The sequence below is a fragment of the Nyctereutes procyonoides genome, unplaced genomic scaffold (genome assembly GCF_905146905.1).
Source record: "Nyctereutes procyonoides isolate TBG_1078 unplaced genomic scaffold, NYPRO_anot_genome, whole genome shotgun sequence".
In the NCBI taxonomy this organism is placed as follows: Eukaryota; Metazoa; Chordata; class Mammalia; order Carnivora; family Canidae; genus Nyctereutes; species Nyctereutes procyonoides.
The window spans coordinates 26,046,966-26,173,830 of record NW_026575052.1 but is presented as its reverse complement, the minus strand read 5'-3'; the positions used below and the strand labels follow the sequence as shown (position 1 = coordinate 26,173,830).

Here is a 126,865-nt window from a genome sequence, read left to right as displayed (position 1 = left end):
CTGTCCCCTCTCACTCTGGCCCAGGGGGGCCCAGGATAGGTGTGCCCAGCTGCAGGCCCGGGCAGAAGGGGGCAGCTGGGAATGCTTCACCTGCGTCGGAGCCGCAAACTGCGTTAGGGGCTCAGGCTCTAAGATGAGTGTGCTTGGCCTGGGCTCCAGGAGCCCCGCAAAATTGTGGACAAGTTTGCACACCTAAGTGCATTTTTCTGGGAAGGGGGACATAAGTTTTGCCTAATCTTCTAGAAGGCAAGCCCACGGGGGCAGGGATCTGGGCCTATCCTGTCCATTGATAGCCTGAAGCAACTAGAACAGCACACATTAGGTCCTCAATAAATGTATGTTGAATGAATGATGAAGGGGAGCCAGAAGCAGAGGCCAAAGAGCAGCTGCCACAGAAACCCTCGATGTCACCCCGAGTCAGGGGGCAAGGGGCAGCTCCTGGGCATTCTCCTGGCTCAAACAGGCATAGAGGTGAGCCGGGGAAGACAGGCCCTCGGTGACAGGCCCAGAAGATTATGATCACTGTGTAGCTTTTTGCAAAATTTAGATATTCTTCATGTGTTAAATTTTTAAAAAGATTTTATTTATTCATGAGAGACACAGAGAGAGGCAGAGACACAGGCACAGGCAGAGGGAGAAGCAGGCTCCCCGCAGGGAGCCCAATGTGGGACTCGACCCTGGAACTCCGGGATCATGTCCTGAGCCAAAGGCAGAGGCTCAACCACTGAGCCACCCAGGTGCCCCATGCATGTTAATTTTTTAAAAGACTTTTCTTGGGGCTCCTCCTAATTCCCCCCCAGGCCTGCCTACCCCCTTGCCAGGATTTCTAGGTCCCCCTCTAGCTTCTGGAGAAGTGTGTCCGCAGCCCCCACACAGGGTGCCAGTGGGGCTGAGGGCTAGGAGGTGAGACTCCAGGTCAGTGTTCCACCTTCCGGGCAGCCCCTGTCCGGTCAGGTTAGGGAGAAGGGGGCAGGTCACTCATTCCCTCCCACGACGCCTCTGGGCAGATCTTATCATTCTCTCACTTTTAAACTGCCACCTGACTGGCCCAAGTCACAGCTGCCCAACAGCCCCTTCCACTAATCCACACACCCTGTCCCCGGAGCAACTGTGGAAATTTCCTGATTAACATCCTGGGAAAGGAAGGGGCCAGAAGGGGCGAGGGCTGGTTCCCAGGAGCATGGGGACCACAGAGAGGGAGGAGCCACAGATCTGTCGGTGACCTTGGGCGAGTCATTTCTTCCTCCCTCCGTGAAAGCCAGGCCCGGGGCAGCTCCAAGGTCCCTCCCAGCCCCAGAGGGAGAACTGCTGCTTCAAGAAGACTTTCCTGTCCCTCTTCATCTCTCTGGGGGGAGGAGAGAGATAAACAGGACCCCTTAAAGGCCTTAGCAATAGAATAAGAGGAAGAGACTGTCGGCAATACCTTGCGCCAAAGCACAAGCCCCTAGGAACGGGGATTCTTACATGTGGACGGAATATCGTCCAGTTGCAGACACTCTTCAGGATGCTGGCAGAGACACAGTGCTCTTTTTGCAGGTTTCAGCTCTCACGAGGCTCTCAGAGCCCTGAAGGTCCAGGAGCCAGGACTCAGAATCGAGTGGACCCCAAACAAAGCCCTGAGATTGAGTCTCAAGCTCGCATCTCAGACTTCAGTTTCCATGGGACTTGGGACAAATCGTTTGACTGGGATGAGCCTCAGCAGTAAAATGGAATCGAAGGCTGCACCAGTGTCAGTGGTGACTCACCTTGCCAGTGTCAGCCGCTGGTGGAGAGACTCAGGGCTCCTTAAGTCTCCTACTTCTCAGGGGGACGGAGAAGTTCCTTCTCAGCTTCTAGACCGAGAGGAGAGCACGTGCAAAGGCCCTGGGATCAGAGTGCAGTTGGAGCTTCAAGATAGCAGGAAGGCCAGAATGGTGGAGCAGAGGGACCAAGGAGATGGGATTTTAGACTTGGGCCCCTTGAGTCTCCCGCTTCTCAAGGGAATGGAGAATTTCCTTCATCTAAGGAACTAAGGACTCAGTGGTTGGGAAATTCCCTAGAAGTGGAAACCTGAGGCCCAGGGCTAACATGGTCAGGACAGGGCGGGGCCTGCTACAACCTCTGGATCTCAGAGCCTCCTATCTTCATGGCCACAGAGACATTTATTTAAGCATTCATTGGGCCCTTCCTGTGTACAAGCACTGGAACTCACAACCTTGCCTGGCAGACAAGCCGGCAAGGTGACTATGGCAACTGGCTAGGAGAGAGGGAAGGGATTCTGGGGTACGGGGTCAACACAAGGGAAGAGGTGACCAGGTCTGAAACACACAATGCCATGGGGGTCAGGGAGGAGGGAAGGAAGGGGGGAATATGAGGTGTTTCTTCATTCACACGCATTTATTGAGTGCCTACCGCATACTATGCCCCGTGCTAGGCAAGGAAGGCACCATGGAGAACAAGACAAAGACCTTGCCCTCCTGGAGCTCACATTCTAGTGGGGAGACAGACAGTAAATAAGCAAACAATCATTATAATACATTTAACGATAAGTGCTATTAAGAAAACAAAGCTTTTAAAAAAAAAGTTAGGAGTGGCATTTAGGCCTCTCTGAAAATGAGGAATTTGAGATGAGTTCCAACAGTGAAAAGGAGCTGCCCATATGCAGGCAGGTATGAGTTCAGGGCTTTTAGACAGAGAGGAGAGCATGTGCAAAGGTCCTGGGATCAGAGTACAGTTGGAGCTTCAAGATAGCAGGAAGGCCAGTATGGTGGAGCAGAGAGACCAAGGAGATGGGGTTTGAGACATGAAAGGGGAAACATAGGGCCTCAGAAACTAGGGCCCAAAGTTTTTTTGTCCATCATGTGATGATCAGGTTTCTATTTGTCAAAGATCACTTTGGCTGTCGTATGGAAAATGGACTGTGGAGGCAAGGCTGGTCAGGGGCTGCGGCGGGTGCACCGTGGGGTGGTCAGGCCAGAGGAGTGGCTGTGGGTGGCGGGGTGGTGAGTGTATATTGTGAAGGCAGGTATATTGTGAAGGTATATTGAGGTATATTGTGAAGGCAGAGCTGAGAGAGCCAGCACGTGGATTCACGCAGGGCAGGTGTTTGACTGAAGGGAGCACCCTGTGGGGGAAGTGGCAGCATCATCTCTGAGCAAGGAAACCTGGCAATGCCGGGGTAAGGAGCCTGGCCTTCCCTGGAGTGTCGGATACCACCTATTTCTGGAATGCTGCTGAGGAGTGGCAGATGTGTGGTGAGCCGTGCAAGGCAGAAAGAATAGGGCCAGGGAGGGCCAGGTGGGCTGTGGGAACAGCCAGGCTGGACAGACCGCCCCCACTAGGGCTCCTGAGCGTGCAGGCTGGCACATAGCCCAGGAATCCCTAGCCAGGGCTGCCTCGGTGGCCCCACCCCGGGGACTCCAGGGGCATGCGGCACAGGAGGGGGCGATGGGCCAGCCTCAGTATTTTTGGAAGGCTCAACAGGTGATCCTGAGGGGTGTGCTGACCAAGACCCGGGGACCAGAGAGAACAGTCTTACACACAAACCGCCTGCCTCCCCACCCCATCCCCGCGTCCGTGGCCCCGGTCCCACGAGGCTCGCCTGGAGAGGATGGGTATGATGCAACCCTGGTGTCGTGAAATAGCCGGGTAAGAGGATGCGCTGCTCGTCGGCCTGATTCACAACACCAGCTGCAGCAACACACCAGGGGTCGGCGGCTTCCTCCTCTGGATGCGGCTCCGCGGCTGACAGTACGCCCCGCGCACCCCCTCCCGCCCGGTGGCCGCGGCTGTGAACGAGGGGGGCGGGCTCCCTGCCCGCGGGGGGCTCACAGGCTTGAGGGCAGCAGGGAAGGGGAGAGCACACACAAACGCTGTGGGCGCCGGGGCAGGGGGGGGGCGCAGAACAACTAGGGAGGTGCCAGGCCCTGGGAAGGCTCTGGGGAGCAACGCCTCCAGCAGCGGGCCGAGAAACGGAGATTTCTCCGGAGTCTGCGGACCACGTAAGCGTGCCTGTGGCAGTCCTGCTCCTTCTAGCAGACAACATTCTAGCAGTAGACACTGCTGGCAGCTAAAGCAAAAAGGGGGAACATTGCTCGATATTTGATCGTTAAAGGAGGGAGTCCTTGCTCTTTTCCTTCATGGTCAGACTTGCTTTTCTTTTTTTAACCAATTGAGCCAACATTCATTCTACAAGTAACTGTAAATTTTCATAATGTTTTAGAAACAGTCTGACTAGTTTGGAGGATACAGAAGGACAAGGCATGATCACTGTCCTCAAGAGGCATATAGTTCATCAGAAGAGGCAAAGCCAACAGTAACCATAACCCAAGGCATGACACCATAAACCCCCGGATTCAGAGAAGGGATGATTGCCCTCTGGCTGGGGCAATGGAGTGCAATGTACAAAATAGCAAAGTTAGAACAAAGGTAAAAAGAATCATTTAAGGAGGGAGTGTCATACGTCAGCTTGGAGCTTCCCGGCAGGCAAGGCAAAAAGCAGGATTATGAGCAGTGGTCACTATCTGATGAAAGAGTGAGATTTCGTATCTCCCCTCTTCCCTTTCTCATAAAGAAAAGGAATCTCCATCAACTCTTTACCTCTCCATCGGGTTTAGCTGAGCAGATCGCCAATGCAAGGGCAGTCCAAGCTCAGTTTGGCCACACCAATGCAGACTGAAGCTGTGATTCTAACAAAAATTCAGTCCTGTAGTAACTGATACGACCACATGTCCTTCTATCCCGATGGCTATGCCAGGGTGCTCTCCAAGCAACCGAGAAGCCAAACCCATGGGGTCTCCTGCCCCCAGCCTTTTACTTTTATAAGTGCTCTAACCCCTGAGCTCTAGAGACTAAACTTTCATTTTTCAATACATCTTTAGCTTTCCTAACTTTACTGTAACTTGTTTTGCCTTTCTTGAAAGCAATAGGAGAAACATAGTTATTCTGCTCAATTTTGAAATTCATGGTATATTTCTAATCAGAATACTTTTTTTTTTCCCAGAATACTCTTTAAAGGCTTTCATGGAGCCCAGGAGCTCCCACAGCTAGGATCAAGGGACCTAGAACCACAGAGCTGTCTTTAAAAGCACAGCTCTTCCATCCTGTCCCCCAAGGCGGGCCAGCCCTGGACACACAGTGGTTGAGGGGAGGATGTGAGCCAAAATCAGCCTGGCTCTGGCTCTGCACCACCTACCTTATGACCTCACGCCTATCCCTATACACCTTAGTTTCATCATCAAACAGGTTATTCCTCTTAGTCAATGGGTCTTTTGATGATCAAGAGAGGGAGTGAAGGAAGTATTTTAGAGGATATTAATGGCGTTCTACAATGTAAATGATATGTATATAATTTTAGCCCAGCTCTTCCACTATCAGGGAAAAAAAAGTGGGAGAAAATTAACCCATCCTTGACTGCTTATGACACCGTTTTCTGGTGTGGGCAGTTGCTAGAGTTGATTAAACAACAAAAAAGTTGGGGCAGGGGAGAAGTGGTGGGAAGAGTTGCTCAGAATTAGGAAGCAGAAACCCAAAAGAGCTGGCTTTGGTCTTTTGCAGTCATCAGAGCTCAGGCTTTGACCAAAGCTGTGTATAAAGCAGGACATATTAAGAGGATCCTAGAGGCTCAAAGTGGAACTGGCTTCTCCTTCCATGGTTACCTCTTCATCAGATACTTGAAATAAGCTGCTGATCGCCTTAATACCCCAAGGTAGAATCCCAAAGGACCACTGGCTATGGTCACCCTGCACCCCAGGGTCAAGTGCAAGGTGACACTTGCCTCTGAGGTTGCATTTGTGCTAACGTGGGGAAGGGGTTTGGGTGCAAGGGGAAGGGGAATCTCCCCTCCAGATTGGGTCACTCTGGCTGGGTGGTGGTCCCGCAGGGTATAGAGATCCACAGCAGGAAGTTTGAGGGGCTGCATGTAGAATATAAGTTGGGTCCTTATCCCTAGTGGGTTGTTAGCAGCACCACCGAGCACATGCACGAGAGAGGCTCAGGGCAAGCCTTGTCACAATGTGGGCCTGCCAGTGGTGGACACAGAAAGGCTGGGGGCCGGTGGGACACTACCAGGGATTTGGTTAGAGTTGTCAGGTGGTCAATCACTTGTGATTTCCTGCCAAATGTCCACCCAACCCTCCTGTCCCTCTGATAGTGATATTCTTCAGCTGATGTCATTTTTACTGGTTAACCCTCTACCATGAAAGACTGTGTTAGCCCTTGACCTGGTGGGTACATGATGGGCAAGCTGACCCAATGGACTTGAGTGCAATGCATATTTTTCCTAATTAGAATTTTTATCTTCCTATTTGGTGCATTTCAGACATTCTGGGATTTTTTGAAAATCTGTGTTGAGAGGTGGGGGAGCGGCTTCTACACTTGGAGACGCCTAGAGACAACTTCTGTACTGTTTTCAATCGGAACAGAGGTTCCTGATCCAAGGAAAATAATCTGGGGAGCTTGTAAAAAAAACTTCAATCACTGTGTAGGGCCCTCCCCAGGCCAACTAAGGCAGGAAGGAGCTCAGGGCACAGGGCCTCGGATACCTGTGGTTTTAAGAGCTCCTTGGGTGACTCAAATGTGTACCAGGGCTGAAACTGGCAGAGCCAGAGCTATAAGCTAGAGGAAAATGTGTTGACCGAGGCTGTGTGCAGCACAAAGTCTGGCTCTTCTTCATAAAGGTAATGATGATTCAGAGTCTCTTAAAAACCATCTTCTGTGTTGTACAAAGTTTTTAAAGAGCTTTTTCTCCTGGGTCGATATGTGGATATACATCAGCAGGCCGCCAGCCCTTTGTGCTGAATTCATTGCCCAAGGCCAGCAAGTAGCCTTTAAATTATTGATTTGTACAGACAAGTGTGTGCCCTCAAATCAGACACCCCTGCCCCCATCTCTCTGCCTTATGGACCACACCTCCCCCAGGTGCCCCACCCAGTCCCACACACTCACCTCTTAAACAAAGAGCTTGGCCAGGAAGGGTTGAACACGAAGCCTAGGGCCCCTGGCAGTTCACCTGGCTCCAGGGCCCCTCAACTCACCTGAGTCCTGCTGTTGCTCCTGCTTCAAGGTCATAGGAAAGATGAACAGCTGCATGACACTGCTGGCAGGGGCCGGGCTAAGAGGGGAGCTGGGGTTCACTGTGTCCTGGGCTAGCATGACAGCCAACCCCCACCCCCACCCCTGCCACCATGTCTGTGGGTCTGAATCCCGGTCACTTGCAGATAGCTCCAGCACCCCTTAGCCACAGGAAATCCTGCCTGGAATCTTCTGTATCTGGCTTTTTCTTGCAGCATTTCTTAGGGCTTCCTATTTTATTATGGTGGGTCTGTGGGTACATGCACACATACCTGTTTATCTCTTTTCCCCAACCACACTGTGAGCTTAAGCAGAGATTGTGCCTCAGTTCCAAAAATCATCCCAAACCTCTTAGCCCCGAGGCCTCTGGTGGGTGCTGAGTGGCTGAGGGAAGCTACAGGAAGAGGATCTTTGCTGTAGGTCTCACTGGCTCCAGTAAAATGTAACTTCCTTGAGGGCAGGGACATGGGTTCTCTTCACTACCGTGTGCCAGGGGCACAGGGTAGATGCTCCCACATTCTCCATTTAGCAGCCACTGAACCAACAGGAATCACAAGCTGAACTTGGCATGTCAAACAACGTCTGTTGCCTAATAGCGAAGCTTTAGCCTACCAATTTGACCTAATTTTGTTTCTTGAAAAAAGAAAAAGAAAAGCCATCCTCCCTGGAGTGGGAGTAACTGGTCTACCCTGCACCCATGTGAAGAACCTTGTGAAGGACAGAAGCCAAATGGCAGAGGACATACCTGAAGCCCCAGAGACTCGTCTAAAGGAGGCTGGGAGCAGGGTGGCCAACGTTAACTTTTATGGAGGGCCACGCTGTGACAGGCAGTAGGAACATGACTTCCATAAGCTCTATCCCTGCCTTATACCTGAGCAAACTGGTTCAGGGTGGTCAGATGACTTGCCCTCAGTCATTTGATCACCCAGAGGTGAAGGGGTTTTAACCCAACTGCCAGCCTAGCCCCAAAGTTTGTGGCTATCTCTTGAAAACGCCAGGGCCTGAGGCCTGGTGGCGCTGCTGTGGGCTCGTTCCATTCAGGGCTCTGTGCTCTACAAGCCTTTGCTCTTGAGGGTGTTTTCCCCTTCTGCCTCGCCCTGCCCTGCCCTCTTGAGGGGCACCCTGGTGCAGAGTTCTTTCCCTTCAGGGTGGAGTTGTGGGGATGCGGGGGGTGGTGGATCTAGAAATCCTTCTGAGGCCGTTTGTGCTAATGATAGCTGCTGGCCAGTAGAGGGCCACATCTCAAACATCCGTATTGGAGAAACCAAAGTACCCTTCTATGGTTTGGCTTAATTTTCCTGAAAATACAAGCCAGTTTATCTATCAGGCTGATTAGCATGAAGACACACCCACAAACCCACAGTGGTTCCTCATTTGGGGTGACAAATGGCCCTGTCCTCTTTCACTGCCACCTGGGTGGCATTTTACAAGGTTTTAATAGAGGGCTCCACTCTAGAGCCTTGAACTCTGAGGCCTGGACAACAGGGCCACACTGACCCAGAGGCCAGCTCTCCATCTGTCTTCAGCCCCTAGATAGTTTCCCTCGCCAGGCACAGGCTCACTTGTGCCTGTACTGGGAGGTGATGCAGAGTCCTGGGAGAGACCAGTAAGCCCAACAAAGGAATGTGAAACACTTGTATGAAGGCCAAATTCCCAAGTGATTTATCAGAAAATGGCTTCTCATCAGCCCTAGGGGTCAGAACAAGCTAAGGGACCCCATGCAAAGGGAGTGGGCTAAAACTCTCCCTTCAGAGACAGAACACTCGGGCCACCATGCAGTTGGAGTGGAATCACTTCAGAGCCCCTCACCAGGACAAGGTCCCCCTGGTGGAGAGAGATGAGCACCTCCTACCTCCTCAGTCTTTTGCATATGGATTCCCAAATGGAATCCCAAGCCCAGATTCTGAAAAATGCCCTTCCTGGTCAGAAATGCAGGCAGATACCATCCAAGAGAGCAGGACACATGCGTCCTATGTCCAGGCCAAAGTCTCTCCCACCATCTGACCAATACGTAGCCCCCAATCCTGGAGGCCTATAATTCCCCTTTCCCAAGGCCAATAACTAGCTCTCAATCCCCATTTAAAACACTTTTCACTGAGAGTCTGAAATAAAGCATCACAGACTGTTACCAGTTCCCACAGTCCCAGAATGCATGCCACATGCTGGGTTGATCAGCAAGGCTTCTTATCATCACCCCACCACACCTCCAGCCAGACTCTGACCTTCCTCAGACCCCTGACCAAGGGACTGAATTCTGAGACCAGGAGGGGAGAACAAGACTTCAGAGCTGGGATGGGAGTCCTGTACTTACACAGACCTGTAGGGGACTTTGCAGACCCAGGGACCTGGGAGGCTACAGCCTTCCTTGCAAGGAGAAGGGGCATGGCTCAGTCACCCTCGAAGGCTGACAAGAGGCGCTTCTGCTGCCCTATGAGGAGTCCCAGGCTGAGCCTCAGCCAAGAACATTCCCAGGAAAGAAGACCCAAGAGAGGTTTCTGCTCCACTGAAGAACTCAACAAAGGGAGCACATGGCATTTTGAGAGAACATTCCAGAAATTTACTGGCTATGGACAGGGGTGGTGGTGAAAGAACCATCCTAAACAGAGTAAATGCAGAAGTTACTGTACAGAGAGAAACATGCAGAACACATACACTGACTCCTGCCTGTCCCTTCTCCCCACAAACACCACACAGCAACAATGTCAGAAAAGCAAAGACAAAAGGAAATAACTGAATAAAGCAAAGAATTCTCCCCACTGCATTTCTAATAAAAGTTACTGACCAAGTGAAAAAAGCCTGTATGTATTTTGCCTCCTTGTTCTCTTTATAAAATACACATTTGAAATTCCTGATGGAAAAATACCCAGTAGATGATAGCAGCTGGGGTCAACCGGGGCCCAGTCATCCCACGCAGCCAGCCTGCCTGGCTCTTCGAAACTGAATTCTAGTTACTGCCCTCTCTCAAGTGACTTCATATCTCACTGTCATTTCCACTGCCCACAGAAGCACAAACAGTGCAACAAATCAGGGTAATCCAATTTAGTTGGAGAGCTCCCAGAGCCTCGGTCAAACCTGGACGCCTCTAGGCAGCAAAAGCCAGCAGAAGCTAGCCTGGATAGGGCAGCCAAATAAAAGTAGGACATACTTATAACTAAGAACTTATTCATTGTTTATGAGAAATTTAAATTTAACTGGACATGGCCCAAATGAAGGGGGCTTTCTTAGCTGTAAGCCCTGCAGCCTTGGATACCACCTGAGAGCCCATCTAAGGCCAGGTAAGCCAGAGCCACTGAAGGGGCTACGGTATGTCAGCTTCTCTCCTAGTCCTCTCTGAGATCACTGGCTCCCTGCTTCCTGCTCAAATAGAAGTCACTGCCTGGAGTACTTTTACCCTCTCATCTCTCCACAGATCCTCAAAAACCCCAGGGATAAAGGCAACACGGAAGAGAGTATGCTAATGCAATGCTAGGATTCTGGCCAGCCATCCCTAACCCATTTGTCCTTAAGATCTGACCTTTAGGGATCCCTGGGTGGCGCAGCGGTTGGGCGCCTGCCTTTGGCCCAGGGTGCGATCCTGGAGACCCGGGATCGAATCCCACATCGGGCTCCCGGTGCATGGAGCCTGCTTCTCCCTCTGCCTATGTCTCTGCATCTCTCTCTCTCTCTCTGTAACTACCATAAATAAATTAAAAAAAAAAAAAAGATCTGACCTTTATTGTTAATAGTGAATCAAAGTTCTACTCCCTTCCTCTCAACATCTCCCTGCATACTGTACAGCTCTGCACCTTTCCTTGAGGGATAAGCTCTGTTTCATCTGACCCCCAGAGATTCTCCTCTCTACTTTCTTTCAGACTGAATGCCTATTAAAGGCCTCCAATCTGAGACAAGGAGTCTGAATCCAGGCACGTGGAGCTGGTACTGAGGATGTGGCATAGGAAGCCAAAGCAAAGAATCTGCTTGATTTGCTGAGCAATCCATCGTGGGCTATATACCCAGAAGGCACACAGAAGCAATTTCAAAAATCAAGGTTAGGACAAAAACTTTTCTATGCTCCTAGGTTAGCAACTTCAAACCACCAGTATTTCCACTTAGATGTGGCAAAAAGAAGAGTGTGTGTGGGGGGAGGCCACTTTCTTAGACTTGTGAACAATTTTAGAAGGGTGACTTGATACCCCTGGCTATCCCCAGTCACCTAGCAGGACCCAGAACATGCAGGGGCTCTGTAGCTGCTAGCTGAGCCTGGGCTGGCACATGGACCCTCGGGGCCTGTTCAGCCAGGCCCCGGACTCTAGCCAGCCACATGAGCCATATAACAAGGCAAGGAGAGGTGCAAGTTGTTTTAGTTTTAGTTAGTGCTTTTAAGTTTTTCCCCACTAACCTTTTCAGTTAGAAAGGTTAGTGGCAGGAAGACAGATTTCTTTCCCCTCCTCTCCCTGCCCTGTGGTACTAGGGATACTAGTTTACTATGAAATGGTCAGAAGATGGGCTGGGCACAGGTGACATCTGATGTCAGCCTAGAATGAAGAAAAGGGAGACATGCAGGAGCCGCCCACCCCCCCCACCCCCACCCAAAAGCCTTTTTTTTTTTTTGAGGGCTACACAACTCCTATTTAATGAGTTGCTGACTTCTTCCTGACATTTCCAAAATCAAGGTGCAGGAGCCTTATTCTACGGAAATAAAGTGAGCACTTTGAACGATACCATAACATGCACATTTTCTCCCAATTTGCTGGACACAGGGCCCAATCTCTGGGGCAGACTGATACTGAATGAGAGTCCAGTCATTGGCGGGGGGTGGGGGGTGGGGTGGGGGGGGCTTGCCAGCACTTTGGCAGGCCTGGGGCAACCTACCAGCCTGGGATTTTATTCAGGCATCTGGCATGTGGGAGTCACTTCCTGAGTAGTGTGAGGAACTTTGGCAATGATGTGAACTACCTAATAAGCTAGACAAAAGTTCTGATGCCTAATGGAGAAACAAGGACTGTGGAGATCTAGTCTATGGTAGCAGTATGTTGGCACATCCACACGTAGTTGTTATAGTATTAAAAGTTTGGCCCAGAGAGTTTACTCAGAGCAGGCAGGAGTGATAATCCAGAGTGAATAGTCCTCAATTTTTTGGTTGGGGGTGGGTGAGTTCATCAGCAAATACTGGATACTGTGGGGGAAAAGTTTGTAATACTGTGCATTAAGTAATCCAAGCCCCTATTTAAAATTGCATCAAGAGTTAACAAGAGCCATACTGCCATGAAGTCTCTGATGAGACACTCAGTTCTAAAGGGGCAGGGGAAGGGCCCACATTCCAGCCCCAGTGTGAACTAGCGCTTCCTGCTTTTTGATGAGCCTGTCTGTCTCAGAAGTGATAAAACCAAAGGACCTGCTCTCAGAGAGCTCACCAGTTCCTCTTGTTTTCCCTTTGAAGTTAGGCAGCCAGAGCTGTTTTACTTAAAAATAGATAGATAAATAAAAGGAACAGAATCCTTGAAATACAATCTCAAGGCCTCTGAAAAGGACCCTGATCAAGTCAGTACTTCCCTTTGAGTGTCTCAGTGAGTTGATTATGAGCCATTCTGAGGCAGGCACTAACCCTGTCAATCTCCAGCTGCCCTTGATTTTGTTAGAAAGATTGGAATCATCCCTGGAATGTGAGACTCCCAGTACCTTTCTCTGCATCTCTGTATAAATGTTCCTAAAATCATGGACTACCATCAAGGGAAAGGATTTAGTTCCCTGAATGGGTGAGCTGAGGAGGACTTTTACCTAATGGCCTGTCACAGGACCATGGTTTCTGGGCACAAGCTGTAAACATGGATATAGGGGAACCTGTTATGTTGCGGCCTTGCAAACTCAGCCTCAGTTTCCTGTGTCTCTACACCAAATAGGCCACGTGTCACCACAGAACAGGCCTTAGGGCAAGCCCTGGGATTTGCTCTGGGAGTCTGGCCTTTCTGGAATGAACCCAGTTATCTTATTTCTTCTACAGATGGCTCTTACAGGGCAAGTCCTCAGAGCCAACCAGGGACAGCTTTCCTCTCAACTCCACTCAGCTCCCCCATCTGGGCAGTTCAAGGTCTGGTTGCTTTTCTCCTGATATTATATCTCATCCACAGGCCAAAGGGCTGAGGACCCAACCCCTTATGTGGGGCTCATGGGCAGCTCTCCTATTTGGAGCTAGCGGAACGGTATGATGCAAGGAAAGGCAAATTCACAACGATAAACAAGTGGTGAGGCAGGGAGCAAATACATATTTAAAGAATGTAAGCCCTTACATTGGTGTTACATGTCTATCTATGAGGAAGATCTAATATTTAAAAGTAGATCACAAAGTCACACTTTATGCTAAGTCCGCTGTGTACTCTTTTTGTAAAGCACTGTTAAGGTGAACTGTGGGACTTGTGTAAAATATAAATCAGCACATATAAACGGTACAGCTTGCTAAATCAAGTCCCCTGCAGGGCTCATCTTCTGAGACTTTCTTAGTGAAGCTCAACTGGAGGTGGGTGCTCCAGGGTGAATAGGTGGGACAGAATGAAGGCAGAGGCAGCCCCTGCCGACCCTCAGGCCACGTCCTTGATGGATCATGGAATCCAACTGACAAACAGCAGATGGTCCCATTATTATTTTGGGGAAGACTGGTGCTTTCCCAAAAGGAAAGTTAACAACTATTTTAACCACCACAGGACAGTGAGGGTATCCATGCCCTGTGGCAAAGAACTTCTAAGAGGAAAAGCACATTTGGAGACTCTGGTATCTTAACATCTTCCTGGGAGAGCTGGCCTCCAAAACAGTTGGTAAAACCAGCATGGCTGACTGCTGCCTGATTTCCGGAAGTTCACTTGGCCCTTTCAGGAACAAACAATCATCCTCATCCTCTCTAGTTTAGTACAGGGCTTCAGGACTGGTGGCAGGAGAAACCGAGCCAATGATGGGGGACAACCTCTGCTCAGGAACCAGGCATTCAGTGCTGATGCCCAGTGGCATCTGGATTCTGTACATCAGCACTCGGAACATGACCCAGGAGCTTGCCTGGCCAGTGGGCCTCATGAGTGGAGCAGCTGGAAAGGTGGGTTGTCCAACAGGAACTAACCACCAGAGAAAGGAAGACTGAGCTTAGAAGTGTTTTGGAGGAGGGGAGTGCACAGGCCCATGCAGGCAATTACAGAGGGAGAAACATAGAGGCCTGCCCTTCCTTACATTCCAGCTGAGGTACCTATAATGTTCCTTTTTAAAAAAGCTATTTTTCTAGGTCTATTTTCATCTCCAGTGGGATTTCAACAGAAGAGCAAACTAATTAATCCTGGAATAGAGCAGATGATTTGGAGGATGGTCTTAGACCATCCAGACCCCAAGGCACGCCCAAGAGAAGAGAGGGGCAAGGCTGAGGGTGGCTTTCACAAATGAAAATGTAAAAAAAAAAAAAAAAAGAAAAAAAAAGAAAGAAAAAAAAAAGAACCGTGGCCCTGCCATATGGAATACTCTATCTAAATAAAAGCAACTCCCAAAGGCTTCATTTCCTTGCTCATTTTGGGTGAATGTTTAATCATTTAAGGTCAACTTTAACCAAATCACAGATGCCTATGTAAGCCTATCATTCTCTGGCCCAAGTACTAGTAAAGACATTTCCTCCCACACAAATAAAAATCTAAAAAAAATTTCAAAGTAAAAAAAAAGAAAAAGAAAAAAAAAAAGAATGTGAAAAGAAATACAAATCAAAGAAATTTATTGGTGCTGACAAAAATACATAATACAAAAAAACAAAACAAAACACAACAGAAACAAACCAGAAACTCCACCCCAGTGGGCCCATGCGCCCAAGGTACTGACAGCGTGCAGTCCCAGAAGCCCCTCAAAGCATCACACTTAATTCATGAGGACCTCCATCTGCACCAGCCTTGCATTGGTGTCCCCAGATGTCCGGTAGGGTATCATCCCAGCAAAGGTGATTAGGGCTCGGGCTTGGCTTCGGAGTTGCTGAGAGAAAGGGAAAGAAGAGAAGAAAACTGTTGAACTTCCAAGTGAGGGCACTATACTGGGAGCAACCACCATCATCTTCCATGTTCTACCCCTTGGTGTCAGGGCCAGATTTTTGGTGGGTGGATGACAGTCTTACCCCCAACTGTCATGCCGCCCCCATGGTGCAGAGTTAGCAAAGCTCATCCACTGGGGCCCAGTCTACTAAGCAAAAAACAGATGAGGTTGCCAGACAAGCTGCCTCGCCTGCCACATGTGATCAGTTCTGACACAGCCCTGTGCTTCAGGCAGCCAACTCTACATCTCTGTCTCTCTCTCTCTCCTGCCTGGTTTCTGTCCACCTGGCTCTGTGGCAATCTGAAGTTCTCAAGCCCCCACAAAGGCAGCCAATCCCATTTCAGCTCTCTTCCTCTCCTGCTTCTTTTCTTCCCTTTTCCTTTCTTTTACTCTTCCCATTTCTTCCCTCCTGACATAAGTGCTGGGCCCTCTTTTCCTAGGCAGTAATATTTATGAAATTCCTAGCTTGTTCTGGGAGGAAAAAAGATTTTAACTCAGGTGATTTCAGTAACAGGAAAACAAAAACAAAAACAAAAATGGGACAACCTTCACAGTGGCTTCCAGGTGATAAATCACTAAATATGGAATAAAGAAACTTACAAGAATAGCTTTAGGTTGCCCTATTTTGAGATGTGTTCGGTGCTTATAGCAGCTAGGAAGGAAACTGTATCTGGAGTAGAAAGGGAGAGTCTACAAACATCTCTTAGACCAGTAACAACTTTTAAGGAAGATCCAAGGGTCACTTACTAGGCTTCCTAAGGACTATTCAAAAAGAAAACTGAAAGCCAATTTTTTTTTTTTTTTACCTGATATGTGAAATAAACTGGCAAGTATATGTCCTAATGACTGTCTAAACCAGAAGAAATTTTTAATTTATGATGAAAATGCCCATTAGATTTTCTTTAAAACTGTATTAAAGTACATGGGTGGGATGCCTGGGTGGCTCAGCAGTTGAGCATCTGCCTTCAGCTCAGGGCGTGATCCTGGAGTACCGGGATCGAGTCCCACTTCGGGCTCCCCACAGGGAGCCTGCTTCTCCCTCTGCCTGTGTCTCTGCCTCTCTCTGTGTGTCTCTTATAAATAAATAACATCTTAAAAAAAAAAAAGTACATGGGCTTTCATGCCTGATTTGAAACTACTTTAAAAGAACTTTCAGGGTGTTCAGGCAAAGGGACTCACTCCTTGGGCAGGTAGTTTTTACATTTAAGTCTCTCCTGGATCTTACTCATCCCTATCTATCATAAAAAAGGAGTAGTGAGTGAGAGAAAGATAGGAGAATGGCTTTATTCGTGATAAAACCTAAGTGCCTTTTAAAAAAAGAGAACTTAAGACACAGAGAATGTGAGTTCAGCTGGTCTTAGAACAGTTCCCTTCAAATGTGGGAAAAGGGCCTGCCAGGCCACTGCTCTACTCTCTGTACAAGCCCTCCTCTGGCCCGTGAGCAGCACACGGAACATCAGAAATGTCCACCACTTCAACACTCGCCTGCCAAGGCCCAGGCACAGTGAGTCCACTGCTGGCATGTCTCCTGACATTTAGCTTCAGGCTCGTGCCTGTCTAAGGGTGCATGGCAGATCAGCAGCTGCCTTGGGGGCACACAAGGATAGGCCCACCACTGAGTGGACCCCTTGGAGCACCACCAGCTACACTGCTGAAGGTGAACATTTTCACCATCGCTCACTAGTCAGCAGTTCGGTTATGACAGTGCCTGCGGGGTCACAGCTAAGAAAGCCCACAAAGGACAGGATTTCAACATTAAGTGGGAAGTTAAGGGAAAGGGACTTTTTAATTGTGTCAAACCCCTTGGCCCTTCTGTCCAATTTACTGGACAACATATGTCGTGCGAGTCCTAGGACTCTATCTACCTGGACTTGGCCTGCCCCACACAATGCTGGAGGGCCCACAGGCAGCAGAAAGGGGCACTGGCTTCATGTCAGATGACTTCGTTTTCAGATATGGCTCCTTCACCTCCACCGAAGGGGCCCACAAAAGGAAACTGCTTCCTGACTCTGGGCCTCCGTTTCCTCAGCTGTCAAATGGGGATAATGATGCCTGCCATAGGTACCTCTCTGGGGTCACTAAGAGCAGAAACAAGGGTTTGCATCAAATTCATGTGTTGACCAAAAGTACTCATGGTTCTGATGAAAGTGCTGAGCAGAGATTCATAAGATAATCTTCCTTTTTTATTTACTTATTTTTTAAAAGATTTTAATTTATTTATTTGAGACAGAGAGCACAAGCAGGGAGGAAGACCAGAGGGAGAGGGAGAAGCAGGGTCCCCACGGAGCAGGGAACCCAATGTGGGGCTCAATCTCAGGACCCTGGGACCATGACCTGAGCCAAAGACAGATGCTTAACAGACTGAGCTCCCCTGACACCCCATAACCTTCCTATTTTAAAATGCATAGGAAATTCCTAGGGAAACATTATGAATTGGTATTGTCTGATTTTTTTTAAAGGTGATTATTTGCATGGGGTGCTTGGTTTGTGCTCAGGTCATGATCTCAGGGTGAGATCAAGGCCTGAGTGAGATCGAGCCCTGTGTCGGGCTCCACAGTACACATGGAGCCTGCTTAAGATTCTCTCTCCTTCTGCCCCTCCCCCCCACCAGAAGCTCACATGTACTCTCTCTCTTAAAAAAAAAAGTGGTATTTGCAGACTTCACATCTGTTTGTTTTAAAGCTTGAGAAGAACGGCCATGCCATTACTGTTGGACTTCTTCTGAGAGACTCCTGACACAGGGTTTACCCAGCTGCTAAGCAGTAAGAAAACAGAGCATCTGGGGCTTGAGCAGGGTCATGAGGTGGCACGGGACGGCAGACCAGAAAGGTGGTTCTCAGCGATGGTTCTGGCCACCGCTGGAATCTTACAGAGTCACGGTCCTCGATGACTCGCTGGGGCCTGGATGCCGAGGATGGACTTGTCCCTTTGAGCCTCTTAAATTGTGTGAACAAGATGTTCATGGTGGCGAGAAGCACTTCTGAGAGGTTGTGCCTGACCTGCACGGAAGAAACACACAAAGTGAGGAGGAGGAACTGGCCTGGGCACACCACAGCTAGGTGGCTACTGGGTCACCAAAAGGAGCCAGTGGCACTGAAACGGCAAGCGTGAGAGCAAAGCCCAGGCTTCCTAGCTGAGGCAGGTCACTCTTCTGCTCCTTTCTTTATGCCATCCCTCCTAAGTGGGGCAGTGGCCCACAGCATGCTGCCATCTGGCCACTATGTACGCAGATCAGCCAGCAGAGTGCCTGCCAACACAAGTCTGGACTTCAGTGTCAGCACGTCAGTTCTCTAGTCCTCAGGAGCCCCTCTATCTTAGTGCTACCAGACTGTCTCCATCAGATGTGCATAGCCCTAGTAGAGTCCTTGGGGCTGTCTACAAGGGACGCCCTGGGCACCACTTTAGTCCCGAACGCAATGAATACATTCCGTGGAAGGCGAGAAACAACAAAAGGGCAAGTGGCTGGGGTAGAACTGACAGCAGATAGGAAGGGCAGGTGGGCAAGGGGCAAGACGTTCTACATTTTGAGTACCACAGCAGGCAGCCTCCCCAGCACATGTGCAGAAGGTGGTCTGCCTTCTTCCTCTAAAACAGAAACATGTTTGCATAAAAGGTATTTGCTTCTGGAGTTTAACAGTTTCAAATGGAAACACTGTTAATGACATTAATGACATCCCAGAAGCAGACAGTGGGACCTGAGTGTCTAGGGTTCCAGAGAAGAGTTTTACCCCAGCTGCATGTGGGAACAAGCAGACAAGTTCTGGGCCAGTCCAGATCAGAGAAACTACAATTTCAGGGGCAGGGGGGTAGGGGAGGGCCTGGGCATGACGATTTTTAAAGTTTTCTTAGTAATCCCAGTGTGCAGCTCAAATGAGTACCCACAAGCTAGATGGTGGCGATGTGCTAGAAACCTTTCAGAGACAGTGGCTCTGGGGGTCATGGGCTCATGATAACTGTGTCTATGGTCAGTGCTCTGCTTCTCAAGACAAAATAGTTCGGAGAAGGGAAGGAAGGAAGTGTATCATGGTGCAGGTTTCATATACTCAAGGGAATTACTTAAAATCAGAGTTAAGCACCAAGACCCTCTAGAACAAGTAGACAATACAAAATTAAAACAGATTTCACAGGATCAACCAGAAATCTGTTCCCCCAAGGAAATGTCAACTAAAGTGACTGTTCTGCATCAGGAATCTGGACAATAATCTGATGGGGATATGTTTACTCAAAGAAAAACCAACCCAAGATACCTGAAATTGGACTCGCCTTAGAAAACTCAGTCTGAGTGGTGTGAGGGCTCTTAATGTTATCAGCTACATTAAAACAAAAGCTTTCAGCAGAAGTGGGGAAAAAATCCATAAGGCAAGAAGAAAAGGACTCACTTCATCACTGAAATTTCTGAAGGCAGCCACTCTCTCTTCCACACTTTCCTGATTCAGGGGCACGAGCTTCAAACGATCAATTATCTGTTTAAAACAAAACCCCACCAGCCCCATATGATACAACCATCACAGGCATTTCATCTCCTTAAACAGACGGTTGGCATCTAACATGTTAAAAATGGCTTCTTAAGAGAAAATGCTGCTCCCTCATATACACAAAGGCTCTGATTCTAATTTGCTAACTTAATTCCTGACCTCATTTTCTGAGACAATTATAAAATTCAGATATTTCAAGTTACTCTGAGAAACCTCCACTTTCAAACTAATGGGGAAAGGAATAGGGGAGAAAAAGAAGAAAAAAAGAGAAACACAGAAATCCCTTTTCAATTCCCAGGATCATGCTTGTCTTCTTCGCTTAACAGGTGAAGAATGTGGTAACACTTCCTTTGTTTTAAATGAATCCCATGATGGGCTTTGAATTTCCAAGGGCTTATATTAACTTGCACTTCAAACATTCCTCTTGAAACTTACATCAAAGGCTCTGTCGATATGACCACTGTGATACTCGTCAAAAAAGGTGATCAAGTCCAACAGAAGATAGAATGTGGAGTCCACAAACTTATTTGCACTGATTCCCTGAGCCCTATACCTGAAAGACAAAAAAGCAGCAAGGGGGGACAGAAATGAATTTCTGTACAAATGTCTAACTTTAAAACATTTGAAAAAAGCCAAAAAGCTCATGAAATCTCTAGATGAGGTGAATTAAGGTGTGGAAAGTAGTTCTTTTTAAATGGCCACGAAGTTGATGGTGGATTTGGTATGTATGACTCCATCTGTAAATATTTTGCATGAAGCACGGTCCTCTAGCCCCAGCTACCATCTCAAGCATCCAAATCTACAGGAAGGGTGAAAGGTTCTGATGGGCCAAAATCCCAGCAGCCACCACTGGAGACCGTTTGCTAAATGGATTATTTGATAAGGAGTGTTCTGTGCTACTCTAGGAATGCATCTCCAACCCAATTTTCTCTGGTTCACGTTTTTAGGAGTATCTGTAGAGGGCACAAAAAGTAATGACTATTGCCTCAGCCTGGGAGTTCCATCAGTTAAAGTCTGATAACTCAGTTATCTCACTGAGGAAGAAAGCCAGATTCTTAAACATTGGCCACTACCACCTTTAAGAATTCCCCCATCCAGCCATCACTAGCTTTGTTCCAAAATGTCTTTGAGACGGTTGCTAACAGTATATTGATGAGTACAATGCCTAGAATTAAACCCAATGTGCAGGATTAGAATGTGAGATACGCTTTCATACCCTTCTTTCTAGCAAAACTCTCAAAGTCTGATAGTATCAAGTATTGGTTATGATGCGGGGAAACAGGAAGTCTCAACAGTGCTACAGGGATGGGGAGTTTCTGGGAAACTACTTGATGTGACTGGTAAAGCTAAAGATGGATTTGGTGGGCACTGGCACCCTGGCAACCTGGTACGGGGCCTCCACAGAGCCTGGGAGCCAGCTCTCAGCCTTACCGTTCAGCAATGGAGAGCGCCATGTTCTTCAGCCTCTCCTTGTTGGACTGCGGTGCACTGATCTGGGGGACGACAGGGCTGAGCAGTCTGTTCATCAGCTCCAGTACCTTGTCAGCATTCTGCTCAATTTTTTTTAAAATTAAGGAAGGACTCAATTAAATAATCAGCAAAAGGCAAAAGGGAAAACCACCAAAAGAAGGAATTTTCTGAGATGATGGATAAAAATGGTTCTGTATCTTGATCTGGATGATGGTTACAGATATATACCTACAGAAAATTCACCAAGCTGTACGCTTAATGTTTGTACATTTACCTACATCTTAATGAGAGCTCAATCAAAACATCTTTAAATTCAAGAAAATGAATTATAAATCTTCTTTTGGCTTACTTTTTTCAGTTTATTAAAAAGAAAAAAAAAGAACATATCTTTTTTGGGCCACACAATAATCAGTAGTCACCATATGTTATGTCGACATACTTATTCTAGTTCTCTCCAAACGCCTTAGCTGTCACTCCCTTCCCTAACACACAGTGCTCACTAGCATGTCTGCGGCTACCAGAAGGGTGAGCACGAAGGCATTTTCACCCAAAGCTTCACCATCAAAATGTGATGGACGCTTATTCTGCTGCCAAGTGAGACTAGAGCTCAGTGCCTGCAGGATATCCTTGCAATATGTTCCTCTTGTTTGGCCAGAAATACCTTGTGGCAGGAATAATTCTGTAAAATGGGAATTTCACCCTGACAGGACCATTAGTTGCCTAAGCACTAGGAGAAAAGGCCTCAGCAGGAGAGTGGTGTAGCAGTGGTGTCATCAAAATGTTTGTGTACTGAATGCCAAAAGGCCGACATCTATTAAGGAGAAAGAAAAGGGTATACTTTACCTTGGCAAGGTCATAGAGCTTTGCTGCTTCTTCAAACAGTCCTTTATTTTCTGCCACAGAAGCAACTTTGTTGATAATAGGCTTTGTGTCACTAGTAAACTTATCTATGACTCCAGGCTGACAAGACAAATTATGAAGGGGGAGGAGAAGAGATGTGCACAGAAATGTTACTTTAAACACAGAGAAGCAGTTGGGATCTGAAAACTACTTTCACTGAAAATGTTTGCCCTGGGCAATGCATATATGTCATCAGCTAGACACTAGCTTTCTTGAAGATGTAAGGTCCTATTAAACATATGAAAGGGACCAAGGAAACGACACATGAAGGAGAGTCAGGGGTGGCACAGAGGAGCCAGCAAATAAAACATCTGTGCTTGTTAATTGTCCAAGATGATCCAAAGGGTAGGAGAAATAGTCCATGATCATACATTTGTTGATGAGTAGGCACCAGGTGGAAAAATCAGGAGGCTCAGAGGAAATATCTGAAAGATTTTGGATTTGCTTTCTAAGACAGATGGCAAAAGAAACTCAGTGCTGAAAAAATACGTGGCAAGGGGTGTCAGGATATTTTTTTTTTTTTTTTAAATCACCATCCACATTCACCAGCAACCAAATGGTCAGGAGTATGTGAGAGGCCATAAGAAGCATGGAAGAGCTAGGGCAGCCAGAGTGACCTCTGTCTGGCTGTTCTGATTCTCCCTCAGCACTGGACCTAGTAGGGGTGACCTGTTCCTGCCACCCCAGGGGCACACAGGAGAAGAGTGAAGGGCATGGGCTCCAGGTCAAGAAGGCCTGGGTCAAATTCCAGTTTCCCTTCTTACTAGTTGTGTGATCCCGAAGAAAATAACCTTTCTTACCTCCATTTCCTCACTTGAAAAACACCTTGTTGGATTATCAATGTGGTGATTGAATTAGAAAACACCTGTACAGCATTCAGCACAGTGCCTGGCAAATGTCACTGCTCAAGAAGCATGGCCACTGTCATCAGTATGGTCATTGGCCTTTCTTCTGAGCTGGAGAGTGTGAGCCCTGTGAGCTCATCTTGAGATTCTGGTTCTAAGCCACCCATATTTTTACCAGTGAGGAAAATGAGTGCCTGAGAGAGGCAGGTGACTTCCCTAAGGCCACATGGAGAATGCCCGAGGGATGTCAGGACTCGTTTCTGACACCTGGGCCTCTGCCCATCTGTAGGCATGTGATGCGGCTCAAGGAATCACCAAGGTTCACAGCCACTGCATCTTCAGGGACAGTGTGACGTTCTGAGCTCTCAGAAACTACCTTCTGAAAGAGGTCAAACATAATGCTAACTTTTCTATCTGGAGAGAGTAGGTGCAGGAAACAACTTCTTTTCTTGCATATTTTTGGAGCCAAGAATGACAGAAAGGTAGCCTTCTCAACTCAAAATATTGCAGGCATGAACAGATGGAGTCCTCTGGACATAATAAAAAAGCTATCTAATCAGGCACCTGGTGGGCTCAGTCAGAAGAGTGTGTGATTCTTCATCTCCGGGTCACTCTTAATTTTGGGCTCATGAGTTTGAGCCCTACATTGCTGGGTGTAGAGATTACCAAAAACCAAACTCATCATAAATTTACATATGTTAAAGAGAAATGTAAATGTGTGTTAAAATAAAGGGCATCAACTGTGGCCTGTGATTTTCATCCTTTGTTTGTTAAACTAAGCCATTTCACTCAGATCTGCATCTTTATCACCTTGAATCCTAAAGTCTTAACTACACTCTTTGGACAGTTTATACATCCCCCACTGCAAACTAACACATCACCAGGGGCACATTTAACTCACCTTTCTACTTCCATCATTCTCTAGTTTGCCAAGAATCATATCGAACTGTGGAGACAAAAAAAGTTTACTCCATTTACTGGACAAGGATATACACAAGCCACGATTCTCTGGAGATGAAGGAGGGCAAGAAAGTAGGGGAGGCAGGAGGAATTTTACATAAACCAGGAAAGCAGTAAGACTGACACAGTATTTTCAGGATCAGAAGCCAAGAAACCAGAGAACTGAAACCTCCCTGGGTTATATCCACCACAGCCATGTTGGAGTGACCAGAAATATCATGTTAGCATGGATATGTGCACTGCAAATCATGGGTGGGAAAGAAGAGGGACTGACATACCTCTCGACTTTCTATCACGAGCTCACTCACACAGCGCAGAAACATGTTTTCTCCTTGACTATCTTTCTCATCCCTGGAAGGGGACAAAAAGCAACACGGTTTCTGGCATGGGCTTGAGGTCTCTAATAGTCCTCAGGATGGCAGGAATCAAAACCAGCTTAAGAAAACGGTCAAAAGTGAGTTTTACCTGAGGAAGTAAAAATACTGGAGCGCCTCTCTCGGGTCTGTAGACTCAAACTTCCGGGTGTAGAGCATGAGGAGCCGCACAAAGTTCAGCCGCCGTACGCAGGGAGGGTCACCAGGTTCATGGCTGACTGCACCATGGGGGACAGGAGTGGTCACAACCACACTGCCCCTCTGACCCAGGAAACCAGGAACTATGAGAGCTGAATCCAAAGACCCAGCAGTATCTACTCCTGCAGCCTGGCCAACATTTGCCAATGTCAACTTCACTACCCTATCCTCAATTTCTTTCCAAGTTGAGTGGAGGAAACAGCATTTTGCAGTAAATTACTAGGATGCTGGTCTCTGAATGAAAAGATGAAGACAACTGACAATTATGGCATGTGCTCTGGGGCAATTCTGCTGCATTGCTAAGGAAACTGCAGGCATTCATTCGCATTTATCTCCTGCCCCTCTTCTGACTCTCCCACCCCAGGCAGGCATGAGCAGAAGGTGGCTGCTGGGGTTTCCAGTGAGGACCCTAATAGGAACATGACTCATGACTCTAGAGACTGCATCTTCTGCTCCACTCTCCAGGCAGTCTGACTGACGGGCCACAGGGCTGGTACTCTACACAGTGCTGTCTACAACGCTCTAAAACAATCCATACCACTTGTCCAAATCCCTGCCAGTGGTAGTTATGTGTCTGCTGCCGCCAGATGGGGAGTGTGTTATGGGGATGCCACTGCTGACAAATACTCACGGAGCTGAGCACTCTGTCCCGAGGATTTTAAAAGCAGCTTCAGCTCAAAGAGCACCAGTGCCACATGGACAGCGTGGCAGCGCAGCCGCTCCATGCGGAAGAGGAAAGCAATGGCAGCCTCGAACTGTGCCGTCAGGAAGAGGACTTGGAAGTACAGGAAGGGCTGCTGGTTCACTGTGAAGTGAGACTCACCTGGGGAACAGGAGACACAGCCGACCATTAGCAGCCGCCCTGACCCCAGGCAGAAGCCCCTGCTGGTGGGATGACACGGTGGGCTGCCATGAGAAGTATGACCTGGCTCTACCACCTCCTCCAGGCCTCATGACACAACTGGCAAGGGGAGTTGGCTGCTTGCACGAGGTGGGAGAGAAATGGAGTTCAAAACCTTAAAATGATATATTAAAAAGGCTGTTTTCCTTTGCCCTGATAAAAGTCACTCAACAAGGAGAGTAACAAAGATTTCAAAGAAGCTTCAGTTCACTCAGATTCATAGGTGTGTGAATTCCACAAATGCTGACTACTTGGTATCTTTTCTTCCCAGAATTCTTCAAGAGGGAGAAGGGGAAGCTTTTTCCCCCTCATCTGTGCTCAGATACAGTATCTTACAATATCCACAAGGAAGTAATAGCCAAGTCCTCTCAATGTCTCTCCCTGAGCAGTTCAATGTCTACCAGAGCAGTTCAAAGAACTAGGGAAAAGAGCTTACTGGATAGTACAGTGTATTAGTTACATACATTGCTGAAGCTCACATGGCCTCTACTTGAATTTGAAATCACTGTTTCATTGTGTTGTGTTTTGAAGATCCAGAGTTCAGTGATGAACTCTTGTGATGAAGGAATTTCCCAGAGGAAAGCTAAGCTGTGACCTTAGGTGGACAAGACAGAGAGGGTGGTTCTGTTCAGGATATCTTACCATAGTCTTCCAACAACTGTTTCTGGAACTGTGAAAGAGTGAGTCTGTCTTGTGGGGAGCTGGTGCCATCATCATCGAAACACACTTGGTTCAACTAAACCCCCAAGAGAAACACACGCATTGGTACAAATGACTTCCTGAGCCAGGCATGCAGAGCTGTGGCTGCTGGAGGCTGTGCTAATGGCTGTGGTGACTGGTGAGGAATTACATAACAAACAATGGGGTCAGGAGACAGGAAATCTACTAGCCCTAGCACCCTGCTGGCATTGCACATTAAGCAGGTGCGATCTGTGTGCAGGGCACAAGCAGAGGGAGGGGGCTAATGCTCTGCTGGGGCAAGGGAAGCAGTGCCTGCCTTCAGCCACAGGTAGTCCTCGGTTTTGTCAGCCACTTCACTCTGGTTGTCAGTGATGTCACATCTGCCAATGATACAGTACACAGCCCGCTTGTAGGGGTCTGTATTGTTCCTGAGGGCCCTGCGGTAATGCAGTCGGAGCTTGTTTTCTGTGGCTGGGGACAACCTAAAGACACAAGGGAACAGAAAGATCCACACATATACTAAAGACCCTCAAGGGTACTGGAAAGAACCCCAGGTCCCAACCATGTCACACAGTTATGAAGGCTTCCTTCACAGACACTGTCTGCAAGCATACTGCTCCCCTGGGTACAACCACTTTACTGCAGCTACCAGCACCTGCATCTCTCTGTCTGCTGGTTTCCTCCAGTCGAGGCCTTCAGGGGTAGATCAGAAATGCTGGACAATTAATAATACTCCACCCCACTCCCTAGCAGCCCTCAAGCAGTGATAGACAAGAGTGAGTACTTCCTTTTGTTTCATGTTTCAGCCTCTTGTACATGGAAGATCACCTCCCAAATAAACTACCTGCAGTCATATCCTTGCTTCAGGGTATCCTTCTAGGGGAAGGGAACCCTAAGCCATTAACCCTACTCTAAACTCTAATACAAGCAAGACAGGGGCTTATGGTTTAAGACAATCTCTGGACATGGCATTATTCACACTGCCTTAAAAAAAACTGCCTTGAAAAGTATTCCTAGTACTCCATAAGAGAAAATGGAGTGAGCACCATTTTTTCTTTCAAATACATGTACATATATTTACAGTGAGTTTGAGTGAATATGAACTTAAGTCTAATTACATTAACAAAATCCAGAGGAAAATTAATCCTTAGCAGTTCCTTAATGGAACAGAACTAAAAACAAACAAAACCAAAAAAACTCCTCACTTAGTTTCAATGATTACATTTCAAAATTACGGACTTCTCATTTGAGCTACAAGTGTGTGACAACATATTTTCATATTGGGCCAACTGGAAAAACACCAAATGTTAAATAAAGTGGAATTCAACAGTTTCATTTTATAAAGTATCCTTGATATGCCTGGGATTTACAGAATAAGTCAAATCATGCTCCCAGCCACAGTCCCTCCCACTGGAACAGAAAAATCCCCAAATACAAACACATGTAAGCCTAGATATCAGTGTCAGAGTGGGGCTCTTTTTATGCTCTCAACTACTATTTTAAAGACAGCTCTACTCGCTTTGTAAACTTCATTTTCCCCCCAAGCAGGAACTTATTTTGAGCCATGCACAGGTTAAAAGGGCAATGCCAGTGGGGGCCGCCCTGCTGATTCCATGTGGCTTCTTCTGGATGCACCATCTCATTCACCATACCTTCTGTCCTTGCTGTTCATGTACTCCTGGAACCAGGTTTTAAACTCTCCCAGCTGGTGCTGGGCTCGGTTAACCACCTGTGAAGCAGCAAACAGGTCCCCACAGCGCATGCAGTAATAAATTAATGCCCACACAGGATGGCCTTCCACCTCTCCATCCTAGAAGAGGAAAGATGCTCAAATAAACAGGCAAACAAAGCTAAGTGGTGGATTTCTGATGCACTCACCTCTCCTCACATTAAGTCACTTCAGCTTTACAACAACCCTGTTATATGGGGACCATTAACAGCCTCCTCTTCCCTGTTTTACAAACAAGGAAACTGAGGCACAGGGATGGTAAGTAACTTGTCCAGGTAAGCAGGTAAATGCAGTATGGCTGTAGAGCTTTTCCTTGGGAGCACTACGTGCCCCATGTGACTGACAGCCAACCAGTGGGTTCACCATAGAATCCCAGTAGCCAGTAACTGGGTTTCATGTTCTGTGACAATTCACAGACACACATTCTTATAACCCCTGCGAAGCCAGGGCTAAAGATGTTTACTGAGCAGTAACAGATCATTATTGTACATGGAGCTAGACACCAGTGAGATGAGAAGGTGGCCCTGTTCCTACTCTTCCTATACTAGAGTTTATCTATCCTCAAACTGGTATTGTCATCATCTGCACAGCAGCCTGTGATTACTTTTCTCTCTGCTTCTCCCCAGCTCCTCTAGAGAGGTGGCCCTGAGACTTCCTTGCCTGGTCCCTCAACCCTTCCCCCCACAAGACCCTTTCTAAAACCAGATCTCATTGTGTCACTTCTCTATTTAAAACACCTTTGAGGGGATCCCTGGGTGGCGCAGTGGTTTAGCGCCGGTCTTTGGCCCAGGGCGCGATCCTGGAGACCCGGGATCGAATCCCACATCAGGCTCCCGGTGCATGGAGCCTGCTTCTCCCTCTGCCTGTGTCTCTGCCTCTCTCTCTCTCTCTGTGACTGTCATAAATAAATAAAAAAAAATTAAAAAAAAATAAATAAAACACCTTTGAGCTCTTTACATCCAGAATGCTCAGCCTGGTACTTCAGGCCTTCACCTGCTGGCCTCGTGTTTGCCAAGCCCTACCACACACCCGATCTGCTAGATACTCTTTCCTGCCTCCAAGCATGTATTCATGCTGTTCCCTCTACCTGAAATACCCTTTTCTAAGACCTCTGGCAGCTGAGCCCCTATTCTTTGAGTGCAGCGTGAACTTCACCTCCTTTGCACACGGTATAAAAAAGTGTAAGATAATTCACACTGGACTATGAGCTAAAAACAGTCACATTCTGGGAACTATAACTCCAATCTTCCAGATGTTACAGCCAACAATCTCTCAAGAGTCATCCCCAATTCTGCCTGTCACATCCACATCAAAATCATCAAGAACCCAATGACATCCTCCCCCGGACCTTCCCCGACTCTGAGCTGAGCAGCAACCACCAGCTCAATACTAGCCCTTTGAGGTCCCCCAGTCTCTCCCCTAGCCCCACACTCTGATCTCTTTTCCATATAGCAGTTTGCAGACATTCCCTCATTTTAACTGCAAATTCCTATCTGAGAGAGACTGCTGCAGGCGTGTAACTCATCACACAGAGAAAGATGCCAGTACCTGAAGCCCAGGCAAGGGAGCTGGAAGTTTGATGTTCAAGAAACTTCGAACCAACTGGTAAGTCCCAGGTACCCCACCTAGCTGGGCCTGATGCAAGTTTCCAAAGACAGTCACAAGGGTGTAATTCTTGTAACTGGAAAAATTGAAAAGGAAAAAAAAAGGTTGAAAACACATACACATATCTATATCCACATCCATATCATTAGACTGTGAACTCCATAGGGCAGAGCCTAGACTTCCAACTTCATATGGAAGAGGAAACCGTGCATGCTTAGTCAAACAAACTACATCATTTATTCAGTGGGGAGCACACCATTATAAAGATTTCTCATTGCTATGGATACACAAAAGAATCCCTAGAGGGACATAATTGTGGACTTCCACTGTATTAAGGCCTATTGTGCAGACTGCTTCAGCTCACAGCTGAGTGCTTTGGTGGATTCTTTTTAAACTTTTTATTTTGAAAAATTTCAGACCTACAGAAAATTAAAACAGCCCAATGAATGGTCTTATACCCTTTACCTAGGTTCATCAGTTGTGAACCTTTGTGTACATGTTTTTTCTCGAAGTAGATATGTATACACACACATATACATACATATACATCCACTTTTTTTCTGAACCATTTGAAATCTGCAAAACAAAAAACAAAAAAAAAAAACACAACCAAAAACATCCTTCTGCAAAAATACAGAAATACTTCATCTATCTATAAAGACTGCACTATGCATGTCCAAAGAACTAGGACATTTTCCTATCCAAACTCAACACCATTATGATACCAAGAAACTGAACATTAATATATTGTTATTATCTAAAATATAACCCACGTTCCAATTTTCCAATGTCCTTTACAGCTTGTGTGTCTGCCTTCACTTTCAGGATCCAAGCAAGGAAATAAATGTATGGCACTTAGCTATCATGCCACTTTAGTCCCTTTAATCCAGAGTAACTCTACCACCATTTTTCACAACACTGACTTTTTAGAAAGAATCCAGGCTAGCTGTCTAATAGCATGTCCTGCAAGCTGGACAGTTTCCTCATGATCTGATTTATGTTCAACTTTTTTGCCAAGTATCCCGCACAGCTGATGCTGGTACTACCCATGGAGCCCCACCACAAGGCAGGTAATATTTGGATGATCACCTTGTTAAAAATGTCGTTCACCAGATTTCACTACTGTAAAAGTACTTTTCCCTTTGAAACTGGTAAGTACCCTGTGGGCTAATACTTGGAAGTCATGTGGATATCTTGTTCACTAATAATCTTCTCAATTTGTTTCCATTGGTGCCCTTGCTGAACCAATTATCAAAACTGATGGCTGCCAATGATTTTCTATCATTCCCTCTTCACTTATTTGCTAGTATGCTTCTTAAAACTCTGCAAAAATCCTTAAAATCTGTAGTGTTTTTAAAGTATTTCCATAGTAAGATGAAATGGTTCTAGTTAAAGATATCCAAACATGGGGTTAATATAATAACTTTCTAAATATGTTTCTTATCCAAAGCAAAACAGAATGACTCAAAAAAGTCAGGTGCCCCATATGCACAAAGATAGTCAACACCAGATTAAATAAAATAACAGAATGAGAGAGTGTGAGAGAGAGAGAAACATCTAAAAGTCAATTACAAAAAAATAGACTCAATGGAATGTTACATAAATGATACTGACAAAGAATTTAAAAAGCAAACTATAAAACCACATACTGTACACATTTGGATCATAACTGTAAAAAACAAAAAAATATTCATATATCAAAAACAGGGGAAAAGGAAATTGAAAAGGTACAGGAGCCTCTGGATGTGGTACAGGAGACCTCTTCCCTTTTTGTCAGGTCTTTTGGCATTTCCCCACATTTCTATAATGAGCATGTAGTATTTTTGTAGTGAAAAATAAAAAAAATTCAATTAACAAATATAGTAAGTCCCCCATCAGTGAGAGTATTTAAAAGCAGAGGTTGGAAAAGAGATTAGAGAACTGAGTCCCATAGCAGCCAGGACAAACATGCCCACTACTGTCTCTTTCGGCTTGAATTAAGACAACTCGTGTGCTCAGGCCTAAATTGAAGCAGCTGGAATCCCTTCAGGACTTAAAAAATATGTATCCTGTTTTGATTCTGAAATGTAGCAGGGAACAGATCAACCAACCCTGTATTTTCAGCCTTATATGCAAAAATCATTTACGTCTCTGTTTACTATGTTGTCTATGGATCTGCATCAGCAAGAATACTCTAAGAGTGAGTACAATTGGGGTGCTGGGTGGCTCAGTCAGTTAAGCATCTGACTCTTGGTTTTAGCTCAGGTCATGATCTCAGGGTTGTAGGATCAAGCTCTGCATCAGGCTCCACACACTGCACGGAGTGTGAAGCGTGCTTGGGACTCTCTCTCCTCCCTCTGACCCCCCTCCCCCCACCAACAATCTCTTCTTAAAAAAAAAAAAAAGAAAAGAAAAAGTGAGTATAATTATCCTGAAATAATCCCTTCATCAAAAGATGACAATTCTTAAAAAGCATGCCACCAGGGAGTGACACCACTAGAATGAAAGGACAATAAAGTTACAATAAATATGGACAGGAAACTCCCAAGTAGCTCTAAGTGCTGCCAAAGGAATTAAGGGGGAAATTTTTTTTTAAGACAAATAAATAAATAAAATAAGTGAAATGAAAAGAATAATAAAAGACATGGAATGGTTTACCAGATATAAAACTAAGGAATGCTTAGTACCACTGAAGTCAAGCACCAATGTTAAAGAGTAGGTTTATTAAAGAAAAAACAGTCATGAGCAGTCATATCTAAAGGTTTTTATATATTGTAAAAAAATTTTGACTCTTTTGCTGCATGTAGCAATACTACAATATACGTTAGGATCTTTATGGCTGCAGATCAATATACCCAAAACTTGCATTACAAAAATTTAGCAAAAGCCTAATAAAATACTTTATGAACTTTTTTGTGCCTATGCAAAAAAAGAATAAAGACAAAAAAATTTGGAGTTCTAGATTTTTCTTAACCAGGGAATGTAGGCTAGTGAGCTTATGTCTGATGGTGTTCATCTCATGTATAATGATTGTATAATTATTACAGTATTCAGTATAAAAGTACCTATTCTCTGAGGTACAGAGTCTAAATTACCTCAGTTAATTCACAAAATCTTATGGCTTTCTAACACAGTATTATTTTGTTGATAAAGGGCAACCACACTACATGGGCACTAGCAGCCACATGGGCTCATTGGAAAGAGGTGTAATTGAACAAGTGTATTCAACTCTGCTTTCTCTTTTCGACCTAGCAGACGGGAGCCCAGCACCCTGCCTCTGAAATAAAGAGAGTCTGTTGCACATTTGGGACAACTCCTGCTGGCAAATTCAGAGCTGGAAGGAATGTCTGCAGGGAGGAATGAATGGCACAGGTCCTACCAACGAAGGGGACAATAGTTAGGACACAAGGGCACAACAACAACCCCCTCAGTGACCGAACTCCAGTTAGGGAGGAGGTGGCAAAGCCTCCCAGCACCAACTACAGGCACTAGCAGCTGGGAAGGATCCAGACACATAGGGATTAATGGAATAGAGCCAGAAGGAAAATAAAGGCTCAAGGACTCTTCCTAAGGCTTGAAAATGGTAATATTGCCAGATGTAAAGATTAAAATGCTGAAAGAAGACAAAGCCTAAGGACTCATGGCTAAACCTCACTAGGAAACAGGATAGTGACCTAAGGCAGTGGCCTAATAATCATGATGTCTCCATACTAAGGGACAGAGAGAGGAGAAAGAGAAAATGAAAAGTCTAACAGTGCTCCCACTTGCCATGATTTTTTATTGTTGCAGAAACAGTCCTAGTAAAGAAGTGTTTCTGAAAACAGGATGGGATCTCTCAGCCTTACTCAACCCTGTACTATGGAGCACTTAGACACAGGACTACTGAACACTTGAGAAAACAGCTGACTTCCAGGGATTCTGAAGCCAGCCCCACTGTGCCAGGGCTGCCTTACCTCTGCTCGAGGTATGCCAAGGCCTGCCTGACAAACTCCATGCGCACTTCCACGCTGCTGCGGCTCTTCAGGGCATCAGTTGCTGGTACCAACAACACATCTGTCATTTGTTTTACCATGGTCCACATGTCAGAGATGTTCTGCACATAAATGAGACTGTGCGTGACAATGCTGCAGGGCTAGAGAAATGGTCTGGCTCTTCGTGGCTCTGATCTCAAAGGCAGAGAAGGTAAGGTAGAGGAAGAAGTTTAATGGCTTCTGTCTAAGGCCTTCAGGCTTAAGCTCAGTACAGAAGATGCACCTCTGCCCTGCCAGTTGCTGATGAGCACCCTCCTGCCCCAAGCTGGTTTTCAGATCAATTACTATTCCAGGTCTGACATAACCACCCACATAATTAAGACCACAGAATAGTAAAAGAAACACTGAATCTCAGTGGGTTATCCCTTATGAGAGAGTGAATACATTTATAATTGTCCAAAGCTCTAGGAGTTTAAACTCAAGTAGCTGCATTTCAGTCCTTACAAGGTCATGTGAGTTTCTTAAGGCTTAAAATAAAGAGTTTACCCTAAATAATAAAGGTTTTGTCCTCCCAAAGATTCTCCAAGGGCCACTGCTCTTACCCCATTTTGTGAGTGTCGCAATCTCCCATTTTCCTCCCCACTCATTCCCTTTAAAAGACGCCTCCGTGACAGCCTCCCAGGAAAAGAACAGGCATTCTCTCCTTCGTGTTACCACCACACAGATGGGACTCCCTCTCCCCAGAATCCTTCTAGCTGTAAATCTTCCCTTAAAAATGGATCCCCTGAACACTTTGCAATATTCTAAAGTTAAGAATCCTTGGGAGATAGCACTGATTGGAGAAAAGCAGGTTTACTTTTTCCAAAGGAAGAGAGAAAATCCTGTTCTCACCGTCTCCCTCAGAAATTAAAACTGTAGAAAATCCCCAAATGTGACTCTTTCTAAGTGGTGAGATGGTAGGTGGATTCTTAACTTTCTTCTTTGGATTCATTTGCATTGCCTTATATTTCACTATTTAAAAAAAAAGCTGGATGCATCTTTAAGGACTAAAATCATCATCATCACCATCTGTATATGAGTATTTGCTTCCATTTGCTTCCATCCTGCTCTGGTTTTTCCCATTCCTCCTGGTCATTTACCAATCCACGCATCTACTTTCTTTCCCCTAGGGGGAGAAAACTTGCCATGGGTAAGAACTGAGGAATAGGATTAAGAAATAAAAATGAGGAGTCACAGAGGAAGGGGACCAGCAGCATACAAAGAATGCTTCTAAAGATCACACCTGAGTCAAGTTCTAGGGGCTCCCTGATGTGAAAACATCACCTTTATAATTCAGCTCTTGTAAAAGAGTCCATTAGTCTATCTAAGGAGGAAAACTGGTGAGGGAAGGGTTGAGGCCTGACAGGACTTCAAAGCAATGCAGCTCAAGGAGACCTCCTGTGACCAATAATTGATCCTGGCTGGGCCTTCTGAAGATGCATTAAAAATACATGTATGTGGCATCACCATAAAAAAAAAACCTCAAAGTTATTTAAAATAAAACTCTGAAGGACAGTAACATTTTATTCCACAGGGCAGGGTGCCTCTTGAGCACATTTCTGCCCAGTCAGCAAGCTGCTAATCCCATCTGATGGCACATTTCTCCTTGGGTTAGCTCCGAGCACTACCTTATCATCCAGCTCTGCAACCGAAGCACAGAGTTCCACGAGGTTAGGCTGCAGGTGCCCATTTACAATCTTCTCATTATAGATATAAATCTGAAAAAAAAAGCAAAATAAGTGGCACAATTTTTTTCTCCTCTTCTTTTTAAAACCTCTTGAGGACGTTCTGAAGCCAGCTTCTTCTGCTCAATGGTCAGCAGCAGCTTCAGCCAACCTTTCCTTCTTCAGTGTGGCTGAGCCATCCATCCTGCCTAGAGGGCAAAGCTTCTGGCCAGCTTCCCAGATGTGCCTTTGAAATTTGGGTGGCAGTATCAATACACCAAAGATAACTGCTGCCCCATCTTCCTAACAGCTGAAGAATAGAAAGAGAGTGGTCCTGGTAGAGGAGGGGCACAGGCATTTCTGCACCTCTCTGCCCAGCATACCCTCCGTCCCAGCAAGCAAGGACCAAAGGGAAAGATGGGACAATGGAAAGATTTCCACTGCCGCTTCCCAAGAACCAGAGACAGAATCTGGTAATCCTCCTGGCAAAAGGGCTGAATGGCCCCAAGCCACAGCTGGTGAACTGAGTAAGGAGTGTCAGGCTGCAGCCCTCCACATGGGTTAGAAGAGCCATTGCTGCATTGTCTGGAGTATCCATTTCTCCAGGTAAGAATCCCTGCTCCTTAGGAAAATTTTAAGGAAAGGGAACTATGTGATGTTTTAAGTTATGGAAAAATCACTTATTATTTTGATTTTTATTTTAAAATAGCTAAAGTAAATGATTTATTTAAAATAGCTAAAGTAATGGTAAGTTTTGTCTTACCAAAACACTGAACAAGGTAGTAAGGTTAGACAAATTTGGACCCTGCTGAACCTACTTCCCTCTACTTTATATATCTATCACATAGCCTCCAGGGACGTTACAAAGATGAAATAAAATGGTCTTTAAACTACAAGCTGGTGTTTATTCACTAATGTGCATTTCTTATGGCCCTTCCCTTTGCAAAGTATTTTACTTTGTTCAACACAGGACATAAAGATTCTCTCTCCACTGCAGGGGACAGCCCTGTAAACAGATACATGACATAGCTGAATCTAGAAACTAAATTAGTTTCATGGAGTCTTAATTTCACAGATACAGAAGAGACAGTTTCTTTATTCACAAGCTTGTCATTGCATTAGGCCTGAACTCTGGTGGTGGCTGCGGCAATGGGAGGAGTCAGCCACATAACGAAGGTGAAATGTAAAGGATGGAGATGTAATGGGAAGAGAGAAATCTAAAACTTGGAGGAGAAAATAAATGAAGGCCACTAGTCAAACACAAGGGAGTTGAAAGGAGACTGAAAAAAAAAAAGGAATTTGAAAATTTTTCTCAACAAGGGGTACAAGAGGGACAGAAGCCCACAACCCTCAATTCTAGAAATAAGACTTTTCCCCTCTTGATATTATTTTGTGCGGAAAAGCAGCAAATTATAATAAAACACACAAGCAGCCAGAACTGTTTTATTCCAAAAGTCAATTCCATGTTTGTATTGTCCCCTCAGGGCAGTTTCAGTCCAACAGCCCCTGTGCTCACCACAGAGTATCTCAATTCATCTCCATGCTACTGCATACCCATGACATGTAACCAGAACCACAACCCCCAAAATATCATTAGCTTCTCCAGGACAGTATCAGAGAGTGGTAAGTACATTATGCTTACCAAGGCAGAAAAACATTTAGAAAATTTCTATCAACAACAAGAGGTGAAAAAAGATTTCCGATAACACCAACAGCCTACCAAGTAATTCAATTAATAGAGAACTCCATTTGCTAAGCAGTGCAATTACTCGAGGCTTTACTGTACACGGGCTACTGCCAAATGGAAAATGAAATGTCTTGGTCAGTGTAAAGGGGAGATTTCCATTTCCCTAAGTCAAATATGAGTCATTCTATTACCCAATTTGATGGAATTCTCCAGTGACCTACGTGGTAAAATATTAACCATTCCTCTCAATGAAAATCCAGCTTGTTTTCAGGGTCTGACTTTCACATGAAGTCTTGGTTCTCTCTTACTCCCCAGGGCACTCACATAGATTTTCCTGGGTTCAATCCTCTCTGAGAGCATGCTCACCTGCCGGGCATAGGCCATCTCAATGCTATCCAGTGAACTTCGACCTGGGAGTCCCACATCACTGATATAACTTGGCTGTAGGTAAACAAACATGTAGAATTATGATTAAGAACAGCATTTAGTCATGTAAAGAAAAAAAAAATTCTACAAACATATACTTGTCTTTTAAAAAGCTATGAGAAGTCGCTTTCTAAGATTTTCTCAAAACGATGAATTTAGGGGTTTCATTAGAACAAAACTCTCTTCTCATGAATACACAAGAATGGAGCAGGCATGAGATCCAACTCAAAAATAATGGGAGGCTAGACAGGCTATAAAGATATCTCAATGACTGTTCCTAGAAATGCACATCTTTCCAATATTCGGATCAATCTCAAGCCCCATCTCCACCCCATTCTCTCCCTCCGTATTTTCACACCAGTAAAGCTGTTAGTTATGGGCTTCCTGTTTCCATCAGCCATATCAGAGAGCTGAGGGATCGGAGCGTAAAGGGTTACAATTCAAACATTTCCAATGCAAAGCCCACACTAAGAGAACAGCTGCAGATTAACTTTCTCTATCTGAAGATATGAAGCTTGTCTAAGTTGGGCAACCACGGATTCAACCACGTTGAGCAAACGTATGCTAAGTGCCTGCTACACGCATAGCTGTGTGCAGGTCTATCCCCACAGGGCTGACAAAAGGGGAGTCCATAAATCCTGTCTCCAAAGAGTTTACCATCTATGGGGAGAGTGCGACACAAACATATGAAAAAGTTTATTAGACTTTTTTTAAAGAAAGACTAAAGTTAATCTTTAGTTAAGCTTCATTCCCTACTATAAACAAATATGGGTCAAGATTAGGTATGTCTTATTAGGTGTAGTCTTAAGTTTGTATTACATAAGTTAATACTGTACTAAAGGAAATTCTTTAAGTTTCTGCATTGAAAAAAATGCAATGTTGTATTCTCTAAAACAAACAAGAAGGAGTTTAAAGCAGGCAGGTTTTCTGGTAAACCAACAGAAGACAGAAGCAAAACTTCCTGGCACCACCAAAGCTGGCAAAAGGAATATTTGTGTGCACAAGCCCTGAGAGTAGGTAGACAGGAGCGGAGCAGGAGGCAGAAAGGTGAGATGAAGTCCTCAAGTTCTAAAAAATGAATGCTGAGCTGTCAGGACACCTGGGTTCCAGAAGGGCCACTCCACTCCATGGCTTTGGGATCTAGGGCAGGGCACATTCTCTTAGAGCCTCAGGTTCCCATCAGTTGAATGAAGGTGTTCTAGACAACCTCAGAAGGTCCTCTTCAGCTCTTATTTTTGAAATCACTGCTCTTAAAAGCTTTAAACAGTTTACTGAGCTTGACAGATATTGCTAGCTGGCTAACCAATGACCATTTCAAATCGCTACTTCTTACCTCCAATCCCTGCCACCTTTCAGTCCAACATATGGAGTTAAAGATACCTAATGGTGTGTTGATAAATGCTTAACAACAGGCTTGCAGAAGGGACCTGATGTGTAGCGTTTGCTGGTTTCTGTGATGTAAAGACTCCCACCATGGCAGATTTTAAACTATCCCAAGGAGAATCAGCTAGACTGCAAACTTTCTGAAAATTTAACAATAGGCCTTTATGAGCTGACCTCTTCATGATACTGAATATACCCTTCCGCAGCTTCCAATGCAGGTGGGAGTGGTGGTAAACTCTGGTTCTAGCCTATGAGATGAAGTACAAGTCTGGAGTACATTTTGGGGACAGCTTCTGCCCTTCCTATAAAGAGAAAATGAAGAGCCTGGCACGGCCTTTCAATCCCCCTCGACTCCCCCCAATATAAACAGGATGCACAGAGCTACAGCAGCCATCCTGTGAGCCTGAAGCAGGTGATGCACTAAGGATGGTAGTGTACCAGGACAGAGAGGCACTGGGTCGCTGATGGCACCGCAGAATCACTGAATGAAGGCCCACACTCTCCACACTCACAGACTTCTTGTTAGGTGAGAAAAATGTATCCTTACTCAAGCCGCTGAAACTGGTATTCTGTTACTAGCAGCTGAAAATATTCCTATCTAAAATACCGATTAGCCAAAACCATCAGGTTATACTAACAGCTATACTTATTGAGCACTACTATATGCCAAGCACTGTCTTAATTCCTACAACCCTATAAGATAATGTACTTTGACTCTCAATTTTATAAATGAAAACACCAGAGCACACAAGAGAACAGCTTGCCCAAGGTCACTCCAATAGGAGGCAGTGGCGCTATGCTTTAAGTGCACAGTCTGGCTCCACAATGTCTGTCCGGGAGCCCAGGGCAACTTTCCAGAGACAGCCAGCCATCAAGGAACAAGACAGTAGTGGTTAGAAATCCTGGCTCCACTACTCACTAGCCATGTGATCTTGACTGCATATAGTGCTTCTTGCGAGCCTCGGTTTCTTTAGCTGTAAAACAGGAGTGGTAATGGTATCCACCCCGGGTCTATGATCACTATTAAGCAAGGAGAAAAACAGCACCTACATCACAGCATTGTTGTGAGAAATAAGTAGACAAAACTCAGCACAGGGGCCAATAGTTGGCCAAAAAACACTAGCTATTAACACTATGTAAACAAAAAATAAACCACCATAATTAACAGAGGAATAAACCCTATTACTGAATGACAATGGATGGATACAGACACTACAGAAACATAACCTAAAATATTTTAATTTGTGCTGGCTAGAACCTCTCATCTCATTTTTCTACAACAAATACAGAACTCCCCAGTAGCTCATTCTCTCCTTCTGGACTAATTCTGAGTGTTCCCAGTAACAGAGTTCTATTAGACAGCCAGCACCCTTCTGGAACAGAACTAACCATATGAAAGTTGATGATCCAAAAGTCTTTTTTAAAAAATAGAGCACTAAATCTACTTAACTCCAGTAGCCTACCTAAGGGGAATGAGTAAGAGGGTAAAAAGGGGAACATAACGCTAAAAACATGTCTGCAAGGACACAGTTGTTTCAGCTACATATACGTAAACAGCCTTGAGAAACATTTTCCAGTACTAAAACCTAATTTTTAAAATAATCCATTTAAAAAGTAGTTGGTTTTCAGTCTCCAAATTTCCATTTAAATTAATTTTGCCTAATGTTGTTTTCAAAGTTACCTTTCCTTTTTGCCCTTGGCCAAGTCTCCATCACACCACACATAAAGTCAATTATCCCAGCAAAAGGATGTGTACATGCACATTCCTGAGGAGAGGAGCCAGTAAACATTCACTAGAATTTCAAACCCGGGGGCTGCCTGAGGGTTGGGAAAGCAGCTGCCAATGTTGTGTGGGAGCAACATTCCAGATCCCTTGGACATTTGGGTCTCTCTATACAAGGACCTGATGGCACAATTGGAATGACAGGGGCAGGGAATCAGAGACCAGAAAGGCAGGGAAGATGGGAGGGCAGGGCCAGAGAGGGCAGCAAGGGGCTCACCCGAAGTCTGGAGACATGGTAAGTGAAGAAACAGCAGCCTCTGGGAGCACAGATATGAGAAGAGTCTTCTCAGAGTAGACAGTATTTCCAAAACAGTAAGAAAGCATTCCAGACCAGGTATGAGGTGATGGAGGGTGGCAGCAGAGAATCACAAGCATTGTTAAACAACTACTTTTATACAAAGAATATCCAGATATAAATAAAACTCTTCTCCCAAGGAGGACACATTCTGGTTAGGAAGAAAAGAATGTAACTAGCATTCTTAGCAAAGTAAGTATGGAGTAAAAAATATATATACATTTTAGAAAGAAGAGTTTTAAATTTCCAAGTATAATATTTGGTTTATAGTATATAAGCAAAATAGAACCAAAGTCCAACTGGGGACCAGAAGATCCAGGTTCTTTTTTTTTTCTTTTCTTTTTTTTTTTTTTTTAAGATTTTATTTATTTATTCATGAGAGACAGAGAGAGAGGCAGAGACACAGGCAGAGGGAGAAGAAGGCTCCTCACAGGGAGCCCAATGTGGGCCTGGATCTTGCAACCCCAGGATCATGCCCTGAACCAAAGACAGCGCTCAGTCGCTGAGCCACCCATCCCAAGACCCAGGTTCTAAATGCAACCCAAATGTGTGACCTTCAGTAATGACATCTAACTTCTCTGGAGCCTCATTCTTCATAGACATATTGGCAGTGGGAAGGAATTCTTGGGCCATTTAGACAATGAAACCTATAGAGCCACTAAAAAATGGCTGATACCTACACATACTAACCTACAGAAGGCTCCAAAATAAGTTTAAAAAAATCAAAACATAATGCTAAGTTGTAGAATCTAATATATAAAATGGCATCACTTATGGAATAAATTGGTAGTGATCAGATGAACTTCTATATAGAAAAGAGCACATGAATACAGACAGGGAACTGGCAGGCCAGCATGTGTGCCACTGTCAGAGGTTATGTTTGGGTGGGAGGAGGAGAAGAGAGGCAAAATTTTCGAAAGTGCATCTACGTACCTCTACTATCAAATACTGTGCAAGAGGTGCTCATGTATAATACATCATGACATAAAAATGAAGAGTCTGTTTGGGCTTTTTAAACTTCTTTTTGAAAGAAGAGCAGAGTACTTTCTATACTTGAAATCCTACTCACATTCCAATATGCGAAACAAATCTCACTCCAGGAAATGACCAGGGAGCCATAAAGTACAGTATGGAATCATCTAGTTGAGTTTTCCAGTTCAAACTCTGTTGGTCTCTATTTGACTATAATCCACTGAATCTAAAACATCACATATTATAAGACATTTATTTAGGTACCACAAGAAAAGGAAAAATTCTGTCAACTAAATTATGACACTAGATTTAAGACATACTCTGATTTCAGAAATGTTAAATGTAGAAAAGTTTTGTGACAGGGAATTGATGAAATTTGGTCTAAAGTCAATTATCAAAATAAATTATATTCGACACTCACTGTTCATATTTCACAGGATGAAATGATACCTTCACTACCTGTGATTAAGCTCAACTTAGCTTCTCAATGGAGTCTGTTGCTTGCTAGGCTCCATCATTTGCCAGAGGATGCATTAAAGAACCATCTTCTGGGGTGCCTGGGTGGCTCAGTCAGTTAAGCATCTGATTCTTAGTTTTGGTCAGGTCATGATCTCCCAGATAGAGCTCCCAACTCAGCAAGGAGTCTGCCTCCCCTCCTTTGCACCCTCCGGCTCACGTGCTTTCTAATAAATAAATCTTTGGGGGAAAAAAAACCTATCTATTAACTATATCTAATACCAACCCAGGCACTAGACTGGACTAAAGTTAGATAAAAATGGACTTTTCAATACTGTTTTAAAAGTTGGCTAAAAAATATCAGGGATTTCCAGGACTTCTCAAACCCCAAGTGCTTTCATAAGAGCAGTGCGCACTGGGGGTGTTTGTTCTTCCTCCCACTAACCACATGCAAGGATGGCACAGAAGTTCCAGAAGTCTCTTTTTTGCTTCAAAGCACATGGTTTTTATTCAGACCACAGCTTGAAAAGTTATTAACAATCTTTCAATCCCTCTCTTCCTTTAAAAATTATACCTTTCTTCAATCATATCCTAAGGAAAGCAAAGCAATTTCCCAAATTGAATTTGTGCTATGGAAATATCATTTCCCTCATTAAAACTTGCGGGAAATGGTTATCACCAATGTGTCATTGCTCAGAAGGCTTAGAGGTAAAAGGTTTCAGGAATCCACCATATCTTAGTTCACTTTTGCTTTTAAAAAAAGGTCCCAAGGAGGCACCTGGGTGGTATGGTTGGTTAAGTGTCTGACTCTTGATTTCAGCTCAGTTCATAATCTCAGGGTTGTGAGATCAAGCCCTACAACAGGCCCCACTCTCAGCATGGAGTCTGCTTAAGATTCTCCCTCCCTCTCTGCACCTTCTCCCACGTTCTTGATCTCTCTAAAATAAATAAACCTTAAAAAAAAAAAGTCTCCGGTATCTCTTTATATTAAATTATCCAATGTAAACATTTTCCTTCAAATGTAAGGTCAGTTCAAAATGATCAAAAGCCTCCTTCCTAATGACTCTGGGAGCCAACAACCTTATTCCTGACCATAAAGTGCCCAGAAAAGAATGGTGTAGATGGCAAGTCATACTTCTTTAATTATTTTTTTCTACCTATACACAAAGATTTCTTTCATTCCTAGAGATACTTTCTTTATAAACAAAGGGAAATCCCTAAAAGGGGTCCCCTAAGGGACATATCAATCCTGAAGTGATTATAAAATTTGATGTGCTTACCACATACTAATACCCACCAAATACTAACACCCACCATAAACACCGCTAGAACGTGCTGTGTGTACATTCTTTGCTGTCACTGGCAAAGCACTTCATGTGTTCCACATTCCTTAGGACGCTTCTTCCAGAGAGGCCACTTATAAAACAGACACCCAGGCCCGGGAGTTCCAAAGCCTACTACCTCTGGCCTTCAAGCTATGTGGTTTCCTATGAATAGGGTAGAGGAAAAGTCTGCCCAAGTGGAGATAACATTACCTTTCCATTATTTTGAAGAACATTATAAGGAAAAAGCCTGTAGAAATGGTTGAAATTTAAAAAGGTGAAAAATACCAGGTGTGGCAAGGATATGGAACAAATGGAATTCTCACATACTAGTAGGTGGTGGGAGGGTACATGGATACAAGCATTCTGGAAAATCGTTTGGCAGTATCCACCAACAATGAACACATGCATATCCTCTGACCCAGCAATTCCCCCCTTAGCTGTACCCAACAGAGATGAAAACATATGTTCACCATAAGACACGTACAAGAATCTTCACAATAGTACTATTTATAAAAGCAAAGAACTGGAAACTATCCAAATGTCATCAGACCAAGAATGAATAAGCATATTGTAGTCATACTGTTCAGCCATGAGAATGAATGGCTACAAACGATATACAAATTGTTCAGCAAAAGAAGCCAGAAACAAGAGTACATACTGTATGACTTTATTTACATAAAGTTCAAAAAGAGCCAAAATTAATCTATGATGTTAGCAGTTAGGACCATGGTTCCCTTGGCGGTGGTGGTAGCTAGTGGTGAGAGGTGGAAGGGAACATAAGGAGGATTGCTGGGGTGCTGGTAATAATCTTTAATTTAACTCAGTGCGTTCCATTTGTGATAATTCACTGAGCTGCATACTTATAATGTATACACTTTTCTGTACTTATGTTCTACTTCAGGAAAAAAGTTCAAAACAATAAAAACAAACTGACAAGGCTCCAGAAAATGGTGATTCCCTAGGTAACCTGAAAAGAGAACAATCTGCATCCCTTGCCAGTTTTAATAGCAAAGCTATCCATTCTGCTAGGTATCACAATAGAGAATAGCAAAAGTATCAATAACTCTCTTCCAAGGGGACTTGAGGTCAAGAAAGAAAAGTCTACTAAATAGACTAATCTATTTTTAAGAGAAGAGCAATCAAAAAAGAACATCTCATTAGCAGCTTATAATTACTTCCAAATCCCAATGCAGACCACAACCTATTAACACCATTTCAAAAAATGAAGCTTATAAAATCATGAGCTGTTCTACTTATCTGTCCAAACTCACAGGAAGTTAAGAAACATTGGGCTGGCCAAGGGTTTTATACATTAGTTCTTTCCCAAAGATCTGATCTTAGTCTTTGAAGTCTCTGAGTTTAAGAAATGTGCCACAGGGTCCTTAACAAGTAATTTCCTGAGACAAATGTCCTTAGCATTTGTTTGAGGGCTAATTTAATAGAAAAAAAACTGGTTTTTAAATCAGGAGCAGGCACCTGGGTGGCTCACTGGTTGAGCATCTGCCTTTGGCTCAGGTCGTGATCCCAGGGTCCTGGGATTGAGTCCCACATTGGGGTCCCTGAAGGGAACCTGCTTCTCCCTCTACCTATGTCTCTGCCTGTCTCTCATGAATAAATAAATAAAACCTTTTCAAAAAAATTGATAAATAAACCAGGAGCAGATGTGTGGATACAGGATTATGAAGTTACCCTGCAGGAATGACACTGCCAAGCTATCCACCTTTGACCCACACTTCAACAGAATGATGGTATAGAAGTCAACAGTCCGGGCAGCCTGGGTGGCTCAGCGGTTTAGCGCCTGCCTTCAGCCCAGGGCCTGATCCTGGAGATGCCAGATCGAGTCCTACGTCGGGCTCCCTGCATGGAGCCTGCTTCTCCCTCTGCCTGTGTGTCTCTGCCTCTCTCTCTCTCCTCTCTCTCTCTCTCTTTCTGTTTCTCATGAATAAATAAATAAAATATTAAAAAAAAAAAAGAAGAAGTCAACAGTCCTGGGTCTCACCAGTGTATTATATGTCTCTCTAGGTCTCAGTTGTCCTAGCTGTAGTGAGAAAAGAATGCTAGCTAGCCATGAAACAAATTCCAGGAAAAAGACTTACCAGGAAGTGTTGGTAGTATTACTTGAAATGTCTTACACCATAATTTTTATAACATTGTAATTTTTAATCCACTCTCTAAATCATCTGAAATGATTTTTTAAATAACAATAGTAAAGGATGGCCATTATGGGTCAGTTGCTTACATGATCACTAATCTTCCCCATAAAAGATACCATTTCACCAGTAAAGATACTGATAGTCTGCAGGGTTAAGTCATAACCTAGTGTAACATAACTAGTCAGTGATGAAACCAGGATTTGACCTCCAGATCTCTTCACTCCCTAAACCAGAGTGGTAACTGTGTGACAAGTCACAGCTCCCCATGTCATAAAAGCAGACATGAATGATCAAGCAAGATGCTTTTTCCTGCCAATCATCCCAAGATGCAGCCTCAAAGTCCCTCTCAGAAAGATTTCTAGCATACATGAAGTGGAAAAAAGCAAGATACAGAACAGAGCATTTAGAAAGCTAACTTTTGTATAAGAAGGAGCAAGAGAGGTAAGAATGCACAATGTCATTAATATACCTGTGTTGATATAAGGAACACTGGAAATAAACACAAGAAACTAATAATAATGATTACATGGGGGGGGGGACGGGAGGGGGGCAAAGCAAGGAGGGAATGAGCTTTTGGAGACAGGGTACTTTAATTCTTGAATCATATAAATAAATACACTGCCTCTTTAAAAATCAGATTTTAGGGACACCTGGCTGGCTCAGTGGTTGAGTGTCTGCCTTCGGCTCAGGACATGATCCTGGAGTTCTGGGAATGAGTCCCACATCGGGCTCCCCGCAGGGAGCCTGCTTCTCCCTCTGCCTATGTTTCTGCCTCTCTCTGTGTCTCTCATGAATAAATAAATAAAATCTTTAAAAAAAAAATCAGATTTTAAAGAGAAGAAAACCCTCAACTTAGCACTACCACTATTCAATAAACACTGGCAATTAAAACAAACCCTATTAACATACCCAATCTAAAAATCACAATTTCACCATATCTCTACTACTTCAGCTAGCACAAAGTTAGCCAGAGGCCAAAGATTTGATCAGCGAATACTTCTGGAGCATCTACCATGTTCCAGGTACTCATCTAGGTATTGGAGGTATAAGTAAAATCATGACATGCAGCAGTCCTTATCTTCAAGGAGCTTACCTTCTACCATCAGAAACAGGCACTAAGCAGTGTAAAGACATAAAATATACACAATGGTGTGTGGAAGAAAATGCTGAAAAGAAAAATACAGCAAGAAAAGGGGATACAAGTGTTGAATGGGGAGAGGCTGTGTTAGAGTGCAGGTGTCAAGACCTCAGAAGGCCTCATTGAGATGGCACTGAGTAAATACTTAAAGAAGTGAGGGAGAGGGCCACACAGTTATTTGGGTAAAGAATATTCTTGGCAGAATGCAAGAGGAAGCACAGAAGACCTGAGGCAGGAGCAAGCCTGCAGGCTTTGTTCAAGAAAGAGGAGCTTGCATGGCTGGAGCAGAAAGAACAGTGGGAAGAGTAGTAGGAGATAAGTTTGGAGAGGTAGCAACACCAGGTCAGGTGGGGACAGAGAGGTCATGGTAAAGACTTTGGCTTTCAGTCCAGGCAGGGTAGGTGTCACTGGAGGATCCTAAGCAGAGGAGTGACATGATCTAACCCATGTTTTAACGGGGTTATTCTAGCTGGTATGTTGAGAAGAGATTGTACAGGGCAAAAGCAGGGAGACTAGTGTGGTTGACCACCTCTCAAATGGTCTCCCCCAGATCCCCACCTCCTAAAGATTCAAGCTCTTATATAATCTTTTCTCCACGAGTATAGGCTGGATTTTATTACTTACTTTGAACAAACAGGGGTAAGATACTACTTCCATGATGAAGTCATAGAAAGATTGGTTTCTGTGTAGGGAACACTTTAGCTCTCCTTCAGATCCCCCACTCTTGCTCCAAGGGAAGCAAGTTTTATGCTGTGAGCAGCACAACAGAGAGACCCACATGACAAGAAACTGATATCCTGGCCAAAGGCCCGGAAAAATCTGAGGCTTGCTGAGAGCCATACTGAGGGAGCTTAGGGGTGGATCCTCTCTGAGTTGAGCCCTGAAATGAGTACTCAGCTAATACTTCAGCTAATACTCTTCAAGAAACCCTGAGCCAAAAATACCCAGCTAGGCTAAACATTTGTTTTCAGCCACTATGGTTTGGAGTAATTTGTTAGACAGCAACAGATAAGTAAAACCAGCAGTTAAGAGGGCTAGTTCAATAATATGAGTGAGAGGTGATGGTAGTCTGGACCAGAGTGCTAACAATGGAGTAATAAGAAGTGGTTGGAATTTGGGTATATTTTGAGAGTAAGGTTAATTGGACTTGTGAACATGTGAGAAAGACTAGGTGGGAGAAGGAGAGGACAAAAATGAATCTGAAGTTTTTGATCTGAATAAGTGAAACAGTGGAACTGCCATTTAAAAAGATGATAAATTCTGTGAAAAGAGAGGGCTGGAAGGCTGGCATGGAAGGGGGATGGCCGGCAGTTGCTATCATGACACAATTATAGACATGTAGAACTTGAGATGACTATTAAAGACACCCAAGTAGAGCCAAGAAGACCACTAGATAAATGAGTCTAGGATTTAGGGCTGCAAGGTATGTCTGCCTCTTCAGCATAGAAATGGTATGTAAAGCTATAAGCCCAGATGAAATCAAAATGGCAATGATTGAGGGAGAAAGAACAGATCAAGGATTGAGCCCTGGAACACTCAAATATCTAGGGGTCAAGGAGTTTGAGGAAGACTGAGCATAGGAAGCTGAGCAGAAATAACCAGACAGGCTAGAGGAAATCCCAGCAAATGTGGGCATTCTGGAGGCCAGGGAAAGCTAAGTGTCTCCAGGGGGAGGCGGTGATCATCTGCACCAAGACTGCCAGTAGTCGAGTAGGTAAGTATTCCATGACCTCACATTTTTATTAGTGGCTTATCTTCTGGATTCAACCTACCTCACTTTCTTGAGTAAAGTCCAGGGCATCTTCTCCTGATGCCAGCAGTGTATGGAGAATTCGCTGTTTCACTTGCTCCCACTCAACCAGCATGGACTCTCGATGGTACTCCTCAGCCATGCCAAAGGTCTGTCAGAAAGGAACAGAAGGAGATGACCCAAATGGGAAAACAACAGTTTCCTTAAAAGTTCATTTTCAGAAAATGAAAGCCCCTCGAGAGCAAAAGTTACTTACTTTAAAAATTATCCTTAGTCTAACCCATTAAAAAAAAAAAAGTTTTAATACTGGTAAAATACACATAAAATTTACTTAACCATTTTTGACTGTACAGTTCAGTGATATTAGTACATTCAGACTGTCATGTGGCTGCCACCACCATATAACTCCACAATGCTTTTCATCTTGCAAAACTGAAATTCTATTCCGTTAAACACTGACTCCCCACTCTCCTTCCCCTAACCCCTGGGAATCACCACTCTATTCTCTGTTTTCAACTACTTCTAGGTACCTCACATAAGTGCAATCATACAGCATTTGTCTTTTTTTGTGATTGGTTTATTCCATTTAATAGAACATCCTCAAGGTTCATCTGTTTTGTAGCATATGCAGAATTTCCTTTTTTTTTTCTAAGATTTTATTTATTTATTCATAAGAGACACAGAGAGAGAGAGAGGCAGAGACATAGGTAGAGGGAGATGCAGGCTCCTCGCAGGGAGCCCAATGTGGGACTCGATCCTGGGTCTCCAGGATCACGCCCTGGGCCGAAGGCAGGTGCCAAACCGCTAAGCCACCCAGGGATCCCCGAATTTCCTTCCTTTTTAAGGCTGAATAATATTCCATTGTTGTGTATTCCACATTTTGCCACCCATCTATCTATGGACACTTGAGTTGCTTCCACCTTTTGATTATTGTGAGTAATGCTGCTTATAAACATGGATGTACAATTAATTATCTCTTCAAGCTCCTGCTTTCAACTTTTCCGGGTATAAATACAGTGTTTAATTTTTTGATGGACTGAAAACGGTTTCCATAGAGGATGGGCCGTTTTACATTCCCACCAACAGTGCACAAAGGTTCCAGTTTCTCTACACCCCTGCCAACACTATATTCTGAGTTGTTTTCCTTTCTTTTCTTTTTTTTTAAAAGATTTATTTATTTATGATGGAAAGAGAGAGAGAGAGAGAGAGAGAGAGGCAGGCAGAAACACAGGCAGAGGGAGAAGCAGGCTCCATGCCAGGAGCCCGACTCAGGACTTGATCCCGGTACTCCAGGATCGGGACTCCAGGATCGCGCCCTGGGCCAAAGGCAGGCGCCAAACCGCTGAGCCACCCAGGGATCCCCTCTGAGTTGTTTTCTTTCTTTCTTTGGGAAAGTAGCCATCCTAATGGGTTTGAGTTGATTTCTCATGGTTTTGATTTATTTACATTTCCCTAATGATTAGTGATGCTGAACATCTTTTCATGTGCTCATTAAGATAAATCCCCTTTAAATCTCTGAAATTAAGCTGCATATTACAAGTGATAGCACGTCACAGTTTAAACTGAAGTACTTTTTCTTGGATTATAAAAATCAATGGTTTTTAGTAAACATCTAAGAAAAGACAAAAACAACAGTCTCCCAATGTCTTTATTTTTAAAGAGACAGCAATATTTTCACAGAAGGAAGCAAACCAGTAAAAGAAAAGTGGCCCCTTCTATGATTAGGTCTCCTACCACTCTACCCAAAGTCACCACTGAAAATGTCTGGCAAACCTCAAGCCTGTCTAGAGGTAACACTGCAGGTTGTTGCCAAAACAAAGGTGCTCAGAAAGAAAAGGAAAAAGAGAAAAAGAAAGAAAGAAAACAAAGAAGGAAGGACGTGAGGGAAGGAAAAGGCACAACAAAACCTTCTGAAGAAATGAAAGCCACTTAACAGACACAGAATCATGACCGTTCTTAGCCTGTTACTCTTTAACTGGCAGACCAGGTTTCCCAACAGCTTTGGCCCACTTTTCCAAAAGCCATTTCATTTATAATCAGACTGGCATCTAATTAGGCAGCACCAAGGGAATGAGTATTAGTAATGCCTACTTTATTTTTGGCAACACAGATAGTTTATACTGATAATATCCATATATATGAGCCCTGGGAAACTGTCAGAAAAACCATATATACTCTTCCTACAAATGGATGTTTGAGTATGGACCAATATTTATTAAAATGTGAAAAAGACAGATACCAGACACATACAAAAAAATGTTTAGGAAGAAAGCTGACATATCCTGCAAGTGTGATTTTGGTCCATCAATCAATGAATTCCTTCTCTAATATGTATTCTGAAGACACCAAGAGATGGTAATGACAAAAATTTAAAAAGTCTTCCACCTGTTTGCTTCTCACTACAGTCAGGCAAAATGGACCATATTCCAGTTAGTTAGCCTAGGATGAAAAAATACCCGAGGGAAAAATCATTTTCTCTTGTTACATTAGTGACCTTCAATATGAGAGCTATGCATTTTGAATGGGGAGAAGCATACTGGAACCGAAAGGCAGTGTCAGGCGTAGGAAAGGGGATGGTTTCCCCAGAAGATATCTAGAAATGGTGCACAAGTGAACTACAAATTCTTCAATACTTTAGTGATCAACCCAAAAACGTCCTCAGCCTTGAACCTCTCCTAGCAAGGGAAAATGCAAGGCTATATGGCAAGAGGACCAGATGGGACAGAAATAAGGAGGTGGGGGAAGGCTGGCATACCATATAGCTTTCTGAGCTTGCTACAGGGGGTGAGGCACTGCCTAAGCTGTGGTATTGACTGAGGATTCCAGAGTGTCACAAGATTTTTCTTAAGGATAAGTCTCTGGCTGATAAAGAATGGCAGAAGAATAAAAGCAACTGAAGATAACAGATAGTATACTACCCAGAGACACTGTCGATGAGGACAGTGGGGACAGACTTCCAGCATCATTTAAAGGGTTAGAGCAGGGATCCCTGGGTGGCGCAGCGGTTTGGCGCCTGCCTTTGGCCCAGGGCGCGATCCTGGAGACCCAGGATCGAATCCCACGTCGGGCTCCCGGTGCATGGAGCCTGCTTCTCCCTCTGCCTGTGTCTCTGTGCCTCTCTCTCTCTCTCTCTCTGTGACTATCATAAATAAATAAAAAATTTAAAAAAAAAATAAAGGGTTAGAGTGACAAGAGTGGGAATTAACCAACACCTGTTAATCAGGCTGCCCACCTATGTGCCAAGAACTCCTATTTCAAGAACACAGGAAGTACTCTGAAAACTGGCATCTTTCTGGGTTCAAATCCTCAGATATTCCTGAGCAGTATGCCAGGCTTCTCCTTTAGAAACAGCCCCACAACCTGAATGAACAGCACTGTGGTTCCATTCATCATTAGTGTGATTAAGGAGCTTCAAATAAAAAAAAAAAAAAAAAAAAGGCCCAGCATTAAAATTTTCTTCCTTTGACCCTGCAACCCCTAGCTTATCTTATTTTATTTTATTTATTTTATTTTATCTTATTTTATTTTATTTAAGATTTTATTTATTTATTCATGATAGACAGAGAGAGGCAGAGACATAGGCAGAGGGAGAAGCAGGCTTCACGCAGGAAGCCCGATGTGGGACTCGATCCCGGGACACACCCTGAGCCAAAGGCAGATGCTCAGGCACTAAGCCATCCAGGCATCCCCCCCTAGCTTATTTTAATTACATTAGAGCTAATGAACATCTAATTTGTGGGCTAATCAGGTATGATCAGCCACCCATCTGCCCTATTGCAGCCTATTCCCTTTAGATCCACAACTGAACCACTGGATTAGGTGCAAAGAAGAATGTCAACAGAAGAGCTAATGAGCGAGAATCAACAAAGCTACCAACCAACAACTAAGAGGAGAGAAAGTAAGGGTCTGAGACAAGGTGAAAGGCAGGAACAGGAGGGACAAGAAGGAAAGGAATCCAAGGGAAGAGAAAAGGGATAACCTGAAGGGTGTGCAGATGTGTAAAAATTGAAAGGAGGGAAAGACAAACTGCAGAAAAAGACAAAGCAGTGGAGAAATTACAAATTAAATTGGACTCTTCTGAGTTATGTGTGGACATCTATCTCTCTGCACACAGTTAAGAAAGGAAGGCAGCAAGGGAACTGGGCAACTGAATTAAAAACAGGTGGGGATCACTTGAACCCCATTTTCAAAAAGGGAATAGGGCAATATGCTTTGACTTCACACCCGCATATTATTGAGCTGTTGCTGGCTTTTAGAAACTCTACATATGTTCTGATAATGTTGTTCTGTTTTTGCTGGGATGCACCAAATGGAAAAAGATAGGACATATTTGTGGTTTTGTAGCTTGTTTTCTTGGCATTTCAGCAGGACATTGGCAAGTTATTCAGACATGAAATTACCACCAAAATGCCAGGAAACCACTCACCTTTTGTTTGAAAATAATTCTTGCTCAGTGGTAGTCTCCTGCTGTCCAGACAGGTGAAAGGTCTCCCCCCATGACAGCTCCCAACACCGGAACATCCCCCTCACAAACACATATGCACACATTTTGCACTGTGGTATGTCACTTAAATGTTTTGGCTGGCTGCACATTTAGTCTCAGTATGGCACAATGTTCAGAGACTGCCAATTCCAGAAACACATTCCGCAGGGTAAATGGATTAATAAGGCTCAGTGGCATCCGACAATCCTAATTTAATTTCACTGGTCCTTTAAAGCAGGAAAATCAATGTTGGTGAGTTCCTCAAAGTGTGAACAAAAAAGCCGTTTAAAAAAAAATTTTTTTTTCAAATCTGAATCAAGTGAATTTCTCTAATAAATACTATTGCCAAAAATATACTTAATAAAATTTTAGGGATTATTTTTTTACTCTGATAATTAAATACACCAATCATTTAAATAAATTGCCTTTGGATCATCTTATAAATTAGAGCTGGCAAGCCCTCCTGCTGCCCTATCTCACATCAGCCTTCCTGAGGCATTCTCACCTGCACAGAATATTTTAATAAAGCACACTGAGAAGCAATTTATTTAATGATTTTTAAAATGTAATTTATTTTAAATTACATATTTCACTTGATATAAGAGTTATAAAGTAAACAACAGAGGACAGCTCTGAAGAGGTTTCCCCTTTACCCCTATTTACTTTTGCAGAGACAGCCACTGCTAGCAGACTAGAGTGAACCCTCCCCGGCCTCCTTCCTGGGAAGAGCGACATTTTTAAAAATCGACTTCACATGACTGCTGACATTCCTCCCTCCCCACCCCAAAGGACTCCAGGGACCTAAAAAATCTCTTACTCTGTCATGGGATCTTTTGGAAAGGTTTTGATCTTCTAACTCTTGACAGAAACAAATGGAGATAACACATGTTAGGAAACAATGTTTGAGTATCTTGAGGGAATGCTAATGTAAAATATTGGTGCATGTATAATGGCGGCTCTGGCTGGCTTCCTTATCATCCTTTGGAGCACCAAGCTAGTTTCTTTCCTTTCCTTTTATTTATTTAAAGAGCCTGGGAAAATTGTTCATATAAAGGGTAACACAAAAAAATCAAATTGTATGATAAAAAGAAAAATTAAGGAAAATTATCAATGATCCTAACTGCTTTTCTGAAGTGCTGTTTCAACAGAAATTGAAATACCTATTTTATACGTAACAATGAAACCAAAGAACTATCTGGCCTTCCACTTTAATATTAATTTAATAATTAATTGGCCATTCGGTTTCAGATATATTTCAGTCCCTAACTACATGTAGAGTATGATATCTTCCTCAAAACAGTTCCTGTAGAACTCCCTCTGGTGAATTAACTAAGTAGGAAAGCTGGGCCTGGACACAGGCTCCAGCTTCCAAAACTTGCACTCCCTGTATAAACTGCTGCCCTCACAATGGTGCACATCCTCATGGTGGTCCCTTTCTTACCCTCTTCCGAGACTCTTCAATGGCAGATAGCAGGGCATTGTCCTTCTCGTTCTTCAGGAAGCCCTAAGAAAGGGGGAAAAAATGACGAAACTTAGGTTAAAATCAACCTTCAGATAATCAAAACTACACTGTAAGGAAAAAAATAACCATAAAGATATCTACCATCCTCTCCACTTTCACCCTGACAGAAATTTCTTAACTCAAAAACATCAAAATAGATGGTTTTTCTAGGTGTTTCTTAGTTTCTTTCATGCTGGGAGCACATGATGACTCTTAGGAGCTGAAGTCCCCATGAAACAATAGATTGAGTCACATATCCTATAAACATAAAAAACAGAGCTGTCAAGATTGGCCTTCCGTATTTCTGAATGGCCCAGATTAGAGACACAGCTTTGCCGACACAACAGTCACAGTGCTTCTAACTCTTCGTTAGCCTATATTTCTCTGTTGCTTTTAATTTGTTCTTCAATTTCTCCCTAACGTTGCAGAAGCAGCACCATCCACTTGTCTGGGTGTTTTCCACTTATTTGTCAATGGCTGGGACACTCCCCAAAACAAAACACAAATAAACAAAAAAACTACACATTTCTTTTGGGGTTTGCACCTGCACTCCCTATTTCAGTTCTGATGACACTCACTGCTTGATTAATAATATAGATGGGATGAACAGAAGACAGTCAAGTCTGGTTTAATGTGCACACAGCTAAATGCCTACAAAATGCAACTACACAGTAACATAATGAGACTTAGTTTCAAATCATGGGGTCTCAATTTACTGATGGTATGAATTTAGCCAAGTCACTCAAACTCTTTCAACCTTAGTTTACCTGTATGTAAAATGAATAGTAAATGAGATAATGCAATCAAGCACTAGACTCAAGGTTCAATTACAAGTAGCTCTATGATCAGAATCAATTGGATTTAGGGGCACCTGAGTGGTTTAGTCAGTTAAGCATCCAAATCTTGATCTCAGAGTCATGGGTTCAAGTCCCATGCCCAGCATGGGGCCTATTTAAAAATAAATAAATAAAAAGTAAAAGAATCGATTAGATTTAGATCTGTTGATGACATCAAAGAGGGAAACGCCCAGGAATATGAACTCTGGGGGAATATAATACAAAGTAGAATTAAGCTCAAGTTTTGAAGACAGGCTAGATTTTAAAACCATTATTTGACAGTTACTTACTGTCATGGTTAATTTTTAATCATCTATGATATCTTAACAACCATAACATTTTAATATATGTTGTTCAAGCAGTCCCAGATACAAAGTTGCTGCTGATTCTCTAAAACAAAACAAAAACATGAGAGAAGGCCACTACAATTGGGAATATAAATTTAAATAAAATATTATTATTCTTCATAGATTCCCGATTTCTTACTTATTAGCCCATGATTCTCCCACATGCTGTCACACCCGAAGCTGGCAGTGCACTAGAATGAACATAGGCAATGGCGAGCAGCCAAGGAAACAGTTCCCTCACACAGGCTCCTCCAGGGCAGTCCCTGAGGCAGCTCTTCAGCAGCTCTGAGGGCACATGAAGACTGCTCCAAATGCCCACACTGTTGTTTGGTGTTGGGGTGGAGTGGGGAGAGGCATTAGTCACTTGCCTACTAATGCAATGGCCTTGATAAGACAGAGCACATAAAGTTAGTACCCCATGTGGTCCATTCAGGAGGCAGCTTGTCACCACATCCCTACTTCTGGCCATCTCAGGGGAGCCAGACATGAAATGACGGGGAGGATTTTAACAGACCCTGTTTATACCCCTTCACAGCAAATGAATCAAGTCAACAAACCTTTATTGTAATTTCATTTTTCCAAGTAGTCTTTAATGGCTAATACTAAAGGTTTCAGTATTACAGTTTATAAATAAAGCTATGGAATTATCATTGAACGCTGCTCCTGAGCAAAGGGTATGCATAAATTGTGTTTTGTGGCACCCTTTCCTGGCTGCTATGGGAGGTGGACTGTCTACACAAGCCATCTTTGGAATGGGGGTGGGAGGGTGATAACCACTGCTTGACAAGGTCTGGTTTTTTTTCTTTCTGGTTGGTGTGGGAGGGGCCATGCCAAGTGCCCCATGCCCTCTATGGTCTTCCTCTGCTCTTCTCAATGACCAGCCTGTGCCATTCCTTTAATGTACCCGTGTCTACATGTAACTCGTGTGTGCACACACAATTAAAACACAAATGCAAAGCAATAATCAGACATATTTGTTTAAAGGCAACATAATATTCTGTAAGAAACACAATTCCAAATTTTCTAAGAGATGAAATGTCAAATAGTGATAAAACAAAGAAAAAAAATGCTGGCTTAGGAACAGATTACTCTCTTCTTGAAAATATTCATTACAGGCGTGCCTGGGTGGGGTGGCTCAGTCGGTTAAGCATCTGCCTTCAGCTGAGGTCATGATCCCAGGGTCCTGGGATTCTCCCTCTCCTCTCTGGTCCTGCTCACGCGTGCGCTAGCTCTCTCAAATAAGTAAATAAAATATTTAAAGAAATATATTCATTATAAACCCAGATTCCAAAAGTCTTACTAATAAGTAAATTTGAACACCTGTGCATGAGATTCAGATTTTAGACTGTGTCTCCCTATGAACAAAGACCATGAGCCATATGTACTTCAACAGTTGGGCTTTCTCGATAGCACAAACATAAAATACATAGATTTTGGATTTCAATTTTTCATGCTTTATTCGTCTCCAAAATAGCCTACATTATCACATTTTATTTTAAAAAACAACACATTAGTGGCCTATCTTTTGAAAAGAATCTTTAAGAGAACTATTAACACAAACAAGTTGCAACAGTCCCGGGGCCTGGGTGCCATCTAGTGGCAGGCAGTTACTTTTTTTCAAAGAACCGAAACCTAGAGGGAACTAAATCGTTAGGCAGATAAATACCTGACTTGGTCCAAGTTTCCCGGGGACCTCTCTCTCAACTTCCCTTTCCTTCCTTTCCTTCCCACCACTTCTGGGAGGTGCCTCTCACACCCCACATCCCAGAGAGATACTTTTCTAGCTCATCAGAAAATGGGTTTTCTGTAGGACTGAGGGCGTGAAGGGTGACCTGGGAGGTGCCTTTTCTCACTGGGCAGGGCTCCCTGCCACAATGAAGACTCTGGACAGACAAGACAAAACAGCCCATCTCCCTGTTCGAAGATGCCAGCCATTTAACTGTGACCCACAGAGCACTGTATCACTAATGTCCCCTCTTCTTGCCAACAAGCACTTTTTAATTGCTCACAGGCTCCCACCTGACCCGTCTACTGCTGGCCCACTCAATAAAGAACATTCCACAAACATCTGCAGGCCTGCTAAGTAAGATTACTATTCCTGACTTCCCCATCTGTATACTGCTCCTCCTGCCAGAGTCTTGGAAACAGACCCTCTTCTAACTGGCTCCTTGAATGGGTTTTGGTTTCAAGCTTTCTATAACATATAATAGCTCCCATTCAGGAAGCAATTAAGGGCCAGACACTGCCTAACCAATTCAAAGACATTACTGCTAATCTTTTAACAATACAGAAGAAAAGACATGATCACTCCACTCTCTCCCATCCACCCCCTTTCCATTTTACAGGTAAGAAACAGAATCTCCGCATTTAACTAATTGGACCAGTTTCCCAATTAGGAATTCACTCAGCACAGCTCTAACTCTCAAGAGATCCCATCATGTTTCTCAGATACTTATAAAACAATACACTTTTAAATCAAGAATATAAAGAAAAACTTCCTTTTCTCTCTAAAAAAGCAGAGTCCAAGAAGGAAGCGAAATATCTTTAAATTTGTTTTCTTCGTCCATTATCAGATCCTCTTTAAAAATAAAGCTGAAGGGGGCGCCTGGGTGGCTCTGCGGCGGCGCCTGCCTCGGGCCCAGGTCATGATCCCAGGGTCCCAGAGTCAAGTCCTGCATCGAGCTCCCTGCAGGGAGGCTGCTTCTCCTGTCCTTGCCTCTCTCTGCCTCTCCCTGTGTGTCTCTCATGAATGAGTAAATAAAATATTTTTTAAAATAAATAAATAAATAAAAATAAAACGGAAGGCTCAGAGAGTACCAGCTCTTATACCAGTACTAACAAAGGCTAACCCTTTCACTGCTATGGGGCTTACTCTGTACTAGGTGTGTGTTAAACACCTAGTCCTCGCTTTAACCCAATACTAAAACCATCTCTTGGTGCTACTTAACTGGATCATACTTTACGTTATATCCTTAATATAGATTTAAACACCGAAAGGACCTTTCAAGATGATTTCTAGAGCTTCTACCAACTTTACAATGCTGTGGGTCTGTATTAAGAATACCTAGTTCATAGAATCCAAATTTCTGACCTCTTTACTTTTTTTCCGTTCTACCATACGGTTTCTTTCCTTTTCTTTCTTTTCTTTTTTTTACCATACGGTTTCTATCACAGCAAATCAAGGTAGAATAAACAGATATTTTATGGTTACATATTTATTCCTTTTTTCCCCCTACCTCATATAGTTAGGAGGAGGAATGAGATAATAAATATCAAGTTTTTGGCATTCCTTTAAACAGTGTTTTTCAAAATGTGGGTCAGAACTCATAATTGGGTCATAGAATTGATCAGCATTTGTTTTTTTAAGATTTTATTTATTTATTCATGAGACACACAGAGAGAGGGCCAGAGACACAGGCAGAAGGAGAAGCAGGCTCCCTGTAGGGAGCCCGATGTGGGACTCGATCCCGGGTCTCCAGGATCATGCCCTGAGCCAAAGGCAGGTGCTAAACCACTGAGCCACCCAGGGATCCCCTGATCAGCATTTTTTTTTAATGAAATAAAATGCAACAGAGACATGTGGTATGGGTAAATACTGTTCTCTGAAACTTGGTTCTTTCAATTATGTTTACATATTTCTATGTATGAGGTGGGTCATGGTGTAAAATATAAAAGCTGGAAATTACTGCTCTAGATGTCAACTTTTTGGCATCCCAAATATTGTTAGTATTTATTGCTGTGGAGCATATATCTGCCCAAGCATTATCTCCAGCCATGTGTTCCTTTTTTTTTTTTTTTTTTAAAGGAGGCCCCATGCCCAGCGTGGAGCTCAGTGCGGGTCTCAAACTCATGCCCTTGAGATTAAGACCTGAGCTGAGACCAAGAGTCAGATGCTTAACCAACTAAGCCACCCAGGCACCCCCCACCCCATGTGTTCCATCTTTAACAGAGGAAGTGGGCTGCCTTGTAATGTATAAAGGTTTCCCCCACCATCTGAAAGTAGAACATTCCTTTGAAACCTTTCGTAAGCCAGAAAGACATAAAACAAAGAAGCAATTGCCATTAATACCTATGAAAAAACTTTTTTGTGTTCCCAGACCCCAAAATAACCTCTCTTTGGCTTTTCTGGTACCTTAGAGCACATCTTGTTAATGGATTCACAAAATAAAACATGATAGAGCACAGATGCTCACAGATACAGTTCAAAGCGCTGGCAGCTGAGGCTGAGATACTGAGCGTGGCTCTCAGGGAAGGAGTTTGCATGGTGCTGCCTCTGCTACAAAACAAATACTGAAGGCTTTTTTTGCTTTTCACCTTTTTCGTAAAAACAGAAGTCTGCTTTGGATTTCTTTTGTTAGCAAAAACAGGTACTAATGTGGGCCTTCTGTAAAAGCAAAGTGGCTTAACACAAACTTCTGAATAGTGCAGGGGATACCTGTACTAATCAAGAACAACCCAGAACATAACCACAGGTAAGCCAATTCCCCTATCAAACATGTGGTTAGATCTCAGGGACCTGACAGCCAATCTGGCTTTTAAATGGCTCACGTTGGGAAAGACAGGCATGAAACGGCCTTATTTTTAGTCACCAGGCAGCCGGGGTTTCAGAATGCAAGTGGCAGCTAACTCCTACTGCAGAAGAAGGGAGTGGGCACAAGGATGTTTGTTTTTGTCAAATGGCCAAATTCTCTTAGCTTATTTGCTTTCCAAAAGTGAAAACTGTAAGAAATAAGGGTCTCTGTGAGAAAAATTTCTGTATCTACTTTAGCTAGAAAAGTAAGATGGCAAAAAAAGAGCTTACAGTGACTCTTTCACAAATCTTTGCTTCCCATCTACAACAAATAAGTGATTTGCTGGACAGTTACATAAACAGTTTGAAGATCTTGAATATAGATTTCCTGACCATTTAAAAATAAAACAAAAAATATAGAATAATAGTCTAGCATGGTCCCACAAAGCCAAAGCCATATTTTACATGGTCGTCAAAACACTAAAGATGATTCCATGTCTCTTCCCTTTCAACAGATCAACTGACAATCTACTCTGACAAAATCTAAAGTGAGCCACCCACAGCGGGCCAGATGCTCTATAAAAAGGTATGTGAGGTAAGACAAAAACACATGGTGAGTGCTTTAAAAGTCTTCTCTCATTTGATACATAATGATATACAAATTAACAGGAAATCTGTAACCAACATTACAAATCAAAATACTGGGATCCCTGGGTGGCGCAGCGCAGCGGTTTGGCGTCTGCCTTTGGCCCAGGGCGCGATCCTGGAGACCCGGGATCGAATCCCACGTCGGGCTCCCGGTGCATGGAGCCTGCTTCTCCCTCTGCCTGTGTCTCTGCCTCTCTCTCTCTCTCTCTCTCTGTGACTATCATAAATAAATAAAAAAAAAAGATATTTAAAAAGCATTAAAAAAAAAACAAATCAAAATACTAACAAGTAAGCAGTGACAGTAGAAAATGGTCAATCTGGATGGAAAAAACATTGCGAGGACAAAAGCAACAGCTAGGAAGGCAATGAAGAAGGAAAAGAAAACCAAGCAGATAAAATAAATAAATAAATAAACTTAAAAACTAGAATAATCAAGAGGCTCTGCTCCAAGATGGAAAAAGACTTCCAATAACCACTGCAAGTAGCCGTTATAACCTTGGATAGTGAAAGGGAGAAGTGTCTGATTTCTAGAAAGACAGGTGTGTGAGTTGTATCCACTACTGTGCTTCAGATCATTCTGAATACCTACTACTCCCTTAACCATGCCTAAATTTTCCTTCTTTTCAATTTCTGAGCAAATGACCTCTTCCGAAACCTTCTCTTGGGTAAAACTGCTACTTCAGGAGAAAGTGAGGAAGGACAAAACGATATATTGTGTTCAGACGGGCACAACAGAAACCCTGCCAGTACTTGGAGCCGCTGGGCTTATCAGATGGTGTGGACACGCTTTTCATTAGCTCCCTTTGTGGTGCCTACAGAGAATGCCTCAAGGAATTTTCAGGTGCAGAGATGTTCATTACTGATAAAGCCTAAAAGATGAACGGAGAAATTTTTAAATTTAAACATTTTTAAGATTCGGGGGGACTTTCATATGGCTTTATAGCATGCTTGGCTATTTTATCAGAGCAAAATTTAATGCAATACAATAAGAATACATAAAATGTCAGCCTAAAACACCCAAGAGATAGTGAATCTCCTTTTGCAAGGAATATAGACAGAACAGCAAATCCAGGCTTTACTCTGCAATTCAGGTATTTAGAGTAAATCCCACAGCTTGTTTTCTACAAAAGTTTAATACTTTAAATTGTTTCTTCACAGACTGCATTAAATTTTCAAAAGTAGATATATAGATATCTTTTTAAAAAAATCCCCCTTCAGAAAGCAGTACTAAGCTGGCAGCTGACATAATCAATTGTAACATATTTTTAATGTTGTTGTATGATTTCTCACTGTGTTTATGCAAAAGCCTAGCCGCTCTCATTCAGCAGGTGGCAGCAGACCCTACAAGAGTGGCTATGGAGTTCCACCATTTGCCAGCTCAGCAGATCCACAGGCCTGCAGGCAGCTCTGCAGCCACAGGTGGCAAACCTTGTCACTAGAACATGGCGCTGCATGGGCACCAGGCCATCTGTCACTGTCAGGCTGCAGGGTCCCATTTTGTATAGTTTCTACTACACTGGGCTAAACAAAGGGTCACACAATTAGGTGATGGATTTGGGTCCCATTAAGGCAAAATAAATCACTTGTTCGCATAATTCAAATTGGTTTAAAGGATGGTCTAACAAATTCTCACAGGTTTAAGCTAACACAATGTGTCCAAGGAGATTCTAAACCTAAGAATACACAGATCTGAGAAAGTGTCTCCTGCATCCACCCAGGGCAGCACGGACTTAAGTGTGCTGGCATGCCTGGTCTCTTCAAGGGCACGCCAGTCCAGGCGTGATGAAATTCCACCTTACTTGTGCCTTCTGGAAAAGCCACAGGCCTTTGAGAGAGCCAAGCCCACTAACTGCCTTTTGTGGACCCCTTCCTATTATCCTCCCCAACCCACAAAGTGAGGAGGAGGAGGAGGAGGAAGAGGGAAATAACTACCATATAACAAAAACCCAACTTCTGAGACTTTCAGTATTGACTAAAGAAAGAATGTCGAGGCAGGACTCGCCATGACCCAGAAGGGGATGTCTTTGAGGATGGGGACATGCCATTCCTGTGTGAGGCAGAGAGGGGTGCAGAGTATTAACATTGTTAATACAATGGAGGCATGTAACTACGAGATGCCTCTTCCTATTTCTATGCCAAGTCATAAAGCTATGGTTGCTTCTGAGCACACTGGGGTACTGTCCTTGCAAAGTAAGGCTGAGGTTAAGAGCTGCACCCTTGTGAGGGACAGTTAAATCTCTTGTGCTACTGCTACAAAACCAGCTGCACCCTTTTAGGGAGTCCAGGGCATTCCTGTTATATGTTCCCTATCTCTGGCCATCCAGGAAAGAAAGCAATCTGTTCAACTCAGTCACTGGGAGACTACGTGTAGAGGGGGAACAAGTTGTAAGACCATAACAGAAATGAGTAAAAGAATAAATGATGGCCATTTAGGCACTGGTGAGAAAAAAATGTTTTCAGCAGAACTCCCCCTTCCTCCCAAATCCAGCAAAGCCCTGAAAGTGACCTTTTGGGGTTGCGTTAGTAACTTTCTTCTGGTCACAGGAGGTCTGGGAGAGGACGTGGCTTGTTCAGTACTGACAATCTCACCACTTCCATGAAAGACAAGCAAGAGCCTGTGTCCTCATGAGAGGGACCATGATACAGCAGGATGCGCCATGCTGCAGCGGTTGGGCCTCTGCTGGCCATCTTCGCCCTCCACTCCTAGAAGTGGGACAGGAAGGAACAGGAACACTTGAAGTCAAGACAAAGATGGAGGGAGGGCAGCCAGCCAACTGTCCTCAGACTGCTGAGATGGCCCCATGGGAGAAAGCAAGGACATAACTGAACATTTTATCTCCCTGCCCTCCCCCCCATACCCAGACCTGTAAAAAACCCCTGTAAAAAACTAGTACACTTGCTAGGGCTAACCTCTGGAGACACAAGAATAGGGAGGATACTAAAGAGAAAACTGAAATCTAGTTTTGCAAATAATATATAATAGTGTGGCAAAGCATGTCTGGCTTCAAAAACCAGTACTGGAACCCTCTCCTTGCCCAAAGGTATGAAGGGATCTAAAAAATATTAATGCCATAGTCATTCGAAGTGATGATAAGATAAGGAGGATATACATTAAGGGGCGATAAAAATGATTTAGTATGTCTTTGGGGAACTATTTCCATTTTGGAGATGGATCAGTCCATATTCAAAGAACTTTGGGTACTAACACCGCACTGCAGTATAAAACGGGAATGCATCAATCATGCCCTTTAATCATGGCCAATATCCTCTGCCACTGTCCCCCAAACCCACTCTAAAAGGACTCATTAAAACAACTTTGTATTATGTTAGAAAACTCAGATTCCCTACTTTGCTGTCTAGTGTCTTTTCCCTTTGGAAATGGGAAACAAAAAAAAGCAAGATTTGGCAGCTGTGAGAACAGATAGCAGAGGGTGTGTCTCTGAGGTGGTCAGGTGGGAACTGAGTGGTTTGTGCCAGGCTGGTTTCTACAGCACTCGGGATTAAGTTCTACTTAGCAAGCACAAGGAGCGCTGTTAGTCAAGACAATGTTTGAGAACCACGTGTCATATTAATTCCCTGCTGGTACATGGTGTCAGTCATTTACACTGCAGTTGAAAATCACAGCTCCTCCCGCTATGCAGCATTGCTTATGCCGATGGGATTGGAGCACTGATCATCATGGCTGTCAGAGGAAAGAGAGCTTTGGTTTTGCTGCAGTTTCTTTTTATTCAGAAATTATTTTTCAAACATTTGTCTGGAGTCCACTAAAACAAGCAAGAGACTTTTCTTTTATAACTTCCGGTTGTCTTACATGGAATTTGTCATGGTACACCTCTGCTCTGCTAACAGTACTTGGGATTTCACTCTCCAAAACCTTTAATGTGGAAACGTTTTGACTGTACCCTGTCACAGCTGAGGGAATACCACAGGATACACCACTCACCATTGATCACCATGGGTACATAAAATAGAAAACAATGCCTAGGTGAGGTGGCAAATACAAACTACAGGAGGAGACAGCAAGACCATTTTATGAATATAGTCTAAAATTGACAGGGAACCAAAACCTCTGACTCAGCCCATCCATACTAGGAAAAGGACAACCCTGGACTATGGGATCCCTAATACCTACAGCTGAAGGTGTGATCCGCTGGGAGGGCACATCAAAATGCTCGGCTCCATCCTAGCTCAGGGCACACAGATATGATGCCCATCCCAGATGAGTACTTCATCCTTCAAACTGAGTCAACACGATGGATGATCTAATAGTTCAACCTTCAAATATGTCTTATTTTTAAATGTTTATAAATGATAAATCTGTAAATGCATATCTACTACAACACAGGCCCAGGAAGACTCCAGGCATAGCTCAATTAAGCCACATCTGGCAAGATCAAGAAGAAACATCTCTGTGAGTTAGGCTGCTCAAGTAAAGACAGATTCTGCTGAAAGCTCAATCCATTAGGCCCATCAGTCACCAGCGAGCCCACAAAGAGAACATGGAGTCAGATGCAGACAGAGGCATAGCATAGCCCAGATAAAGAGTCAGTTGGCCTGAATTTGGGGCAAAATCAACTGCTTTGCAGATGTATGACCTTGAGAAAGTTATTTAACTACACTAAGGCCTCGATTTATCTAACTGTAAGATGAGCTGATTACACTTCATCAACTCAGAGGCCAGCTCTGAAATTCCAACTCCAGGAGAGATAGGAACAGGTAAGAAATTAGCACTGTCACTACCACTATGACTACAGTTTGCTTCCAAATCAATCCATACTTTGAACGACAAAAATACAATAAACTTTGTTTTGAAGATGACATGTATTTTTACACATAAAATAACCTAAGTCCACAAGAGCTAGAATGAAAACCAGAATCAAAGACATCTTTTCATGGGAATGCTAGTTTCATCTTGCCGTAAAGGAGATTCATACTGTCCTGTCTTCTAAAAATCCATCCTATATTGGTAGGAGTTATGTTTCTACATTAAAAAAGAAGAAGAAAACACAAAGGAAGAACTGTCAGTGTTGATATAAAATACCTATTTAAAATTTATTCATATCTGTCACTAATTTCTTAAAAGTAAAAATTGGAAGCTATTTAGATATAAATGCTAATTAAGTCTTTTACTTCAGGAAAATCTCAAAATTTCTCTCTTCTAACAGAATAAGAAGTAACTGCAAATTGGCAAAGCAGTGCTACTAGAGGTGTCTCCGAACTTGATTGAAGAAAAACGACTCATGCGGTGCACCTCTTATCACAGCATTCCTGGTGACGCCATTTTACTCCTTCCTCACTGCCATCTTAGTGCCACGGAATGCTTCTAGCGGGCTGGCCGACATGCTTGCTTATCTACATTATGGCATTGCCAGAGCATTCAAAGGTCTGATACGAATACAATTTTTTTTTTTCTGTATCAAAGAGCCAGCCCTGACTCTTTACTACCAGGAAAGCTAAAACTGTATGAGAAAATCAAAGTTTCCAGTTTGAAGAGATTTGGGAATCTCCTACAAGTACTGGAAAGGAGAGCCTCTTCCCAGTAACCAAACTTGAGTAGACCATGGTAGAGGCAAAAAAATAAATAAATAAATTGGAAAGCAACTGGGTCTCAGCTATCTTCCCAGAGTACCTCCGTGCATGGCTTCCATAAAGCCAGAGAAAGAAAACAAGACCAGAATCTTCAACCAAGTTTTACTCTAAAAATTTCAAAGGAAGGCTTTGTGACATCCTTCATGCCATCCAACCAAACATTTTATGCAAGCAAAGCTGCAGTTAAAATGGTGTGCTAATTTGCTGCCCTAAAACTCTTTTATTTCAAAGAACAAGCCTTATAAAAACCAAGAGGAAAGACTCTCTTTGCACTCTACCATATATCTAAACAACGAATATATTAAATGTCCTTCCCAGGATTAAAATAATTACATTGAAATCTAGGCTCTTATACTGCAACCGTAAGATTTATGTAAGATTTATGGAATCTTTGTAGGATTCTGAACAGGGCTTAGGATAACTGAGCTTTCCTATTTCAATTAAAAGACTGATGTGAAAATCTTCCTCTCCCTTAGTTTCAAAAACAGCTATTAATTAGAGAAAACCAGCATTCAGTTAGTAGGATGAATAACAGCTAGTGCAACAAGACCTGGAAGAACAGCTGGCTTTATAAATTTGATATCAAGTGAAAAGGATTCCCAGATTCTCAGTTCTGTTAAGATTCAACTCCTCAAACGGCTACTAAAGGATTTTGAACAAATTCTTCATGATATAGTTTACTGTAAAATACACTTACTACAAATTCTGCAGGGTTAAGTGCCGTTAAAAAATAAACACACAAATCAAAGTTAAAATCCACTTATTTCCTCTCAGTAACAGCATAAAGGAACAAAGGAATAAGCCAAGTCAAATCCAATTAATTTTAAGAATCAAGATTTCTAAGCTTACAATCACAAACAAGAGTTTTCCATAAGTAGCTTTGAAGTCACAACTATTAATTAACAGAAGGCACTAAGAATTATCCCCATTAATGAGAGTGAAAGTCTCAATCTATTGATCTTTTTAGGAGAAAAATCTTGTTTTGTTAAAACATTTTTTCTTATATATTTTAATCAGTTACTATAGATCATTAACACGGAAAGCTTTTCTTCTAAAAACAAAAAACAAAAACAAAATCTAAACTAAAATCCAGCAATTCTCTTCAGGAATGGAAAATAAACTGTTTGTAAAAGATAGTGAAAAGAAGCCTGACCTCTTAAATATATCATATTTGGATTTTTTTTTCTCCCAAGTGTCATTTTCACCTTTTGCTTGGTGATAAACTCATACCTCTCATTAACTTATATTACCAGAGAAGAATTAATTTAAAGCATGTGTTAAAATCACTCACAGAACCTATATTCCAAACATACATGTATCACACTTGGTTTCTGACACATGAAAACATACATCCAAGAACATCTGTCTTACACCTTTAATATTTGCAGCGTTCATTCTAAAGTCTATTTTGCCCATTCAACCAAAGACAAATTTTCAACCTCTCCCCGCTATGAGTATATGAGAAATACTTACTGTAGACAAAAGGATTCCATTTTCTTTCTGGAAATATTCTCCACCCTCCTAGAGAACTCTTCTATGCAGTGTGCAAATTCATTTTCTGAGTTTTACAGTCACAAAGCTCTTGTGCCACAGAGCCGAATGTAAATGAAATGGCCCTGCAGCTGCCTTTAGAGCGCAGCTCACCTCAACCATGATACAGCTAATTGTTAAAAATGGTGGCTGAGACATTTTCCATACATTAAATTAAGGAGCTCTGATGAAGATGCTGGCATCCACCCACTTCAGACAAAGGAAAATAATTTGCAACTGTACCAAGGCACGGATAATTGAGTCATCTCTCATACAGGGTCAGTGTTATAGGTTTCCTCCATCTTTACAAAATGCAAACCACAGCTCATTGTCTCATCTCAGAAATCAATTCCTTGCAAGGCTGCACTGGGTCAGAGTTTTAAAGGAATCTTAGTCATGGGGAAATCCAGACCTCCAAAGCCGAGATGAACAAAATTCTCAGTTCCTCTCCCTTCCCTGAGCAGCTCTCCTCCATTCCCCACTTGACAGCTCCTCAAGTCTTCCCATTGTTAAGAGTACAGAAAGTCACCCACCTCTGAAGGGAGCTAAATCTCTCAACTAGGTAAGCAATTTCCAAGTCCCTGCTTCAGAAAGAAGTCCAGACCCTACAGGTCCCATGATACAAATACATTCCTTGGGATAAAAAGCTATACATCACTGTCTTCTCCTGTTGTTTGTACGGGAAGACAACAAGCAAGCTGCTTTTTAACACTGAATCAAAAGCATTTTCATCTCTGATATTAATCAAGGTATTAAAAGTGTTATAGGCAACATTTATCATTTCATTACCCTCCAGATAATGCTTACATGACTTAGGAAGTTTCCATCTCATGTACAGAAATCACATTCTCTACACCAAAAATGTGAAATATACTTAAAGGACTTGTACTCTTTTGAAGATAAATATAAGAAAGAAAAAGTATCATAAATGAAATTATCTACATTTGATAATACTTAAAAATCCACATCTTGGGTGTTACTATTTAATTATTCTCATTTAAAGCCTTATGCTAAAGCATAAGGCTTATCTTAGGAAAGAGATAACCCCAAATACTTCCAATAGTACTTTTTCTCTATAACAAAATATAAATGACTGAATTAAGACATCCTACACACACACACACACACACACACACACACACACAGTCACCTACAATCCCAAAGGATCTGGTTTTAGTAAGGAAAGGAAATTCTATTTTAATGCTTTAATTTTTTTAATTTAAGAATTCTGCGCTTTACAATGCATCTTTTAAAAAAAATCCTAGAGTCCATACTACTTACTTAAAAATGAAGTCTGCAAAAATCCAAAATAACCAACTCTTTAAATATTTAAGCAATTATCTCTCTGCCCCACCCAACTTTTTTTTTTCTTAAGAATAATATTAGAATGACAAGGCACAAATCTGAACAGTTCTTGGGAGAGTCAAGTACCTTTTCTATCAAATAAATCTTCTGAATTTATCTTAAAATTTTAAACAAGCCAAGATCTTGTCTTTCAAAGACACTGCAGCAACATGCTGTCGCTCTATTTACTAGGGTGCATTTATCTGAATTTCTTTACAAAACATAGACAAATCCTACCTGCAGCTCTCAAATTTTAGGAGTTACAGACCAGTCGATGCTGTTGGTCACTGCAGCTCTTGCACCACCTTCTATGTGGGATGAGCTCCACCGGACCGGTGCTCAAGTTTTTCCCACTCCAGACAGCCAGAATTGGGGGGGGGGAGCGGGGGTGAGGAGAGGGAGGGAGAGGAGAGAGAGAGAAAGAAGAAAAAGCAAAAGAGAACGCCCTGCAAATGTTGATATGACTGAAGCATTAAAGAGTCCAATTAGACAATGAGATTGCAGGGTCCCCTTAAAAAAGGGGGCACTGCAGCCCCTGGGGCACAACACCCATCACTTGTGCTGCTCCACACAAATTCAGAGAAGTCAGCCATCAGTTTGAAAGCACAAACTGATGGGAGTAACAGTTTATAGGTTACAGAAGGGTATTTTATTGTTAACGGACTGTACCAAGTTAAGATTTAAGAGGGGGAGAGACAACATGTAGGCAAGGAATGCTATGATACTTTTTTTTTTCCAGCCCAAGCCACTGCAATTACTCTGATGTGAATTTTTGATGACTTCCGACATCTTGCATGGTTAATAATCGCTTCAGCTGTCATGTCTGGTTAATGTGGAAAATGCATTTGCTGCATTGTGATGCAGTGCTGTGGCCACAGATTGTAACACCAGTTGTGAAGCTGGTCCCTTAACTGAGCAGCAGGAATTTGCACATGCCATGATGCTAAAATAAATGGTAGTTAAAAGATTTTATACAGCAGCAGACAGATTCTGCCATTTTAGCCTACAGAATGTGTAGATCCAATATACACAAGCATCTCAGATCGCTGTGCCCTCATCAATTGTACTGTCCTTCAAACAGAACAGTAAATTCACCATCTTAAGTGTTTGGCCTCTCAGTAGTTAAAAGATTTCAATACTGTTTAAATAACTATTCAGATTAATTATAGCTTTGAACAGAACTGAGGCTATTTGCATTTCAGGAATATACAGCCAATGAAACTGTCAGTGACACAGGAAAATGCAGACCTTTTATTAACATATGCTCGGCTCAACTGTCACTTCTTTGTACAACATTTAGAGAAAAATATATGATGTGTAAGTAATGAATATTCCCATTCTGCCGTAATGGTTTTTAAAAGAGCTCCTCAGACAGGGAATTTTTTCCCCCTGTGTTTTAATGTATAACCTGAAAATTAAAGACTACATTAAAATACCAACATACGCTTTTCATTGTCACTAAAAGAAACTCAACGCAGCAAACAACTGTGCAATTGCAGAAAAGCCTGTGAAAAAGCAAGAATCAAACCACACGAAGAATCAGGCATCAGATGATTAAAGTCAAGCCAGTCAGGTAGTAAACCGTCATTATGGTGCAGATTGAAGAAAAAAAAGGGGGGGGGGAGAAAAAAGAAGAGGAAAAAAAATGTGAGAAACACCCCTCCCATCTTCAAAAACAAAACCCACAAACCCTACGATTGCAATCTGTAGGTTTGCAAAAACACCACCTATACTGCAGAACCAGAATGACACATGATATTTACTAACTTTGTAATATATTTTTATACAAATATTAAATATTAACTTGGCTACTTAGCGTCAAGAATTTGGCTACTTAAGCTTCTTATTCATCTACAATCATCATTTTGGTATTTAAAGAAGCAGAACCAAGACCTTGGCTTTAAAAGATAAACAAAATAATTAACTTATATTTCTTACATCAGAACTTTAGCCAATTAAATGCTCAGAGTTGAAATGTTGCAGACATTTCTGCCTTTATAAAAAAAATAACCAAAAAAGAATGAACATAGGAACACACGGGTATCTGAACAGTGCATAACAATGAAAGAAACTTCTGCGACTAACATAAAAATCAACTCATGATTTCCTTTGTTTTATTCATTGTGATAGCACCAAATGCATAATTTGGAGGTGCATGTGTTAACAAGCACTGTAAAGTGTAAGAGCATTCTAGTTTTGTTTTCTTCCCCTAACTTAAAATTAACTGCATGAACAGTGCTATTAGGTGCCATAGCAGATATCACAGTGTGGAAGCTAACATGCAACAATTCAAGTTTTTTGTTTTGTTTTTTTTTTTTTTGGTTCCAGACCCAATACAAGGTACCACTAGCAGCTCAGAAAGTGCACAAGGAAGGAGGGAGGGAACATGTATTGGGGGTAGCTTTGAAATTAACCAGGCTCAGCTTATGCTCCAATTACCCAACAAAAGACAATCCTGGGGGACCTCTCTCTAAACCAGTTCAAGAAGCAAACTCTTTTGTTTCTGATCAAATAAATACTGCATTGGAGCAGAGTCCCTATGTAATAGAGGAGTCTCTGCCTGGGGATGGAAGGGGCATGAAGATAAAAAAAGAACCCCAAAACTCCCTTGTGGTTAAGTCAAACCATTACAGTGATGGTTTAAAACCTATTCCTGAAGGAGACATCTGAAGTTCACTAGAGGAGAGTGAGAAAACCCCTTTATTACCAAAACAAAACAAAGAAATCATTGAGTCCCTATTAAGACATTTCTCTCCAACAGTATAGCCAACAAATAAATTAAGAGGATATTTCTTTATGCTAGGATCAATTGTAAACCAGCTTGGACTCTGTCTTCCTCCAATCTAGGAGTATGCCAAGGAAACCAGATGAGCTGCAGAATATTCTGACTACAAAAGACCCTGGAACAGAGGGTATGAGAAGTGTTAACTAAGCTGCCTCACACCCCAGGTGCCTGAATATATATACATGGAGGTCATAAAAATACTGAAAAGAAGCCACTTTACAAAGGAGGTACTTCTCCACATGTTTTGTCACTAGCTGAACATAAAGTGATCAATTCCTAAACATTCATTCAGTAGTCCCTTATTTATGTTTGTTTTGGCTTTATATAGACCTAAGCATCAAAACCTAGAAGAAAAAAGGGTAACTAGTATAACTAGTACACCTAGCATTTACTAATATAAGAAGTAAAAATGGGCTTGCTTATACAAATGGAGATAGTATCTGATCCTTTCTACCAAAGGGATGGATACCACATTTCAAGATCCTCTGTGCACTGCGCACCATTCTTAACTACAACAGCTAGTTGTACATCAGATACACCCTATATAAAAAACCTAGACACCTAAAAGTATAAAGACAGATGGAGCTTACTACCACAAAGTGGATTAAGGTCTCTGTATTTGAAAAATCTCTGAATTTCAGGTGAGGGCTTGAATTCTTAAACAGCATTCTATGCAAAATCCAACAAAGCATGCCTTTACACAGTTCCTCAGAATTCACTGTAATGAAAATCTTCAATAGAAAAGCTTCAAGTTTATTTCTATTTCCATCTCTCTACAGATTCTAACAATCAATCCATTAAGAGCTTCTTAGCCAAGTACACATATAGGAGAAAGTAGGACACTTTACCCAACTTAAGGTATCCAGATTCCAAAGACTCTCTGACCTTCATGTAGTTAACTGGTTTGAAAGATCTCTGAGCAAGAAAAAAAAGAGTGGAGGGGAAGCTAGTTCCAAATTCCTTAGGCCCACACTCGAAACGTACCAAGGATGAGACATTCTTGAAGATGTGACATTAGTACTCTTTATTTTCTACCTATTATCACTGATAAGATTATAGAACAGAAAAAGGAAGCCATTGAAATTATGTGGCTTAAGTAGAATTATAATCATAATTGCCAGGTGAAATTATCATGTTCACTCGAACAACTATAAAGCTCTAATGTACCCTGACAATATGCATGGCTTTATCCAGGAATCAAACTCTGACAGATCCCTGGTGAGCTCTGTTCTACCTTCTGCCAGGTTCACTGGGCTGCTAGGAAGATAAAGTAATATCACTGGTGCCTAAGTGCGTTTAAGAGTTAAGAATGAGAGGCCATGTGAGGTTGGGCAATTACTGTGCCCTACCCCCTAGCCTTCTGAGGCATAGCTGGATCCCATTTCCCATCGCCCTCATCATCAATGTCCTCCTGGCTCCTCTCTTCTCACTGAGACCTTGTTCCCTTGCCCCACACCATACACTTTCCCCTCCCATATGTTCATTTTCACTGCCACAATTCTTACCTCTACACCAGTGGCTCTGGAAAATTCTGTCTGGAGCTATTTCCTGAACAGTACTTACCCTATCTCTAGATGTTTCAGGGGCATTTCCACAGGATATCTTGCCAGAACATCAAAAATTGAAATGAAATCTCAACTCTCAATCCAGTTAATCTTCCTAATTCTCTGCCTCGACCAATAGCACCAACCCTTCTCCTCATTACAAACTTCAAGTTATTTCTGAACATCCTCTTAAGCCCATCAGGCACGAAGTGTGGCAGATGTTTTATTCCAGCATCTCTCACACATCTTTTCCTCCGCGCATTTTCTCACCCACCAACCTGGTCCTGGTGTCACCACCATGGCTGGATTATTACAATGATCTCTGGACAATACCTCAGCAGGTATCTCTTCTACTGGCCAAGCCAACTTCCATGTTTCCACACACTCCCCCCTTTCTTCTTGACATTTACCTGCTCCAAAACTTTCGACAGCATGTACTGCCTACACTATACTGCTTGGCAGCCACTCCTTCCACATCTGATACTCCCTCCCTGACAGATTTTATTTCTTAGCACATAACTTCTGTTCTCACCTCCCTGACTTTGGTCAGGCTATTATTCTCATATCCTCTTTCACTTGCTGCAAGCTAAGCCCGTTTAATCTTTCAAAGACCCATTCAAATCCTGTCTGTTCCAGGTGGTCTTCCACAACTACTCCAGAATTCACTCATCATTACCCATTCCTCTCCTCTGAAGTCCTATTTCATCGGGAACCTCGTTTCATCAGGAACCTCGTATTATTCCCACTCAATTCTGTCATTTTGCACACTCTTGGACAGTTTGATTCTATTATAGCAACATTAGTCAGTCTTGACTCTCCAGGTAGAAGACAATGGACTTATGAATTTATGTTTATTCTAATTATCATCAGGGCCTACTATTGTGTTGTCCTTAATGGGCACCCAACAATACCACTTTGTTGATTTTTATTAGTGTTCACTATACCCCACCCAGGTAGACACAGACAAAGACTTCAAGGGGAGCTAAATATTACTTCTGTGTGTTGTTTGTTCTTTCAAATTTCTTTAGCTCCCTGAGATCACTGTAGCCTTAGGTAGGAAGACAGATGCTGAGGTAGTTCTTGGCCAACGTGCAGAGGCACCAAGCTCTTGTCTATGACTAAGCATCATTACCAATAATATTTAATTCCCAAAGTCGGCTTTCTTCTCAGTTGCATCCAGTGCCAAGGAGGTTCAGGGAAGATGAGATGGTCCTGGCCCAAAGTCAGTGGTGTGGCACTCACAGCTGATCTGTCCTGACAAATCAGCTGAGAATGAAAAAGCAATCTGCTAATTTTATCAATGACATTTCACCTTGAATAGTGTTTTAAGTGAGGGCGCTAGATTTAAGCAGTCGGTAAAAATCAGCTGATATCTGCTTGTCATTATTTAGCAGTAAAACAAACAGAAGTTCCATCTCTGTTACTCATATGCAAACTAGTCTACCCAGGGGTCAAGAAAAAAGAGGGAAAAGAAAGCTTCCTTTGCATTAAGAAGCTGATGAGTTTCCTCTGCCCCAGAGCACGGTTCTGCCACTAGTATGCCTATAAATTGGAAAGGATGGAAGCAGGGTTTAAAAGGAGGCCAAAACTTAATGCACAACGGTGAAAGTATTTCACAAGTAAGATTTCCATTTTAAATACGTTTTCAGGAAGCAGTGCCCCAGCCAATGCAGTTACTAATGGGAATGGGCTAACATGGGAGATGGAAGCATCTCTCCTCAAAAATTCCTCCAGGGCAATTCACTGTAGTCCCAGATTTAAGAAACTCAGAATGAGGAGAGCTCTCAGTCAGTCAATCTGTCGTCTGTCTCTCTCACACACACACTCACAGTATCTATCAGGCCTCAGTATTTATATAGAGGTAACAAGTGATTTTGGCAAGAACTTGTAGTCTACATAAAGAAGGTCTATCTCAATAAAAAAATATGAAATAATAAAGTACATGAAGACTCAGAGTCACAGCCATGAAATTTCAGGGGTAATTCATTTCCCTTGTGGCACAGATTAAGAAATTAGTCCCTTGTTTTCTTAAACTGTGCCACAACGGAAAGAGAAACCCAGATTCTGGCCAAGGTCACACAGTGACCTGGTCTAGATCCTGGTTCTGAGTTTCTTGCTTACAGAACTCTTTGCACAGCATAATGGGACACTATGTGTCTTTAGTATGTGCCTGAACCGCAGACTCCAGGGAATCTTAAGTTATCACAAGGGATAATGGTGGATACAAAAGAAAGGCTTCTAGCTTACTAGTTCTTGTTACAAATGTGTTCTATTCAACAGATGTATTTCTTACCAGGTTGATTGTAAATAGAATTCTGTTAAATTCTATTTTAAATTCAGTAGAGAAGCTGTTATTTGAAGGAATACTAAATACTAAAGCTAAATATCACCCCAAAATTTCTTCTATATATGCATATATTCAGAGTTTGCATTTGCTTATTGAAGCAAGGTTTATAATATTATTGTTATTTTAGAGAAGAGACACTAATTTTGATGCAATTTTTTCTGCATAATTTTCTATTTCTGATATTAACTGGAAAATAGTAAGATTGGAATGTGATTTTAAAAAAAGAAAAGGATTTCTCAATAAAAAGAAAAGGATTACTAAAAATTATCCACTCCTCAATAACTTACACAGGAAAAAACTGTATTCTGTTATCTGGTCAGATTTTCAAATTCACTGCCATACAAAATAGAGTTCTTGAAATTTTCCTATGAAGGAAATTGTAGGCCAAGATTCTATTTTCTCATTAATGCTTATTATAAAGTTGAATATGGCATTCTTCAAAGCAAGAAATAAATTTTGGTATTAAGTCCTAATAAAATTATACTCAGGGATGCAAACCCTAAGAAAATTATAAAATATGAGAATAGCAGCAAAATGAATGTGAAAAAGAAAATATGCTGATGCCCCACAGGATGCTAGCCTTGCAAGAGAGGCCGGGGATTGGTGAGGAGGCCCTGCCTTCCATTTCCCACCACTTCAAATCAGGACAGACAACCAAGGCAAGCCAGAACTTATATTGCCTTATGAGACACCCAGTGAGGTTTTCATCTCTGTATTTTTCACTTCTACAATAGGAACACAAGGATCTGCAATTCTAAAAGTTTTATGAAAATTAGGGTGATTTTAAAATCTGCTTTTCCCACACCATTCTTTTCTCCACCAGCCTTCCAACAGTGACACCAGTGGAAATCATTTTAAAAACAATGGTCCAGTTTTATTAACATGCCTCTTACCACTAAGTCCTCCAGCAAACTACTTGAGGTGACTAAAACATTTCCAGTTCTAGTACTTTGCCATCACTCATCCTTAAGTTGATGCTGGGGTATTCCAAGTAGCCACCCCCCCCTGAGGTAAACTGAAAAACACTGAAAATCTACTAAAGATGGTGACCATATTATATTCACTTAGGGAGCTTAACAAAGCATCATGCATAGGGTCAAGTGCTCAAAATATATTTATTGATTAGCCTATGAATTATTGAGGGCTGTTACTCAGAAACTCTAGAAATGTCTACACAAGTACAGACTGTCATCAACATTCTGACTGCGGTGCTTCATGGAAAATTTACACCTAGAATGCAATCAAGTGTTCCTGTGAAGCTAGCTACCTATATACTATTCGAACTTAATCTAATTAAGTACTATTTAAGCCTTACTAGTGAAATGAGTATGGTGAAATATGGGTAAAATGCCTTTTTAAGGCTACTTACATACAATTTCTAAAAGGAAGAGGTAACGAAGTCTAGTAGAAAGCATACTGATGTTGGAGAGAGAAGTGGGTTCTAGGTAGCCCTGCACAAGTCATTCATTCACTACACATCTCAGTTCCTCCATCTATAAAATGGAGAACTTCATGAGACCTACCTGAAGCAAGAACACTGTATCTTCAGCTACCTATACAATAGAATTACTCTTCAAAACAAAGAGAAGCCATTTCAAATGATTTCTAAGACACAGGCTTTGCACATTTTAATACATTTTTCAAATATGCAGACTGATTTAGACATTTCCAAGGAAATAGTTATTCTGCCTCTCTGCTTTCTCTCATGGCATCTGTTGTTACCAGCATCGAAGGAAAAGTAAAATCTAATGTCATTAACAGTAGACCCAAGATCCCCAGCACTCAGTGCAGGAGGAGGGCACAAAGAGAAGCAAATGAAAAGGTAAACAAAATGAGGTCGAGAGAAGCTAAGAGAAAGGCAGAGAAAATCAGGTTAATGAATAAAAACAACAAGTCCATCTTTCATCTCTCCTGGCTCCTACTGATGGCAGACGATGTATTTAATCTGCTGAGAGACCAGATTTAAGGCCTCCCTTTGGCATAGTCCATCCATGAATTATTAACGTTTGCAGAAGCAACAGCACATCCGCTCACAGCGATCAGAGAGGATAATGATAATTAACCAAGATGGGATTATTAATCCCTTCACTTCCCTTTCCTGTCTCCCTCTCTTCATTCCCCTCTGGGCTCTGACTGCTTTTCAGGCTATGTATTTTGAGCTACAGCCTCAGTATCCGAGTTGATAACTTCATAGTGAATGAGTAATCAATGACCAATTATAAGTTTTTAATATATACACATTTTTCAGATATAGTTTACTGACCAGTGTATCCTTGATGAAGCAAAGACACAAACAAGGGTCGTTACAAATTCTTTATGGACTCAAACACTCAAAAGATAAACACACTCCTTTGCAGGCTCAAAGTTGAGGGCTGGTACACAGGTGGATGAAGTTTAAAAGTTAGCAAAGATGGCTAGAAAAGCAGGATTTACCTACACTAGACCTCTGCCATCATTTACTCCAGTTGATCTCAAAGTGGAGGGCTTGTTAAACATATTCTGGGTCTCACTTTCAGAAATCTGGATTCAGTGGATCTGGGGTGGGGCCTGATACTCTGCATTTCTATTAAGTTTTTGGTAATGCTGATGTTGCTAGTCTGGGTACCACACTTCAGAATAACCAACAAAGAGCTTCTTTCTGTTTGTCAAAGGCAATCAGGGCGTGAGAAGGATGGAGCAGGAAATTAAAACCAACCTGAGGCAGAAAGTTAATACAAAAAACAGATGAGATTTGCAGCTCCTTTCCCTTCTTAACTCCCAGGGAAAAACCTAGATGCCTGAAGGGCTCTGCAATATGTCTGCTGCTCCAAAATAAACCTCGTTCCGTAACACTCCTCCTCCCCCAACAAAAAATGAGCTAGTAGGATGAATAGTTAACAAATGATAAAGAACACATATGAAACTGGGAGCTGGATTAATTTATAACTTAATTCCTAAAACATGAGAAACAAAATCAAATATTCCTCTTTCCTTGGTCATTTTTTCCCTATCACTCCCTCTTCTTAGGATTTTGCTTTAATGTATAATCAATCCTCAAAAAGAGTAACACTCTCACCCAAACCTTAGTTTGCTGTGTACAGAAAATTCTTACAAGTCCTCAATATCAAGCTGAGTCAGGCACCAAAAAAACAAAAGCATAGTATTAGCAGAGTCCATAGGAAAGGGCCCAAAATAAGGAAACATACTTCAGGGCACCCATTAGAAGAGCAAAACATATGCAAGTTATATATATGGATAAAACTAAATATCACTTCTTTGGAGTTTGCAAATGCAATTGAAAACACAAGTAATGAGAACACATGAGGAAGAGGCAGCCAGCAAGGCCAGGCTGGCACACAACGCATCTCTCCACCTGGCCCAGCTCAACCACACACCTAAACCGGGCTCACTCTACATGGCAAGACAGCTGTGGTGGTAAACACTATGAGGCTGGAGGAACCATTCTAAGAGCCATGATTTCACAACTAAGAGATGCTCAGAAAAAAGGAGGTACACTCCCCCATTAGCAATAACTGCTCCGGATGGGACAGCCAGTCTAAAAGGGGGGGGGGGAGTAGTAGAAGGGGCAGAGAGAGGGATGCAAAAGATAAACGGAAACTGAGAATGAAAGGAAGACAGGAGAAAAGATACAAAGAACAGACAAAAGGAATGTAAGGGAAAACAGCCTAAAGAAAGGAAGGAAACCCCATCTGCTCTAAACCCTGACAGTCTAGTCCACCCAAAGTTCCAAATATGACATGTGTTCTAGTTTGCCACTCTCCATTTGCTTGCCACCAATGACCTACTAAGAGAGCATAAACCACACTGATCAACTCTATCCAGTACAAGTTTCCAGAGACTCAAGCCCCTTCACATAAAGGGTACCTGAAAACTATTCAGCAGCAGCAACAAACATTGGTATTGTTTTTGTTCCAAAGTGTACCTCAGATGGGAAAAGTGAGGTTTGCTACAACTCAGTTTATGGTATTACTCTTCTAAATAGCATTTTCCTCACTACAACTGATTTAGTTAACCAGCAAGGCTTTCGCACGGAAGGGAATAAATGGAAATGTCACTTCAAAGAAAGAGGTAAGAGAAGGTCTGGGAGGAAAGACAGAACCAAAACATCAAGAAATGACCAGTGGCAAAAGAACAAGCTTAGTGTCTTTGCAGAAAGACAAAATAATAAGGATACAAGGCAAGGCATTAAGAAGTATCTGGGTTCAAGTTCAACCTTTGATTCTAAGTAATCTCTCCATCTTGGTTTCAGGATCTTTCCCTTCTAAATAAAGATGATGCCAACACCCATTCAACACATTCCACCGTGAGGAATAAAGACAGTGATGGGCAAAGCCCACTGCAAAATATTACAAGATGGAAGAAGTATTATGGTGTGCCACTCAAAGTTCACATAGTATTTCAGGCCTGTTACTTTTCCCTACATCTTCCAAATTAGGACAGAGTCACAGATAACCATTCTTTCAAATGGTTTGAGAGGAGTGGCAAAATGACTAATTATTCATGAAACCGGCATGTCTCAGATCCCTTTCCACACATTAGGAAGCTTTTCCGGGATCCCTGGGTGGCGCAGTGGTTTGGCACCTGCCTTTGGCCCAGGGCGCAATCCTGGAGACCCGGGATCGAGTCCCACGTCGGGCTCCCGGTGCATGGAGCCTGCTTCTCCCTCTGCCTGTGTCTCTGCCTCTCTCTCTCTCACTGTGTGCCTATCATAAATAAATAAAAATTTAAAAAAAAAAAGGAAGCTTTTCCATTACAGAATAAAGGAAAAGATTGTACATCATTTTTTAGGAACTGACCAATTCTGAACTCTGGGGGTCATCTTTATAGCTGATCTCTTATACACACTTTATGGACTAGTTCCTCATCTTCCTGTTAAATCAACTTTCCCTGTCACTTCAAACAGATGTTCCATAGCCTCAAGTACCTAGTTCAAACAATTTAATACTTCCAAAATGGTGGCTGTTCGGACAACTTCGAGGGGCAATGTGGCAGTCAAGATGTGTACTTGGGGGGCATGTTCCAAGTTCTCTGAATTAAGCATTTCTTACCTTTGTAATTAGGGGGGATAGTGAATCTTCTAAAGCCATTTAGTTCCGACTCACACTTTCAAAATCCCAAATTTAATGTTTCCTTGTCATCTAACTCCCTCAGCCCTCATCTTCTCTTCCAGTCAAGATGTGTCCACGTTGTGAAAGAAGAGGGGGAAAGTCTTTTGCAGACTTTCTTTGCATTCCTTCTCCAACCACTCTGAGCCAAGCTCCTTCTGTAAGCAGAACACCTTAGCAGCCCCTTGGCTAGATTTGAATTCCAACTTTATGCTAGGAGAGTGGCACCAGGCACATGCTGAGGGCCATTTACATGGGAGTGCCTGTGACCTACTCTGAACACTATATCATGCCTTTTCAGTTCTCTACTTGGTCTTCCCCTCGAGATTGTTACGTTATTCTGCATTTATTGGTAAAAGCCAGTTAGTCCACATAGTACCAATTTGCGTGACTCCAGGTCACCTCACTTTTATGTTGTCTCCTAGAAGTGAATAATTTTGCTGTAGAGAAATTCTTTCCTGTATTCTGGAGCACACACAAAGTCGAGGGCCTTGTCTGTGTCTATAAAAACCAACACACATAATACCCTTAGACAGCCAAATCATATTATAAGATGCAAGATTTCAACATTCCGGCACACTGCCAGAGCTTAATGGCCAGTCAGACGCTAAGTAAGGAAATGGGTCTGCATTAAACCTACAAATAAGTCAACAATCAATAGTTCAGGATTACGGTAAAAAACTTGATGTGCCCTTTAAATTGCTTCTAGCATCATTCTTCTAACTCAAGCTCAGCTTCAAAAGCAAAACAAAACAAAGATGATCAAGCAAGAAGCTGAACAGAACCTATTTTCACAAGCACAAAGCCTTGGCATTTTGAAACTAAAAGCTGCTCCAAGATTTCACAGAAACCCTTTACAATATACCTGTAGGGCAGCAAACCTGAGAAATAATAGGCTGAGCTTTAGACAGTAAATTAAACTGACAGCTCAGTAAGCACAAAACTAATGCAAAAAAGCAAGCACCTGGAGATAAACGGATAAAGGTTTGGCCTTCCTGCAAAACTCATCTTCCTCACCCCACCCAAAACCAGCAGGGGTTGGTATAAAGGTTTAGAAAGTATGTTCCAGCTTTTTCCTCAATCAAGATTATGTTACTACTACACATATGTAAATAGAGCAATGCTCGCCACACTCATTCACGGTAGGCTTTCTACTCTTTATTTTGCTCTAAAAGAGCAATCAATGAGCAATACTTCTATTTAAACACCTCTACTACTTTCCTCTTTCAAACAGATCTTGAAAATTCACTTCTTTATTAAACAGTTTTGATATACAATGAAATTTAAAACCTAGGAGACTAAGGGCACAGTACTGAATTCAAACCAACAGAAGGGAGTTCAAGCGTGGCATATCTAGCCCCTTGCAGGCCTTAGGTTTCCCATCAGTGAAGAGGGTTAACAAGAATATCTACTTCAAATAGTTACTAGAAACCTGGAAGTGTTCAGTACAGTATCTTGACGCAATGAATGTTCAGTAAACCTTAGTTCTGACTCGATTTTAGCTGGGATAAAACAGAAGACAAGGGAACTCAAACTTGTCCTTAGTGCCACTATTCATTGCACCAGCAGGGATACTTAAAGAAAGGAAGTAGGGAAGGAAAGGGAGAAAGAAGAAAGGTGAGATGGGGGTAGGGGAAACATAACTATTTAAACTAGTCTACTCAAAGTGTGGTTGAAGGAGTAACAGATCCCAAATAGCTGGTGCCCTGTCTGCAGCAGACAGGTACAAAAACGGAGAATAAGCATTTAGAAAATTTTAGAGCAAGCTGATGAGTAATTTTGTTGACTGAATTTAATTTGAAAAACTAAGGCTTGTATTTTGTATGTCTTTTATTTTGGCTTTTTTCCCCCTAGTAATTCATTTTTACTGTATTTTTCTAAGAGTATCTCTCAGCCTGAGATGAACTGGGAAAAAAAAAAAAACTTATTTGAGAAGCACTGATTCAGTAGGCACCTTCTCAGTGAAGAACACCCACTACCATACTCATTCAACATGAAGACCTCTGGGGCATTTTGGACCTCATCACTGTACCATATACTATTGTGAATGCCCGTAAATCTTCAAAGATCCACAAGGCAGGGCATGTGGGTGGCTCAGCCAGTTAAGCTTCCTACTCTTTTTTTTTTTTTTTTTTTTTTTATGATAGTCACACACACACAGAGAGAGAGAGAGGCAGAGACACAGGCAGAGGGAGAAGCAGGCTCCATGCACCGGGAGCCCGACATGGGATTTGATCCCGGGTCTCCAGGATCGTGCCCTGGGCCAAAGGCAGGCGCCAAACAGCTGCCCACCCAGGGATCCCAGCTTCCTACTCTTGATCTAAGCTCAGAGTCATGAGGTCAAGCCCCAAGTTGGGCTCCATGCTGGGTGTGGAGCTTATCTTTAAAAAAAAAAAAAAAAAGACCAAGTCCTGTGCTGGTCCTTCAGAGACTGATAAACACTGTGGATAAGAGAGAACGTAGTAAGAAAGTACTCCCAGAAAATATCACACCAGAGTGTTTTGGCACCTTAAACAAATCAAGCACATTTTAACCTTCAATGGCCATTTCTATCTGTCCCTAAGATAGTGACAGAACCTAAAAATAGACAATTTTTTTGTTTTTAAAAGAAAAGAGAGCAGAGGAAACTCTCCCTCACATCCTTCTGCTCATGCCAGTCAAAGAAATAAAGCAAATCAGGTAGTAATCACAAAAATCAGCCAGTAAATCTGCACTCCCACTTCCATTCTGCTGACCCAAGCCTCCCCTTTGTTTTATAAATGAAAGGAATGGCCCAGTACTGGTTGTAAATATATTCTGTAAGACAAGGCTACTTTCTGTACAAGTTCTCAGAAGCTATATCGGCCCAGTTCTGCTCAGCAGACCCTGCTGAGGTCCTTCAAGAACGGTGGCTTTCAGAAAAGCAGGGGCAGGATTTGGCTGTGGCCTCACAGCCACTCTGCGATGAGGAGAGGCCTCACCTTTCTGTCCTCCAAGATAATTCAAGTGGCACGTGCACTGCTGCTGATTGTTAGTGTCACAGACCCGGAGGCTGTCAGAATTGACGGCCTGAGCCTTGGCTTGGCTGCCAGCAACCCGAGCTTAAGGGACTCACTCAACCTCTCTATATCTGAAGTACACGATGGAAGACAAGCATCTGGGTAATAGGGGGAAAAAAGCTTTAAAAAAAAAAGCAATACCTACTAGCTCTAAGAGCTCTGCAGCAAAAGAAAAGTCTAATACAGGTCTTGTCTGTAGAGGACACTACCTATCCTTTCTCCCAGCTTCTGTTCCTGGTCCCCAGCAAATAAAAAAAACCAGGAGTCTTCCCTGTCTAAGCCCCTTCTCACTTCCTTCACAGAATGTGGATTTTTAGTGGAGACAGTGGGAACCTGGGTCCCACAGTTTTAGAACTAAGGAGCCACATTTTGCCACCCCCAACAATGCAAGGAACCACATCAGGCTACAGGCCTGGAAAGCTCTGAGATCGAACACACCAAAACGGAAATAAGAGATCACAGGGTGCTGCAGCAGCAGATCAAAGTGGTGCACAGGGTCAAGAGCTGCCACCTGAGAATGACAGGCTGGTCTACAGTAATGCATTCGATATTCAACCAGGTTTTAACCCCCATTTAAATTACATCCACTCCAGTATCAAATGGTTCAGCAGATAAAAAGACATGCCTATTTCTGGTTCCTGAAGTCAAATGATTTAAAGACACCAGATTGCAGATGACAATACGTGCCCCCCCCCCACCTCCAGAGTGCTGGGACATCGATAGATAGATAGATATTGGCAGGTTAAGAGACAGCTCAGGGAGGAGGGAGGGCAAGATTCAAACCGGTTCAAAGACAACAGGGCCTGGCCCATATGTGAAGTGCTCTAGTAAACTGTTAGATAAATATTTTAGCCATCGGCTTCTTCCAAAACACTCTTAACGGAACCATTCCAACTTCTTTCTTCTTTTGTTGGTAATTGATATTCCTTTGCTCAATACAGGATATAAGAAACCTCTGAGAAGACAAAAAAGCCTGTCATTTCCTGCTTGCTCAGAAGGCATTCAGCATCCATTTACTTGCTTGTTCTGAAAGCCCTGCATTCAGGAGTAAGTGTGAATGGGTAAGTAAAAAAGGCTGAAATCTTATATCCTTGGCTCACATAAAAGCAGTTTTTCACATTTTCCACAGACGATGCCTTTAACACCCATTTTTATTCCAAAGTCACCATTTTTAATTCCATTCACAAGATACTTTAATGTAATTGCATACCACAATGCCTACCTTTTCCCTTATCACAGACAAGCAGAAAAATTAAATCATTTCAGTACTTACCCAGCAATCAGTATCAGACTACCTAATTACAAACACAAAACAGGATGGTACATTAATTTGTCTCTGGGAAGACACTATTTTTTCTTTTTTTACATGTTTACTGGTTTTCACCAGCTCTGAGATTTATACTGGATCAAGGTTTAATGACAAGAAACAGCAAATACGTTTGTTAAGCAGGTGTGCTGTGGACACTGCAGTGTTCACAAAACAGACAAAGCCTGGTACCATGACTGCCCTGATCAAGAAGACAGGGCACAGTGAGATGTAGGTGTTTGGCCACATGCGTTTGGTTACTACAACTGATTGCTGACCCAAAATGTACCTGGTGTTTGTTCCAGGAAAGTGTTTCTCACTAACTAGCAAGCTTAGGATCCAGTGAGAATTGGGTTCGTTATCAAATGAACCCAAGAGCATTAACTATAGGTTGTTTAATTTAAGTCCAGGATAAGCTTCAAAAGGGCAAGATTCAAATATCCATTAAAGTTTTCTAAAAACTCAAAAGAAAGGTTACCATGAACTGCCCACTGACTCTCTTAGGGGCAAGAGGAATATAAGCAAGGAGGTCAATAAACACAAATGCTTAACTAAAAACCTTCACACTGTTTAGATTCTTGTATTTTTATATGCGGGCTAGATCACTGCCGCAGAAACTCCTGCTCAGGCATATTAAGAACAGAAACACCATGGGAGATAGGTATGTTTTTCACACTTGAAACATATCTCAGGACTGTTATATGATGATCAGCATGGAAACAGATGCAACTCTTGATGAATGAACCCCACCTCTTCTTCAAATTTACTAAAGCAACTCTGTTAAAGACCTCTCCTCAGTATACACGCTTAGCAGTTTCAACTTCTAGAAACAAATGAAAATGACTACTTAAAAATAACCTTAGAGTTCAGGTATTGTTCATCCATTCAGACACACACTCTTGCAGCAAATTTGAGCAAGGGAAAGCTTACTGCACTTTTCCCTCAATATTAATATTTTGCCAGTAATATTCCTGAAGAGCTGCTTATTAGCACACTAATCATTCTAGGCAAGGCTGACCCTCTTTCCAACAAACAAACAGCCACAGGATTTCTGGAACCAATTCCCCACTAACAACTTGCCAGTACTACAAACACACAATTAGCAAGCACCACAACCACTTTTCCGCTTAGCTGTTATATATAGCTGTATTTAAGCAGCAGTCTCTTAATTCTGAAGATGTAAAATTAAAAGATAAATCATGAAAATAACAATTTAGGTGATAAGGGGTTACACAAGCAATGATTCATTTTTAAACTTATCAAAGCTATTTAGTTCTTATTATTTAAAAGATAAGCTAGGGATCCCTGGGTGGCGCAGCGGTTTGGCACCTGTCTTTGGCCCAGGGCGCGATCCTGAAGACCCGGGATCGAATCCCACGTCGGGCTCCTGGTGCATGGAGCCTCCTTCTCCCTCTGCCTGTGTCTCTGCCTCTCTCTCTCTGTGTGTGTGTGACCATCATAAATAAATAAAAATTAAAAAAATAATAATAATAAATAAATAAAAGATAAGCTAAGAGTGGTCCCAGCATATTCTACATTTCAAGGCCAAGGAGAATAAAAAGGAAGGAAATAATGAATATTTTATTATTATCAATGTGATAAAATAAATTTCTAACAAGTGAATTATTATTGCATCATTATCTTGTATGTGATAAATCAGTTTCCCTGATTCTAATTTTTTTATAGTTATTTTATCCACTATTTAAGATTCTTTTGATCTTTACTCATACAGGACAGGACAGATTTCCATCTGGAAATTTATAGGTTATAAAGACTTTCAGAATAGGATCTTTCTTTTTTGGCTGAAGAGATAAGATATAAGATTCACTTATCTAAGATTCGAATGGGCTACTAAGTTAATTCCAACAACATAAGCCAAATTTCTGTTAATTTTGTGGGGAAACATTTGGAAGTTTTGTTTTTTCCTAAGCAGTAAAACCGACACCCTGTATTTGAAGGCTGCCAAGAGAGAGAATCTGAGAAGACCATGAAAAGAGGCGGTGTATGAGGAGAGCCTCAAAAGGTTAGACTGAAATGAGGGCTCAGACATTTCAGAGGTGCTACTCCAGGCTAAAGGAAGGTGATAAGCAAAGACTTAACATATAAAAGAAAAAGAGGCAACCTGGTGGCTAAAGTACAAATGCTTGTGCATGTGTACACACACACACACACACACACACACACACACACGATAAGATAGCACCTCCTACTACAGGAAAGTATCACAATTTAGTCCCACCTTTACATACCCCAAACACTAGGTATTTAATACTTTAGAAAAGCAGACAGTTTCTATTTTTAAAATGTCTCTATAGAAATCTCTTAAACAGGGCAGCCCAAGTGGCTCAGCAGTTTGGCGCCGCCTTCGACCCAGGGTATGATCCTGGAGACCCAGGATCGAATCCCACGTCAGGCTCCCCACATGGAGCCTGCTTCTTCCTCTGCCTGTGCCTGTGCCTCTCTCTCTCTGTCTCTCATGATTAAATAAATAAAATCTTTGAGGGGAAAAAAAGGAAATCTCTTAAACACATTACAGAGCGTTAGCCTGTTTGGAAACAGTAACTACCACTTAACTTGAATCAGATATGGGTCTTCCCACAGCCCGGAAAGAGAATGTTGAGGATGAGATCAGATAACTGGGTAAGGTCTGCAGTCACTGAACAACTAGCAACAGATGCCTTAGCCTAATACTCCATACAACTGTGAAAGAGTGAGATTTGATGATGTTTCATTAATTACAGTTAATTTATGGTCTTAAGATTTCTGGCACTCTAAGTGTAGTCAGTTGACATGTGTCTCCCACCAAATGTAGAAGTCCTAACACCTAGTACCTGTGCATATGATCTTATTTGGAAATATGATTTTTGCAAATGTTATTAAGTTAAGGATCTCAAGATGAGATCATCCTGGATTTGGGATAGGCCCTACTTCCAATGACTGGAGTCTTTCTAAGAGACTAAACCATAAAGGAGATAAACCTTGTGGAGATAGAAGCAGAGACTAAAGTTAAGGAAGGGCTGGTGCCACCAAAAGTTAGAAGCAGATTCTCCCCTAAAGCCTTCAAGGGGAATATAGTACTGCCAACACTGATTTCAAAGTTCTAGACTCCAAAACTGCAAGAGGATAAATTTCTAATGTTTTAGGCCAGAGTTTGTGGAAACTTCTTGTGGCAGCCCTAATCTAATCTAATACAGAAATCTAATACAGGAATCTAATACAGGAAGTTTAGCAATATCATTATTTTTTTTAAGATTTTATTTATTTATTCATGAGAGACCCAGAAAGAGGCAGAGACATAGGAAGAGGAAGGAAAAAAAAAAAAAAAAAAGCAAGAGGAAGGAGAAACAGGTGCCATGCAGAGCCCAATGCAGAACTCAATCTGGGATCATGCCTTGAGCCAAAGGTAGATGTTCAACCACTAAGCCACCCAGGCATCCCAGCAATAGTATTATTATACTTTGATCTAATACCATTTAGAAATAATACAGCTTAATGTAAAGAAACTGCAGCTCCCATTTTTATGGCCAACTCAGGCAATTTCTGCAGAGCTTTCTTGAAATATACATGCAATGTAGTGAAAAAGCCCACAATGTAACTGAACTATGTAAATTTGCAGTTTATTACTACATAATACACATCACCCATGGTACATTGGGTCTTTGCAACTCATAGTAAAGATGTGCAATCTGCCCTTGATATTTTTTTTTTCTGAAGACAGATTTGAGCCAAGTGAACATCTCTCAGAGGACTTGTGCTTACAAGCACCACGAAGTCACTTAGAGCAGTACAGTCATTTCAGTGCCATGCCCTGTTAATAATTGTTCTTTACATAATTACATCTCTATTACACAAATGTATAGCTAGGCCTTCTTTATGACCATTTCCAAAAAATAAAATAAACATTTCAAAAAATTCTCCTAGCCTCAGCCATATATATTTAAGTAAATCTTTTTAAGTATGTTACCTTTGCTGGCCACAGTAATCTTTCAAAAATGCATTCACAATGCATGCCAACATCATCAATTATGACAAACAACAGTTAACAGAGGAAAACCTGTATTAATTTCAAGCTTTCCACTAAAAAAAGAGAGAATATAATCAATGTCTACCAAACAGAAAAGGACTACACACATATCTGTATATGTATCTATACACAGGGAAATACCTTTTCAAGCTTTTAAGTAACCCAAAACAATGGATGGTACAAAGTCTTGGATAGCATCTATCAAAGGATTCTTCAGCATTTCCTTCTATGAATTTATAAACTCACATAATAAATTCATTCTGATTGAGACGTGGCACATGGGATTAGGATACATTCTCATCTCTATAACTGCACTGGTTGGAAAAATTTATACACAAGAATCCATTAGATTTATAGTATGTGAATCATATATCTCAAAAAAGCTATAAAAGTATATGAGGAAAAAAAAAGTCCATGAAAAAAAATATATATGGCTTTTCTAAAAACAAACAATAAAAGTAACTAAGTTAACTCTTCTTGGATAATCAACACACAATGAGAAGAATTAAAAGGAAGATTGCTCCATGCTCAGGGCAAAAGGCGACCTGGCTCATATCTACTAAATAAGAAATCAGGCAAAGGATATGTTGATACTGTGTATATGGGGGGCTTAAGCACAGGTCAGGCAAGCCCCACAATACAACCTAAAACTTCCAATCCCTATCAATAACTAGAACCATTTCAGATTAAGCCAAAGCCTCAGCCCTTTAAAACTTAAATTTTCTCCATTAAGCTTTTGTTGGCAAGAAGATGAAATCAACAGAACAAGTACTTTGGAACTAATAAGTCTTTTTTTTCTTTGAGCAACTAGGGAAAGGGCAGAGGGAGAGAGAGAATTTTTTAAAGATCTTATTTATTTATTTTAGAGATAGAGCAAGCATGAGTGGTGGGGAGAAGCAGAGGAAGAAGGACAAGCAGACTTTGCACTGAGCTCAGAGATCAATGCAGGGCTTGATCGCTGGACCCTGAGATCATGACCTGAGCCAAAACCAAGAGTCAGACTTCACACCAACTGAGTCATCCAGGTGCCCCAAAGTGGGGGGGGGGGGGGAGGTAGAGAGAGAGAGAGAGAGAATCTTAAGTAGGTTCCACATCCAGCATGGAGCCCAAAGTGGGGCTTGATCTCACAACTCTGAGATCATGACCTGAGCCAAAATCAAGAGTGAGACGCTTAAATGATCAAGCCACCCAGGTGCCCCAAAACTAGTAAGTCTTAAATCTTTACTTTAGATCTAGATGATCAATTCCTAATTAATCCAAAGTCACCTTGGACTGACCATTTTGCATTTCTGAAGCTATTCTGGAAAAACCTGAAAGGTAAAATTTTAAAATGAAAGCATCCTTCCTCTCAAAGTTCAAAGATTTCCCTGTGGTACAGGACCAAAATTCTTAGCAATGCTCATTACAAATTAAGAAACTCTCTTTGCTGTGACTAAGCAGGCACTACTGGGAAACCATCTAATGGGGGTGCTGAAGGAGTGTTCGTGCATTAAACAGAAGGTTAGAAGAGAAGACCATGACTTGATATATTTATAAACCTGTCAATATCTCAAAGCAGAAAATGGAGTACCATATCAGAGGGAATTCATGAAGTACATCACTAAGTGTACTGACGATTCCAAATATGTACAACAAATATGCCAAGGAACATTTAAAAACAGTTGGTTTGGGGATCCCTGGGTGGCTCAGCGGTTTGGCTCCTGCCTTTGGTCCAGGGCATGATCCTGGAGTCCTGGGATTGAGTCCTGTGTCGGGCTCCCAGCATGGAGCCTGCTTCTCCCTCTGCCTGTGTCTCTGCCTCTCTCTCTCTATGTCTATCACGAATGAATAAATAAAATCTTTAATAAATAAATAAATAATAAAAAAATAAAAGCAGTTGGTTTTAAAAATAAACAAGTTCTTCAGGGTTCTTCTTGAACAAGTTCAAGTTCTTCACTAGGTGGTTCAGTCAGTGTCACCTGCAACTCTTGGTTTCAGCTCAGATCATGATCTCATGGGTTGTGTGACTTGAGCCCCCAGTTGGGCTCGGGCAAGAGTCTGCTTGAGATTGTCCCCCTCTGCCCCTACCCCTACACTTGCATGTACACACACCAAATAAATAAATAATTTTTTAAAAAAAATAAAAATAACGGATTTGCTATTTTAAACATTAAAAACAACCAACCTTTCAGCAAGTGCCATTTCTTCCCCACTATTAGGGATACTACCCAAAATACATGATTATTCAAATTTTTTAGCTCTATCCCTTTTGCTCATCTCATCCTTGTTAAAAGTATTGGTTTACAGAGTATCAAGCAGTAAAACAAAAGGAACAACAAAAAAGACAGCTAAAAGTAAACAAAATAAATAAAGTTAAGTATACATGCCATTTTAAGATTTCATGGAAATGAGCAGGCATCCTTAAGGTGACAAGTTAATACAATTTAGTACACAAAATTAAAAAAAAAAAACCTAGAGACTATGGGAACATATCAGTAACAGGAAAAATAATGAGTATTTACTTAAATAAGACAGTTATTTAAGTCTCAATACAAACATAGGGTTTTCAGTTATGTTGAACTGGAATAAATACTATGAGACTATGTAGGACTATGGCCATTAGATGGATAAAAATAGTTCTTGGGAAGACAGCAGAGTTAATTCAAACTGAGCCCAAGTAATAACACAATTAGTAACTATCTGTAAAATGTTGCCTTCTGGGGATCCCTGGGTGGCTCAGCGGTTTAGCTCCTGCCTTTGGCCCAGGGCGCGATCCTGGAGTCCGGGGATCAAGTCCCGCGTCAGGCTCCCAGTGTGGAGCTGCTTCTCTCTCCTCCTGTGTCTCTGCCTCTCTCTCTCTCTCTCTCTCTCTCTCTCTCTCTCTCTCTCTCATAAATAAATAAATCTTTTTTTTTTATTTTTTTTTAAATTTATTTACGATAGTCATACAGAGAGAGAGAGAGGCAGAGACACAGGCAGAGGGAGAAGCAGGCTCCATGCACCGGGAGCCCGATGTGGGACTCGATCCCGGGTCTCCAGGATCGCACCCTGGGCCAAAGGCAGGCGCCAAACCGCTGCGCCACCCAGGGATCCCCCTAAATAAATAAATCTTAAAAAAAAAAAAAAAAAAAGAACGTTGCCTTCTTAGAACCTGTTTCCTTTCATTTCAAAGGTAAATCAACAATTAAAATGGCAGCTCACTGCCCCTTCACTCTAACATGAACACAGCACCCCAATTCCTTAAAACTAAATGAGTCAAAAGTTTTTTCCTTAACAATGTGTGTGTGCGCACACACACAAAGCAGTTTCTGATTAGATTAAAACAGCAATCAATTATGCCAGTGGCATGTTAGGTTAAATGAGACTAGAGTGCTTTATTAGACCATTTCCTGGTGCCACTAATGCGGCCAAATACTTCCTAGAAATCGATGAGTAGGTTTCAGTAAATAGTACTCTAAGTTTTTCCCAGCTCTTTGCCAACCAATACAAGCAAGCTGTAAAAAAGAAATGTGGAAGACGAAGAGTAAAATTATTTGAGATCCAGCAAAGAAAGCAAGACAAACTTAAAACTAATGTCTCTGTGCCTTGGATTAAGCCCAAGGAAGGAAGAAAAATCTGTTCTCATAATTATAATAATCTAAGAAGTGCAGGTTGGAACTGCTTTCCTAAATTCAGCCTCTCAGAGCACTCTGAAAGTAATCTATGTTCCCCACTATACCTCCAAAGCTGAATCACCCATTCTCTTAATATCTCAGGAAGAGAACTAACAAAGAAATCTAGAACTCCTCATCAGCTGGTCAACAAAGGACCAGGAACTTCAGCCTGGTTTGCATACTCAAGGTTACCTGCAGCAGTACTGGCACCTGGTAGCCCTTACCTGGATGTCTGTGTCCTTAACAGGCTCAAGAGGCTCAAAGGTGGTGGCTGCACTCAGACTCTCCAATCGCTGGGAGATGTGGGATATGTCAAGTCCCCGAGAACCGAGGAGAACAGATCTATATGAGGATATAGGGCAAGGAGAAAAAAGCAGGATTAGGACATCTAATATGCTTCATAAAACACCATAGACTATTTTTTTTATTTTTAAACTTCAAAACTTTTTTTTTCCCAAAACTTCCTATGTACTGCCCAGATACTTTTATATGTTTTTTTTTTTAATCTCTCCATAAGATTACACAGAATAACAGACACAAATTGAACCCGGTAATAAGAGTTCTGATCATTCTGAGTTAGAATGAAGAACTTGCTAGAATAAAATGATAATATACCAGTAAAATGATAGGCTAGACTACTCCCCACATTTTACAGTAAAAATCATAAAGTAGATGCTATTCTCAATCTCTGTTTTACAGACGGGGGAAATAAGGTACAAAGAAGTTAACTGACTTATCCAAAGTCACAGAGCCAGGAAATGACAGAGTCAGGTCATCAGGCTCCAGAGCACAAACTCTTAACCACCATATTGTATTCCCAGCTTCTGTAAAGACAGATACAGTGAACCACAACATTTGAGAAGCTTCAGTCCAAACTTTATTAGTTGAAGAAGCTAAAAGTCTAGGACCATGGATGATATGCAAAGGGCAGTCAGACCAAGTCCAAGGCCAATTTTCCATGGCTTCTCTTTAAAAGCCTAACATATCTAGCACGTTTTTAAGTTCCCTTTCTGCTGCCCAGTCCAGTAATACAGGAGCCTGTCACCTAATAAATGCTTTGCAGAGAGATGGGAATAATACAGCTGATAATAATAAAATCACAGTCTCACTAATATCTAGAACACTCCCTGGAAAAAATTTAGGGGAATTAGATGCTTTTGGATTATAATTTAGTATCCAAAAATCCCACTGACAAAATTTACATTCCCTCTGAGTAACTCAGAAGCTAGACCACTGGGCAACATAAGTAACCCTAACACCTATGGCTGTCACACCTAAGATTTCTACTCCTGAACTAACAGACTTATTGGAGAAGAGAAAGGACTTTGTGTTTATTTCTATTCTACTAAGTACTACAGAAATAGATGATGTGCACCCAGAGGGTTCCTCATTATGGATTTTTGTCTCTTTCATGTAGACAGGTCAACTACAATGCATGTCCCTGGGGCTTCTCCTTCAGGCTATCAAGTAAATAAGATAATCTGGCCTCTCTTTTAACAATCCTTAAAGCTAACTTTCTAATATGGTAGTTACATCAGAATCACCTAGGCAACTTTCCTTCCAATGATCCTGAATAGTGCTAGGTGAAGCTGAAGCATGGGTATCAGTGTAACATATTCTTTCCTTTTTTTTTCTTTCCTTTTTTAATAATAGCTTTACTGAGATATAATTCATATACCATACAATTCATCCATTTAAAGTGTACAATTCAGTAGGTTTTAGTATATTTACAGGGTTGTACAACCATCACCACAATCAACTCTAGACATTTTCATCAACCCACAAACAAATCCCTACCCACTAGCGGTCATTTCCCATGTCTCTTTCCAAACTCCTCTCATCCTCTGACAATCATTAATCTCTTTTGTTTCTATAAATTTGCCTATTCTGGACATTTTATATAAATTGATTCATACAATAGTGGGGTTATTTTTATTTTTTAAAAGGTTTTACTTATTCACAAGAGATAGAGAGAGACATAGGGAGAAGGAGGAGAAGCAGGCTCCAGGCAGGGAGCCACCCAGGAGTCCCAATACATGGGTATTTTTGTGACTACCCTTTTTCATTTAGCATAATGCTTGTCAAAATTCATCCATGTTGTAGTATATATCGGTACTTCATTTCTTTTTATAATTGAACAATATTGGATTAAAGGGATACATCACAGTTTATCAGTGTATCTATTCATCAGGTGATAGACATTTGGGTTGTTTCCACTTTGAGATTGAAAAATGCTGCCCTAAACATTCATGTACAAGTTTTTGGGTGAATATAAAGGTGTGTGTGTGTGTGTGTGTGTGTGTGTGTGTATTAGCAGTTACTGATGGTCACTGCTTAGTCATTAATTCCTTAGAAGTTGCAAAATGGTGGTATTTTTTTTTCTAAGATTTATTAGAGTGAAAGAGTACACATGGAGGGGTGGGGATGGGGGAGCTCCAGCAGACTGCCCGCTGAGTATGGAACCCAATCTCAAAACCCAGAGATAACGACCTGAGCCAAAACCAAGAGTCAGATGCTTTTAACCGACTGAGCCACCCAGATGCCCCAGGTATTCTATTTTTATTAGCCAGACTATTCCCTTTCAGAAAAACTCTTCATCCACTATGTGGTTACTCTGAATAATGAGATGGTTCTCCAGCATCCTCAAAGTGATGGATGAGTTTCTTTATCATTATGAATTCATGAATTTAAACATAGTCATAAACATAAAATGAAACATATTAAATACTTATTGATGTGTTTCAATTCATTGCAGGAACTATCCTTATGATACTCAAATCTTCTCCTTCAGCTAGTAGAAACCTTTTTTTTTTATTTTTTTTATTTATTTATTTACGATAGTCATACAGAGAGGGGGGGGGGGGGCAGAGACACAGGCAGAGGGAGAAGCAGGCTCCATGCACCGGGAGCCTGATGTGGGATTCGATCCCGGGTCTCCAGGATCACGCCCTGGGCCAAAGGCAGGCGCCAAACCGCTGCGCCACCCAGGGATCCCTAGTAGAAACCTTTTGAGGACGGTTTCTGAGTTCTTTTGAGGACGGTTTCTGAGTTCTTTTGACATGACTCAAGTAGACCTTCATAACTTCTCTATCTGGTATGACAAGATGTTTCATTTTCATCTTATACAGACTTGGGAGTCAGTCAACTCTCCAAAGAGCCCCCTTGTTTTATTAAGAGATGGATTTTACAAGTGGCTATCTGAGCTCTAGGCCTGTTCACTGCTACACTGTTTCTAGGCTTTTTCTTTAAGTAGAGCTAGAAATGAAGTTTTTACTTTTGTTTCAGTTTTAAGATAAATTACATGGTGAGTTTATACTAATACTTCAATTCAAATTTAAAACACAAAGTTTTGGGTTAACCTCATAAATTTTTCTATCCGAATCTCCTTTTTCCCACACCAAAAGTCCTAGTCCTCACATAACCACCATAACTATTTATTTGCTCTATCCTACACTATACACACAAAAGTCTTAAAACAGCTGTAACAACACCTCCAACTGCTGACTGATGACAGATTAAGAATCACTTGGAACTGTTCCTCTCTGTGTGGTATGTCACCTACTAGATTAAGCATTTATTTTCCTTTTTAAAGAACTTTTTTGCTATTAATTTTGTTTTATAATGATGTATTTGTACAACTCCAAAGTCAATTTTATTTTTTAAAACATTCCCATCTTATTCACCTTATTTAAGGTTACTTAAACCTTTTGTTTACCTTCTGTATTAATCATGTCTTTTTAGGGAAGGAGGGAAGAAAAGCAAGGAGGAAGACCTATTATGAGTGAGCTCTTAGGAATGGTGCTAGGATGGGGAAAAGTCCAGAGTACCAGTGCAGAGTAGGGGTAGATTGGCACAGTTTATCAGGAAGGAGAAACCGTAAAATTAAAACAAAAACAAAAACAGAAACACCTGAAAAAATAAAACTCTAAAAGCAAGAATTTAGAATGGAAACTAGGGTAGCCCAGGTGGCTCAGAGGTTTAGTGCCACCTTTGGCCCAGGGTGTGATCCTGGAGACCTGGGATCCAGTCCCATGTCAGGTTCCCAGCATTGAGCCTGCTTCTCCCTCTGCCTGTGTCTCTGTCTCTCTCTCTCTGTGCCTCTCATGAATAAATAAAATCTTAAAAAAAAATAGAATGGAAACTAATGGACAAAAGGTAGAACCTCGGGCACCTGGCTGATTCAGTCAGTTAAGCATCTGCCTTCGGCTCAGGTCATGATCCCAGGGTCCTGAGATGGAATCCGGCATCAGGCTCCCTGTTCAGCAAGGAGTCTGCTTCTCCCTCTCCTCTGCCCCTCCCCAACTCATGCATGCACACAGGTGCACACACACGCACATGCTCTCTCGCAAAAATACATAAAATCTTTAAAAAATAAATTTTAAAAAAGGGGTAGAACTGCCTTGTGTACATACAATACCTCGTTTTATATATTTGTCCACAGACTCATGTAAATATTTTGCATCAATTTAAAATATTAATTTTAAAACTCACAACTCTTAACACCCAAGACTTAGATTTCATGAACCTCTAAATCTGAATTCAAATACACCTTGAAAATAATTATTAAAGCAATTGCATTGTGAGCAGTGACTGAACTATTTTATATTAACGAAATTAAAAATTTTAGTTGTAATTATGGTGCTGTGTTTTTATTTTTGGAGTCATTACTTAGAGATATATTTGATGTCTAAAATCTGTTTCTAAATCCGAGTGGGATTACAGATGAAACAAATTGGGTGATGAGCAATGGAGTTTCATTAAACTTTTGTCTCTTTTTCTGTATGTAAAACACTTTTAGTAATGAAATTATTTAAGGAAAAACAAGTCACATGAATCTACTTACTAGAAATAACTACAAAATTAATAGTACTTATAGGGAAGAGGAACCTACTATGTGAGAGTACACAAAGCCAGATTGTGGGAAATTCTATAAGGACAAATGAGTTCAGTCCTTCATTACAAAATAGCTCCAAGGGAAAAGACGAAGTGAGCACTTACTGAATAAAAGAAATTTTAAAAGATTTATCAAGGATTCACAATACACAGGGGATATTTGGATTTTGAGTCAAGCAAATTGATAAACATGTAAGATATTTGAACAGACTAAAAATTTGATATTAAAGTATTATATTTACTTATTTTAGATACAGAACTATAGTTATGTTTAAAAGTAAAGGAATCTTTAAAAAAAGGGGGGGGGGGCAGCCCTGGTGGCTCAGCGGTTTGGCGCCACCTTCCGCCTGGGGCCTGATCCTGGAGACCCGGGATCAAGTCCCGTGTCGGACTTCCTGCGTGGAGCCTGCTTCTCCCTCTGCCTGTGTCTCTGCCTCTCTCTCTCTTATGGGTGAATAAATGAAATCTTTAAAAAAAAAAAAAAAAGGTGGGGGGCAGCCCCGGTGGTGCAGCGGTTTAGCACCGCCTGCAGCCCGGGGTATGATCCTGGAGACCCAGATCGAGTCCCACAGCGGGCTCCCTGCATGGAGCCCGCTTCTCCCTCTGCCTGTGTCTCCGCCTCTCTCTCTCTCTCTCTCTATGAATAAATAAATAAAATCTTAAAAAAAAAAAAAAGTAAAGGAATTAGGGACACCTGCGTGGCTCAGCGGTTGAGCATCTGCCTTTGGCTCAGGGCGTGATCCTGGGGTCCTGGGATAGAGTCTGCATCAGGCTCCCCATGGGAGTCTGCTTCTCCCTCTACCTATTTCTCCACTTCTCTGTCTCTCCCATGAATAAGTAAAAACCTTAAAAAAAAAAAAAAAGTAAAGGAATTAGTTTCTAGAGATTCACTTGGCAGTATCTGTGGGTAAAATCGTGTACTAGCTGGGATTTGCTTAAAAATTATTAGGTGGGGGATATAAAACAAAAAGGAAAAACTGTCCCTGAATGGTAACTGAAATGAATGCTCAGATTCAAAATCTAGCCATCTCATGGAACGTGAGTTACAGGCACTAAAAACTCGTGAGTTCAAGAGAAGTAAAACAATATTCTGAAGAAAAGTTAAGCCACAAAATTGGCTTGTTTTTGGAAAGAGTATCTCCACAGAACTGAGGTATCTTGACTGCTTCATAAGCATTTATTTCACTTCTTAAAAATCTCCTCAAAATATATACTTGGTAATCTAAAAAAAAAAATCATGCCTTTTTATTTTCTGTATCTGATGCTTTGACAACTATAGCCTTGCTGACATTGGCCTCTCCAAATTAGCTCACTTTGCAAGGCAGCCCTTCCAGTGAGCACAAATTTCAAATGCAAACTAATGAGTCCAAAGCCCATACCCCAACTTGAGTGGGCCACTTACCACCCCACAGCTAGGTAAAGACAACTAGAGACAGCTCCTATAAGATGTTGAGGTTATTCAAACTAGGCAATCCTAAATTTGTTGACCCAGCCCTGCCTTGCTTTCCCATGGAAACCAGAATACAGGCTCCTACCCACATTTTCCCCTTGCTCTCACAGCATCTTGACTGACCCCATGCTGACCTATGACGTGCCCTGCCTCATTTCTAGGCAACTGTAAACAGAAACTCCCTCCTTCATGACAGTCATTTTCTTGTCTGCATGTCTTACCATACCTGGTTCAAGCAAAATCCAGGTACTTTTAAAACACTTTCCTTTTTTTTTTTCCAGTGGATATGTATATACATTTCCATCACCTGATTTTTTTAAACTGCTTTATTAAAAATAATTTAAAAATAAAACCACTTTATCGAGATACAATGTACATATCATATCCATTTAACTGACTTAGTGGATTTTAGTATATTCAGAGCTGTGCAACCATCCACTACAACTGATTTTTAGAATTTTCTTCACCCCACAAAGAAACCCCCAACCCATCAGCAATCACTCTCCATGACCCTCAATCCACCCAACCGCCCACAAGAACACTAATCTACTTTCTATCTCTATCAATCTGCTTATTTAAGACATTGCATATAAATGGAGTTCTACAATACATCGTCTTTTGTGACTGGCTTCTTTCACTTAGCATAACGTTTTCAAAGTTCATCCATGCAGGAGCCATGTATTAAACGCTCATTCTTTTTATTGCAAAGTAGTATTCCATTTTATGGATATACCACATTTTATTTATCAATTCATCAGCTGACAGACATTTGGGTTGTTTCCACTTTTTGACTATTATGAATAATCCTATAAACAGCCATGTATAAGTCTTTATATGGATAACTGTTTTCATCTCTCTTGGGTATACCCCTAGAGGTGGAATTGCTGAGTCATATGGTCACGCTGTTTAACTTGTAAGGAACCGCTCGCCTGTTTCCCAAAGTGGCTGCAATACTTTACATCCCACCAACAGTATATGAATCTCCATTTTTTCTACATCCTCAATACAGGGCTGAGGGTCTTTTGATTATAGCCATTCTAGCGTGTTAATGAAGTGATATGTCATGGGGGTTTGTGTTTGTGTTTCCCTGATGGCTGGTGATGTTGAATGTCTTGTCATTTGCTTGTTAACCATGTGTACATCATCTTTGGAGAAACAGCTATTTACATCTTTTCATTTTTAAAACAAATAAATCCCTTATCAGATAAATAATTTGCAAATATTTTCTCCCATTCTGTGGGCTATTTTCTCACTTTAATAGTGTCCTTAAATGTACAAAAGTTTTTTTAATTTTGATGAAGTTCAATTTATCTATTTTTTATTCTGTCACTTGTGCTTTCAGTTTCATGTCTAGCAAGGTTCTGCCTAACTTAAGGTCAGAAAGATTTATACCTGTTTTCTTCTAAGAGTTTTAAAGTTTTGGCTCTTACATTCAAGTCCGTTACATTTAGAATTAAGGTGTACAACTTCATTCTTTTGCATATAGATATCCAGTTGCCCCAGTATCATTTGTTGAAAAAACACTAAATGCTCTTGGCATTTGCTGAAAATCAGCTGATGACAGACATATGGATTTATTTCTGGACTCATAATTCTACTCGATTATCTATTCTTATGCCAGTAGCACACAGTCTCGATTATGGTAGCTTTGTTTAAAGTTATGAAATTAGAAGTGTGAGCCTTCCAACTTTCTTCTGCCTTTTAAAGATTGTTTTGGCAACTCTAGGTGTCTTTTTATTTCCATATGGATTTTAAGATCAACTTGTCAATTTCTGCAAAAAAGCCAGCTGGAATTTTGATAAGGATTCCACTGAATCTGCAGATCAATATGGGCAGTATTAATATCTTAATAAAATTAAGTCTTCTGAATTGTGAACATTGACTGTCTTTTACTTGTTTTCTTAAATAAGAGAACTGTACACTTTTTTTCCACCTTGTATGTTTTTACTTTACTACACAATATGTCCTGGAGTCATTCTACAGTAGTGTACGTTCTCATTATCTAGTGTTACTGAGAAGTATTCCACTGCCAAGATGTACCACACCTATCCTACTAATCCCCTACTGATGGATGTTTGAGTTGTTTTTAATTTTTGCTATTGAAGTAATGCCACAATGGATATCGTTATGCACATCTCTTTCATACTTTTGCCAGTGTGTCTTTGGAATAGATCCTTAGAAGGATTGCTGGGTAAAGGATAAATTCACTAGATATTGCCAAATTCTGTCCCACAGGTGCCTTATCTGCACCAGTGATATGTGAGAATGCACCCAGCACCCAGGCAATTTTAAGGTGTACCAGAGCTGAGAGCCTTGAAATTAAAAAACTAGCTATTATAGTAATCAGAAGAGTGAAGTCATCCGAGTGGGTGGTGCCTGCAGGAATTGTCCAGTGCATAGACAGATTTGATGGGGAAAAGTGGACATAGAACTGAGGGAAAACAATAGAGAATCCAGGGTAAGGGATGGCTTTACAAATAAAGTCTATATCAGAAATTTCCAGCTTTTTAAGAGAAGAGAAATCCAAAAGCTCCCTGATTTCTACCTGCCCCAATTTCCATAAACCAGGCAGCTTCTCCTGAGCAAAAAGCCAGAAAGGCTGGAGTCAAACACTACTCTCAGGAGAAGAGGAAGACAAAAGGTGTCCTCAGTACACATGGGGAGCAGAAACAAAGTCAGGAGGTCTGAGTTCAAGTCTCATCTGTCTCTTACTGCCTGAAAATTTTAAATGCATCAGTTTCCTAAGCTTAATTTTCTTCCTCTGGTTGTTTTTTTTTTTTTCCTCGCTCACCTCTCAAGGCTTATGAAGACCAGTCAGGAGAACACCTGTGACAATTCTTTGGGAATTAAAAAGTGCCATAAAAATAGGAGAGTCTTAACTGAGCAACTTGGATTTGAATCTGGCACGGCCATTTGCTATCTGATGTTTCTCAATTATAAAACAGAGATAATAACACTTATTTCATAAGGTTATTTTAAGAAGATATTATATAATGCAATATAAAGTGTTTGGCACAGTGCCTGACAAACAGCAAGTGCTCAAAAGGTTGCTCAGTAGTATTGCTACAAGTAAAGTTATAATTTACTGTAAAACTTTGGGCAAATTAATGTTTGTATATGCTTTGCATGAATATGGAGAAAAGTGTGAAAGAAGAAACAGATCAATAACCCTGGTTACCTTGGGGGATAAAGTTAAGGAGAGTGATTGCTGGCTTTTTCTTTGTACAACTCTTAAGTTGTTTGGCTTCTGAACCTGACTGGAAAAATCCAATGGGGCATCTGTGATGGGAAAAGAGGGGGGATGCAATTGAAAATGGGTACCCAGGGAGGGCTTCATGGCTACTGATGATACTCTATGTCTTCACTGTGCAATGTGCAATTCATTTTATTATTATTTACACCAGGAGTCAGCAAACTTACCCTGTAAAAGGCAGACAGTAAATATTTCAGGCTCTGCAGGCCATACGGTCTCTGTCATAACTATTCAACTCTGCTATTGTAGCACAAAAGCAGCACAGACAATACATAAATAAGTGTGGCCATGTTCCAATAAGACTTTAACAGGCAGCGGGCTGGATCTGGCTCATGGATCATAGGCTGACAACCCCTGATTTACACCTTTATATATGTTATGCATATCCCTCTTTATGTGTGAAGAAATTTAACAGTTTAAAAATATCAAACACACATGCAAAAAAGCCTTCAAATCTGTTCTCTAAAATGAAAAATCCAACAAAGTATATTTAAACAAATGAATTCAGCACAGAACAATTCAATCTTAAATCTACAATCTAATCTTAACTAAAATCTTAAGGACACATTTTCTTCCAAAATTTATTTCATGCAAGAAAATTTTTCCTACTCAGTTCTCTTCTCTGCCTTCACCCTGTACTAAAATATTCACATCACATTTTAATGTCTGCCTATCAAGGTGGAAAAATACAGTCATTAGTCCTTTGGTTTTTTTTAAGCACCTGCCCCACCCCATACCCATTCTTTCAATGTTCAACTTCCTCCTCCCTAAAATAATGAATTTAAGGTAGAAAGAGATGAAGAAGAATGGAAATTTACAAGAAAGAGAGCATGACTGATAATTGTTACCAAGAAAACAGTTTCCCTTTTTGCTCTTAATAGGCTGTAAAGCTGATGCAATTAAATTATAACTATAGCAACTCAGCTGGCATCTCGGTCCTTTTGCTCCTGCAGCATCCTTGCACACAAGCGCAGAGCCCGCATGCTCAAGACTGAGGGTAACTGCAGGCAATCCGCAGCAACAGTAAGGAGCCTGCAGGGAGGACAAGTAAGCAGATATGGCCAAAGGCTGGCGGGTGTGTTGGGGAACGATGTACTGGAGCAACTAGCTGGATTAAAAAAAAAAAAAAAAAAAGTCCCTGCTGGGGTTCCCCTGATTTGCCTTTATCAATACCAATGGAACCAAAACTAACTGGTATTTTAAAAATAAAACTCTGGGAAGGCCTACAGAAGAATTCCTACAACATCTTTACTAATTCAGCAGAGCAGCCAGAGCACTGAGCTTTCAAGATCAGCTGGGAAAAGAATGTAGCCCTTATACTTACTCCTGTGACATTTATTACAAACCCAAAATAACATCCCCGTGGAAACATCAGCACTTAGGTCTTTCTCAAGTTCAAGGAATGAAGACTGAGCAGACGACTGACAATTTCCCACATCTCCCACACAGAATCTCAGTGATTTTCCAGACTCACCGAGGTCACGAGTACCGGCACCCCTCCATCCTCCCACAGCCCTTCCTTTGGGGCTAGAAGAGCATGTGCTCTCTGGAGTCAGCCTCCCGAGGTTGGAGTCCTGGTTCAACACTCACTGGCTGTGCAATCTGACAGTTACTCTGCCCTCTCTGAGCCTTAGCTGCTCAACTATACGGGGACATAGTCCTAATATTCATTGTAAGGACTAAGCAAACTCTGAAGTCTAGCCAAGTTTCTGACACACAGTAAATCACATTTCTCATGGAAAGCAGCAAGGGTTTTTTTTTTTTTCTGTCTCCCCAAATTACAAGCTCCTTGAGGGCAGACACCATGTCTATATATCATGGTTGTAGCCCCAGAGACAGCCCAGGACTGGGGTTCCCAACACATGACTGTGGAATCCACAGCCCACTGGATGCTGTGTGTCAGCAGATGCCACTGGCTGGACAGACAGACAGTACTTTTCTTCAGCTGCAGTCTCTTGGGCTGCCTACTCTCCCATTCTATGGTCACCTGGCAGGCACTATGTGTCCAGGGCATTGTAGCAGCAGCTGTTGGGGTCACTAACAATGACCAGATAGAACCACCCCTCGCTTGGCAGTGGATGATGAAAACATCACTGGCTGCTCGTCAATTTCTTCCACGTGCACTTAAAAAGAGTGCTCATTTCTGAATGTTCCCTGACTTTGACTGTCATACTTATTTGGGTAACCACACTTAATAATATAGTTTTGGGAGCCATTTATGACCTAATGATCAGCAAACCCAATCAGGAACTACCGTAACGAGTTTCTGTGTGATAAAGCTCTTCACTCTTTCCCATCCTGATCATCTCTGCTGGTGATATGAGCTCACAGCTTGGTCAGGCAAAGGCCGTAAAACCTGAGGGCAGGGAGACAGAACAAGGCTGCTGACCCGTTTACAAAACCTGAGTTCCCAAGAATTAGGCTGTGTCTGTTATTCACAGACTGTATCCTAATTCAAGGGAGGAAAGAATCGGATCCTGCCCCTGAACCATGCAGTAGCAGCACTGCCTCCCCACCAATACTCACGCCTTGACATCTGCTGTCTCCTGGGACGTGCGTGTGAGGGTACGGGAACGCAGGCGCTCACCCGCCTGCTGGATCTCCTGTAGGTTCCGTTCCACATGGGGAAGCTCTGAGATGCCCTCAGTCTCAGCAGCAAGCTGTTCAGCTTGCTGAAGGAGCTCACCAAACCCCTCAGTATCCATTGGAGTTGCAAATCCTAGATGGGGGAGGAAAAGGAGAGACCTAAATCAAGGGGAGGACAGGCTTCAAATGCTGCCCGAGTCTGTTACAAACTAAACGGAACACAAGGACTTTTTGTAAACAGACAAGGAGACAGCTCATCAACAAGCAGGATTTGTTCCTGAACAGAGCCCAAGAACAGGCCTGACAGAGAAAATGAGTCAGACTGTGAAGAAATAGATCATTTCTGTGCATATTGACAACCCCAAGATTGATTCCTGCCACCAGACCAAATGCAAAGATACTAAGCTACAGAACAGAATTCCTGCCTCCTTCCACACACACTCAAAGCTGACAAGGAAATGGAAACGACAGTGGCAATCTCTGGGAGATTAAAAGAAACACCACCCTGCACCTCCTATTCCTCTACCTGTCTTAGAAAAATCCCACCATCCCATATAGGTTGGGGGCAATTTATAAGGTCCTAATCTCATATGATTCTCAACAACTCTATGAGGCTCCAGAGTGGATAGGAGAAGCAACTTCAATCCACAGAGCTGTTAGGCACCCAGGGTACTCTGGTGGCATTGTGGCTGGATGGACAAAAGAACACAGGTCTCCTGACTAACCCCGTGTTATTCTCACATATTTGCTCCTTCACTAACAAAAGACAGTCTTTTAAAAGTCATGTTTCCATTCACACATTCTTTAGCTTACAAGGTTACTCAGAGCAGATATCTATATCTGCTGGTTACAGATGACATTCAGAATATTAGACTTAACTGTTACTATACCTACTACTTTTAGAAATGCCATTGCTGGGGCACCTGGGTGGCTAAGTGTCTGACTCTTGATTTTGGATCACATCATGATCACAGGGTCATGAGATTGAGGCCCTCATCTGCCCTGGAGCCTGCTCTCTCCCTCTCCTGCTGCCCTTCCCTCACCCTTTCTCTAAAAAAAAAAAAAGAAAGAAAAACAAAAAGAAATACCATTGCTACTAATAATTATACTAATATAAATAGCAGCTGGCTTCTAGACCATAAATATTAACAAGACCACCTGTTTCTCCAACAGTTGACAGAGCAAAGTCATATGAACAGTATTGCTATTTAAAAGATATTACACATTTATGAATCTTACATATACTGTACCATCCTTGTATAAAATTCTTGACCAACAGAATGTTTTTAACTCTACCACTATTTAAAACAGAACATAAACATTATCACCATCAATTTTTTTTAAAAAAAAATTTACATTGTTAAAAGGTTAACAAAATTATTACTTATTGAAAAAATAAGGGCAACCCCGGTGGCTAAGCGGTTTAGCACCGCCTACAGCCCAGGGCGTGATCCTGGAGACCCGGGATGGAGTCCCACATCAGGCTTCCTGCATGGAGCCTGCTTCTTACTCTGCCTGTGTCTCTGCCTCTCTCTCTCTCCTCTCTGTGTATTCTCATGAATAAATAAATAAATAAATAAATAAAATCTAAAAAAAAAAAAAAAAAAGAAAGAAAGAAAAAAAAATTCCTTAAATAGTAGCTCTTGTTAATCATACTTTTCTTCTTTGTTTTAAACCCATGCCTTCCCACTGCACCTTTGAAATACCACTGGTCTAATATGGTAGTTACGATGGTGATGCAATATATATCTCAGCTACAAAGCACAAGTTAATGTTAAAAGGGCATGGTTATCACCATAAATTCAGAGCAGGAGAATGAGGACTTTTTAAAATGGACATTAAAAGACATTAACTTTAAATAAATAAATAAATAAATAAATAAATAAATAAATAAATAAATAAATAAACAAACAAACAAAATGACATTGACTTTAAAGGTAAAGGCACCAGGTTAAAACAAAAATAGTTCAGCTGGGGTAAACACAAAAACACTTTGGTATTCTTTAATCTTTAGAGACAAAAAGTCATATACACACTAACTTTTTTCCTAAAATTTCTAGATAATCATTGTTTTGACCCAGTAGAATGAGGCTGTAACTGGCCATTTCTACCTGTGGGAATATCAGGATGGCAGGACAAGGAATGAGTATTCTCTTGGACAGAAGAAGAAAGAAATGAGTATTTTTAAACAACACGGCTCCTGTCTGATAGAGAAATGTTTTTCCTCAGAAACCAACAGGGCCAGTAACATTCTACTAACAGAAACATGGTCACTCACCAGAAAAAGGAAAGAAAAGTAATATACTACCTCTTCCCCCCCACCCCTTTTAACTCTAAGATAAAAATAATGAACAGAGCTAAGGAGTAGAAAATACTTTCTTTCATAAGGTAAATTTTAGGCCTCCTTGAATAAAGGACTAAATAAAACAAACTTTTCTAAGTTTAAAAAAGAAGGAAAAAACAAAAAATACATCTACCATTTCATATCCATGCCAGACAAATTCAGACAAAAGAAATGCTCAACTTCTCAAATGACCTGCCCCCACAAAGACTTAGAGTAATGAATTTGAATATAAATAATAAATATAAAATAAAAATCACGATTTACTTTAATAGGGTCCAATAAATAAGATTTTTTTTAAGTTAACAGAATTATTTGACTTCGGTAAAATAAAAGCTGAATCTCTAAACACCATCTTAAAGTTAACATGCCCAAAACTGAACTCTATTGTCAACAAAACCCATTCCTCAGTCTTCTCAGTGTGGAGCCACCACTACTCAGCTGCTTGGGATAAAATCCTTGAAAGCCTTCACAACTAATCCAGGACCAACAGAGCCTTTCAAATCTACCCGCAAAATGCACCCAGAATCTACCCACTCAAGTCACTACCCTGGGCCTCCCTGCTTCAGCTCTTGCCTCCTACGTTCCACGTGATCCTTTCAAAGAACCCTTCCTCTGCCTAAACCTCTTGTACAGAGCAAAGCCCTACAGAAGCAGCCTCACCTCCTCTTACCTCCCAGACTTGGACTCATTTCCAGCCCTGCCTCCTTTCCCTTTCCTGGGCTCCAGTCACCCTGGAGCCTCCATGTTAGCCCCCCAATGACTCAGGCACATTTCTGCTCTAGCGCCTTTGTACTCCTTGTTTCCTCTATCTGGAACACTCCTCTCCCAGATAAGCTCCTGACTGATTTCTCTGTTTGAGCTGAACTGTCATCTTGCCTTTGATTCTCACCTAGAACAAAATATTTAAGAGTGCAACCTACAACCACCCCCAGCACTCCCTCATCTCCCTTACTGTAACCCATGCCAGAATGTAAGCGGCACAAGGACAGGGATTTTGTGTGTTTTATTCACTGATATATCCCAAGCTTCTAGAACAGCACCTGGCACATAGTAGGTGCTCATTTGTTGAATGAATAGGAATTTTATTCTTCCATTTGTGGAGAGTCTGTTCTTCCTGCACTCTCCTGCCAAATTAGCACCCACTGGCAAGCAAAGACCAGAGCAAAAACATTCCCTTCCGACTACCAACTGATACTTAACATTTCTGAGGCTGCACAGCATAAGGCAGTGACAGTATAAATGGCATGAATTCAGATCACACTTGGTCCAGACTAGTACTTTCCCTCTGAATATCCAGACAAAAACCAGTGGTATTTTAGAAGAGAAAAAAAAAAAAGGCCTAGTTTTCAGGTGAACAGAATTTCAAATCAAAAGAATAAATAAGTATATGTATAGAAAGAATTTCATTATACAACTTCAGAGTACAAAATAAGTTTGTTCCATGTCTGTCTGAGAGAAAGCTATATACTTAATACAATACTTGGGGAAAACTGGATCTGTCCTGCATTATAACTCATCCACTGGAAATTAATTTATAAAAAAATTACTGAAGTTTCATGATGAGGTCATCATCCCATTTCATTAAAAATTTTAAATTTATAATTAATTTCATAAAAGGACAATTTTTACCGCCTCTACAAAATAAACATCAATTTAACCACAATTAAACCAACAAAGTTATCAGTTTTGACCCCAGATACTGAAAATTCATCATGAAAATAACCTCACTAGCTTTGTGCAAGAGAGAACTGGGGTGGCAGTGAGGGGGTTTAAGTCCAAACTTTGTTGGAAAATCTGGCCAGGACACAAGACAGAGACTGGATGCCAGGTGTACCCCTTGGTGAGCTATGGAGGAGGAAGCCAGGAAGAAACCACATGAAGGACCCAGAGAAGTGGAATGTGGAACAGCCAATGCAACAAGATTGGGGCTGGATGGAAAGAGGACAGCACTAGGGCTCTGCCATCAATGACTGAGCCTGACGGTAAGAGGGCTTTGGAAACACTGAGAGGTGCTTCAGAGAGCATCACAGGGTACCAAGGCCCTGGGCATCAAACCTCTCCCATGTCACTTAGCAGAAGTCCCACTGAGCCTCCACAGACCTCCTCAAACACCGGCAACCAAAAGCTTTAAAATGAAAGATAAAGGTTATCACACTGCTGTTAGAAAACAAGACTGGCAACTGGAGGGAGGAAGGGGCAGACACTGTGACAGAAGGGAGAGTTCTGAGAAGCTGGTAATTTTCTGGTTTTTTGTTTTGTTTTGTTTTGTTTGGGGGGGGGTTAGCTCAGTGCTGCTTAACAGTGTGTTCACTTTGAGAAAATTCACTGAGCTGGACTCATGATTTATGCACTTTTCTGTGTACCATACTTCAATAAAAAAGTTACTCCCAAAATGAAAAATAATAACCCATGGCTTTTCAGAAGCTCCAGTAGGACACCTCACGATGTTAGATATAAGGAATGCTTAGTGCAAAGTTCCTGTGATCCAGACCTCTTCACCGTACATAGAGGATGCTGAGAAAATTAACCAGAGAAAAAATTAAAGCCCACAGCTTTAGAGAGACAGCTTCTACCTACAGCTAAAATCAAGGGCTGAACAGACTTCCCATTTCCTCAAATTAGTCAGCACTCAACTGTCATTCTGTGTCCAAAAACTGCCCCTTCTAGGCACACAGAGAGGGTGAAAAAAAGATGTCCAAATGCATATAGGATGAAATGAACAAGATAAAAAGGCAGAGCAAAAATACAAATAATTTCAGTTCACTTACTACTAATATGTGTCTTAATTATAAAAAATATGGTGATTTTCATTCTCAATATAACCATGTTAAATATTTGATCAAGCCAGAAAAGAGTAGTGTAGTATAATAAAAAATTTATCTGGTCTTTGTCCCAGTTCCTGACACAAAGCTCCTACACTCCTTGGAATATCCTTGAAGTTGCAAGTCTTTTGTAACTTACAAGGAGCCCCTCTAGGAGCACATCTGAGCTTAAGTTAAGGAGGTAACTTGGAGTGGGATGGGAGCCTGGATAGCCTCAGGATGGGGCCAGTCACTAGAAAGACCAAATGATCAGAGGGTTAGAGCTCAGCCCCAGCCACCAACCTCTGGGAAGGAGAAAGGGGACTACAGATCAAGGTCTACAAAACTCTTCAACCACTAGATATGATGAGCTTCTAGGTTGGTGACCACATGCTGGAAAGTGGCACACTCCAGATCCACAGGGACAGAAGCTCCTGTGCTCAGGGTCGTTCCAGACCCCACGCTATGTATCTATCAGAATGCTCATCTGTATTCTTTATAATAAACTGGTAAACATAAGTAAATGTTTCTCTAAGCTCTGTGAGCTTCTCTAGCAAATTAATGGAACCCGAAAAGAGAGTTGTGGGAACCTCCGATCTACAGCCAGTAGGTCAGAAGCACAGGTGACAACTTGGCCTTGCGACTGCCTTCTCAAAGGGGGTGGGGTGGGGGGTGTGCAGAGTCTTGTGGGACTGAACCCTTAGTCAGGGAGATCTGATGCTAATCTCCAGGTACACAGTGTCAGAAGTGAGTTAAACTGTAATAGCCAGCTGGTGTAGAGAATCTGAGAATTGCCTAATGTGTGGAAAACCCACACATTGGGTGTCAAAAGTGAAGCACTGTGGTGGTGAAGTACAGTAATGTGAGAGTGAAGGAAACACACCAGGAGTATCTTTCCCTTGCAAATGGGTAATTAAATATTCAAACTGTTCAACACTTCTAGACCATTTTACATCAGTATTCTCAGAGTGGCCCCTTCAGGACTTTGCAGATGGTCTGATTCTTAGTTTCTTACAGCATTCATGCTTATTGTATTAAAATGTCTACACATCTGTTTTCTGGTATTAATTATTAGTTCATTAGTGTCTTTTCTTCTAAAGCACCAGCCACAAGTAGAACACATCTTCCCACTTTCCCAGGGCTTTGTGGGCTCCCGAGCTGCGGAACCACTAAGGGCTTTAAAGACCACTGGGTCATCTCAGAAATGCCTGTCACGCACTAGTTCCTTTGACATAAGCCCATGTGACTTCCAGGATATACTTATAAAAATTATCACCTTCAGTGACTCAAAGCTGACAGAAAACAAAGGACCGTATGAAAGAGCCTCACAGCCATCTTTCCTAAACCTGTCTACCAAACTCTTTTCCAGCTTCTAGTCTTTGAGTCTGGCATCCTAGGGCAAGGATCAGCAAGCTGGACAGCAAATTATTTTACGCTTTTTGGGGTGGTTCTCTGTTGCAACTGTACAATGCGCTTGAAACTGGATAATATGTAAACAAATGAACATGGCTGTGCTCCAATACAATTTTAATCATGGCCAAACATGAATTTCATATAACTTTCACTTGCTACAAAATATTCTTCTTTGGATTTTTTCACCAACAATTTAAAGATGTAAAAATCCTTGTTAGCTTCTCAGGCCTACAGGTTATATAGTTCATCAACTCCTAACTTTGCCTAGAATATCTGAGTTAAACTTGGTAAGTAAATCCTGGTTCAGCGCTTATTGGCTATGTGCCCCTGGCAGAGCCACCTACAATAGACGTGAGCAGTGAAAACATTGTTGTAAAGATTAACAGAACAGGCCCATTGTCATTCCCCTTCCCTCTTTACTCTTTAAACTGTTTATTTAGAGACTACATTTGGGGGAAGACATCTGTTTTGTAAATGATGAAATCTATCCAGGAAATATTCTTTTGACCTAATTCACAAAATGCTAGAAGAACTCTCTGCCCTTTCCAAATACAGTGAAACATATCAAACCCATGTGCATTTTTCCTTTTCCTTATCAATACAGTTATCCAAGGAATACAAAGAGGTAGCAAAGAGACAAAAGATAAAGCAAGGACATCTAACTGCCTTCCCTTCAGTTATGAAGGAATCTCTCTCAGTTCACTAACTTCACTGGGGAATTGACACCAACCATTTTCTCTGCAGAATTTCAATACACTCAAGCAATACTTATAAGTAGTCATTATGAAATTCTAATCTTACCACACACCCAAATATTATCTCTTCCAACTATAAAGACCCTGCAATCTAAAAAATGCACTTTTAGCACTGCTATGTTTTTATGGATGCTGTGGGGGGGGGGGTATATACTTCAGAGGAAATAACTAGCGCTAGTTCTACCTTTTTTCTTCAAAATATATAACAATGTTATTCCTTTTACCAATTATTCTTGAAAGTTATAATGTGACAGTAAAACAAGTAACATCTACATATATATATATATATATATATATATATATATATATTTTTTTTTACACAGAATGGGTAAACAAGAGAAGACTGGACTTTGAATCTCCTAGTTTGAATCTACAATGTTCACTTACTAGCTAAAGTGGGTCGATTTACCCCTGGAATAAAATCCAAATCTCTCCTCTTAATTTCCTCATCTATAAAAAGGAGATGATAATCCCGATCTACTTCTAGGAGTTGATGATACACAGAAAGGATTTTATAAAAACTCTACTAATTTATATCATTGTAAACGTTCTTTAAGCTTTGATTCCAAAGTTGCCAATTTGGCAACATTTTGTCATTCAATTATAAACATCTCTGCTTTAAAAAATCTTCTAGTAAATATTGGATACTAAATTATAACTCATTTAAGCACAAATTCATATCATTCAGTAAGAACTTCTGGAAGACAGTTACAATTCTTAAATGTATTTACCTACTATTAAATATTGTGGGGTTTTTTGTTGTTGTTTTTAAGATTTTATTTATTTATTCATGAGAGACAGAGAGGGGCGCCTGGGTGGCTCAGCGGTTGGGCGCCTGCCTTCAGCTCAGGGCATGATCCTGGAGTGCCAGGATCAAGTCCCACGTTGGGCTCCCCATATGGGGCCTGCTTGTGTCTCTCATGAATAAATAAAATCTTTTAAAAAGAGAAAGAGAGAGAGAGAGGCAGAGACATAGGCAGAGGGACTCCATTCCAGGACCCCAAGATCATGCCCTAAGCCAAAGGCAGACACTCAACCACTAAGCCACCCAGGTGCCCCTCAAATACTGTTATTAGAACTCCAAATTTCCACAATGAAAGTGTGATTCAAAAGAAATTTAGCACTGAATTTGGAGTAGAAATCTTGCCCTCAAACCTTATTAATTGGACTTAATGGGATTGAAACACAAGAAAAGTGTGCAGTATTTAACACCAAAAATTAATGAGTAAAGCCTCACTTGAGGTATCAAGAGTTTAATACTGATTCTGCTCTCCTCTAAACTTTTGAAAATGTAAACTATGTTTCAATGACTGGATCATTCCACTTTCTGCTGTATCTGTCAGCTGTCAATTATAACAACAGCCGGGCAGCCCAGGTGGCTCAGCGGTTTAGTGCCACCTTCAGCCCAGGGTGTGATCCTGGAGACCTGGGATCAAGTCCCACATCGGGTTCCCTGCATGGAGCCTGCTTCTCCCTCTACCTGTGTCTCTACCTGTGTGTGTGTGTGTGTGTGTGTGTGTGTGTGTGTGTCATGAATAAATAAATAAAAATCTTTTTTTAAAAAAAAGTAGAACAACCAAAGAGAAAATGACATCTTAACAGATACTGTTTCAGGTGCCTTTAGGATAAGGGGGGAAAAGGATGAAAAAAAATCTGTTTTTGGATAATTCTTTCTAGTCCTATGAGACTAAGTAAAAGAGACTTGGATCTAATCATAATTCAGAAGGTAGACTTCTGGAAAAAAAAAAAAAACTAAAATAAATTATCCTAGACAGAAAAGGAATTAAAGACCTGGATGATTCAGTACTAGTACTGGCCTGCGTGACTCAGTGTTTGCAGTAAGGAAGGCAAAGTATCAGCTTTCGTGATACATAAAATGCCACTTGTATTATTTCCTCTCCAATGAGCAAAGAGGAGCAATCTGGCATCTCAAAGAAATATAAAGTACACACATAGGGACCTTTCTGATAAACTCTCAACTCTCCAGAGGGCTGACCAGTCCTATAGCAGAGTTGAAGTTGGGCCTGGAATGGAAGAAGTGTGCACCATACCCTAGCTTTGCCCCATAGCAGTTTCTGACCCTGGGGCTGGCCCTTCCCCTGACCCTGGCTTAACCAATTGAGCTACCCAGCTGCCTCTTAAGTCAGTCTTTAAATTCATTTCCTGTGTCCTTGAAAGGAGCAGCCTCGGGCACCTAGGTGGCTCAGTTGGTTAAGCACCTGCCTTCAGGTCAGGTCATCATCCCAGCATCCTGGGATCCAGCCCCTCAAAGCTCCCAGCTCCCTGTTCAATGGGAAGCTTGCTTCTCCCTCTGCCACTCCCTCTGCTAGTGCTTTCTCTCTCTGTCAAATAATAAAACCTAAAAAAAGAAAGAAAGAAAGTAGCATTTCAGTGGTGATGGAAATTATCTGTATATAGAACCTTAAGAATGACACTAGCTCCATCTTACAACTGGCATAAGCAGGGAAAGATCACTAAAAGGTCTCTGGCTCTGGCTCTTTTCTAAACCAATGTTTCTCAAATGGGGGCAAATTTGCCTCCCCAGGGGTCACTGGCAAAATCTAGAGACACTTTTGGTTGTCCTAATTCAGGGAGATGTGCCACAGGCTACTGACATCTAGAGGGTAGAGGCCAAGGGTGCTCCTAAACATCTTACAATACACAGCACAGCCCCCACAACAAAGAATTATCTAGCCCAAAATATCAATAGTGCAGAGGCTGAGAAGTTCTGCTATAAACCAAAGAACACTTCTTGTCCTTGTCCTGAGGGTATCATATCAAGGGTACTAGAAACCTCTGCAAATATATGCATATTGTTTTCCTTAATATAAGAAAAGCACTACAGCTTTTACCAGATTCTTTTTTTGTTTTAAAGATTTTATTTATTCATGAGAGACACAGAGAGAGAGGCAAGAGAGAGAAGCAGGCTCCTCACAGGGAGCCCAACACGGAACTGGATCCCTGGACCAGGATCACGCCCTGAGCCAAAGGCAGACAGACGCTCAACTGCTAAACCACCCATGCATCCCAGATTTTATCAGATTCTAATAAAAGTCTGAGTCCACCACCACCACCACCACCAAATAATATTAAAACCATTATATATACAGAATTATCTCATTTGGGATTTTTATGGTGGTATATTCATACCCTGGTATACCACACAGCAACAGAAGAGACTGAACTACAGCTACATGGAATATGGATAAATTTTGCAGACATAGTGGTTAACTAAAGCAGCCAGATTTACTTTTAAAAACAAACAAACAAACATACTGCATGATCCCACTTATACGGATTTTAAGAACAGAAACACTAAGTCTATGGTGATAGAAATCAGAACAGTAGTTATCCTGGGGTGGGGGCAACCAACTGGAAAGGAGCACAACAAAACTTCCTGGGTGCTATGGACTGTAATGTGCCCCTCCAAAATTCCTAGGTCAAAGCTCTAAGACCCAATATGATGGTGTATGGAAAAGGGGGCCTTTGGAAGGTAACTAGGTTTAGATGAGCTCATGGAGATGGGGTCCTTATGAAGGGATTACTGTCCCACTAAGAGACCAGAGGGCTTGCTTCCTACCCAGCCCCCTCCAGCGCATTCACCCAGAAAAGAACATGCGAGCACACAGTGAGACAGCAGCCATCTAAAAACCAGGAAGCAGATCCTCACCAGGACCCAACCATGTTGGCTGGTACTCTGATCTCGACTTCCAGCCTTCAGAACTGTGGCAAAATAAACGGAGCCATCCAATCTATGGCAGCTCACTCTAAGACACTAGGGTATTGTAAATGTTTCATATCTCAACATGACCGGTAGACACGAGTGAATAAATACGTAAAAATTCACTGCATACACTTAAAGTCTGTTCACAGATAATTTACAGAAAAGCAAGAAACATGGCAAGAAACTTAACTTAGCCTTGCCTCCAGAAAGCTAAGGAAAGAATTGGGACTTTTCATTTTATAACCCCCCCCCCATCAGTCTGAATTATTTTCCATGGCTATATGTGACCTTGTCTGATTTTAAATCATTTGTTACTTTCTTTTTTAGAGAAGATTTTATTTATTTATTTGACAGAGCACATGAGAGCCAGAGAGCACAAGCAGGGGGAACAGCAGAGGCAGAGGGAGAAGCACGTGGGGCTCAATCCCAGGACCCTGAGATCATGACCTGAGCCAAAGGCAGATGCTTAACTGAACCACCCAGGCACCCCAACTTGTTGATTTTTAAATTGCTCTAAACCCTCTGCTTCAGTATGTCTCACCACTGCCCTGAATCCCTGACGGCAATGACTATCAAATCCACACTCCCACTCTGCTCCCCGCACTCACACTCCAACCCAGAGTGCTTCCAGGCACTGCCTACGCATTTCTACTCAAGCATGTAACTGTCACACCTCAAAATGCATTTACCACTCCCCACCACCACCTGCCCTAATCGCCGCCTCTCTGTCCCCTGGCTTCTCCCTCTCTCTCTCTGGTTCTAACTCATTCTTCTCCTTTACATCTGGACATGACCTCAGACTGTTTAGTTACAGTATTCTCCACTCTCCAGGCTTAAAAACCAATGAGATGAAGATACATTTTTTTGAGAGAAAGCAGGTAAGTATTCCTCATTATCCAAACTATTGCTCCTAACAAAAATTCAGGAAAACAAATACTTTATATTCAGCTGCAGGACATCCTTCACTCTCCAAACTCGCTATCCAAACTCTCATTACCTAACAGATTTAAACAGCTAGAGATATTTGTATTTTTGCAGCATCTTCTAATTATCACCTTTTCCCTCCAGCTTTATTCAGAGATAACTGATACATAACATGGTGTAAACTTAAGACATACAGCGTAACATATATATTTCTGCATGTATTAGAAAATGATTACAATAAAGTTAGTCTAACTGTTGCTTCCATCTTCCTCACCAGGAGGCCAGACTTCCATCCCTTTAAACCCAAGTTCTTGAGAGACCCCAGGACATGTCTTCGAGCTCCTCCTGCTCCATGTCATTCTGCTTGCTGTGGTCACCTCAATCTTTCCAGCACTTTCCCTATGTTGCTCTCAAAAGTCCTCAAAACTTCCATTCAGAAGGATCCAGATGAGGCCCTGCTTTTGATGAAACCCTATGTACCAGTTACCCAGTCTACTCTGCCCCTAACCGTCCTTATGCATGCCCTGCTGTTTGGCCTTGCTCGTGCCATTTTTCCCAACCAGGAGTATCTAATCACTTCCACTGTACCCCTGAGCTCCAGCCAGCAACTCCACTCCAGTGGGGCGACTGTAGACAAGTTTATTACACTTGCTGGGCCCATCTGTGAAATGAAAAAAGAGCTGCATCTCCTTCACAGGCCCCACAGCAACCATTTAGGAAACCCTGGCTATTATTTTTACCACCAGTTCAAGTCCTGCCTACCAGATGGTTTTCTTCATCACCCACCCCACAAGAGCTCCCCTCAACAAAATTCTTTTCTACTCCATTATCTGCCTTACAGTTTTCCATGTGGCTAATCCACAGTTGTGGTGCTCCACGGGGTTTCTGCAGCCTCCTTATTTTACTTTGGAACTCTTTTTCCACCAATATGTAGTTGTCTGTTGGTGGTTGTGCTATTTTTATGTGGGGACAAGCATCAGGACCTCTTAGCTTACCATCCTGCTGACATTGACCTCCTTTATTTGTTTCACATTATCGTCTGTTAATACCTAGACCTCCACCTCCCTCAAATAGCCTAAAACTTAAAGCCTCTTGTAGCTTTACTTCTTTTTTTTTTTAACCTCCAACAGTGTCCTCAAACAGTAGCTAATCCCCAACACAGTCACCGACAGAATAAGCTTCCGCAAATTTTGCCAAGAATGTCTAATTGAGATAGGGAAATCAAAGGGACCCCATGAGAGACTGTTCTGCTGCCTTTATTCTTGCTAGGACCTGCACCACCACCTTATAGTACAGATAATGTATGTCTCCCTCGTGAAGGTCAAGGAGTCAATGTGCACTGTAAAGCACATCTAAGGAGTGACCGGTCAGGGGCATCACGTATGTTTTCCAGATCACTGCTTCACCAAGACCCCTGGCTCCAGGGCATAAGTGACTTATGGAAGACACCTAAACATTCATCCATTTTAACCTGTTCCTGGATACCTAAAAAGGCACCTTAAAACAGATCTCAATCCTCAATAAAAACCCCAGCCCCCAAGCAAAGCCAAGATTCACTCTTCTCAGTCTCCCAGATGCTCTGTCTGTAACTGCACTCTCTCTTTCTGTCTTCAATTTTTTTTTTTCTGTCTTCAATTAACTCTGCTCTCACTTCTTCTCGGCTCACGTTTGATTTCTATTTCACACAAAGACGAGAACCCTCTTGGCTGGTCTTATAGGACCTCCTCTGGGTCCTCGAACCAAGCTAGCCTGCACCATAATGACTCCTTATTTTTTAAATTCCTATGCTGACCTTGTGAGGGCCACCAAAGTTAGAGCCCCATCTTCTTTCCTTCAACAAATATTTATTAAACATCTCCCATATGCTACGTATTATCTGTTCAAGACACTGGAGATGGAGCTGTGAAAAAACCAGACATTTCCCAGACTCAAAGAACTCATAGCTGTTAGAAGACAATTAAAGTACATAAACAGGAATGCCTGGGTGGCTAAGCAGTTGGGCATCTTCAGCTCAGGGCATGATCTCAGGAGTCACGGATCAAGTCCCACACCGGGCTCCCTGCATGGAGTCTGCTCCTTCCTCTGTCTGTGCCTCTGCCTCCCTCTCTCTGTCTCTCATGAATAAATAAATAAAATCTTAAAAAATATATATATAAACAAATAGACACATGATGCCAGGTATTGATAAATGCTACAAAAAGATGAAACAGGGAGATGTGGGAGAGTGGATAGTGGCAATGCTTTTGAAGGGGTGTTCTATGAAGCTTCTCTAAAAAAGAAACTGCTGGGAACACCTGGGTGGCTCAGTGGTTGAGCGTCTGCCTTCGGTTCAGGGAATGATCCCAGGGTCCTGGGATCGAGTTCCCTATTGGGGTCCCTGTGAGGAGCCTGCTTCTCCCTTTGTCTGTCTCTCTCTCTCTCTCTCTCTCTCTCTCTGGTGTGTGTCTCATGAACGAATAAATAAAATCTTTTAAAAAATAAATAAAAAGGAAATTCCTGAAAAAAGACCTGAATGAAGTAAGGGAGTGAGCTATGTTGGTATCTGGGAAGAATGTTCTTGCAAAGGAAACAGTGAAAGCAAAAGCTTCAAAGCAGACACACATTTAGCATATAGGAAGAAGAGCAGGAGGCCCGATGGCTGAAGCACACAATCACAGGGAAGAGTGGTGGGAGAAGGAGTTAGGGCAGGGGCTGGATGGTACAGGCTTCACAGCACAAGGTAATAAGAACATTGGATTTTAGTCTATGTGTATTGGGAACTACTGAAGGATTAAGGCTTTTCACTTCTGCATGGAGAAGAGACTGAGGAGAGGAAGGGCACAAAGTGAAACCCAGGAGAGCAGTCAAGAGGCTGCTCTATCACCCAGATGTGATACATGAGAGTGGTGTGGACCAGGATAATACTGGTGGAAGAGACAAAAGTGGGTATGACTCATGTATACATTTTAAGCACAAATTTCATGTAGGTATGAATCCTGTATGTAGAGTGTGAGAGAAAAGAAGTCAAAGACAATGACAAGGTTTTAGGCCTGAATACCTTGGGAGCATGGAGATGCCACTTACTGGAACAAGGAAGACCAGGAAGGGAGAAGATTTAGACACCAGAGGGCTGCTGTGATGATGACATTAGATTATACAAGCAAAGGGATGCCCAGGTGGCTCAGCAGTTGAGTGCGCCTGCCTTCGGCCCAGGGCGTGATCCTGGAGTCCCGGGATCCAGTCCCACATTGGGCTCCCTGCATGGAGCCTGCTTCTCTCTCTGCCTGTGCCTCTGCCCCTCTCTCTGTGTGTCTCTCATGAATAAATAAATAAAATATTTTAAAAAAAAGATTAAAAAAAAAAAGATTATACAAGTAGAGGCCATGGCAGGGACTCACACACAGCCAGAGCTAGGGAAATGATGGCTGTCCTTATTTCCAATGTTTTTGGCTCCTTTTCCTAGAGTTCAGGTCTCTTCTTTCCTAAAATTCTTCATCAATAGGGGAAACTGGGTGAGGGGTACAGGGTACTCTGTACTAACCTGGCATATTTTCTGTAAACCTAAAACTATTCTAAAATTAAAAGCTTATTTAAAAAATCTTCAACCCCAAATGCTCCTTTAGCTCCTGCTCTATTTACAAAGAGACAGCCATCCTTTGTCACACCTCATCCATTCATCACCCACTATAATGTAATTTCTGCTTGCCCTCCAATTACTGATTTCCTCTGCAGCCACCAATGACCTAAATGCTAAGTCCAATGGACTTTCAACCCTTCCTCTCTCACAGCCTCTGATACCCTAACCATTCCTGAAGCACTCTCCCCTAACTTGAAGATACCGCCTTTTCCTGGTTCTCCTCCTGCTTTTCCAATTCTTCCCTCTCTCAAGCCTCCTCTGCTGTGGTTTCTACATCTACCCATCCTTTAAATGCCAAGCTTCTATCCTTGGACCTCCTCTTCTCACGCTGCATATTTCTCTAGATAAGATCCACCTTTGGCCATGGCTTCAATTAGAATCCCTGCCAGTGGTTATCAATCTTTTGGATGGCCACAGACCTCTATGAATCTAATGTTTATGTACATACATAAACACAAAAGAACTGCACACATATTCTTAAAGATGCACTGTCAGGAAGCTCATAGGACCCCTCCCCAGAAAGGCCACCCAAAGACCTCTGAGGACTTTCTGAGCCCAGGTGAGAATGCTGATTTATTAAAACAAAAATTTGGTAGAAACTATTCTATGTTCAGGTCAGCTCTCTCACCTGAGCTAGTATCTCCAACTGCCCCCCTGACAACTGCAATTGGATGACCCATGGGTACATCAAACTACCTGTGTCCCAAACCAAACTCATCATTTCTCTCTCCTTTCAGCTGCCAACACCACCACTTCCTCCTCCTGGGTGCCCCGTCTCTTAGTAAAACTACTAGCATCCAGCATCTCAGCCAGAAACCACCCAGGAGTCACTTCAGAGTTCCCTTCCTTGGCTCCTGAACAACTAGCCAATCGCCATGTCTACCTCTCAAACCTTTTGCAAAAGGGAATCCCCCATCTCTCTTGCTTTCACTCTGACCCTCATGCTTTTCTCCTAACTACCTCAAAAGTCTAAGCCTTTGAGCTCCTCTAACTCACCCTCCCCTTGGCAAGAGGTCTTTCTGAAATGCTCCACTCCTTCAGTCCTACCAGGGACACCTTCCAGGTCCCCTCCAGGAGGAAGTGCCTGCGATTTGACACTGTCACTCTTACCATTCACATCTCTCAATATCCTCCCCTAAAGATACCCTAGTAAGTCTCTACTGCTAGGGGTGCTTTGCGCTGTTTCTTCTCTTTCTACTCCTGCACACGTAGCTGCACATTCTCCTATAACGCATCCCACACCTACACTGCCACACGGGGAACTCTCATATATCCTGCAAAGTCAGCTAGGGCAGTACTCCCCACCCCAAAACCTTCCCGTACTATTCTGAACCTTCTATTTCTGTTTTTCTCTGGTGGAATAGTTTTAATTATTTCTTCCTTCTCTACACAGCAAACTCCTATAAGTCACACTGCTCACCTCTAAATCCTCAGCAGCCAAGTTTAGCATTAAATAGGTACCAAATAAATATTTAATGAATTAAAGTGGTTCAGTTCCCTGAATACACCTTGGGCCTCACCTCTGGGTCTTTGCTGACCTCTCCTCCGCCTTAGAACATCCATATTTCCCTCTACCTTATTTTCTACTTCAGTCCATCAAGAAGCAGATTCAGAGCTCAGCTTCAGACTCAAATTCACCACTTCTCCAACTGTTCCCATCTTAGGGTCTTTGCACTTGCTATTCCCCTCCCATGAGTGCTCTCACCTCAGCTATTCCCATAATTCGCTCTCTTATTTCAATCAGGTCCCAATTTAGATATACTTGTCCTCCTTTAAAAACAGCCCTGACACTACATCCTACACTTGTGTGTTCATTGTTGGTGGTGTCCTCCATAGGAACATTACTTCAATGGGGGCAGGCCTGTTTCATTCACCACTGTATTCCCAAGCCTGTAGCAGTTCCAGGAACATCCCTTTATTTTGTATTTATTGAGTACCTACTGTGTGCCAAGTCTAGGTGCTGAAGATCTATCAGGGAACAAAACATAAAAACCTCCCCCCACTTCATATTCTGGAAGGAAAAGACAATACATGAGGCAAATAACTGAAATACAATTGCTAAGAAGAACTAAGGCAGTAAAGGAAAATAGGAACTGAGGAAAGCCTCACTAGGTGACCCCTAGAAATAAAAACCTGAAAAAAAGGAAGGAAGCAAACCACATGAGTATTGAACTGCAAGCACAAAAGCCCTGAGGCCAAAGCATGTCTGAGGCCATGGAAGGGGAGCGCAGCAGAAAATGAGAGTGGGAAAGTAATGGCAGGTCAGATTACGTAAAGCCTTAAGGCTCACTATAAGGTATTTGTCTTTAAATGAGATGGAAACCATTGTAGAGTTTTTGCGTAAAGGAGTGATATGATCTGACCTGTGTTTCAAAAGGATCCTTCTAGCTGCTGTGCTGAAAATAGGGCATGAATGCAAGGGCAGAAGCAAGGAGACCAGCTGGGAGACTATTTCAATAATCCAGGTGAGAGGTGGTTGTGAATTGGCCCAGGGTGGCAAGCACTGGATATGGAGAAAAAAAGAGAGAGCAGACAAGGGTGACTCCAAGGTTATTGGCTAGAGCCTTTTATATTACTCAGATAGAAAAAACACCAAGAAGAGCAGTTTGGGAGGGAGGATAGATGGAAAGCTTGCTAGGCCTGTCTGACATGTTCAGTCTGAGTTCCCTATCAACCACCTCAGTTAAGAAAGAAAACAGGCAGCTGGGTATAGGTCGAGGGAGAGGCCCATTCTGGAGATACAGATATAGGATCTGTTAGCCTAATATATGCGTATTTAAAACTATGAGCCTTGAATAACAATTCACCATGAATGAAAAATCAAAATGTCCCAAATACAAAGAACAGAGGAAAGAGAAATGCTATTACGTCCAAGGGCACCTTCTCAGGTTCCGGACAGAATACAAAAGGTGACCCCTGCTCATGCTGAAAGGCAATTCGGCCAAAACAAAAACAAAAACCTCACAAGCGACAGGGGCAAACCCACAGCAGCGAATGGGTGGCCAAACTCTGACCGAAGATCCTTGGGGTCCGCCCCGTCATTTTTTAAAGAGACTCCGCAAACGGAGGCATTGCCCCTGCAGAGGATGGGGTGCTGTGAGCCCCGAGAAGGTGCAGGCCACCTCCAGGTTCTAATCTCCAGCATGTCCCTAGATGGGGAGGAGCAGTCCCCTGATGGCGGTACAGGAAACAGGCCAAGGACTGAGCGAGGCTAACGGGGTCGTCACCGTCACCCCAAAGACCTCCGCCCTCGTAAGGCAGGGTGCGTCGCAGGAGACCAGCGAGAAGGCGGGGTGCTGCGGCGGGGAGCGGGGCCGATCCAGCCCAGGGTGGGCGGGGGCGTGGGCGTGGCGCGCCGCTGCAGAGCGCCCAAGTGGGGGGAAGAGGCCCGTCCGGAAGCCGAAGCCCCACGCTCGGAAAGAGGGCAGCAGGCACGCCCAGGGCGCAGCCCGGCGCTAGGATGGGGGGCTGTCGGACCCGGCGCTCAGCCGCCAGTGTCAGGCGTGCTGGGCTACCAGGAGGCGAACGGGAAGCGCGGGCAGCATGGCTCCGAGCGTGGGGCCCCGGCTCCGGCCGGCCTCGGGGCCCCGGCTCAAGGACAAGCCGCCAAGTAGGAAGGACAGGGACAGGGAGAGACACGCCCTTACCTGACACCGCAGCCTTCTCAGCCGCCCCGGTCCCGGGTGGAGAACGCGGCCGCCGCTTCTCGCGCCGCTCGCCCGCACTTCCTGATTGGTCCAGGCCGGCCCTCCCAGAAGCCCTCGCGCGGCGCGCTGCCAAAAAAACTTTATGGAGACCCGCAGAGGAGAACAAGGACACGGGCGGGGCTGGGGGCGGGGCCTCCGGCGGAGCTGCCACGCCCCCCCTCGCCGGCGGCCACCGCCCTCACGCGTCCCTCGCGGCCAGAGGCGGCTCGGACCCGAGGAAGCGAGCGCGCAGCCCCGCGGGCCCATCCCTTGCCCGGTGCTGAGCGCCGTCCTAGCGCCAGGTACTCTTCGAGGCGCGGGGGGCACAGTGGCCACCGCGACAGACAAGATCCCCGCGAGCTGGTGGGAGAAACAGACTAGGATAAATAACTGCCAGTTTGTAAGGCGGGCTATGATGCAAAAAAAGCAGGATAATGGGACAAAGAATGCCTTTGTGGTCCCAAGGCCTCTCTGAAGAGGGGCTGTCCGAGCGGAAACAATGATGAGAAAGGGTCAGTCTTGCAGAGCCTTGGCTGCAGAGCTTTCCAAGCAAAGGAACAAGAGTGAAGGCTCCGTGGGTAAACAAGCTTGGCGGGTGGAGAATAGGAATGTAGGAATGTAAGATGGTGCAGCCTCTTTGGAAAAGAGCATGGAGGCTCCTAAAAAATTAAAAATAGAATTTCCATACAATCCAGCAAGTCCACCTCTGGGTATATGCCCAAAAGCACTGAGGGTCTCACAAAGAGGTATGTGTACACCCATGTTCATAGCCGCATGATTCACAACAGTCAAAACGTGGAAGCAACCCAAGTGTCCATCCACAGGGGAATGGATAATCAGATGATGTGGTCTATACAGTGGAATGTTATTCATCCTTAAAAAGAAGAAAGGAAATTCGGTCGTATTCTACAATGTGGATAAAACTTGAGGACATGCTAAGTGCAATAAGCCTGTCACATAAAGATTAATACTGTGGTTCTATTTACAGAGTATTTAGAGGAGCCAAAATTCTGGACAGAAGTCTGGTGGTTCCCAGGGGCTGGGATGAGGGAAGGAGAATCATGGGTTATTGTTTAATGACTACAGTTGCAGTGTATAAAATGAAGAGTTATGGAGATGGATGGTGGTATGGTGGCACATTATAAAAATGTTTAATATCCCTGAGCTGTACACTTGAAAATGGTTAGGATGGTATATTTTATATTATGTGTATCTTAATACAAGAGTAAAGTTTTTTGGGATCCCTGGGTGGCTCAGCGGTGTAGCGCCTGCCTTTGGCCAAGGGCGCTGGTCCTGGAGTCCCGGGATCAAGTCCCACATCGGGCTCCCGGCATGGAGCCTGCTTCTCCCTCCTCCCGTGTCTCTGCCTCTCTCTCTCTCTCTCTCTCTCTCTCTCTCTCTCTATGTCTATCATAAATAAATAAATAAATCTTTAAAAAAAAGAGTAAATTTTTTTAAAAGACTGTGGAGCAACTTGGACCATCGTATTCTGTTCAGAGGGTTGGAAAAAGGGACAACCTTTTTGGAAAACTGGCAAAATATATGAAAGCTAACATACTCTATGACCCAACGATTCTACGTGTGTGTGTGTGTGTGATATCTTTCTCTCTATTCCCAGCATGAATGTGGAGTAAATATTTTCACCAAAAGCTGTGTATGACAACATTCATAGCACCCTAATCCAAAAGTGGAAACAACCCAAATGTCCATTAATGGAAGAATGGATAAATAAATGATGGTACAGGCATATAGCAAAATACTACAGTAGCTAAGAGAATGAACCACACCCACAAACAACAACATGAATGAATCTCACAGACTTAATGGTAAGCAAAGGAAGCCAGATCCAAAAGTAGGACTCCATTTATATAAAGTTCAAATCAGGCAAAACTAACTTATGGTGACAGATGTCAGAATAGTGGTGATTTTGAAGGGCGGAAAGGCTGCTGACTGGGAAGGGAAATGAGAGAATCTTCTGAGGTCTGTTAATGTTCTGTTTCTTAATCTGGGTGCTGAGTGCATGGATGTATTCACTTTTTAAAAATTCATTGAGCTGCACATTTAAGATTTGTGCACTTTGCCACACATATATTATTCATTACACTACAATAAAAAAGTAAAAAATAAAGTGAAATATTCTCTGTGCTGTGGAATGTTAAATGTTTTGCTATCCAGAATTCATAGCACTTCCCTCTCCCAACTGTTTGCAGTCTGGAACCTTGTTTTATTTCTTTGGTCTTCCCCACAATCCCCAGCATGTGGTACTGGGAAGGAAGGCAAGAAATATTTCTTAAATGACAGACAAAATCCAGCATCATGATCACCCCTTATCCTGAACTGAGCTGTCAGAGATGGCTTTTGATGGGTGGCAGCAAATTACATAAAGCTTCTCGAACTGTGGCTGAGTGGTCAGCAATATTCTTTATAAGTCATTAAAATCGTAGAAGGGAAGCTTCTTACCATGCACCTCAGATGAGTTTTTAAGATTTGTGCACTTTACTAGATGAAATTATTTCTCAATAAAAAGATCAATATGCTTCAAATTAAAGAAAAAAATGATTCACATCTAGTATTGCACTTGAACCTTGCAATAACCCAGTGTTGAGCAGATCAGGGC

At 42.3% G+C, this 126,865-nt stretch overlaps 1 protein-coding gene across 1 annotated transcript; it reads right to left on the bottom strand.

Moving 5' to 3' along the window:
* Nucleotides 1-14,750: 14,750 nt before the first annotated feature.
* Nucleotides 14,751-124,302, bottom strand: NUP93 (nucleoporin 93). The gene is made up of 22 exons (XM_055332157.1): nt 124,210-124,302; nt 104,926-105,118; nt 93,028-93,145; nt 54,159-54,221; nt 48,257-48,385; nt 36,920-36,994; nt 34,831-34,920; nt 33,146-33,285; nt 29,157-29,289; nt 27,532-27,689; nt 26,196-26,361; nt 25,841-25,934; nt 24,929-25,120; nt 24,191-24,317; nt 24,004-24,076; nt 23,667-23,711; nt 21,864-21,980; nt 20,982-21,100; nt 19,986-20,103; nt 19,455-19,538; nt 17,946-18,074; nt 14,751-15,018 (listed from the first exon to the last, which is right to left on the bottom strand). The coding sequence occupies exons 2-22, from the start codon at nt 105,102-105,104 to the stop codon at nt 14,908-14,910; spliced, it is 2,460 nt and encodes an 819-aa protein (XP_055188132.1). The 5' UTR covers nt 105,105-105,118; nt 124,210-124,302; the 3' UTR covers nt 14,751-14,907.
* Between the last annotated feature and the right edge of the window lie 2,563 nt (nt 124,303-126,865).

What these genes read in the sequence shown, in the direction of transcription:
- NUP93 (XM_055332157.1), bottom strand. Translation starts at nt 105,104, where the DNA reads ATGGATACTGAGGGGTTTGGTGAGCTCCTTCAGCAAGCTGAACAGCTT. An exon ending in TTAAGGACACAGACATCCAG is followed by an intron (nt 54,222 to 93,027) that starts GTAAGGGCTACC and finishes CCCCTTTCTTAG; the next exon opens with GGCTTCCTGAAGAACGAGAA. An exon ending in AGATGGCCTATGCCCGGCAG is followed by an intron (nt 34,921 to 36,919) that starts GTGAGCATGCTC and finishes TTTTTTTTTCAG; the next exon opens with ATTTATATCTATAATGAGAA.